Source organism: Pyrus communis, chromosome 10 (assembly GCF_041283825.1).
Source record: "Pyrus communis isolate YQ-2024b chromosome 10, ASM4128382v1, whole genome shotgun sequence".
Lineage (NCBI taxonomy): Eukaryota > Viridiplantae > Streptophyta > Magnoliopsida > Rosales > Rosaceae > Pyrus > Pyrus communis.
In genome coordinates this window covers 4,435,335-4,579,513 of record NC_142574.1, presented here as the reverse complement: position 1 = coordinate 4,579,513, position 144,179 = coordinate 4,435,335, and the positions used below count along the sequence as shown (strand labels likewise).

The 144,179-nt window shown below is 38.0% G+C and overlaps 8 protein-coding genes, 1 long non-coding RNA gene and 1 other non-coding gene across 15 annotated transcripts in view; 3 read left to right on the top strand and 7 right to left on the bottom strand.

The window, feature by feature from the left end:
- The window catches only part of LOC137729905 (beta carbonic anhydrase 5, chloroplastic), a 3,201-nt gene extending 1,312 nt beyond the window's left edge, over positions 1–1,889 (top strand). For 2 of the 5 annotated variants that reach the window (XM_088677057.1, XM_068468957.2), the window contains exons 4-9: positions 69–117; positions 280–393; positions 533–586; positions 815–897; positions 1,029–1,131; positions 1,487–1,889. In XM_088677057.1, coding sequence (XP_088533183.1) covers positions 69–117; positions 280–393; positions 533–586; positions 815–897; positions 1,029–1,131; positions 1,487–1,690 — 607 coding nt within the window. In that variant the 3' untranslated portion in view covers positions 1,691–1,889. Of the gene's footprint in view, positions 1–68; positions 118–279; positions 394–532; positions 587–814; positions 898–1,025; positions 1,132–1,486 lie in introns of all 5 variants that reach the window. The other 3 variants (XM_068468956.2, XM_088677056.1, XM_088677058.1) reach the window with 2 other exon arrangements.
- A 10,427-nt stretch (positions 1,890–12,316) lies between these two features.
- NPH3 (Phototropic-responsive NPH3 family protein) lies at positions 12,317–15,902 on the bottom strand. 2 transcript variants are annotated; one of them, XM_068467398.2, is made up of 5 exons: positions 15,556–15,902; positions 15,284–15,425; positions 15,038–15,107; positions 13,618–14,904; positions 12,317–13,146 (listed from the first exon to the last, which is right to left on the bottom strand). In XM_068467398.2, exons 2-5 carry the CDS (start codon positions 15,394–15,396, stop codon positions 12,595–12,597), a joined length of 2,022 nt encoding a protein of 673 aa, XP_068323499.2. In that variant the 5' UTR covers positions 15,397–15,425; positions 15,556–15,902; the 3' UTR covers positions 12,317–12,594. The 2 variants fall into 2 exon arrangements, with proteins under 2 accessions (XP_068323499.2, XP_088534306.1); XM_088678180.1 differs by lacking the exon at positions 15,556–15,902 and having other exon boundaries at positions 15,284–15,528.
- An 18,861-nt stretch (positions 15,903–34,763) lies between these two features.
- LOC148693400 (uncharacterized) lies at positions 34,764–36,528 on the bottom strand. Its single transcript, XR_015952748.1, has 4 exons — positions 36,311–36,528; positions 36,149–36,214; positions 35,962–36,025; positions 34,764–35,008 (listed from the first exon to the last, which is right to left on the bottom strand). It is a non-coding gene; the product is annotated as an uncharacterized LOC148693400 (long non-coding RNA).
- A 1,999-nt stretch (positions 36,529–38,527) lies between these two features.
- Positions 38,528–41,307, bottom strand: LOC137728950 (2-oxoglutarate-dependent dioxygenase 19). Its single transcript, XM_068467762.2, has 4 exons — positions 40,921–41,307; positions 39,949–40,184; positions 39,191–39,521; positions 38,528–39,042 (listed from the first exon to the last, which is right to left on the bottom strand). Exons 1-4 carry the CDS (start codon positions 41,236–41,238, stop codon positions 38,776–38,778), a joined length of 1,152 nt encoding a protein of 383 aa, XP_068323863.2. The 5' UTR covers positions 41,239–41,307; the 3' UTR covers positions 38,528–38,775.
- A 2,917-nt stretch (positions 41,308–44,224) lies between these two features.
- On the top strand, positions 44,225–45,318 carry LOC148693399 (uncharacterized). The gene is made up of 3 exons (XM_088677673.1): positions 44,225–44,693; positions 44,843–44,991; positions 45,082–45,318. Exons 1-3 carry the CDS (start codon positions 44,225–44,227, stop codon positions 45,316–45,318), a joined length of 855 nt encoding a protein of 284 aa, XP_088533799.1.
- A 16,902-nt stretch (positions 45,319–62,220) lies between these two features.
- On the bottom strand, positions 62,221–64,917 carry LOC137729683 (pentatricopeptide repeat-containing protein At5g09450, mitochondrial). Its single transcript, XM_068468687.2, has 2 exons — positions 64,500–64,917; positions 62,221–63,313 (listed from the first exon to the last, which is right to left on the bottom strand). The coding sequence occupies exons 1-2, from the start codon at positions 64,797–64,799 to the stop codon at positions 62,411–62,413; spliced, it is 1,203 nt and encodes a 400-aa protein (XP_068324788.2). The 5' UTR covers positions 64,800–64,917; the 3' UTR covers positions 62,221–62,410.
- An 11,782-nt stretch (positions 64,918–76,699) lies between these two features.
- Positions 76,700–76,806, bottom strand: LOC137730381 (small nucleolar RNA R71). Its single transcript, XR_011068141.2, has one exon. It is a non-coding gene; the product is annotated as a small nucleolar RNA R71 (small nucleolar RNA).
- A 1,848-nt stretch (positions 76,807–78,654) lies between these two features.
- On the top strand, positions 78,655–80,875 carry LOC148693398 (uncharacterized). The gene is made up of 5 exons (XM_088677672.1): positions 78,655–79,117; positions 79,705–79,845; positions 79,891–80,069; positions 80,382–80,468; positions 80,591–80,875. The coding sequence occupies exons 1-5, from the start codon at positions 78,655–78,657 to the stop codon at positions 80,873–80,875; spliced, it is 1,155 nt and encodes a 384-aa protein (XP_088533798.1).
- A 17,630-nt stretch (positions 80,876–98,505) lies between these two features.
- LOC148693397 (uncharacterized) lies at positions 98,506–99,246 on the bottom strand. Its single transcript, XM_088677669.1, has one exon. The coding sequence runs from the start codon at positions 99,244–99,246 to the stop codon at positions 98,506–98,508; it is 741 nt and encodes a 246-aa protein (XP_088533795.1).
- Positions 99,247–118,667: 19,421 nt separating this feature from the next.
- Positions 118,668–120,275, bottom strand: LOC137730237 (2-oxoglutarate-dependent dioxygenase 19). The gene is made up of 2 exons (XM_068469302.2): positions 119,919–120,275; positions 118,668–119,684 (listed from the first exon to the last, which is right to left on the bottom strand). Exons 1-2 carry the CDS (start codon positions 120,177–120,179, stop codon positions 118,866–118,868), a joined length of 1,080 nt encoding a protein of 359 aa, XP_068325403.2. The 5' UTR covers positions 120,180–120,275; the 3' UTR covers positions 118,668–118,865.
- Between the last annotated feature and the right edge of the window lie 23,904 nt (positions 120,276–144,179).

Below are 144,179 nucleotides of genomic sequence, written 5' to 3'. Positions count from 1 at the left end.
AGGTCTGAAGGTTGTTTAGTTTTAAGTAAAGTAATTCTGTTTCCTAATTTGGCTTTTATTATGAATAGGGAAAACTTGGAACATTATCAAAACCTTGCAAAGGGTCAAGCGCCAAAGGTTGTATAGTATACGTGTAGATTCTTTTTTTCTTTTCAAATTTAGTTATTAACAGTTGATGTTCATAAGTATTACTAGGACATGTCGTTCATTTACTGTTTGCCTCAATCTGGTGTTGAGTGTCAGGGAGAATATGTGTGTGTACTGATGTTTCTAGAACAGTTCATGGTCATTTCTTGTGCAGATTCTAGGGTATGCCCCTCAACCATTCTGGGATTCCAACCGGGAGAAGCATTTATAGTGCGCAACATTGCGAATTTGGTGCCCTCCTTTGAGGTATACATTGTAAATCAAAGTTGAATTATTTTGCTCCATTTCTGATTTGTGGAAGGTTACGAAAAAGTGAACACTCACGAATCAAATGATATATTATTATCTACTACATTTGTTTTGTTATTTTTTTCTGTTTTTGCAGAGTGGACCCTCAGAAACAAATGCTGCATTGGAATTCTCTGTGAATTCTCTGAAAGTAAGTATTCTGGGAATAAATTCTAAAAGAAATTTCCAATTATTTCCTTGCTAGTCTTATCTGTTACAACCAAATCCCTATCTAAGTAATGGCTTTAAGGCTATAGAGTGGCAATAGAGAGGTACCACGTGAAAAGTTGAGTCTCCCACATTTAGTGCGATTCTTAATAGAAAAGGGAAGCAAGGAAAGCTAGAAGGAAATAAATCCTTAACCGTAGTTATTTTGTAGGTCGAAAACATATTGGTTGTTGGTCACAGCTGCTGTGGAGGCATTCGTGCTCTTATGGGCATGGATGATGAAATAGAGAAAAGGTTCACTAAATTTCTTCTTGTATACTTTTCAAGTTGTTGCATGTGGTCTTTGTGTACGGTTGCCTTTGATTTGTTTGTCCAAGTACAGTCGAGCTGTAGTTTTCACTTGCCAAAACTCTTTTATGCAGTAGCTTTATCCAAAATTGGGTTGTTGTTGGGAAGGATGCAAGGTCGTGGACAAAGGCTGCTGCCTCCACGCTCAGTTTTGATCAGCAGTGCAAACATTGTGAGAAGGTAACATTTTATATTTCTTATTTTCTTTTAAAGTAACGTAATTATTCTCCATTTGTATTTTTCTTCATTTCATCAGTATATGACTATAACCTAAATGAACTTCTAGTTTGTATATGTTGAAACTTGTATCAGCATTCTGTTTTACTGGTATATTAAATTCCTGATCCATTTATTTTAGTCGTAGTTGACCTTGTATGTATCTGGGAGTTAAACCAAATTCTTTTGAGGGCCATGATTAGATTCTCCCATTGCGGCATAAATTTGGGTTGTAACTAATGTCGGGTGTCTTGTATTATAAAAGGATGCTCCAGATTCATAAAAAACGTTGCCCATATTGAATGACATCCTTGTGCAGGAATCAATCAACCGTTCCTTGTTGAACCTGCTCACTTATCCGTGGATAGAAGAAAAAGTGAAGAAAGGTGTTCTTGCTGTACATGGTGGTTATTATGACTTTGTTGACTGTTCATTTGAGAAATGGACGCTCGATTATAAGGAAGGCAACTTGAAGGAGAAACATGGCAGAATTTCAGTCAAAAATCATTTGTTTTGGTCCTGATTTCATCCGTGGCCTTGTATGATCTAATTCATCCAATAAATTATTTAAATATATGTTGTTTGAACGGTGATTAAGCCAAGGACAATTCGAAAAATAATCTAGAATGATTTGGTTTGTATTGAAATAACAAAAATAAAACAATGTGTATAATTTTTTGTGTTTTTCATCTGACAGAGTTGATGCTCTTTGTTTTGCTTTATTTTCTTTTCTTTTGGGCCAAGAAACTGCCAAACTCTTTTGATCAGTGATTCAGTAGTTATCCAAAGTTAAGTTCCGAAAATTAAATTTAACGCAACTCTGTGAATGAGAGGTGTTAAGCGTTTTATCATTCTGGCATCGAGCTATTTTTTTGCAGGAAGCAATTTGAAGAGATCGATCGTATGATTAGGTGCAAGATGTAACTTAAATTTAGGTCGGACAATTAGCGAGAGTTCTCTACTAAGTGTGGAGCATGAAGTTAAGAACACCAAGAAGAACCATTTCTTGTTGACCTACGTGACCAAGTCAATGTATCACTTGCTGTTATTCAGTTTGGTGATTGCTGGTGCAGACTCCAGCCTTTCTGTGATTCTCAGAGCTCAGGTATGAACTTGCATCAGCTATCAAAGTTACAAAATGAATTTTCAAGTATTTACTGTTTACTAAGTTCAACAATGCGTCAATGCCTGATGACTCCTTCCATAATTCTGTCGCTATATTTCAAACTCGTGTCTGCGTTCTGTTTATACTTGTATATTCGATCTCCAGATTAATTGTGTGCTGTCTCCTTTCTTCTGCCTGGACAGAAGGAAAACTGTTTCCCCAACTGATTAAGCACAAGGTTCTGCAGAAGAGAAACCATTTTCATTGTTCTTCATTTCACTGCTATGCTATCATGATCAGAGTTACCAACATGAAATTAAAGGCAGTACTTTGTACTAAGTTCAACGTTGCTTGACGCGAAGAGAGAGAGAGAGAGAGAGAGAGAGAGAGAGAGAGAGAGAGAGAGAGATTCAAGTTGAATCAAGGTTTTGGTTTGCAGATTGAGGACGGAAAGGGAAAGAGAAAAACTTGTGCGAGCTCTAAAGTCTAAGGCTTTCATATGATATGGGAATAATGAAATTATGAGTAGGGAGTCATTAGAGTTGGTTTAATATTTGAGGATAGAGTTCCAGTTATGACCGTTACAAAACTTGGAAGACAAGTAGCTCTCCACCGCCTTACTAATTCATGTAATATCTGTTCATTAAATTGGTGGAATTAAATAATCAAAGTGAAATACCTTTGAGTCACGGCGTTGGTTCAAACCCCATCGGCTTCCTAATCTAAAATTTAATTTAACAAATCTATTGTCTGACAAAATAAAATAAAATAATTAAAGCGAAATACCTTTCCCGTGTGCTTCGTTGTGTTTGGTTCACATTTTTTACTATAGTTGGTCATAAGGGCATTTTTATCATTGTATATGTTGTTTCACGAAACTCATGTAGTTCATCGGGGAGAGATTTGTTAGTGTACCAGGAATACAGTCTGGTACATCAAGTGTAATAATATAGTCGATTGGAAACTTGAAAACAAAAATTTCCAACAAATTGTACTATGACATTCCAAACCATTATAAATGCACACTAAAAAATAGTGGAGAGGCGTAGGTGCTGCCGACGGCCGTTCTTATATTTGATGGGTATGATTCTCTGGATTATATTCCGCAGTAAGATAGACAATTTGTATTTGTTAGGGTTGACTGAAATGCAATGGAATGATGCGTAGAAGGATGAGAATTGAATGATATAGAGAAACAAGCATGAGTGGTACAGAAATTTTGCGGAGGCATGTTAATGTGCAAAATTGGGCGTGAAAATTATGTTTGGTACAGAAATTTTGCGGAGGCATGTTAATGTGCAAAATTGGGCGTGAAAATTATGTTTGGGTGCGGTCGATATATTTGTGAATGAAGGTCAATCTAGCCGTGATTTGTCATTTGTCCAACTACATTGGTATTTTGTGAAGGAAACTGCTATTTATACATTTTTACTTTCTACACTCTTATTAATTTTTTGCTATTGATCTTTTTCAATTCATTCAATCCGACAGTCGAAAATTAAGAGACATGTGTAAGAAGTAAAAATGAATATGTGGATAACACTGCCCTTTGAATCCAAGTAATTGTACGAAATCGAAGTAATTGTAAGAAGGCAATGATAAATGGAATTGTTGTGTGGAAGTGATGAGAATCTACATTTAACTGGATGCAAGTAGATTTTGTTGTTACAACTAAATTTAACTGGATACAAATTGTGTAACAGTTGGTTGTGAATATTAATGGTAGGTGAATAAGCATGGTTTGTCATCTATAAAATCGAAGTAATACTTTCACTTACAAATAAAAAGTAATATCATTAAATTGTAGTATTAAGCGACAAATGTGAACAAAATTTTGAATTCAATATGAATTTATAAAAGAATGCAATATATAAGTCAAGATTTGATTCCATGATTGTCAAATAGATGCCGTAGTAGCTAAATTAGATAGCCTAATAACTGTACTTTTTACCGCGGAAGAAATAATCTTACGTTGCATGCAATATATATCTTTAAACTAGACGAGCACGTAGTGAGTCATAATTGGCTATATATAGCCAACCGCAACCGAAGCCAACAACTTAAGAGACCGACTCTATCTCATTGACGAGTAGTGGACAAGAAGGTGAACTAATTAACAACTCAAATGTGCATGGGGCATCATGTCAAGTTTTTCCTAACCATATTTGAGCAAACCAACAACAACACAACCATAGAAAAAAAAATAAATATAATATATATTTCCTTGGCTATAAATACATGCACAAATTCATCATCAACATTAACGCAGCTGGTCATATAGACTTAGTTACTCATTCGAATTACTTCCAAACCTTTTAGATCGATCAGTTTGAATCAATGGCCAATTACAAGCACTGCTTCTTTGCTGCCATCTTGTTCATTATCCTGTGTTCTTCAAGCATCCATGTCTCCGTAGCGGCTCGCAATCTTCTCCAGACGACGACTGCACCGTCTTTGCCTAAACCTGGCACAACACTGCCACCTTTCCTTCCTCTGCCACAACCCACATTGCCTAACTTGCCAAACTTGCCAAACTTGCCAAACTTGCCAAACTTGCCAAACTTGCCAATACCATCTCTACCTAATCCCACCGGCGGCGGCTCCACACAGACACAGCTGCCTCCACTTCCCAATTTCCCTACTACAATCCCTAAGGTTACACTGCCTCCACTGCCACCAAACTTTCCCACAGTACTCCCAACCATTATCCCTACCGTAATTCCCTCCTTCCCATTTTTCTCTCCACCACCTGCAGCCCGTAAACCGTAAGTCATGCATATATGTTCGCACATGCAGACGCAGCAACGCTAGCTGACTAGCTACTGTTGGATTGGATCTTCATTTTCTCTTTTTATTAATATGCTTTTGTTTATGCACGGTATTGGTTAAGTATTTCTATCATTATAATATGTACTGTATGCTTTGATATGCTTTATGTCCAATGAAGCTTGATTTGGTGTGTTGTTATACATATACATATACATATTTCAAGTTCATTTGTACTTTGTTTTTATAATGTGAAATCGAACCTATAACCTAATTTGTTTTCTTCATATACTTCGCCATGCGAAAATTAAGTTTATGTAAATTTCTGATATCTTATTCCTATCTACAGTGGAAGTATCTCTACTAATTAATAAAACACTCATTGTCAACCAAAACTCCATGAAATTACCGATTTAACCCTTTAATTAAAACATGACATGAATAAGAAATATGGGGCATAAATGTAATTTCACACAACCAAATTTTGTTGTTTTTTTTTCAAAGCCTCACCTACATGTAATCTTAACATATTTCTAATTATAAAAAAAAAAAAAAAAAAACATCCCACTCCCACGTTCTCTATCACTCCCTTCCTCTCTCTTTCTATTTCAAAAACAAAAATAAAAAATTTTCTCACACACTTTGTGTGTGTCCATATGCTAGTATATATACAAGAGGACTTTACAGGTCATTATAAATATAATAGGATACCTAATTTCCATGAAATTATAAAAGTGAGTTATAGAGCGCTTTACTTGAAACTGTTTTCGTTAGGCCATCTCCAATCAAAGGCTGGCCAGGGGGCTCGTTTTAGCCTTATGGCCCTCAAAGATATTAATATTTTAATGAACAATACATGATCATATTCGCCTCCATTTCCAACCGAGGGCCAAAGGACCATAGGGCTCGTTTTAGCCCTGTCACAAAAAACCGTCTCCAACTGAGGGCCAAACATAATTTATTATTTAAATTTAAAAACTACAACAACTTAAATCTAAAAACTACAACAACTTAATTTAAAAAAGGGTAAAAATTATGTGAGCAATGGTGTAGGATTGGTTTAGGTATTTATAGGAAAAAATGAGGAATTTTTTTAAAAAAATTTAAAAAAATTTGGATAAAAAAAAAGAAAAAACAGATGACAATACTGTCGGATATATCCGACACTAAAGTATTAATAATGCAAACTCCAGCTTGGCCCGGGGTTGGCTGGATTGGGCTAGCCGGTTGGCCCTTTGACCCTTTCAGATTCCGTGGGGCCCACGAGTCATTTGGCCTAGCCCTCGGTTGAAGACGGTTTTCAGATTATTTTCGGCCCTCTGGACCCTTTGGTTGGAGATGACCTTAGGATATCAGCCAGTTGGTCTTTTGATTCACAAACTGAATTGAACAATCTAATCTTCCCGCTTCTCTTAAATGAAATATATGACCACCTTAACATGCTTAGTACGGAACTAAATTATGAGCAATGTTATTTGCAATTTTATTGTCGCCATATGGATTCACCACACAATCAGAAACCCAATTTTGTGACAAACCTCCCTAACCACAAAAGTTTACAAAGTCCCTTAGTCATTTCTTCATATTCAACTTCCACGCTAAGATAGAACAACCACTTTTAACCACTAAAATTAAGTAGAATAACTTGGAAAATTAAAATGAAAACCGAGACAATGAACTTCTTATAATTGGATAAACCAAGAGGGACAATGATAATAAATAGATAACTGCCAACTACAAAGTTTCCAATGCAACTGTTTGGACACGATTTTTTTCACTATCGACCGGTCAATGTGATTTTTAATAATTTTTCTAGATATTATGGTTTTATCTGAGGAGTTATTGAAAATTATCTTAAAATTGAATGGATAATTAAAGAGTCTTGGAGATTGAGATGCTATCGGGTTTTAGAATATCAAGATAAGGCTTGACTGACCATGGGGAAATTATCTTGGTAGTCTGATGAGCAAATTATCAAGAAAAGGTCGAATGTCAAGATAATATTGAAGATTATTTCAAAAGTTGGTGTCTACGTGGAATATAGGTCTAGTAGCAAATTGCATTAAGATAATTTACAAAAGTTGGATTGGTTATGAGGAAATTAGAGGTGATTTCGAGTATATCGAGATAATATTCCAAGGAGTTGTAACGCCGTCAGACCATGCAGTACGAGGACTTGATGCGTTGTAATGCCGTCAGACTCTGCAGTACGACTTGGGCATCAAGCAATTTGTCTCTAGAAATATACAAGGATTTGAGGATTTGCAGTGTAAAGAGGTCTCAACTCAATATACAAATCAGCGCTTTACATAAATTATCTCATTTTTCTGAGAAAAATACTAAGTAGTTAAACGAAGTATTTCAGAGTCAACAGTTCGTCTTAGGAGTCTTAACAGTTTAGTTAAACAACAAGTTTCCCAAGTTCGACTAATTATATATCTCACGTCTTTGGCGAAAAGTTTTTGGCCGAACAAGGTCACTTCATTAGCCTTCTCGGCAAAGTGGAGTGTTTTTATGATTGGATGCTCCCAAGTTATATTCAGAGTTTGACATACCGCGACGGCCGAACTACTTTTACAATAAAGATGCTTATTTCCTTTGAGTACTTTTGTCCCTATAGATACCATTTCGACGGACCTATACTCTTACCAATATAGTCAAGGTTGCCAAACCTGGTGCACAAGATCCAGAGCTTCATAGTGAGTTGCATAACCTTGTCTTCAAGTTATACAATTCAAAACCTACCGTGTTCATTCCTCGGCTGAAATCGCTCAAGTCAGGAGTCAAAAGCACATTTGACCGCATGCATTACATTCAAACTATTCGCCCAATTGAGTTCGGTAGCAAACCGATATGCCTGCATCAACAATTAACCGCCTAAAAACGTAATTAGCTTCTTAATTATTTCAGCATGTACACCAAGTAGTCTCTGTGATTTATAGGGTCAACAGGAACGGTGTGCAAATTATTGGTACTTTTGCTGCTGCTATTCTTAAATTTGACCGAAATCTGCATCTGACATATGTGTCTTACTCATTTACACCCACATCAGAATATTACAGCATTAAAAACCAAATATAAATTCGATGGTACCCCATCAAACTACCAAACCTTTACTCCAATTTTTTTCGGGGGGTCCAAATTAAAACCACTAGGTTTCAACCATTCGTATATAAATTCACCATCTCCTGGGTTTTCTCTACCTCAAGTTAACCTGGTTGAGTTTCCTCGATAATTAGCTAATTCGAGCTCACTCCCTTTGGTTTGGTTCCACATCACAAGTCTAAAATGGCATATAACTGGAAGTGGTTGTTTGCCACTTCTATCCTTTTCACATTATCAATTTCTTCAGTCTTGGGCGGCGGCGGCGCCCCTCGAAAACTCTTAGCACCAACCTTTCCTTATAATGTGCCCAATATTAATATTCCAAACCTCAACTTTCCACCTGAGCCACTCACACTCAACTTTCCACCTCTGCTACCCACACTCAACTCTCCTCCTCTGCCACCCACAATCGACCTTCCTTTTCTGCCACCCACACCACTTTGGCCAGAATACAGGTTGCCTCCCCCTATTACTTCACTTCCAGATTTCCCTCCAGTTCTCACTTTCCCCACCGTCTCTCCACCTTCAATTACCACTGCCACCCCAACCACCCCTTAATTAAAACCATCAATATATACACACATAAATATATATATATATATATATATATATATATATATATATATTGTGCATGTGTCTTTTATATATTATAAGTTGGCATCTGCCAATATATCTTGGCACTAACTTGCTATTGTATGATATTATTATAGTTTCCAAATGCGGTTAAATAAAGGTGGATTCATTGGATCCCTCTAGCTAGATCTGTTTTGGGGACCTCAATCGTTTGGTGTTGCAGTGTTGATAGAATGTTATTAGTCAATTGAGCTACAAGTATTTTGCGAGCAACTTTAGTCATTTATCAATATAATTTGTGTAAGCTGAAGAAAAATTGAATAATTTTGTAATGATCAATTTCCATATAATATTGTGGTGTGGTGTATCCTTGCTCTTGCTCAATTATAAGAAAATCTTTCGACACTATACCAATTACCGGCTATGGCCCCTTGCTCCAGACATTTGGCATTTCACCTTTCTATTATGAAAAGGTTAATTGAGAGATATTCTAATTTAATTTAAATTAAATTATGTAAAGAATTAAATTATGTAAAGAGCCATTTGAATTTGGAATGAAGATGAAAAGTAACTGCTCTATCCAACTTGTCTACATATTTCTAAAGCATTAAAAATGACACTAAAACTAGAGCTCAATATTATCAGAATAAACATCAACCTTGCAAACCGACGCTAAAACCGGAGATCCTACCATTCCTCTCCTACCAAAAATGTTCATGTACGGAGGAAATATCTATTTACGTTCGCTTATAAAACGTGCCAACAGCACAGCAAGGAAAAGTTTCATCTCTTCTTTTATCCCATTCATCTCTTTCCCTTGGGACCAGCTCCTGAACCTCCGCCACCCTTTTTTCTCAACGGCAGCAGCAGAACCACCTCTTCCTCGGCCAGCTGGTGTCTTCTTTGCACTTGTATTTGGCGTAACCTTCAAATCAAATTGTACTTGCACTGCTACATAGTATGAACAAACACAAAAATCATGCATTCTGGAATAACATACATTTAAATAGCATGAGAATGCGCGTTTGAATTTGGTCGCATCCATGTAGGATAGTACCAGTTACGTTTTGAGTTCAAACTTAGCAGTTCCTTTTGCAGCTTCTCACCAACAGCAGAACCTCCTGACACATTGTGAAAAAAACAACCACTAAGTGAGCACCAACAAGTCAGATGGTCAACCAGAATAGTTAGAATCCAGAAGGAATCTAGCTTGCGTTACAACCCTAATAACTTAATTTAATTGATTGCCGAGTAAGTTTCAATAGGAATGTAATATTGGAGATTAATGTAGACCCTGTGATTTGATCTTCTAAAGATATCAATCTTGTATTTGGTGTCTTGTAATAAAAGTAAGATTGATAAAATCATTGGTTTTATGTGATTATGAAACCTAATTGATAGGCTAAAAAAAAGTAGGATTTGGGATTCCTTTATGGATGAAACCTTAATGCCTTAGCCAGCATAAATACTAAGGTCCCTGCAAACCCTAGATACACAACAAACACTTTCCATAAAGTAGTTGTATCCAGTTAGGTACTTTGTAAAAGGCTTTGGTGTTGCCGCAACCTACATCCTCTTTGCTTGGTCTCCAATGGTTAGCCAACTCTTTCATTTGTGTTTTAATTGTATAACCATATAAGGTTTACACCTTTCCTTTCTACTATTTTAGAATCCTAGATAGCATGGAACATGCCCTCCATTTCTTATGGGGTAAAACATGTTAGCGTACGCCAATTTTATTTTACAGCATAACAATGATAGAGCTTTCTGTTCCAGAAACATCTTAAGGCAACACCTTTTCACAAAATACAGTGCAGAACAAAATGGCCATTTATGGTTGTGAAATATTGCCTTAAACTAAAGCAGTCCCAGCAAAATGATGACAGAAAAAATTACCCCAGTCCTCTGTATCTGACGAATTTTCATCTTCACTCTGAACCGAAGTGTCATCATTGTTCTCCCCAGTCACAGCATCAGATGGTTCTAAAAGAGCAGCAGTCCGCTTCTTAGCGGCCTTTATCATTCCAGGAGTACTGACAAAATCCGCATCACGTACAATCCTTGTTTTGCTTCCTTCTTTGTATGTTTTTGTCAGAGCTGCTTTGACAGCAGGCAGTATGCCATCTAGCAGGTACATAGCTTATCAATGAGAAAACTAGGAAAATTGTGGAGCAATATAGCAACAAACAAGCCTGCACCAAGGGTTACCTCATATTTGGATAACTCCACAATAGTATCACAGTCATCCTGACTGATGGAGTAAGTATTCATGAACTCCACAGCTTCCTGCACAGCTTCATCCTGATAATTTGTTTTTACACAGAAGATGGATTTACAACTGATCCTCAACCCAATTGTTTTACATATTTTGCGCACCTTGATCAAAAATAGAAAACAATAAGGTTCAAAGAATATGTAACAAAGAGATCATAATCAAAGGGCAAACAATATTGTTTACAGCTGTTTCATTAATAGTTTTACACTTAAACAAATAAAGTCTAAGGATTAGTAGAGAGACTGTAATCTAAACGCATTAGATTCATGAGACATTTTTCTCTCAAACACATATCTTGAATGTTCCTGGTCATAGGATTATTAATTGAGTATTGACAATCCGCTAAGATATGTAGCTTTCTCACTTGTGAGAATGACTAGCCTTGAGTCATTGGTGCGAAAGACACCAAGTATGTAGATGCTCTATAGAGAATGAATTCACTGAACGCGTTTAAAGGAGAATTCTTATATGGAAGTCTTCATTGACATGTCAAATAAGTAACTCCAAAATTGCAATAATGCAATTAGCCCTGAAATCTAAGACACCACAGTTTTGGTGACATCTTTGATCATTTAACGATGCGTCATAACTCTAGGGTTTTTTCCACGCATTGTTGGGATCTTAGACTTTACGACATGTAAGTGTACAACAAGGGATGTCTACCTTCGATAAAGAAGGAGAATACTATAAGATATGATTCGGAAATCTCTGTGTAGAGTATTGAATATAATTAAGAGTCCTAAATTATAAGGAAAACTAACGAAAAGTCTAAAAAAAACTTTAGTTTTAATGAAAAATGACAAATAAAGGTGCAGTGAATAATACCAGAGAAAGGTAAAAATATGATTTTTCGCTAAAAGTGAATAGTACCGTGAGTGTTTCGTTAAAACTCCCTAAATTATATTCATTATCAATCATATGAACTTTGATGTCCACATTAGGTGTTTGACATAAACTCTTGCTCTAGATAAGGACTCTATTGCATTGCAATTCGAACTTAATTGGTTCTTCGACTTAATAGTCCCCCGCTTGTTTTACTTTTCTTTTTTAATTCGTATTATTATAAAATCTAGTAGAGGGGGACGGGTGGGGCGTTTTTGGGTGCAACGGTCCTTTTTCCTTTGGTAGAGGGTTGATGTCTTGCACATGACTGTTGACGAAGAGGTAATCTCAACTAACTGTCTCTACAACAAATTAAAAAGAAAAAGTGTGAAAAAATTTAAATTAAAACAAAAAAGAAAAAAGTGGTTAATTATCTATGTTGTTAGCATATAATATCATTTGTAACAATAAATAAATCAATCAAGAAATGCACTCTCTCTGAATTCGGGTAATTCAGCCTGTTCCTTCCCCATTGAAAAAGAAAAAACAAACAGATATTAGCATTGACACAAGAAGAAAACAATCCCATAATACAATCAAATTTCAGTGATAATGATGTTCATCAGCTAGGCTCTGGGAACAATTGCTACAGAAAAGAGATCTCCAATTCCTGTTGAAATAAATGAAAAAAAGAAAAACCCTCAAACAATTAAAGAAAACCTTTGGAACACATAGTCAAACATGTAGATGTAAATCTCTTTCGTTCAATCATTTCTTATTTTCAGGAGATGGAATTTCTCCACCTCCTAGGTGTCTTTCTACTCAGATGATCTGCAGCCGTTGTGTGCTCCGGCCCGATGTTCTGGTTCTCTAGATTTGTGTTCTTTGTGAGTTTGCTTAGTTTCTTCCACCCACTGCTCCATGCTGATGTCTGTTTGTGCTTTGACATCTTATCAAACTGTCTCTGCAAATTCTCCATGTCATGCTGGAGCTCTAGGTACTTAGCTTTCACACTCTCCAGTTCAAATTTCACCGTGTTAATGTCTTTTTTAGCGGCAGCCCATCCTTCTTGGAATGACTGCGGGGTCCCTTCCAGTAGTGTTTTTCGATTGGAAACCATTGGCTGATACTGAGAGTCTCCAGCTTCTTTGAGGGAGTTTGTGGCTAATGCATTGCTTATTTTAACTTGTTCAGAGAAAAGGACTTGCACTACCACTCTCAGTGGGAGCCTTTCATTTTGGGCAGCATGCATGCAGGCATCAATTGATAGCTTTTGGCAATCCATCACCCGGCAAAGCCTCTTCCTTTCGTGCTCAGAAAGTGTTGGATGCGCCTGTTAAATTGATAAAGTGATGAGAAATCTTAATCTGAAGCAATTCATCAACAAAAATGGCGTAACGATTTATGAGAAAAAACTAAAATAATTTCCCAATGATTGTTCATGAATTATATAAACCAGTGGAAAATGATATTGTTTAGTTGTGCCTTCAACTCATGATCACAAAAGCTGACTTGCAGTGCTCGCTATACATATCGGTAGAACTCATAATCATTCACCTCTGAAAATGTAAACTTACTAGCTAATTAGCAATAAGGAGTTCAAATATTCAAATCAATAACGCTCTCCCATCGTTATGAAAGCTAAGAACAAGCATACATCCATTGTTCAAAGGCCACTAATAAGATTGTTCTCTGCACTAAATAATGTGAGTGATACATTTCTCTATGTAGCAAACTTTATATCTATTTTTTCCCCTTCATTGTATATTCAAAACGTGCATGTAATTTCGGGAGGAGGAGGTACCTTAAGATAGGAATCGATTGCTCTATAAAGTCCATCATCGCAGATCCTTGCAGATTCGGGCAAAGCTTCTGCCAGCACCTGAAACTTTGTTAGGGAGAGGCTTCTATCTCTGGACACCTCTGTAAGATAACTATCGACAAGCCTAGCTACCCTCATCTTAGCATTTGGCCCGGTACCCCTTTGAGGGTCATCATAGTGCTTCCCAGGAAAAGATTGTGGGCTTGGACTCGAAATTTCTGTCTGTTCCTGAATCAGAAAGTGCTCCAGAAGCCTTTGAACAAGATCCACGTCGTACATAGTTTCACATTTATTGTACGAAGGAATAAGAAGATCCGCCAATGTAGCCTGTTCGAACTGCATTCCCACCCGTTTTTCCAACTCAGTAACCAAAGCAGGTGCTACTTTCAACATGTTTGCCATTCTCAAAAGCCGGAGCAGGAAGCTGCACGAGACACTATCCTTCTGTGGTGGAATTATGCTGATAAGGCTCTCAATGATCATCCGTTGATTTTTGGCCAGAACATTTGAAGGCTCATCTTTATTTCCTGCCACAATCATATGAAGTCCACCTTTCCAACTACTGCCACTATTACTTGTACTATTGCTGCTGTTGCTTCCTTCATCTGCAGCACCCGTTCCTTCGTTGATCAAACCTGGAAGCCACTTAGATGCGTAGTGCATAATTGAAGCTCCAATCAGTTCAAATCTCATCCCCTTTACCTTAATTGCGGTGATAACCCTGACAAAGTGATCAATCCTAAGAATTGAAACATCTTCAAACCACCAATCGGGAGGGACGTGCTGGCTTCTACTTGGACTTGAGTCCTTCATGTCACCCCAGTTTGGGCTAGAAACTTTTGTTGGCTTTCCGGTGTATGCCCATCTTATCCCTTTCGGATTAGCACAAGCTTTCCAGGCAATAGACTCGCTGCATCTTCGGACAATTTGAAGGTTTTCTGCCCACGGTGACAGCTTCTCACAGCTCTTCAACACAACAATGGAGTCTCTCCATGAGGATAAAACCACATAGCTAAGAAATGCCTCGGTTTTGAAAATAAGGTTGCCTTCTTCCAAGTCCTCTGTCATTTCAAGGTACTCTGCAGCACATCTCAGGCCTGAAATATTTGCTGCTGTTAGGTCAACCGCAATTCCATAGCAGAATTTCGCAGCTAGCTCGAAGGCCTCCGGTCCACCAGGAACATCATCCAAAACCATCTTACTCAAGTCCGGGTCGCGTAATTCATACATAACTCTGTTGATCTTTCCACTCCTAGAAAGCAGGGGATACTTGGACAACACAGACACAAAATTTCATTGCCTCAATATTTACCAGTAACAAAATTATTAGACCAGAAAGAATTCAGGGGTTTGAATGAAGTGAAGTTTTAAGCATTTGTGCAATAGAATTAGCATACTTTACCTTGTGCAAGTGAAAATTGACATCCCCAACTTGAACCAGCAGGTCACTTGGGATATCAGTTGCAACATACCTATTAATTTAAACAAACAAACAAACCCACTAAATAATTTAATCAACTTTTCTAATTGATATCCTATCAAATTTATGCAAAACCAAGCATGCATGATGGACGATTAACATCTCGCTTAATCAGACTTTAATTAATTAATTAATTAATGTAATAATCTGAGAGTTCGTAGTACATACCAAGAGTTGCCTTTGAGCTCAAAGCCATCAGTCTTAACACTCTGCTTGGTAGAACTCAGAACTCCATTCCCATAATCTCTTCCTCCAACCAACTCAGTCTCAGAATCCCACATGATTTTGAAGAAATCCCAGAAAATTTAAGCTGGAATTTTCTCGGGAAAGTGGCAACAAATAGGAGCAGTGAAAGTGAGAGAGCAGAAGAAAGCAGAAAGGAGATAGATAGCGCAGTGAAAACTGAGACTAAAAAGGGATGAGAGAATGGTCTCACTCACATGGGGTGCTTGGAATTATGTTCAATTGTCGGCTTCTTAAGAGGTTTGCAAGAGTTGTTACAGGCTGTGGTGTAATGGGCATAGTAGGTACTGTTTTGGATCACTCACAGTCTCCTTTCTTTGCTTTTCTCTGATTGTTTAGTTGGTTCTCTTCTCCCTACGCGCACTGCACAAAGAACTTCGGAGATTCAGTTTCTTACCTTCCATTATTCTCTTTTTACTCTCATTTCCATTTTTCTATTCTGTCAAACGGAATTGATTACGTACACCTCTTCTATTTTTTTCCGGGTTCAGCTCTAATGCTACATCAATCATTCAGTCGTACGAGTTTTATGAAAGATTTAATTGTTGAAATGATCTATTAAATCTTAATATAAGATTTAAGCAGTTAATTTTTCGGATCACTCATTAGTATGTATCATAAAAAAAAAATTATTTACCCACACGACTGTTTATTTTTGTCATTTGATTTTCTTTTAATTTATATAATTTAGAATGACAAACATAAATAAGTGTGGATGACATGACATAAAAAAAAAATTATGTGTAGAAATCACTTCCTTTTCCAAAGTAAAATAAATATATGTAGCTTGATTGCACAAGAAGATATATTGTGCGAGTCTCATTGATTAATGAAATAGGCAGATTAACAAATGGAGCTAATTTCAACATTTGAGAAATAAGTATGACAACAACGACAACAACAAGAAGTCTTATCTTATTAAATAGAGTCAACTATATGAATCCTAGAATGCTATTATGCTTGGTTTTGTGCCAAGTCTTCTGTTAGCTCCAAGTGTTCCATATCTTTTCTTAGAGTCTCTTTTCAAGTCGTACTAGATCTTTCTCTACCTCTTTTACCCTGAGCCTTTGTCTCATAATCGTATCTTCTAACCAAAGGCTCTGTAGGTCTTTGGTTTACAGGTCCAAATCACCTTAACTGATTTTCTCTCATCTTATCTACAATTGCGACTACTTCTACTTTACCTCGGATATCCTCGTTCTTTATCTTGTTCTTTATCGTGTGTCCACACATCCAACGAAGCATTCTCATATCCGCTACACTCATTTTGCACATATTGATGTTTGACCACCGAACATTCTGTGCCATAAAAAATTGTTAGCCTTATTGTCGTTCTAAAAAAAAAAATCTCTTGAGCTTTAGTGGCATATGCACTCTTCTATTTTATCCATCCAACTTGTATTCTATGGTTAAGATCTATATCCAATTTTCCATTCATTTTCAAGATATATCCAAGATAGCGAAAGCACTCGCCCTTTGGTACTTCCTGATCTCCAATTTTCACCCTTATCTTATTTGAACACATGTTCCCACTGAACTTGCACTCCATATATTATGTTTTTGACCTACTTAGGCCAAGAACTTTTGATTCTAACACTTCCTACCAAAGGTTAAGCTTTGCATTTACTCCATTCTGAGTTTCCCTTATCAACCCTATATCATCAGTGAAAATCATATACAAAGGGATATCATCTTGAATATGTCTTGTTAACTCATCTAGTACCAGTGCATAAAGGTACTTAAAGATGAGCCTTAATGTAACCCTATGTTATGGGAAAACTATTGGTTTGTTCTTCAAGAGTTCTTATTACAACCATTGCTCCATTATACATATCCTTTATTGCTTGGATATAAGCTACTCGTACTCCTTTCTTTTCTAGAATCCTTCAAAGAATCTCTCGAGACCTATTCATACGCATTTTCTAAATCAATAAAGACCATGTACAAATTGTTTCTCATATCTCTATATCGTTCCATCGATCTTTGTAAGTGATAGATTATCTCCATAATCGAGCGCCCCTATCATGAACCTGATTTGATTGTCCGAGGTTCTTGTCTTTTGCCTCAGTCTATGACTAAATCAATTAATAACTGTATATATTGTAATAGGTGTATCGTCATTAACTAAAGTATAAACTTTAAATCTCAAATGGTGATTCAAAGACTTGGTAGTTAGTACACATTTAAAACAACATCTCTAATTTGAGATACAAATTTGAGATGTAAAGCTAGATTTAGATCTCATTTTACATTTATGGGAGATGTATATTTTTATTCTACCCCAATGGAAAAGATGTAAATTTCTATTTCCAAATATGAAAGCCATGAAACCACCAAAGAGTAACCAGGCTTGGTTTCTACAATCAAAGTTCCTTTGCTAATTGATTTCACAAGATCACCAGTGCCTATTTTTACTTTGCACCTCACACTTCTGTCAATATTAATAAGGAGAGACCCATTACTGGTCATGTGGTTATTGCAACCACTTCCAGGTACCAAACTCTACAATCTTTTTGCAACAAGAATAAAACATCATTGTAGAATCTTGGACTTGGTTCGCATAATTTTCCATTTGACCCTTCTTTGGTTTATGGCTGTCTCTCATCATATGCCCAAACTTATCACAGCGACGACATTTAACCTTTTCGTTGAACCAACGCTCCCCATAGTGAGCATTGTCACAGATGATAAACTTTGGTTTATCCAAATCCATACCTCTATCTTCCCTCTCATTTGGTTGAGTTTGGCTTCCCACTTTTTGTATTTTGATTTCCAATTCTTCTTTGCTTTGCTAGCAACTCCAAGAACAAAGGGCTTGTTCTAAGCTTTTGGAGTAGTGCTCATGCTTGCAAAAGCTTTTTCAAAGTTCATAGCATCTTCAACATGTCTATTTAGCCGATGGTCATAACTCTTGAGTGATCCAACTACCTCTTGTACAATGATAGTATTTAAATCAGAAGTTCTTTCAATTACTACACAGATTAGGTCATACACTTCAGATAGACTAATCAAAATTTTTTGCATCTCTCTCTGGTGAGTTAGATTCTCACCATAGATTTCATTTGATTTAGCAATTCGAATAGTCTAGTTAAGTAATCATATAGTAATTCATTATCCTTCATCCTCATGTATTCAAATTAACGGGGGTAAATTTTGAAGTTTCACTGACGTTTGCTTGTCATTCATGTCGAAATTCTTTTTGGAGTAGATAGCTCATTTGAATGTCTCCTTATTCACAATTCGACGAAAGATTTCCTTAAACACAAGAGAGAGAGCCTATGATCACATCTTAACCATCCAAGACAATGCCCTATGAGACAATACCACTTGCTCACATCTAAGCCTAAGGACTCAACAAACTAATATGGGCGATTCATTTGTAACAACTTGATTAACGCCTCAGCCAAAATAAAAACAGATTTAGCTAAATCAGTTTACTTTTAATTTGCAACAATATTTTGTTGGGAGTGCTAACAACATTTACATTAATCTTTGCATTTGAACCTTCCCACTTTATCAAGTGCCATGTGTTATTTTGTACACAAAAAACAAGACTTTTTAATGCTTTTGGGTAGGGATTAAAGATGAAAAACATAAAACATAATTTTAAAGGCGTCAAATGTCTTACTTCTTGCACAAAAAAATAACGTCATTTGATAAAGTGAAAATGATTTTTCACGTACTCTATCGTCCTGTATTTTATTAAGTAGCTAGTTATGTTCCTTGTATTAATTCACGTGATATAATATTTTCAAGTATTAATACTATTATTGGCAATTCAAAAATCTCATTGTGCACTCCTAATAAGTGTATTTTATTTTTAAATATAAAAAGTTTAGAATATACAATAAAATTTATAGAGTGCCAATAACAACACCCAAACAATAACTTAGATAATGAGTGTTCAACATCGGGGCTAGAGGAGGAGAGAAAGAATTGAAACTTGAAGCATATCACTGATATAAAGTAATTTTCTTATTATTATACATATGCATCCTCCTTTTGTGTGTTGTGATGATGATTCATTCAAAGCATGCTGTATGGGGAAAATACTTGAAATCGATGTTTTCAATTCTATCGCATTGGGTGGTGGGTGGTTTGCCGCGTTAATGGCTTCCCTCCGTCCCCCACATGCTCGGTTGGGTTGGCCCCGCCCTTGGGCCTTGCTGGTTCAGAATTAGGACGACCTTGATGATCAATTAGCTGCTGTCTTAATTCATTTTATTTCCAATATTGTTTCGCCAAGCATTCTAATTATAATGCAAAAGCAAAATGTTAATTCATTTGGCATTTAGTACTACATTGTAGTGATTTTTATTTTTATTTGTTTGGATTTTTTAATATGGGTCCATTTTTATATGCCTGTTTTGAATAGAATTCACTAGTATTGCATCTTAATATCCTTATAGGTGAGGTCTAGTAAGTAGACGTTGTAGCTAAAGTGTCCATGATTTTAAAGAGAAGAGGAAGATAATGAGGGATTACGTAACTTATGAATTATAACTAATGATTAGATTAAGGACAACTTTGAAATGAAAAAAAAAGATGCAAAAAAAAAAAAAAAAAAAACAAGTAATGAAAATATTGATGTGGAATTATAGTCATTGGATCTAATTGAAAAAAATAACTAAAAAGCTAGGGTATGAGATTGGACTAATATTAAATTTTCCCTTGTTTTTGTTTTTATAAATGAAAAAAGTTTCAATCTTGTAAATGACAATTTTGATTTTAATTTTAATTTATTCACCTACCACTTGCCCTCGAGTTTAAATATTTTTCTTTATAAAAAAGAAAAACAATGATAATTCATATAATTTTGGGCGGTGAGATTTGTTCCATTTGATTGGGATTGCTCGACAGGTGCCTGCACCTTCTCCTAACGGGATAATCGTGTAACTATTGCGACTACTTGATTGGACTAAGACGAAAATGACACTTATAAATATGGCCAAATACCTTTGATCTAGAGGATCTAATCAACAAGTGATTGGTTTCATTTCTTATTTGGTCGATTTGGATGAATGGTCTCGTTCTCAAATGTTACTTACGTCTTTGTCTCCCATGCATGCTCATATTTAATTGATCCATCACTTGTGAGGAGTATTCCCATAAAGTTAATTGTTTTGCAATTTATTTTATGAGATTATTTCATGCAACTGATTACCTAGTTTTGATATAACCTGTAAAGCTTATCGTCTATTACTTATCGTAATTTACAACGAGTCCAAAAGAATATGCATGGGTGACTATGTTCCGAATAGTAAATCTAGTAAACTTAGATCATTGAGACACATTTTGAAAGACTTACATATTTCGAAGTGTTCTTAATCATAGAATTATTAATTGGACATTAATAGCACGTCTCAAGTTGTTGTCTGTTGACACTAAGACATATACATACGTACTTGTTAGGAAATAAATACTACTGAACGTGATCAAATAAGAATTTTTGTTAAATATACACCTAATACTTATTCATGTCAAATTAAGTATTCATGGGTTGCAATAATGCAGAATTAGTCATTTAACCTGAAGCATCACAGCTATCTTGTGGATTAGATATTAACCTTGTGATTCTACACTATAACCAAGAGACAATTGAATATATAGAAAGGAATCTCTGACTTTCACAGTTTAAGGATAATGTTCAAGTAGTGTACATGATCTTGTAGTCTCTGGCCATATTTGACACACCTTAACCTTGATGTCTAGTAGACACCAAAACCGAGGCGTATTGGCCATCACCCGAATGGGTAACGAAGCCATAATATACATACAATAATAATTAAAATTTTTAACTAATATAATCTACCAAAAATTCAGCAGAACTTCCTCTAAAATAGGGATAAGCCCAAATAAAAACATGTGAAACCCCACCCCCAAAATTGTTTGTAATTTCACATTTTCCTTAAAGATTTATGAAATTACATTTGAACCCCTCATTTTTATCCAATTCGGATCCCCTTGTTAGATACTCTCCCAATTCTCTTCCCCTCTCTGCCTGCCACGTGGCACCCTCACCTTACCTCTCATTCTCTCTCTTCTTCCCCCGAGTCAACTCTCAACTCACTCTCTCTTTCTTTATCTCGAATCTCTCCCACTCTCACAGATCTCTCGCTTCCTCTCTATGCTCTCACCCCTCTGACGACACACCCAGCGTCGACCAACCAGCGCCACCACCACCCTCGTGAGGACCTTCCCTCTCTCTCCCTCGTCTCTATGTAGCACCAAAGGAACTGGTGCAAGGGCTTGGAGACTTTGACGAGCCCCGTGGGTTTCGAGCAAAGATCTGGCCACCTCTGTCCATTTCACAGCGAATCGAAGGTAAGAAACATTCCCTCTCGTCTCTATGTTCATTTTAGTTGTTAGATTGTAGGTTAAATGGGCCAATCGACATCGATCGGAGCTCAGGATGCTCCAGCCTTCATTCCTGATGAGAAACGAGTCAAACAACCCAAACTCGAAACCCTTAGGAACCTAACCCAGACCTTTAGGCCAAAGACCCTTGGGTTGGGCTTCCAAGCCCAAGGCTGTGAAAGCCCAAACCCTTTGAACCCCAAGCCTTTGGGCCGTGTTAGCTCGGGCCTTCGGCCCGTTGAGCTTTAAACCTAAAATCATTTCCTTGGGCTGGGTTACAAGCCCAATACCTAAAGCCTAAGCTCGGGAACCAAGCCCAAGCCTAGACCTGGATCTGACCCAAGCTAACTGGATCCCAAGAACCCAGGCCGCGCGTGAAGGGTTGCCAATGCCGACACGTGGAGCATGCGTCTCGCCGTGGAAGGTGACGCTGACGGTGGCACAGGCAACTTTTCGGAGACTTTTCCTAGCGCATGAGGCAGTGCGGGACCGTCGGAGCCGCCACCTTGTGACGGCGCGTGAGGGCGTGTGAGGCGGCGGACGGGGGTGCTCGAGGTCCACCTTTATGTTTTTCGACGTCCTGAATTTGTTTATAACGTCCGTTTTTTGAAATTCAATTGTTTGAGTATAATTTTATTAATTGGACCCTTTATGTGCTTAGGTGCAATTATTAGCGGCGTTTCTATCTCGCCTAGTTCATACGGCTCTTTGATGACGGAGTATCTATGAGTGGACCCCTTCTAAAATGCATGTTTTAATAGTAGAAATGCATACATGAAAAGCATGATTTAATGGTTATGTTTTATGAGCAAATTAGATTTACACTTTATGATTATTATGCTTTACTGAGAATATTTTGGAATACCATACTTTGTCAAACTTATGTTCATTGTAGTATATATGATGGATGACTATATACTATTTAGGAACATGTTTTTACACTTTTTGTAGTATATATGATGGATGACTATATACTATGAAGATGTTTTGAGATATATGTAGGTATGTTTGAAAAGATTATATTCAATGTTTTGTGCTTATCTAGTGGTCACTGTTCTACCTACGGGTGATGATACTTATTTGGCCTATGGGTCAGGTGATGTAGGGGCCTACGGGTCGGAAGATATTATATTATCCTACGGGTCGGGTGATGTAGGGGTCTATGGGTCGATTATGAAACCACTATTTTGCACAATATATATGAGACAAGTTTTATGAAAGGTTTTATGGCATGCTAGGGTTTTCGGAAAAACATATTATGTATTATACTATTGAATTTCCATAAAACTTTGGGGGTTAGTACGTTATTGAATAACTATTTTAGTAATATATATATATATATATATAAACTTGGTCCACTCATGTTTGTTTTACGCCCCCACAGGACATAGGAACGAGACATACCACCCAAACTACGAGACATTCCCCTACTAGTGATATCACATCATCCTCTCTGCTTTGACTCTACTTGTAATAGCACATTCCGCTTGTATTTTGAATTAGATGTATACTTTGAACATGTTATGCATTATCACCATGTTTTCATTGTTGGCAGTTGAATATTATTTATTATTTTAGTAATTTGTATTTGAATATTACTTTGTGTAGTTGGCGCGAAAATTATATGCATGTTTCACATGTTCTCGGCATATGCATTCATTAAATGGATTTTGTCACCTTTGGGTGTTAGCCAACACGTGACCATCTCGATGTCCCTTGACATTGGGATCGGGGCGTGTTAGATTGGTATCAGAGCATACTTAGGACTTCATTCTTCCATTTGGTAATCATGAGCTTTCTTATAGCCATAATTTTTCATCCTTCTAAATCTTGTTTGCCTCTTATCAGAATTATGGACCATCTTGGTGGGAATGTACCTCGACAACCTTGTTTTGGTCTAATGGGAGGAATTCAGCAGCTAACCTTTACGGAATGCTTTTCCTGGTAGTAACATGTCGAGTCGTACATATATGGAGATTGCTCTTAGCCACGGCGTTACAGAACTTAGGGTAGTTGGATCCTGTGAAGAGGCTAAGGATTGATTGGAAAGGATGAAGGATACCTTAGAGGGCATGAGATGCTCAGCGTCTGAATGGGCGAATACCACTGGTTACTTCCTTAGGGGGATGCGAGGTTTTGATGGAAGTCAGCGACGGACTCTCATCCACGTAATTCTTTGATGACTTGGGCTACATTCAGGAGACTTTTCACTGTACACCTTTTCAGCATCGATTATCAGTTGAGGAAAATACAAGAGTTCTTAGAGTTTTACCAGGGCGATCTGAGCATTACATAGTTTGATAGCACTTTTCGGCATCTGTCGAGACATTATGAGGGAACCAATGGGAACCAGCGGGAGATGATGATTCAACTGCAGATTGCTTTGAACCCGGACTATCGGGAGCTTTTGGCTCCACAGAGGCATAGATACTACGAGGATATGAATGAAGCGGCCTTAAGGATGAGACAGACTTAACTAAGATCAATGTCAGAGTCAGAACTAGCCTCAGAATCGGAACTAGAATCAGCAGGGTCATGGATTCCGATCCTCAAGTATGAGAGAACCTTCTACTTTTTCTAATTCCTTCAGCCCTAAATGCTCTTAGTCGTTCAAACGAAAGGGTCAGGGTTTGGGATCATCTAGTGAGAGTTCAGACAGTGAGTTAGCAATGTGATCTTTCAGCCACTTTAATCCCGGTGCGGCTGATCCGAGTATGTATTACAGGTATGGTGGCTTTGGACGCATGGCCCGTGATTACGCTACTTCGCGTCCATTTGATAGTTTTGCTTTTGGTTTGGGTTACGGTGTGAGTAATAATCCGAGCACTCAGAGTTATGGTGGTAGTAGTAATACTCAGAGTTATGCTAGGAGTGGTAGTCAAGGTACTTAGTTTTCGGCTCAGAGACAATTGCAATATTCCAGAGCAACTTGAGGCATTCGTGCTTAGAGGAACCGAGCAGGCCGCAATAGTCGGGGTGCTAGGACTCGAGGCAACCGTAATAGTGGTTTGGGATGTCAGGTCTATTGGCATATCAATGCCATGACTCAGCAGGAGGTGGAGTAGGATCCCAGAGTCATTACTAGTACGTTACTTATTTGTGGTAATTGGGCTAGAGTTTTGATTGATTCGGGTGCCACTTATTTATTTGTATCTCCACCATTTGCACGGGTTGTAAACCTATAACCTACATTGCTCGGTTTTGATATGTTCATACAAATACCAAATGGAGATCTTTTTTGTGCACATTGGGAGTTTAAGAACTACCCTGTTATTATTGAAAGAGAAAATTTGGAGGCTAATTTAATTCCCTTCCAACTTGCGGAGTTCGATGTCATCTTGGGAATGGATTGGCTATCCAGGCACCGTGCTTATGTCCGATGTAGGGAGAAATTTATGACATTCAATCAGCCTGGACGACCGTCAATCACATTTTAGGGTGAATGAAGAATCCTTCCAAATAGTATTATTTCTGCCATTCACAAGACTAAGCTATTACAGAAAGGTTGTGTAGGATTCTTAACTCACGTAATCACAAGTGGTGAACCTTCTTTGTGTGCTGGAGATATGCCAGTGGTGAATGAATTCATCGATGTGTTTCCTGAAGATTTGTCGGGGTTACCACCTGCGAGGGAAATCGAATTCACCATTGATTTACTTCCAGGTATTAACCCTATTTTCTTGGCATCGTACCGAATGGCACCAACGAAGTTGAGAGAATTGAAGATTCAACTTCAGGAGCTCATGGATAAAGGTTACATCCATCCTAGCATGTTTCCTTGAGGCACTCCTATATTGTTTGTCAGAAAAAAAGATGGGTCGATGTGGGGTGCTCAGCTGTTTGACTAGCTGAGGGGTGCTCAGGTGTTTTCTAAGATCGATCTTCGTTCGGGTTATCATCAGCTACTAATCCGGAACGAAGATGTATTGAAGACTGCTTTCTGCATTAGGTATGAGACACTATGAGTTCCGTGTCATTCCTTTTGGACTGACCAATGCACCCGCAACTTTCATTGATATAATGAACCGAGTTTTCAAACCGTATCTGGATTGGTTTGTGATTATGTTCATTGATGACAACCTGATCTACTCCCGGAGTAATGCTAAGCATAAGAAACACTTGAAGTTGGTGTTGGAGAGGTTGAGAAAAAAAATCAGCTGTTTGCAAAGTTCAGTAAATGTCAGTTTTGGCTAAACTAAATCAGTTTCCTTGGGCACGTGGTTTTTACTGAGGGAATTAGTGTGGACCCTCAGAAGGTTTCGCCAATGTCTACATAGGAGCAACCAAGGAATGTTACTGAAGTGAAGAGCTTTCTGGGGCTGGCAAGCTATTACAAGCGTGTTGTATAGGACTTCTCGGCAATCGCCCTGCCTCTTACTAAGTTGACTCGGAAAAGGGTCAAATTCGAGTAGGATGAGTATTGTGAAATGAGTTTCTAAAAGCTAAAGCAGTGTCTTACTCATGCCCCCTCCCGTATCCTTGCTCTTCTGGATGATGGTGGTGAGTTTGAGATCTACAGTGACACATTTTTGTCAGGATTGGGTTGTGTTCTGATGCAGCATGGGAAAATCAATTTTTATGCTTCCAGGCAACTCGAAACTTATGAGAGAAACTACCCCACTCATGATCTGGAACTCGGAGCAGTGGTATTTTCTCTAAAGATCTAGCGACATTACTTGTACGGCGAGAAGGGCCGCATATTCACTGATCTCAAGAGCCTGAAACATGTCTTCACTCAGAAAGAACTGAATTTGAGAAAGAAAAAGTGGATATAGCTCATTAGTGATTATGATTGCACTATCGAGTATCATCCTAGACATGCCAATGTTGTAGCGGATGCACTTAGCCAGAAATCTTATGGACAACTTGCCTTCCTTTGAGCTATCCATGTTCTGTTATTGTTTTCTCTCTGAGAAACCAGCGTTACCATGACACTAGATTCACAGGGAGCATTATTGGCAAACTTCCGGGTTAGACTTGTCTTGGTGGATGTGGTGAGGGAAGCTCAGGAACTTGATCAGAACTCTGTAAACCTAAAGAAGCAAGTACTAGATTGGTTGAGGCAAGATTTGAAAATTCGGAGAGATGTAACGTTGGCGATGGGAAATAGGTTGTTTGTGCCTAAGGATAACGAAATGGTGAAGAAGGAAATTCTTGATGAGGCTCACATCTCGGTGTATGCCATGCATCCTGGAAGCACCAAATTGTACCACACTATTTGTCCATTCTACTACTAGTACGGGATGTGATGCGAGATTTATACGCACACAAATTAAACCCTCTTTTTGTCAAATTGTAGTATAAGTATAAGTAGGGATCGTTCTGGACCGGGGATTAGGAGGGATTGTTAATCACTTGGATTTGACTCAAAAACGTAAAAACACAATATAAAACACTATACTAGACTCAAAGAATGCAAAACTAAACTTTAAAACACTCAAACAAACTAAAAGACTCAAAACAGCACAAACACACTCAAATCTGCCTAAAAACCACTTTTTGGGTAGTTTTGAGTATAAACACAAATTTGGACGAAATTAAGTTGTAACTTGACTCAAGACTCTTAAAAACACAAACTAAATTGATTTCTAACTAAATTGAACAATAAAGTAAAGGGGGATTAAGGTTTTGACGAAACTAAATTAAATGGACAGATTGCAATTAAAACAGAATGTAAATATGAATTTGATGAAATGGAATGGATGTTAAGCTAGCTAAGGGGTTCATCTCCACACATGTTACACTTGCATAATAAAATGATTTCCAATTGCATTTCAATAAACCATGAATTCTCAATGCTTCAAGTTAATTAGGTCCGCTTAAATTAACTTTCAAATCTTCCTAACGTTATTGAATTGGATGATTGCATACGACAGCCCAAAACATTCCCCACAAGTCCCCTACATGATTGCATAATAGAGATACAAGCAAGAATCATTACGCTCTATGAAAATTATAAGTGTTGACGAGGCATTCGTTACTATGAAATACGCATGAAACTTATGCCAAGAATTCGTTTAACGCGATTGTTTATAAGCAACCTCCACTACTTGTGAATATAAGTTCGTAACTATTAGGTGAAACTCACTTATATTCTAGCGTCATATTCATGCATGAAAATTAAGCGTGCACTCTCAATAAACATACATAAATAAGTTATCAATCAAACAGTTAAACAAATTGAATCCACAACATATGAAACGCAATTAGAAGTAATCAAATCAAAATGCAAGCATAAACATATATTTTGAATCCCCCCCTAGCCAAGGGGGGTTTAGTTCCTCATACGTACAAAACAAAGAGAATTGAATTTAAACATTGAAATCAAAGGAAAAGAAACACCTAAACATTCCAACAACTCAAACTTGAATTGTATGAACGTTTAGGCTCGCTTCTCTTCCTCTTTGTTGTAGCACAAGGTCTAAGGATAGTTTGATGGTGTGAATGGAGATGGTGTTTGGATTAGTAGGGAAGGCACGGCAACAAGGGGTTTGTTGCTGGAATATGGATGATTTTCTGAAATGTGGAAGAATGAATGTGTTTGCATGTGAATTAAAGCTAGGGTGAATGATGATAAATGCATGTGGATTAAGTTGGAAATGCATGTGGAGTGGCTGATTAGAATCTAGGGTGCATGTGCACGGCAATGTGTTAGAATGGATGTGAATGATTAGGGTGAATGTGCATGTGCTTTGACAGCTAGGTTGAATAAATTAAAGGGAGTGCATGTGGCTGCAAGGTGTGAATGATTATGAGTGCATGTGCAATGTTTTAAAGGATGGAATTGCATGTGAATATGCTGGAAATCTAATGGGAACTCACGGCATTGATGGAAATGAATGATTAAATGTGCATGGCTGGAATGAATGGATGTGAGGCTGCATGTGATGAAGTGGTGATGAATGTGAATGTGGTTGAATGATTAAGTGGCTGAATTAAAGAATGGGATGCATAGCTAAGGATATAGGAAAGGTTTAAATGTCCTAGAACTAAAGGGAACAAGGTTCCAACACTTTGGTCTTTAATTAGGTCTTCAATTTCGTCCAACACTTTGGCTCCAAGCATAAGCTATCCATCCTTAGCCCAAAAGTGCTCCAAAAGTCTCCAAAATGCATCTTTTTGCTCCTTTAGCCCATTGGACCTACAAACACACGAAAATAGCTTAAATTACTAAAATTACTAAGTACTAGCAACATAAATGCAAGAAAACAAGCAAACTAAGGCGCATAAATATGCTCCTATCAAATTCCCCCACACTTAGCTTTTGCTAGTCCTTGAGCAAAACAAAACAAAAGAAACCAAAAACAAAACGACACTGAACAAGTAAAACACAACCTAAACCTTCCAACAATCGTCTCAGGGATTTCCAATGCACATGACAAGTTAAAAATCATTATTCCCACAGATTTTAGCCATCTTTACACTTAAATACATTCTTAATCATAGTCACCACATACTAGTTCACAATTAAGCATTTAAAACACATTTCGAATGTAGTAACATGCCTTAGAGAATTTCCTCAATTCCTTACTAGAATGCACTCTATTTTCACACAGATTTTCTGACTACACACCCTACACTAGTTATATGTGAGAGATTGATGTAAACATGAAAGACTAGTATCTCACATATGTTATAACAAAGAAAGCATTTTCTGGAGTTAATAAGCATGTTTAGATATGATCTCATGAATGGAATGCTCCTACTTAGATGCGAGAACCAGTGACACCATAAGCTCATACCAAGTTCAAACTCCACAAATTGAAACACATAACACTCAAGATAGAAGTTGAGGGTTGTAACGGGGCTAAGGGTGTTTGGATAACAAAGAAGGAATATGGAAAACAAAGGTTCTTAAAGCAATAGTGAGCAAAGTATTGAATTAGGCACTTAGAATTCCCTTTAGAACGCAGAAGTCAACTTTGATCACTCAAGGGGGAATCACACAAAACTTAGGGCCATATTCAACTTTTTGGACCCTTTCTTCGACCATCAACGCTCGTGAGTTCATTCTTACTTATTTTCACTCCTTTTCTTTCTTTTCTTCTTCTTTTTCTTTTGAATCTCAAAACATACATATAAACGTAAGAACAAACTTTTACTCCCCCACACTCATTTTCTTGCATAATGTAACTCAAAAGGAATTCATTTAAGTCATGCTCACTATACTTCAAGAACAAGGGTATAGGAAAGTCCTACTCTAGGCTAGGTAAGGGGTGATGTGGTTAGCAAAGAAAATAGGCTAAACGAGGCTCAACGGGGTTAAAACTAATATATACGAAATATGGGAAGTAAGGCTATTTGGCTATGGTGGCAACTACACAACTTCATCTTGATATATATTATGCAATTCAATGTCATGCTTTGAATGAAACGGATATAAGTTCTAGCATTTAGTTCTATCATGATACAATTGCATTCTAAGTAGCAACCAAGCAAGGAATAATGAGATCATGCAACAACTTTAGAAAACAAAGAATCACAGAATATAACTCTCCAAAGAAGGTAATGGCTCGAGTCTCACAGGGTTGTAGCGTTTGTTTGAGTTCATTCCTTCAAGCATGTTACAAAAACGATTTTTTCTTTTATGATTGCATGTGAAGTCATACATTATAACCATAACCAAGCATATACCAAGAGTAAATCAAACTTTTCTCTATGTTTATAACTCTTTTTAACAGTCATGCAATTACAAACCAAATCCTTATCATTGTGTTGGAAGGTACCCTAAGACACAAACACACAAAAACGACTCAAAACACTTTTTTTAGGCTTTTCAAAACATGTTTTTCAAATTTTTATGTGATTTTCGGAGTTATAAAAACAAAACATACTAAAACACTCTAAAACAACTTAAAAACACCTTAAAACAGCAAGGAACAACATTTGAAGTTATGGGTGATAAAATCCCACGAATTTGCATCAAATATACTTAGTTACCCCCCCACACTTAAATCAAACATTGTCCTCAATGTTTTAAGCATAGATTCACACAAAACATAAGTAAACACACAAACAGCATTTATACATACTAAACCTGGCAGAATGTAACTAACAAAGAGAAGAGTTTAAGGACGCAAATCTGGAATTGGAGTACTTTCTCGGTCTTCCTTTGTTGAATGCATGGGTTGATCTTTGGTGATTCCACAGGCTCATTCTTGAATTGGTTTTCTCCCATCGTTGATTTTCCTTTGTGCTACTCTTGAACTGGGCAGCAGGATTCTTTTGGTCTCCCCCGAAGGTCTGAGCTTACCCCTTTTATCTGTTTCTTTGTTCAATCTTTCCAATTCGTATTGAAGAGGGTGCATGTGCATGATTAGGGTGCATGTGCATGACAATGTGTTAGAATGGATGTGAATGATTAGGGTGAATGTGCATGTGCTTTGACAGCTAGGTTGAATAAATTAAAGGGAGTGCATGTGGCTGCAAGGTGTGAATGATTATGAGTGCATGTGCAATGTTTTAAAGGATGGAATTGCATGTGAATATGCTGGAAATCTGATGGGAACTCACGGCATTGATGGAAATGAATGATTAAATGTGCATGGCTGGAATGAATGGATGTGAGGCTGCATGTGATGAAGTGGTGATGAATGTGAATGTGGTTGAATGATTAAGTGGCTGAATTAAAGAATGGGATGCATGGCTAAGGATATAGGAAATGTTTAAATGTCCTAGAACTAAAGGGAACAAGGTTCCAACACTTTGGTCTTTAATTAGGTCTTCAATTTCATCCAACACTTTGGCTCCAAGCATAAGCTATCCATCCTTAGCCCAAAAGTGCTCCAAAAGTCTCCAAAATGCATCTTTTTACTCCTTTAGCCCTTTGGACCTACAAACACACGAAAATAGCTTAAAGTACTAAAATTACTAAGTACTAGCAACATAAATGCAAGAAAACAAGCAAACTAAGGCGCATAAATATGCTCCTATCAGGATGAAGTGTGATGTCGTAGAGTATGTGAGGAGATGTATTATTTGCCAGCAGGTGAAGGCAGACAAATAAAGACCTGAAGAGTTAATGCAGAATCTCCCTATATCAGTGTGGAAGTGGGAGGACATCACCATGGATTTTGTGTATGGCTTGTCGAGCACACGGTCGAGATTTGATGGCATTTGGGTGATTGTGGACCAACTCACTAAGACAACTAATTTCTTACCTGTTCGACAAACCTACACACTAGAGAAGTTGACAAATTTGTTCATTTATAATATTGTCAAACTCCATGGTGTAACAGTCACCATTGTTTTGGATGGAGATCCAAGATTCACCTCTAGGTTTTGGAGAGCTTGCAATGTTGCCATGAACACTCAATTGTTGTATAACACTGTCTATCACCCATAGACCGATGGTCAATCGGAGAGGATGAGTTTGCCTACAACAACAGTTACCACTCTAGTATCGACATGGCGCCATTTGAGGCACTGTATGGGAAGGCATGCCAGACGCTTTTGTATTAGACAGAGGTCGATTAATGGGTGTTAGTGAGGCCATAAATTGTTAACACTATTAACATTAACATCTAGTTGATTAAGAGGAACCTAAAGGTAGCACAAGACTGAAAGAAGAGCATTGCGAACCGACATTCCAAGGACCATGAGTATAAGGTTGGCGAATTTGTCTTCCTAAAGTTGTCGCCTTGGAAGGGTGTAGTTCGATTTGGTAAGCAAGGGAAGTTGAGCCCTTGATATGTTGGCCCTTACCAGATTATGAAAAGGATTAGTGCAGTTGCTTATAGGTTAAAGCTACCATCAGAGTTGGCGCAGATTCATAATGTTTTTCATGTTTCTATGCTTCGGAAGTATGTGCTAGATTCCTCTCATGTTATTTAGTTGGAACCGCTGGAAGTGCATCAGGATGCAATCTATGTTGAGGAACCAGTGGATATCATTGACCGATAGGATAAAACTCTGATGAACAAAGTCATCCTGTTGGTAAAAGTGTTGTGGAGAAACAATGCAGTCGAGGAAGCGACATGGGAAAAGGAGGAGTTGATGAGGAGCTAGTACCCGTATCTATTTAGTTGAGTTTGTAATTTCGTGGACAAAATTCTTTTAAGAGGGTAGATTGTGAAACCCCACCCCCAAAATTATTTGTAATTTCACATTTTCCTTAAAGATTTATGAAATTACATTTTAACCCCTCATTTTTATCTAATCCGGATCGCCTCGTTATATTCTCTCCCAATTCTCCTCCTATCTCTGCCTACCATGTGGCACCCTCACCTTACCTCTCATTCTTTCTATTCTTCCTTCGAGTCAACTCTCAGCTTACTATCTCTTTCTTTCTCTCAGATCTTTCTCATTCTCACAGATCTTTCTCCCTCTCTATGCTCTCACCTCTCTGACGACACACCCACCGTCACCACCACCCTTCTATCTCCTTCATCTTTATGCAACGCCAAAGGAACTGGTGCAAGGGCTTAAAGACTTCAGCGAGCCCCGTGGGTTTTGAGCAAAGATCTAGCCACCTCCGACCATTTCACGGCGAATCGAAGGTAAGAAACCCTCCCTCTCGTCTCTATGTTCATTTTAGTTGTTAGATTGTAGGTTAAATGGGCCAATCGGTGTCGATTGGAGCTCATAAGGCTCCAGCTTTCATTCCCGACAAGAAACAGGTCAAATGACCCAAGCCCGAAACCCTTAGGAACCCAACCCATACCTTTGGGTCTAGGACCCTTAGGCTGGGCTTCCAAGCTCAAGGCCGTGAAACCCCAAACCCTTCGGACCTTAGGCCTTTGGGCCGTGTTAGCGCGGGCCGAAACTTTAAACCCAAAATCATTTCCTTAGGTTGGGTTACAAGCCCAATACCCAAAGGCTAAGCCTAGGATCCAAACCCAAGCCCAGACCAGGATCTGGCCTAACCCAACCGGATCCTAGGTCGCGTGTGGGTGTGTGTGAAGGGTTGCCGCTGCTGGTGCATGGAGCACACGCGCTGCCGTCAATGGAGCCTGCGACTTTTCCTGACGTGTGGAGGTACTCCGAGTTCCCCTATTATGTTTTTCGACGTCCTGAATCCGTTTATGATGTCCATTTTCCAAAATTCAATCATTTGAGTATAGTTTTATTAATTAGACCCTTTATGTACTTAGGTGCAATTATTAACGATGTTTCCGTCTCGCCTAGTTCGTACGGCTCTTCGACGACGGAGTATATGTGAATGGACCCCTTCTAAAATGCATGTTTTAATAGTAGAAATGCATACATGAAAAACATGATTTAATGGTTACGTTTTATGAGTAAATTAGATTTACACTTTATGATTATCATGCTTTACTGAGAATAGTTTGGAATATCTTACTTTATTGAACTTATATTCTTTGTAGTATATATGATGGATGACTATAAACTATTTAGGAACATGTTTTTACACTCTTTGTAGTATATATGATGGATTACTATATACCATGAAGATGTTTTGAAATATATGTATGTATGTTTGGAAAGATTATACTCGATGTTTTGTGCTTATCTAGTGGTCACTGTTCTACATACAAGCGATGATTCTTATTTGGCCTACTAGTCGAGTGATGTAGAGGCCTACAGGTCGGAAGATATTATATTGGAAAAACCTATTACATATTATACTATTGAATTTCCATAAAACTTTGGGGGTTAGTACACTATTGAATAACTGTTTCAGTATTATATATATATATATATATATATATATATATATATATATATCAACTTGGTCCACTCATATTTGTTTTGTGCCCCCTCAGGACATAGGAACGAGGCATACAACCCAAGCTATGAGGCATTCCCCTACCAGTGGTACCGCGTCATCCTCTTTGCTTTGACTCCACTTGTAATAGCACATTCCGCTTGTATTCTGAATTAGATGTATGCTCTGAACATTTCATGCATTATCACTATGTCTTCATTGTTGGTAGTTGAATATTATTTATTATTTTAGTAGTTTGTATTTGAATATTACTTTGCGTAGTTTGTGTGAAATTTATATGCATGTTTCACATGTTCTCAGCATATGCATTCATTAAATGGATTTCGTTACCCTCGGGTGTCGGCTAACACATGACTATCCTGATGTCCCTCGGAAATTGGGATCGGGGTGTGTCAAAACACCTACATGTAATCACATTTATTTCAACACGTCCCCGAAAGGCCCCACTTAATGAGTCTCTGACCCTCCTTTACGTGCATAAGAATGGGTTCAGAGCATACTTACCCAAATACAAGTTCTATGAATATGTTGAGTAAATACCATACTCGGTGGAATGTCAGAGATGCTAGATACCTCGGCGTCGAATGTGATCATTGCTACAGTTGCTGAATCAAGAGGGGTGCAAAACATAAAAATGTGAGCGGATGAAAATAAAGTTTTTAAAAACATTTTATTTTCTGAACATACTAGCCTCCTATTTTGAAAACACAAATATAATACTATATATAAGTTTTTAAAAATCTAAGCATGCCATAAAAGTTGAAATCTGATATATACTTGTATACATTGAGAGCTAATAAATATATATAAAATGAGCTAATACTTACCAGTGGCATGGCATACAATATCATCACCATCCATGACTAGTGGAAGCTGAATAATATAATCATTTCATTGTCGAGTATTCTCGAGGCAATGATAAGCTGAAAATGTAACTGTGTAATCATGTCATTACTAAATAATCTCAAAGTAATGATAAGTTGCGAGTATAACTATATAATCATGTCATTACTGAGTAATCTCAAGGTAATGACAAACTAAAAGTATAACTATAGTAGCCCAATACACGTGTAAGCTGATGTATAATCATCCACTAGACGTAGCTAGTGGAAGCTGGAAGTATAATCATCCATTAGTCGTAGCTAGTAGAAGCTAGTAATATAATCATGTCATTACTACGTAATCTCGAGGCAATGACAAGCTGGAAAGACATGTCCTTCGTCCACAATGTGTACAAGTTGGAAATACTCATACACATGTAAACTGTGTACTACTGCTGGAGACATTGTACAATACTCTTAGTCTGTATGGGTGTATGCATGCCACAAGATAAGTAATAATAAATGAATAACAATCATGAAATTGTCATCGTCATAAATCATAAATCATAATTCTAGTAGTAAAATCTTGAAATCTATCTAACTCATAAATCATAAATCATAACTTTGAAGATATCATAAAATCGATATAATTAGTAAAATATAATTGAAATCATATTTATTTAGGCATGCTTAGAATTTAGATAAATAAAACATTTATGAAATAAAAGTCCACTCACTGATCATATAGGAAGTCTTCCTCAAGCTTGGTTTGTCCTCTAGGATCTCTGGAACTCCTCGCACCTAAGTGAATAAATGAAACCAAGCAAAACTCTATAAAACAATCAAATTCTCACTCGATTCTCAACCAAATTTCGTGAAATTTATATCAAAGTGCAGTTAGGGAAGAGAGGAACAAGAGCGTACCAAGTTGGAGGTTGAAAAATGGCTGGAATCTCGCCGGAAAAAACAAGAAAACTTCCTTCTTCGAATCTGTGTCCAAAACCACCTATACTTTACAATTTTTTTTTACACCAATCTAGTCCTAATCAACCAAGTGAAGCTATTGGTAGAGTTTAGAAGTCTCACATGTGCCTTGAATGACGGGAAACTAGTCGAATTTTCACTGTAACCGTCGAAGTTCCCGTTCCGAGACTTCGACTTTGCATTTTCCAACAAAGGTGGAGTCTTTGGATCGAGGTGAGGTGGGGATGGTGATGATGGCAGCCAGTGATCGTGACTCGCCGTCAAACAGCGAAGTCGTTATTCGTTTTTCTCGATTTATTGAACACGGAAGAGAGAGATGCATAGAGGTTTTCAGAAACATGGGGAAAAGAGAAGGGAAGAAAGAAAAAGAGAAGGGAAGAAAGAAAAAAAAAAACTTTCCCCCATGGGACCCACTGCCCTTAGAAATCAAAGAATTCTCCGAAAATGGAATAAAATAACTAAAATAATGTCGCGTAAAAACTTGGTTTTAAGTCTGATTTTTGTCTTACTTGTACCCACGCATTTGTAATGGTTGAGACCATGGCTTCTAAGGAAGTAACAAGTGTGCATACATAAATTAACCACAACCAATAAGAGAAGGATATGTGAAAAATATGCTTAATATGACGGTTTTACTCTTGACTTCGTGAGTAAACCAAAATTTTACCCTAAAAGAATAAGACGTAGTTTGCCCAAAGATAATGGGCTTTATGCCACTAACGGACCGTGGGTTCTTTGGGATGCCAATGACATATATTATGGGGTCTTTGGGCCGCCATACTTCCATCGGGCCATACTTGGTCCAGTGGTGGCAGGGCACCAATTTTCTGGAGTCTTCCTTTGGGTGTCCGGCGCATCTGAACTCTTACCAACATGGACCTTCAAAACTGCTAACTAGTTATGGAGACTGTCCTACATCACAAAGAACTGCCTAGTATGCTCATAGCCTCCCTTCACAGCTGCTTGCTAAATTTTATCCTTATAAATAGTCAAGTTAAACAGAAAAAACAGTGATTGCTACTTACTACTCAGAAGTCTCTCAAGTTCTATTTTTCTGTCTACTACTTTTCTGACTTAATTAGGCATCTGACCTTTGGCGTACACCATCTCCCTTTTTTCAAGGTATACGTCAATTAGGCTAATGATTTTTGTTCTCTTGTAGGTGAAACTTCGTCAAATCAGACGTGTATAAAATTTACATTTATAACAATGGCTGAAGATGCTAAACTACGAAGCATGATAGCTAGTCGAATGGTAATCACCACCCCTGAAGAGCCTATATTGAAATTGGAGTCTCACTTGACTTACACAAGAAGTTCAATGACTATCATGAAAGCTTAATTCTGGACTACATGCTTCAGCCACTTATTGTATTTGAGTGAGATGAATTAGTGGTCAAATTGTCCATGATCTGGTATTGTGCCGAGTAGCAAATAAGGATGTAGACATCACTGATCTGAGCTACGCTATTGTTACAAAGTTCACGGAGCATGACTTTGCTCTGATTACCTGGCTAGTGTCAAATATCGATGATTTGAATACTAAGAAGATGTACTTTCCTAGCAAGGCCATTGTGACCAGAAATTGTTGCAAACTGTATTTAGTAGCCGCCATGATAAGAATGATTTACTGAAAGTGTGCATTTTTACATTTAGTGATTTAACGAGTTGACAAAGTGTGCAGGTAAAGGACCTTTACCTGTATCGATCGGACAATTTGACAAAATTCTTTGACTAGGGACACTTTGTCCTTTGAGTACACCCGAGATGCCTTTTTTTATTTTTTTTATTAGTACAATGGAACACCCTATTTAACTAATTCGACTATAGAACATAAAATAGAACTTGCAACGAAGAGTTTGAGTCCACGAAATGCAAAATAAAAATTACAATGCAAAGTTTCAAGTTGGTTTGACCTATTATAAAATATCAAAATTTAGAGAAATGGGTTGTTAGTTGTACATATGTAAATGACAATAGTATGCAACTCTTGTATGGTTTGGATGCATTAATGCAGGTAGAAGGTTCATTGATCTTTAGTTAATTAGGTAATAGGATTAACATATTTATTGTAAGTTTTAATTGACTTAAGTTAGCTCCAATTAATTAGTAGAGGAGTCTACCAATACGAGATGGGACTTACTGATACGTGGTGTAACCTTAGTAAAGGGACATGGCATGTTATGAAAGAGCAGGTCGTGGTGAAAAATTGAAGTTGTGATGGTTGAAGTTTATAGATAGTTTGTCATTGTTCTTGATTTACTGGATTAGTTGTTTGCTAATGAATGGTGTGATTTGTCTTTGCTCATAGTTCGTGCAATTTGTAATTCAACTTGTAATATATTAATAAGCTGAAATTGTCTGGCAATTGCTCCAATGAATTTACGACTATTTTTGGTGTCATTATTGTTCACATTAGTGTACAGAAACATGACACCATGTCGTTAAGCTAGCCAGCTAGGACCAAAAGTGTAGACCCAATTCCAAAGCTCCAGAGGGACCAATAAGGGATTTTCTGCAGTACTGTAGAATATTGAATACTTCCTGGTGTTTTTCTGGTTAGATCTTCTATTCAGAGTTTGAAACCCCCGCACGTACACGATCCAAGATGGCTTTCCCATCAAGTACGTTGCCTTGTTGAAGCTCCAAGTAGTCCTTGTACTTCATGCCAATATATGCTGCTGCCGGATGCTGTGCAGTGTCTACCAACTTTGGTGCAGGTCTAACTACTGTTTCAAGTGATGGGCCAGTCGGAGTGGCTACCGATATTCTTGTTGATTTGTTGTTCAGCACTGCCCTGTGAATGTTGCTCCTGTACTTTCCATTGCTAAATATCTACGACGTACGTACGTACATGTAGCAAAATGGAAATTAATGTTTGTGATTGCCAATGATCGATAAAGAATGCCTCAAATATCTCTAGGGTTAATGCCATTAAACAGTAATACTAAGTGACAAAGTGAAATTGAATAGGAATATTTACCTCGAGGTGATCGCCAGTGTTGACAAGGAAGGAGTAGGGTGCAGCATTGACGTTGACCCATTTACCCTTGTGTTGCACTTGAAGGCCACTGATCCCATTCTGCATAAGAAGGGTCAAGAGGCCATGATCAGAATGAGGAGGCATCCCCATTGCAAGTTCTGGCTGTGGACAAGGAGGATACAGGTTTGCAATGAAGATTTGCAAGCCAGCTGATTCCACATCCAAGGCCGTGTCAAAGTCTGTGGCCTCCAACCCCAGGCTCTCTGATATTCCTTTCAGTAGCTCCCTTGTCACTTCTCTTGTTCTTTTGCAATACTCTGATGCAAGCTCACTGCACCAACAAAAAGGCAGGTGAACGCGTTTTGTGTACTAATCTAATTTACCATATGAGATTCGAACTCATGTGTAAGGAGAAAGTTACATTTCTCAGACCAACTTACATAAACCACTTCCCTTAATGATTTAGGATTCTTTTTAATGCTTATTATGATCATGTGTTAACACACATCTCTTTAAATTAAAGCTTCATAATTGGAATTCAACTTGGTTTTAAAATATGTTCATCTGTGCCACTGCCAAGTAATTCAACTTTTGGAACTTAATTACTTGATTAACTTCTAAAAGACCACAAGATAAGAACATAATTAAATCATCATTATTCAACATACCCTACCCAACAAGACCATGATTTAACAAGGCTGATAACATATATTTAATTAAATAATGTACATTATCAAGAATGGTGGTCGATGACTAACCTGAAGCCAGCAGGTTTAGAGGGGAAGTGAAACTCAGGATATACAAAAACCTTGAGAAAATCCCTCCAAAACCGAACATTCTCCACAGAGGGATTGAAGCTGGTCCCGCATCTGATGGGGTCCAACACGTGCTTCCCTTCAAACTCCTGCTTCTCCTCCTCCGTCAGATCAAAAAAACCCTCACAACCATCCAAGATTGCCTTCATCAGACTCTCTGGCACACCATGATTGATCACCTACCAGTGGAAAATGAAAATATATAAAAATACAAAACCAATAATTGCCCTTTTCTTTCTTGAGGCATTTAGATTTGAGTAAAAAAATCGAAGATTTAAATGAAGTCCAGTATTAGGTATTTCTTTTATACTCATTTTATATTTCTTTAAGGTATTAGAGATAAATCAAAGTCTTTTAATTGCATCTTGTAATTTCAATAATCTACTTAATATCTTCTAACAAAAAACTAATATACTAGCACAAATTCATCATAAGTAGAATATATGACCCTAACTCTAATCAAGCAACAAAATATAATATACTTATGAGTGAGATATGAAGCCTAACTAAAAGTACAAAATCATAATATACCTATTAGCAAGACACATTAATCTGCAATACATGTTGACTATAAGAAAAAAAAATGTAATACAAGTAGATAAATACAATCAACCTATTATATAGGTTCGTTATAAAAATAAAATAAAATCTATAACTATATAGGGTTTAGAGCATGAAGAAGAACAAGAAGTAACAAAAAATAGGAAATAAGTAAACTAATTAAAGAGATAATTATTGATAATAAAATAATCTTAAATTTAAGAATTTGACTTATTTTAATAAACTGGGCGATCGATTACTAATATTGGCTATGAAATTGGACATCTTCTCTTTTTTCTTTTGAGTACTATAGTCCAATAGTATTTTTCTTCACTTATATGAAAGATATATGTGTAGGGTGGAGGGTGTAGGTACCATGAAGAAGCCCCAGTCCTTGCAGGCTTTGCCGAGGTCGTTGATGGCTTTAGAGCGCTGTTCAGGAGTAGCAGATGTTGTGAGAAGAGATAAGTCAACGGTCGGAATGATTGCTGCTTCTGTATCTTCTTCGAAAGCCTTCTGATCATCGTGGGGATTATTATTGTTTGTGTAGGTATAAGTGGAAGGAACAATGAAGTTGCCGTTGGTGCCTTGTGATTCCGCAATAAGCTTTTTTATGGTGGTCAGTTTGGGTGGTGGATGATCGCGGCAAACTTGTGACGAGTTAACCTTATCCATTAGATCAGTTGCAGCCATTAAACTAGCTATAGAGAGAGAGGGAGAGAGAGAGGTAAGAAATGTAAGAGATAAAGTGGAAGTGGGGGTGGGGGTGAAAAGGGAGGGAGGGGGTCCATATATATCCAGTAATTTAGAGATATATTAAGTGGGAAGGGAGGGTCCATATGAAAGAGGATTCGGTTTGGATCTCTCCCATCAAATGCTCCGGACCAAGTAATCTGAATCGTTGAAATTTAGTACGGTCTGAATTACTTGATCCTGAGTCTTTAATGATAGAGATCTGGACCGGATCCTCTTCCGGTCCATATATATTCCAATAATGTAGAAAGATTATTATAGTATATGATTGTATTCTTGAACGAACAGAAGTTCTGTCTCTTTCTTTGCAATTTTAATTAAAAAACTATTGCATATTGCATTACATAACAATTTCCTGGAAATTGTAGGCCTTGATTATGATTAGGGATGAACAATGGTTTTGACAGATGGGTAACCGCGATAATTTACTCATAATCGTTTATGCTTAGATTTGCATGATTGTTTACTTGTTGCGTAATTGCCTCAACGATTATATCCATATACATAACCGTATATAAACGGTTAACTATACTCATTTAATCGTAACCGTATACTCGTTTATTCCTTTTACCCATTTATCCCTTTTTTACCCATTTTACCCCCCCTCCCCCATTTTTCACCCATTTACATATTTTAATTGTTATCAATCAAGGTAATATAATATATTCGAAGAATTGATTTGTTACTAACAAAATACTTCTCTTTAATTGAGCAAGCATATTGGAAAGAAAACTAATGTATTTGCGACATATATTTATTTTCTCTACCCAAGTAATTCTTTAATTATAACATTCATATGATTACAAAGTAAAACTTCCAAAAACTTAATTTGAAAGGGAATAGCACATTAAAACCTCAAACCGAAATACCAAGCAGTACCTAGATGAATTTATTAGTATCATGACTGTAATGCAATTTATGGTGATACTGGTGACAAATCATCACCAATTCTGATGAAAAAAAAAAAAGGAAAACTAATGAAAATTATTTGAAAAATCTTAAGTTTTAACGATAAAGATAAAATAAAAGGTAAAATGAATAGTACCAAAATTGATTTTTTAGTGTAAAAATGTGGTTTTTCGTTAAAGTGAACAGTACCAGAAGATTTTTGTTAAAGTTTCCTTAAAAAAAACTTATGTAGGCTAATGTGGTGGTGATGAAAAATCAATTCTGATCAAAAGCTTGGGTGGTTTTTTTTTTTTTTTTTTTTTTAAAAAAAAAATATATATATATATATATATATATCAAAATAAATTGGTATCCATTTATAACTGCGGTTAATACTCATAAATGCCAATTTAAATTCCACTGATAAACGGTTATACTCATAACCATTTAATTGTAACCGTGAAATTTAAATGGACAGGTATCTGCGATTATCCATAATTAATGGGTATTTGGCCATCCCTAATCATGACACTTAAATTTACATTTTTTTTAGTCAGTTAGCCCTTAATCTCAATCTTGGGTATTGGTGAAATTACGGAGCAACTACAGAAGTAATTTGTTGATTTGACAAGGTTATTTAACACATTTAAAAAAGGATTAACCTTAGTTTATTACTATGAAGTTTCGTGGTTTTCAATATTTGGTACATGAAGTCTTTTTTTCATCCTAGAGTCATACCTCAAGTTTTAATTTTGAGAGAGTTTCATAAATCCGTTAAGTTGATTGTTAAGTCAATTGTTAACTGGTGATGTGGCATCCACGTGGACAATGATTGGACGCCACGTGGACAATGACTGGACACCACGTGGATATTTAAAAAAAAAAATTTAAATTAATAAATAAATTAAAAAAAAATATTTATATAAAAAAAAAAAAACCCTCAAAGATAACGATACCTCTCTCTCTTTTCCGTCCGTAATGCCCAAAACCTTAACCCTCGCCCGCTTCAAAGCCCTCTTGTTATTCCTCTCCGTTTTCCTCAACCTCTACTTCCTCTTCCTCCACACACCGCCATCCCTTCTCTCCTGCTACACTTCCTCCCCCACCATGCGCCGCTACCTCGTCTTTGCTGTTGCATCTTCCTCTCGCTCCTGGTCCCACCGTGAGCCCTACCTCTGCCTTTGGTGCTCCTATGCCTCCACCCGAGCCTTTGCGTTTCACGATCGCGCACTAATCGACTCCTCCAGCGAGAAATCCGTCACTCTGGTCGTCGTCTCCAATGATACCTGATGAAACTGTTAAAGCTTCCTAGCCGTTAGGGTTGGGGCTTGTTTTTAGCGTTATTTATGTTATGTTGAATAATTCTTCCTAAACTTGAGGAACACTGTTGCATTTTCTGTTTAACTTAGTCATGCCCACGATTGTAGGACCTGTAAAGTCGTGGGTGGTTGTTTTTCCCTTTTTTTGTCTCAGTGTAAGGCTATTTATTAGCCATAACAGTTGTTTAGCTAAATAAGACTTCTCCCAGTTTTCTAGTACGAACATGTTTTACATTCACAAGAGCTTTCTGCTATTCTTTTGGTTCTAACATCTGGTATCAGAGCCCCACCACGAGGCCTGATCAAAGCTTGCAACACAGTCACCGGCGTGAAAGAACAAAACCATGGCGTCTGAAAGTAGCTTCGCGCAACCTGCCATTTTGAAGTTTGATGGACACTACGATCACTGGAGTATATTAATGGAAAACTTTCTACAGTCCAAAGAGTATTGGAACTTGGTGGAGATAGGGATAGCTGCAGTAGCAGAAGGAGTAGATCCAAGTGAAGCAAAGAAGAAAATGATTGAAGATCAGAAGTTGAAGAACCTAAAGTGCAATAATTACTTGTTCCAGGCCATCGATCGTTCGATCCTAGAGACAATTTTGAAGAAGGATACAATGAAGGATATTTAGAATTCTTTGAAACAGAAATATCAAGGAACAGCACGTGTTAAACGTGCTCAATTGTAGGCTCTTCAAAAGGAGTTTGAAGTGCTGTACATGAAGGCTGGAGAATCAGTCAACGACTATTTTGGTAGGACTCTCATCATTGCTAACAAGATAAGGATTCATGGGGAGCACATGGAGGATGTCGTAATCATTGAGAAGATTTTGCATTCTATGACTCCAAAATATGACTACGTTGTATGTTCTATTGAGGAGTCAAATGACTTGGATACTTTGTCGATTGATGAGCTTCAGAGTAGTCTATTGGTGCATGAACAACATGTCAGCCGTCATGTTGTAGTGGATGAACAAGCACTGCAAATTACTTTTGGAGTCCAGCAAGAAGGACGAGGTGGGGGTCGAAGTACCTCTCGTGGAAGAGGAAGAGGAAGGGGTAGATTTGGGTACGACAAATCTAGCCTAGAATGCTACAATTGTCAATTACTTTTGGAGTCCAGCAAGAAGGACGAGGTGGGGGTCGAAGTACCTCTCGTGGAAGAGGAAGAGGAAGGGGTAGATTTGGGTACGACAAATCTAGCCTAGAATGCTACAATTGTCATGAATTGGGGCATTTTCAGTGGGAATGCCCAAAGAAAGCAAATGAACAAAAGGCCAACTACGTAGAGACAAAAGAAGAGATGTTGTTAATGACTTATGTTGACTTCAATGAAGCTGAAACGGAGCATGTTTGGTTTTTTGATTCCAGGTGTAGCAACCATATGTGTGGCAAGAAAGAGATATTTGTTGATTTTGATAGCAGTTTCAAAGAATCTGTAAAGCTGGGGAATGGCTCAAGACTCACTGTTCAAGGAAAAAGCAAGGTTTGAATAGGGGTGAATGGAATTGTTCATGTAATTACGGATGTCTTCTTTGTACCAGAACTGAAGAATAATCTGCTAAGCATCGGGCAGCTGCAAAAGAAGGGACTTCCTGTGCTTATTCAACAAGGAAAATGTAAAATCTTTCATCCCGAGAAAGGTCTAATCATTGAAACAGAAATGACTCGCAATAGAATGTTCATTGTGCTTGCTTACTGTCCACCACCAAAGGAGCAAAAATGTTTCTCCTCTTTAATCACAGACCAAGCCACTCTCTGGCATTGTCGATATGGGCACCTCAGCTGGAATGGACTCAAGGCACTTCAGTAAAAGAAGATGGTGGAAGGATTACCCGAGTTCAAAGCCATTCAACGAGTATATGAAGGCTGTCTGGTGGGAAGATAGCACCATGATCCATTTGTAAAGGAAAGTATATGGAGGGCTTGTCAAGTTCTTCAGTTGGTGCACGTTGACATATGTGGTCCGATTAATCTACCTTTAAACAGCAACAAAAGGTATTTAATCACCTTTATTGATGATTTCAGCAGAAAAACTTAGGTTTTCTTCTTGACAAAAAAATCAGAAGCCTTTGTTATTTTCAAATCCTACAAAGCTAGGGTTGAAAAGGAAACTGAAGTGTTCATTCGAAATCTGAGGACAGATCGAGGGGGTGAGTTCACATCACAAGAGTTTGCAAGTTTCTGTAATGAGAATGGGATACACAGACAACTGACAGTTGCATACACTCCTCAACAAAACGGTGTCGCCAAGAGGAAAAAACGAACTATTATGAATATGGTGCGAAGTATGTTGTCAGAGAAGCGAGTTCCTAAAATTTTTTGGCCCGAAGTTGTGAATTGGACGATGCATATGCTGAACAGAAGTCCAACCCTTGTCGTGAAGAGCAAAACTAGGGCTGGGTTCGGTTCTAATCGGTTCGGTTTTTTCTCAAAACCGAAACCGAACCGAAATTTCGGTTCGGTTCAATTTTTTTCGGTTCGGTTTTTTTTGGGTTCGGTTTTTCTCGGTTCGGTTTCGGTTTTTTTCGGTTTTTTTTTTTTTTTTTTCTCCCCCCAAAATTATTAAAAAAAAAAAAGGAAATATGAAAGTTCACATTCATATTAAGAGGCCAGGCGGAATGAAAAATAAGGAGGAGGAGGGTTAGGGTTACAGTTAAGGGTTTTGTTAAAAAGATTAAAAAATTAAAAATAATCTCACAAATCCTGAAGGCATGAAGGTTCGAACCCATGCCTCCATGCTTGTAAAGTTTCACTGAAACCAACTTGGCAACAGGTTCTGTTTTGTTATGATTGTATGACTAAACTATTTATAAATATTCAAAAAAATTATATATATATATATATATATATATATATCGGTTCGGTTCGGTTTCCGAGCCTCAAAAACCGAAACCGAACTGGTCAGATTCGGTTCGGTTCGGTTTGACAATTTCGGTTCGGTTTTTTTTGGCCTCGGTCCGGTTCGGTTTTCGGTTTTTTTCTGTTTTCGGTTTTTTGAACCCACCCCTAAGCAAAACACCTGAAGAAGCTTGGAATGGACGTAAACCATTAGCGAAGCATTTCAGAGTTTTTGGCTGCATATTGCATGTCCATGTACCTGATAACAAGAGGGTAAAGTTGGATGCCAAGAGTCTCAAATGTGTATTTTTAGGGGTCAGTGAAGAATCAAAAGCATACAGGTTGTTTGATCCTTTGTCAAAAAAAAAAAAAAAAAAATTAGCAGCAGAGATGTGGTCTTTGAAGAAGACCAAGGGTGGAGTTGGGGTGACAATCACAAGCAAGCCTTACTGGTTGATTTGGAATGGGAAGTCGACGAAGAAGTAAACACATAAGAGGAAAACAATGGAGATGAGTTTGAAGCAGTTGAAGAACCGGAGGAAAATGGGTCAGACAACAGCAACCCTTATGAAGGAGACACCTCAAGTGTTTTACTTCCAGAAGGACGAACACGAAAACCCCCAACATGGATGAGAGACTATATGACTGGTCACGATCTGAGATTTTACTTTATCCAACCTTTTTCTTTCATCACTTCTGAAAATGGCTTTCCCATCTAACATTTGCAGATTTGAGTCTCAGAAGTGATGCAGAATAACTGCGTCAGGATAATATATGGCTTCCGTCCTTCTTATCTTCTAATGACCCTCTTATAGTTGGAGACTCTTTGATGAGGGATGATATAACGGCTACATTAGTAACTAGGAACCTCCTTACTCCTAGAGATAATAGGCTTCTTTCAAGACAGTTTGATTAGTTGGCTATTCTAGACTCCCCGACTCTCAGTGTTCGATGTGCGGGCTTTATGTCCAATATAGGCTAACGCCTACTTGCTCGAACTCGCCAAGTTGAATCAGTGACGGCTGAGGTGGCAGATCTTAGACAAGAGATCAGACAGCTCAAGCGCCAGAATAGAGAGTTGCATATGCTTGCAAATAATTATTCAACAAGTGTGAAGAGAAAGCTTGATCAGCTGTAGGAATCCGAAGGTCAGATTCAAAGTGACCATTAGAGGTTTATGGTTGTATTCTAGAGGCACTTTTTGCCTTTGCCATCTGAAGTTCGATAAAGTATTGAGGTGCCACATGATCAATCTCTAGTGCCTCATTTTTTTGGGGTTGTGCCTGGTGCTGAGGCTTCACGTGAGCAACCTTTGTGAAGGCTTTTTTTTTTTTGATTGTATATATTTGTAATTTCTCAGAGATATCAATAGACGGGCTTTATTTTATTCAGTGTATTGTACTATATTGTGCTAAATACAAATAAAGTATATATATCTCACTAAGATATGTTACTTCCCTTTTTTTTTTTTTTTTTTTTTTTTTTATTTAAATCATATTTTCAAAATGGTACCGTGCACCATCCCATCACCTTTTTTTTAGACGGTGCTTGATGCACCATCCTCCCCTTACTTTCTACTTTTCAATTATTCTGTCGCCACCACCTCTTTTCTTTTTCCTTCTTGACTTGCTAATAGTAGCATGCATCTTTTTTTTTCTTTTTTTTTTAATTATTTATTTATTTATTTTCCTTTTCTTGTGTGTATATTTCGATGATGAGCATGGTAGATTGACACTGTTGGGTTCCTCAATGGGCTTCCTCGTTGCATTGCATTTTTCTCTGCAAGCGGACCATTTTCACTTGGTTATCTGAATACCATTATTTACTATAGGACTGCATAGTCACTGCACCACATGCAGACCAGTTTCATTTGCAACTGTTGAGACCATTATATATATATATATATATATATAAATATATAAGGTTGTACAGTCACTGCACTACATGTAGACCAGTTTCATTTGCAACCGTTAAGACCATTACACACACACACACACACACCATTATATATATATATATATATATATAGGGTTGTACAGTCACTGCACTACATGTACACCAGTTTCATTTGCAACTGTTAAGACCATTACACACACACACACACACACACACATATATATATATATAGGGCACTGCATGGCCACTACACAACCATTGCACTTACTTGTTGTCTTGCATCCCGTCTACCCTGTCCTGCAGTCTTGCGCTGTTGCTGACTGCATCACGACTGCATGCACTGCTTCCTCGCTTCTCCGCGTCTGCTGCCCGCTGAACTAGGTGTTGGATAAAAAGAGTGGATGCGAGTGCAGGTTCAAGGGCTGCGGTGGTCTAGTTGAGTCCGAGGAACTCTAGGGTCTATGTTTTGTGCTTGAGTTCAGGAAGCACGGAAAGTATTCCGGGTTGTGAACTGAATGATGTTGCCTACTCTGGTGTCAACCTGGTGGATGTGTCGCAGCCTAACCCTTTGAAGGCAAGGTGGGGGAAGAAGAAAAGGCAGTCGCTAGCAAGTTCCTTTGTGAAGCCTTTACTCTGTGAAGCTTATTAGCTTTAAGCGGAGGACGACTTCAATATTTTGGGTCACATATATATATATATATATATATATATATATAATGTGTCTATATATATATATATATAATATTGTACCCCACTGATGGATTTCTTTGTTGTAATGCTAGAAATCTTTAATTTGGTTAAGGCAGAGCATGGTGCCGAGACTCTCACGGAGCTTTTAGGGACGTGGTAGTTGATGGTGGAGTGAGCAGGATGTGGGTGTAACTGTACTTTTTGTTGCCTGGTGCTTGTTGCAGTGCGTCACTTTTTACCGTGTGGTGCTGTGCAGAAGACTCTAGCATGGTTTCGTTGTGTAGTGCCTTTTGGTCATAGTTTTCCCTTAGTAGTGTGCTGCCGTGTGGTGCTGTGCAAAATACTGCAGTAGGATTTTGTTGTGTAGTGCCTTTTGGTCACAGTTTTCCCTTGGTGGTGATGTTGCCGTGTAGTGCAAGAAACTGCTTGCATAATCGCTGCGGGGTTGCGTAGTGCGTTTGCATAGCATTTTGGTTTCTTTGCTACTGTAGTGTGCTTTGAAGGACCGTCTTGTAGCTACCCTATTTGCAGTGCTATTTCCTTGAAGAAGTTGAGTCCAGATGTTTGAGCTTGATAACTTGCGGCAATAGACTTTTCAATTGCCCAAGTTCGGTCTTCTCAGCAAGCTACTTCGAAAGATTATCAAGTTGCAAGGACTTTTTTGGCTTCCGTCCAGGTGCGTCTAGAAGCGTTGGTGTGAGAACGAGAGCAGTTGGGAATCGAAGCATCATGACTTGAAGGTTTTCTCTTGGAGTGGGAAGCTACACCTTCTCAGTACCAAAAGGAAATGTCATGCCTAGAGCAAGAGAAATGTATGGCTATGGAGTTGCCTATCTTGTCTTCTGCCGATGTGGAGACCTTGAAGACTCTGGAAGGCCTGCTTAAGGATTGTCACGTTGATGTGTTGAGCGCTAGCGTTTTTTGCTTTGCTTAAAATCATCACGGGTGCATTTGGTGTGAAGCCAAGTCCAACTTTGTTGTTGTTAACTCTGTAACCATGCTCTTTCAACTTCCTTTGAGTCTTGGTAAGGTCACGTTCTTTGCCATTCATGGTGTGTGAAACCTTCTTTATAGGATTCAAAGAGGAAACGAAGTCGTACCCAGCCTTCAACATAAGTTTGTAGGCGTTTGGATCAAAACCTTCTTCAGTCGTCTTGGTTGAAAGAAAGCTTGGTTCCACCCCCTTTGGTAGAGCTTTTATGAAGCCTTATGGTAGTCTTGCAACCTTAGCATCGCCTAGTTATGTCAGAGGCAAAACGGCATTCGTCTTGAGCAACTTCACATTATCCTTGTGCCACTGTGTGTCGGCTTTGTTTGCTCCAGTTTCGAACGGGGATTGAACATTCTTTCTTCTCGACATCGGGATGTATCGAAAGACGGGTGTGGTCCGTCCTTTTGAAGGCGTCCTACTTCTTTTGGTTATTGCAGGTTTAGCAGGCTCATCATCGTTTTTGCTTGAAGATGGCATATCTTATCCTTCTTTTTTCTTGGGCAGGGCTTGCCATTCCTACTTTTTAGGTGTTGCTTTACTCATGGATTTAATCTCTTTTGGAAGAGCTTCGAGCACCATATTTTCCTCTATGTAGAACTTGGCGTCTGCGAAGTGTGATTTGGCTTCGATGAATGGCTTGGTATTGCCTTGGATCACCTTCACTCATTCTCGGTAGAATTTTAAGCATTGGTGGAGGGTGGATGACACTACTCCATTCTCGTGAATCCAATGCCTTCTTAAGAGCAAACTGTAGGAAGTTCTTGCATCAATCATGTGGAATATTGTGCTTGATTTGAGTTCACCAATAGTTGTCTCCACTCGGATCATGCCTATCGTTTTTTGTCTTCCTTGATTAAAACCTTGGATTAGTAGACAGTTTAGGGATAGTTCATCCACCTTGATGCCGATTGTGGTCATTGTTGACTTTGGCATGATGTTTATGGCCGATCCACCATCCACAAGCATGCGGTTGACTTTGTGCTCCTTTACGTACCCAGAGACGAAGAGATGACGGTTGTGAGGCTTGGATCCTAACAACAAGTCTTCGTAGGTGAAGTGGATTGCATCTTGGGCATCACAACACATGGCATACTCATGTGGTAGAAGTTTCAAGCCTTCGTCCTTGCTTTCTTGCACTTCGTGGTCATCGGGACTTGCCAAGACCGCTGCTAGTGCTCTTCACACTTTAGCTCGATCCTAAAGTGTGTTGGCAGACCTTTATTGGGCATGAGGGTCTTCTCTTCCTCAGTAGTGATAGCTTTGCCTTTTGAGGGCTCTTCCATCTATACTTTAACCATGTGACAAACCACGGTAATGCACTGTTGGAAGAAGTCATTCGAGAAATACTTGTGCAAAGAGACGGAATACGCGGCTCTTGCTCTACAGGTTCCCCACTGTATGTTGGCTTAGCATTTTTACATTTCCTTTGGGCTTCTTGTTGTTGTGGCGGCGGTGATTTCCTCCTTGTTCCATTTGTGGCTATGTGACTTGTGGTGTTGGCTTCCTTGTCTTTTTGTAGGTCACCAATGTCCATCCTTCTTCATCATCGGTAAGTGCATTTTGGTCATTTGCCCCCAGCGATGGTGGTGCAGAAGGTGCCGTGTGGCTTGAGTATTGACGGGAGTGGTTATAGATCATTTAAAGAGGAACAATATCAAAGGATCTAAACCCGATCGCAGTAGTGTGTGTTGCGGCTGTGTCTTCTAGGTCGAGTTTGATTCGTCCTTGTTATGCCAGCTTCATGATGAGCTATTTGAGGATGAAGCACTTGCCAACGGGATGACTTATGATACGATGGTACTTGCAGTACTAGGGATCGTTAATACGATTCATCTCTTCGGGGCATGTGCATTCTGGTAACTCGATCACCTTATTTTCCAGCAAGTCGTCTAACATTTCAACCATATATGAGTCAGGAAAAGGGTACGTCTTTCTCTAGCTTCCTTAAGGTGTTTTTGTACCTGTCTTGGGTGTGAGAAGGTTCATCTCTCTTTATCTCATTCGCTTTATTCTTGGAGGAGATCTTGACGGACGCATATGAGGTTTTAATAGGGGTAGTGTTGATAATAGAAGCTTCATTGATGGGCTTCTTCCCATGATTGTCCACCTTCAGAGCAAATACCTTATCCTTCTTGAAGTTGAAGATTGGCTCATTTTTTCCATAATCGGCGATGCTCAACTTCACGTCGTGGGCGTAAGTGGCTAACTCTTCGAATGTCTATGGTTTGATGCCTTGAAAAATGTAATGTAACCCCTATTGCATGTCTTGGACACACATCTTGATCGAGGAGATCTCTAAGAGCCTGTCTTTGCAGTCGAGGCGTAGAGTGTGCCATCAGTTGATGTAGTCTATGACTGGCTCGTCCTTCCATTGCTTCATGCTTGTCAGCTCTAGTTGCTCCCAGTTGTTGATGGATTCAGGCTCTAGGTCCGTGTACCAGTCAAATGCGTTCCTCTTCAGAGAGACGACAAACTGCTTCGCGAGGTAGTCTCCTTCTGTCCCCGCGTTGTTGCAGGTTTAAACAAAATGGGCGATGTGTTGCTTTGGGTTTCCCTTTCCATCAAACTGCATGAACTTTAGTGGTTGATAACCCCTTAACATCTTTAGGGCATCAATCTTCTTGGAGTAAGGCTTTGAGTACAACACGGAGGTATGTGAGCTCCCTTCGTATTGCGCCTTGATGGTACTGGCGATAATCTCCTACAGCTGCTGGATAGAGAGAGATCCCATGAGTGCCGTTACTTAGTCTGGCTCTAGTTTCCGCTCGACCTTCTCCACCGGAGGCTCCTCTTTTTTGTCTGCTTCTTTCTTTAGTGGACCAATCTTTAGGTTGACTTTCACATCGTGCTGTGCCTCTAGTTGGTTGGCAAGTGGGGTGATTTGCAAGTCTTTCTCCTCCACAGTCCATGTGAGTTTTGTGATCGCTTCATTCATTTAAGCCAACTCCTCCTCTATTGAACTTGCACCGGTGGTAATGACTTGCATAGCTGTGCTACTGCTTAAGTCGGTAGTGGAAAGTAGGGACTCATAGTACTTCCTCAAGCTTTCCTCCCTTGGCACCCTTAGCGTGGCTAGGGTGATCACAGGCTTGTGCCTTGGGTGCTCTTGTTCCTCCGACAGAGTTGATGTAGGGGTGGAAGAGGCGGCAGAAAGAGCTTTTGCCTTGCTTCGGGTTGTGATGCTTAAAGTGTCACCACTTGCGACGAGGATGTTCTTGTTCTTCGCGTTGGTTGTGGGAATAGCTTGAACCTTCCTTGATGCCATTTGTGCCTTTTTTTGTGGATTTGAAGATAGAGATGAGAGGTAAAGATGATCCCCACTGGGTGTGCCAAATTTGTAAACACAAAAATTCCTGCGAAGAATGAGACAAGAACACATGTACAAAATAATATTTTGAATTAATTTTGGGGTTACAATCTCTTTTACAATTTGATCTTTTGATTCTATCTTTGTAAGGTGTAGATCTGCGGATGGGCTGTTGATCCAAAGGGTCGTCGGGGGTTGGTTTAGGGATAAATAGTGGTGCAGATTTGTTGATGTTGTTGATCCAAAGGGTCGTCAGGGCTTGATCTAAGGATGAACGAGGATGAATGGATCTTCAAGGGCCTTCGGGGTTTGATCTTGATGAACAGTTATGTGGAGTTCTTCAAGGGCCATTGGGCTTAATCTTAATGAACGGATCTTCAAAGGCCTTCGGGGCTTGATCTTGATGAACAGCTGTGAACGGATCTTCAAGGGCATTTGGGCTTGATCTTGATGAATGAAGATGAATGGATCTTCAAGGGTTTTTGGGGCTTGATCTTGATGAACAGTTGTGTGGATTTCTTCAAGGATTTGATGAAGAACAAAGAGAGCTTTCTTGATCCTTCGGGATTCTTGGGAATTTGGGAGGTTGGATACTTGAAAGCTTTAGAGTTTCATAGTTTCAAGGATTTGGGGAATTCTTTTCCAATTTGCAAGTAGAGAAATGTATGTGTGAATTGGTCATTTGACCCCTTGATGGAGAAGCCCATTTATAGGTTTTGAGAACGAATCACCACCATAATTTTTTTGGTGAAGTAAGTGGATGATGTAGGTGGAATAAGTGGAGGTTGTTGGTGAGGTAAGTGGATGATGTAGGTGAAATGAGTGGAGGTTGTAATTTTAATGCATTGGTCAACATTTATTTCACCGAAATTTCGATGTCTACAGTTTCTTTGTCCAAGAGCTTTATTGATTAATTTTTCTTTATGTGCCTTTGTTGTCTATTTTCTTTACTCTTCTCTTCATTTTTTTTTAGTCTTCTTCGTTTTAGTTCTAGAAAAATAAAATAAATAAATACTTAAAAAAAATATAAACTTCTGAAAATCCAAAAACATTTTATTTTTCTTTGAGTCTTGTTCTTGTTGGCTACTTCCCAATTCATACAATGATGATATTCAGTTTTTATTTCCTCATAACTTTCAAGAAATTTAAGTTTGACATTTGTTCTTTACATTATCTTTGTTTTAACCATAGTTTTTATGAGCATGACTTGGAAAATATATATGCACATAGCCTTATTGGTGTGAAACTAGAGCATGATTTAAAGTTTCATATGTAAATCTAGTGAGTTTATGTAACCCTTGTGAGCTTGTGAGCCTATTATAAATTGAACCACTATGCATCAATCTCATTTATTCTTGTGTGTATGATCTCATTTTTACATGTATCTCTAGAACTTGCCTTATACCTCTTGTTGCATTCATCAATTCACATAACAAACTTGGAAGTGATTTAGGCATTTGTTTCTTTTGTTTGAACCTTTCTAGCCAACTGTTATAATTATTTTTCCTATTTAGCCCGTTGAGGCTTTATGTGAGCCTTTTCTTGTTCTTTAACCTAAATTGTCCCTACAGAAAAAAATTCATGTCCATCTAAAGGCTTGTAGAGTAATTCTTTAAGAGGAGAGAATTCAAAGTTTTGGGGCCTAAATATTGCTATGGACAAGGAAAGGAAATAAAAATGTTGATGATTGCTGTAAAAGAAGAAAATAGGAAAAAAAAAAAAAACAATCAACTGCTTGTTACCAAAAAAAGGGTGTTCCTAATATCAAATCAAATGAAAAAGGGTAAATTACATTTTCATACCTCAGGTTTGAGATCTATTTCAATTCCTGACAACATCCTCAAAACATTTCACTTTCATACCTTAAGTACTATTTTATTTCAAAATAATACCTTCGTTACATTTTTTATCCATTGATCCGTTAAGTGCTGACGTGGCTGCCAAATGTTTTACAAGTGGCAAAAAAAATATTAAATTTTATACCTCCGTTACATTTTTCATCCATTAATCCGTTATGTGCTGACGTGGTTACCAAATGTATTACACGTGGCAAAAAAAAAATATTTAATTTTTTTATTTTAAAAACCTTAATCTTCAAAAAAGAAAAAAATATATATGTCAAAAGCTGCAACACATCCTTGCAAACCACCCTGCCCATTATTCCTTCCCCCCAAAACCAAAACCCATTAATCCCCCCATCAAACCCATCCCCCCGCGCCACCCCCCCCCCCCCCCCCCCCCCGGGCCCAAAACCCCGCCGGCGCGCGAGCAGCCCAATCAAACCCACCTTCCTCCATTCCTCCATGACCCACCTCACCTAGAAACCCACCCTCTTCTACACATCCCACTCCTTAAATCCATACATATTGGGAGGATCTGGGTTGCAGGGAAAGGAGATGGGTTTTTTTTTATTTTTTTGTCCTTTTCTTTTATGGGTTTCAGATAGTGGGTGCGGAGGTGGAGGTGGAGGATGGGTGCACAGTGGGTTTGGGGAAGACGGGAGGGAGAAGAAAGGGGTGGTTTTTTCTTTTCTTCTTCTTCTGGGTTGCGGGTTGGGGGGGGATGGGAAGATGGGTGCGCGGAGGATGGGTACGGAGGAGGATGTGGAGGATGGGTGGGAGTGGTTTTGGATTTGGGTTGTAGGGAGGGACAACGAATGGGGATGATGATGAAAGGGATGGGGTTTCGGCGGCGCCCCGGGGGGGGGGGATTAATGGGTTTTGGTTTTGGGGGGAAGGAATAATGGGCGGGGGTGGGTTGCAGGGATGTGTTGCAGTTTTTTATTTTTTATTTTTTATTTTTTTTGAAGATTAAGGTTTTTTTTAAAAAAAAATATTTTTTTTGCCAAGTGTAATACATTTGGCAGCACAGATTAATGAATGGAAAATGGAATAGAGGTATTATTTTGAAATAAAACAGTACTTAAGGTATGAAAGTGTAATTTACCCAATAAAAAATAATTCAAGTTTTGTGCCGTTTTGATGAGCATCATGAGTTTAAGCATTAATCTCTCAAATTCAATTCTAAAGCTCAACAAGCTATTTGCACTTTATGTTTTTCCATAACCTTTCTTTCATTAGCCTATCATCCTTAATCCCATTATAATCGTAATAAAGTTCTTTTGATCCAAGAAGTTACTTGATATTGATAGCGAGTTAGGTGGATAAGCAAGCATATGGTGGCATGTTTAGTGAGATCATTTGAGTGAAACATGTTAACTCACAAATATGAGTGATGAGTGTGTATGCCTTGTGAGAAGCTCACTTGTTTGCATATGATGATTTTAAGAAGTTTAGAATTGCATCGGCATGACTATTACACATACTATACTCCAAGTTGGTTTATTAATATTTTTTTTTTTTTTTGAGTCTTTGTGTTTTCTTTAGTTTTGCTCGAGGACAAGCAAAGTCTAAGTTTGGGGGTATTTGATGTGTGCATATTTTCATATATTTTTATCATATACTTCCTTTGGATTTTGTATATATGAATGGGTTAAATGCACTAATTTATATTGTTTTAATTTATAGGCATTCAATACTGAAGTTATGCAGAAATGAAGTGAAAAATGAGGTTTTTGGGCGTGTAGAGTAATTCCAATGGAGCATGAGGCTAACTGGTTGCGCGAAGACATGTGCATTACGACAAGAAGATGAAACCGAGTGGTTTTGGAATCAAACAGACATGGGAATGCTATTCAATGGACTTTATGAGAGAACTTAATTTCTAATTTTTATTATTTCCATTTATTTTTCATTTTCTTAAATAAGGTTTTAAAGTCCATTATGCTTAGGAGTTTAGTGGGGTTTTAATTGAATTTCGAATTAGCCTTTAATGCCCTTGCCATGAGTTTTATATTAAGGAGATCCATTCTCCTTGTGGAGAGTCAGCCAACAACTAGAGAAAAAAAAAAAAAAAAAAAATGGAAAATCACAATTCTACGAAGGGGCTGCGGCAATGAAGGGAAGAAGGAAGAGCTTTTCTAGTTTCTTTTCTTTTCTAGGGTTACGATGTAGCCTAATCATGAATACTTAATTGTTTATGGCATTGTTATTATCAAGTTTTTCATCTTTATTGAGTATCTTTTGCTATTCGTAATGTGCTTATTTTTATTTAGATGCTTGATCACCATCTAAGTTTAAATTATGTAGATTTGATGTAAGTTAGAGTAGATGCCATACTTAACTTGGGTTTAGCTTCTTGCAATTGACACCATAAATACCTATTTGTAGATGCCATACAACTACGGTTTGTGTGATTTTCCAACGATTTCCATAGAGCTTAATGGTTCTTACTTGTTTAAATTCATCTAGATGCCATAGAGGGTTAACATGTAAAGATACTTTTGATGTAACTAGATGCCATGGCCGTCGAATAATTTAGGAAAAATGGATCATCAATATTGGGGAACTACTTGAGCATAACATATTAAGAGAATTGAGTAGAATTGGTTATGGTGAATTCAGATGCCCTAGGTCTTCTTTTCTTATATATGTTTTCAATTTGTAATTTACATGCATTTTATTTTCAAACTTTATTTTATTTTAGTTTAATTTCCAATTTTCATATCTTTTCCATTAAAGCTTCTCCACTATGAGTTGTTTCAATTTAGTTAGTAAGATTTTAGAATCAATTCGATCTCTGTGGGACGATATCCGTGCTTATATGCTATACTGTCACTTGATTTGTATACTTGCGAGCACTAAAATTCGAGGCTTAGTGAGTTTAATTTTGGTTATCTAATTTTCACAACACTTATCTCAGTTTGAGTAATGATTATTTGTGTAATGGTGATTTGATGAATATTACCCCCGTTGGTACAATTCCTCTGACTCTTGATCATACTAAATTCCATCTCCGTAATGTTTTCCTCATTCTCATTCTGAACTTCGCAAAAATCTTCTTTCTGTTGGCTTTCACCTCAAAAAATCTAGTTTTTTCCCTCTTTTTTTCCTTCTAGTTTCTACCAAATTTATGACTTACGCACTGATTTCTTATTTTTCAAGGCCGTGTGGATGGATTTTATCCGTTGACCCTAACTTCTACCACCTCCTCTATTCCCAAGCGTTCGCTACTATCTGTCCTTCCAACTAGCATCAACAGCTCAATCACCCTTCGTCTCCTGTCATGTCTAGTCTATGTTCTAGTCTAGGTTGATGTTAAAGTTGATAAAAATCCTTTTGTAAGGGCTGTGCCCTTAAGAAGTCTACTCAACTTCCGTTTTACTCTAATAATACTCGTTCTTCGTCCTTGTTCTATATTGTTCATTATAATGTGCGGATATCTCATGTTACTTCTGTTAGTGGGTTTTGGATATATCCTATGAAATGAAAATCTCAAGTGTTCGATCATTTTAAGAGTTATGTTGCCATGGTTTGTAACATTTTTTTGCTGTAAGATTATGGTTTATCAAAGTGACAATGGTACAGAGTATGTTAATCAATCTTTTTCTAATTTCTGTTATGTATTGAGCATTGGACATTACTCTTGCCTTCATACTCCTCAACAAAATGGGCTTATTGAACGTAAACATCGTCACATTTCAACACTAATCTAGGTCTTTATTACATATGGCTGGTCTGCCACACATTTTGTGGGTCGAGATTGCTCTTACATTTATAGGGAAGGTAATCAAGTTACTTGCGAATCATGGTTCCTCTTCTACTGGTCTTGTTCAGTGGGATTCTCCTCCTGATTTTATTTTGCCGTATTATCAGCGTGATTATGTAGGACTTCCACACTACAGCTTTAGATAGATGATCTTTTGTTGGTCTTGTTATATTTTGTGTTGGGTGCTTGAGGTTTTGTTTGTTATGGATGTTGTTATTGTCAAAGTTAAGCTTTATGTCCTCTTTGACAGTTTGTAATTTTTCTTCCTTTTTTTTTTTTTATTTTTTATTTTTATAATGATATCTTATTGTTACTTCCCATGATAGCAATACTAAAGTAAGATTGACTTTGTGGTTTTAACGGCAAAAATAAAAAAATAAAAATAAAAAAAAATAAAAAAATCATCCTACCTCGGTTCTTAGTTGGAAATCTCTTTATTCCGTCACCCACCTACCAACTCTCATCTTCATGACTATGGTTGGCTCTACTTTCCCCACCTTGAACCATATGTCACCGGCAAACTGATTAGATGATCGATCTAAACCGTATATTTTTAGGTTATAGTCCTCAGCACGAGGATTATCGGTGTCTTAGTCCTCAAACAAGTTGTTTCTATGTATCGCGTCATATTATTTTTTAATGAAAGTTCTTTTTCTTAATAGTAATTTGCTGGTACTGCGCTCATCGGAATGTTGTCAATGATTTGCTATGTGTGCATGGTAACTCTGCTTTTTGATTAGGAAGTCACTTGAAAAGTGGTTCATTTTTTTCTTTGTGGCCTTACATTTTCATCGTTCAATGCATTTTTATTCATTTAGACAAGTTTTGTAACTAATTTATTCTTTCCATCGTAAATATATCATTTTACAGAATACATGTACAGTATCTTATGTAAGCTGGCAATTCGACGAGAATTAATTAATTGAAGTTGGGTCAATCATCATGCATACATTGGAAAAGAGTTAAAAAATCTCATTTGTATATATTACAACTGCTGTATAAGGTTCTCATTTTAAGGACGTGTAAGGCTCTTTTTTATATGAGTCATCAAATTAATTTTAGGGTAAATTAAGTTATCAATTTAAATACTTTATGTTATATTGAAACACAATAATTCTACAAAGTGATTAAATTCTCCCTTACCGTCTCTCTCCTCCATATCCCTTTTCTCTCTCTCTCTCTCCATCTCTCTCGATTGTTCACTACCCCTGCTCTCCTCCTGAGGTTTTTTTTTTTTTTTTTTTTTTTTTTTTTTTTTTTTTTTTTTTCCTTTTCTTGTAAGAAAAAAAGAAGAGGGATCTGTTTCAAAATTTTCACCGTCGTAAAAAAATTTCATACGAAAGAGTTCAAGCGTTTAAGAAGAAATGTGATCCCAATATTTGAAACCATAGATTCTCAATTTTTTTGGTTCTTTGTAACTAACTGGATTTTAATATTATTGATAAAAGATTGGATGAAATTAGATATCCAAAGTTATTAGGGTTTTATGCAATTGAATTTGCTGGATTTAGATATTGATGAAGAGACTAGTTTTTTGTTTTATTTTATTAGTTAGTATTTTGTTTCCGTGTAACATAAATTATTTAAATTGATGGCTTAATTTATCGTAAGGTTAATCTGAAACTCTTATAAAAAAAAAAGACATCACAAGTTCTCAAAATGAGGACTTTTGGAGAGCAGCTTTATTGTGTGTGCCGCACAACAAAATATTCATACTATTGAAGTGGTTCGTCTACAACCTGAAAAACCTTCTTTGAAATGGACTCACCACCATCTTAAAGTTTTGATCTAGTAAGTACATCACAGGTCCTCAAAATGAATCCATTTCGTACAAGTTGAACTCCTAAAACCTTTCCCATTTTGTTGCGAAAAGATAGCTTGAAGCTCAGAACTACAAAAAGGATGCTACTATCGCTTCAGTCCCGAGGGCAAGGGCAGCTAAATCTTCGCTAGCAATAGTTAAAAGGGCATTGTTATTGGCACTTCAAAAATTTCATTCTACACTCCAAACTTTCTAGGAAAGAAAAATACACTTGTAAGGAGTGTAGAATGAGATTTTTCGAGTGCCAATAACACTTCCCTAGATAAATACATTTTTTATATATACCGACCACAAGAATGATATCCATACATACATACATACATACATACATACATATATATATATATATGGATTAGGATCTGGGACATAAGTTGTTGACGTACATTTGTACGTCTCACTTCGTAATGTATTTCAATGATCCAACTGTTTATCTTTTGTCGTACATCGAAGTTCATGTCTATAAAAAAATTATTCAAATCTGAAATCATGACTGTAGGATTAAATTTAGTGTTTCTTTGCAGAACCGTATTTCTCTATGTTTTTCACTATAGTTAAATGTCTTAATGATATTGTATTGTCTTATTTTTTGGAAGGATGATCTATGAATGACGTACTTAAATATATACAATTACGATCATTGAAATACATTACGAAGTGAGTTCTACAAAGTGTGTCAAAATGTATGCGTCCCCCAACCATATATATATATATATATATATATATAGCCAGGATCTGGAGACACAAAATTTTCACACACAAAAATGAATAAGTAACACAGCAATTGGCAAAGTATGTGTGCTTGAATTCTGAAATGCATAGCCTCAAACTTGAGTTAGACTAACTGTTAACATGATCATAACCAAAATATAGGGCATGTGTTATTTGATTTAAACTTAAGCTGCCTTTCCCACAAGATAGCAGCAATAATATCATATGGGAAATGATAAAAAGTACCTAATTCCTTGTAAAAACTAATTATCATATACCCAAAAGTAAGTATTAATTCAAGTAGCCATACTTCAGTATAGCCACTACCAACATCACCGATATTATCTTTACTTAATTACTTATTACTAGGCGTGGAGTTTTATCATAAAAGGGCTCAATGATATTAAGGATCGAATTTCTCATACATTAATTGTATATTTTATTATCATATACCTGATATGAGATTCCATTCTCCAACAATCTACACAAATTGTTTCTTGATCAAGGAGCACAAGGATGCAACCACATAACAAGAAGATAGAAAGAAAAACACTAGCTGAAACATGAGGTTACTTATGAATGCTTTGTTAATTAACTCTCTACAAACTGGTACTCTAGAATGGTTTCAAGTGCTACAAACTCACTTTTGTAGGATAACTTTTCCAATTTTCTACGGCTCTTATTGCTTATGTTCTATAAACATCGGGTATAATTAACACAATGCTTACATCTCTAGGGAATATATGAGCATTAAAAGCATAATATAGATAATATTTAACATATTGATCTTACCTGACTTGCAATGATGTACAAAGAACTTGGTGTGTGCTGCACTTGCAATGAACAAACGATGGGAAGGATAAACACAAACTTCAATTTTCCATAAAACAATATACTTGAGACTAAACATAGAAACAAAACAGCGGAACTATCAACCCAGCTGAATACTGGTATATTATTCAGTCATTTGATAAAATGATCCAGACATCATAAATTGTTGCATATACGTTCCACTATCTCCACCAAAAATCATTTTTTTACTTCTACTCTAACGAATTTGTAGGATCACAGTTCTTCTGAATCAGAAGCATCTTGAAGTTGTGGGACTTTTCAGTCAACCCAATGTCTGTAAAAGCTTTGAAAACCCTACTGCAGGCAGTAACAGAAAAATCAGTAGTAGTTGATTGCCTCCACCGATCAATAACTTCTCCTACTTCTTTTAACTGGCCAAGCATTAGGTATGAAGAAAGAATGCAAATATAGTTTCTACTTGTCATCTTTTGCCCAGTCATTATCAAGGATTTCCATATCTGATCAATCCTTTCCTTATTTCCTAAACCAGCATGCAGAATAATAAGGAAGTCGTACGTGATCCATTCTCTTTGTGTGATTACTTTCTCAGCTTCAACTACTAGAGTGCTGCACTCTGCATTCACAAGATGCCCAATGCTAACATATATATTTGCCAGGTTAATGTATCTCTCCCATCCTTCACCAAAACCAGGATCATGTCTCATTTCATCTAAAATCTGTTGAAGTTGATCAATCTTTAGATTTGCAGCACATGAACTAATCCAAAGATTGTAAGTGAAGATATCCGGTGCAACCTTGTGGCATTTCAGATCTTCCACGACTAAAGAGACCTTCTCTACTTGCCCAACTGACATGTACATAGTCATCATCTCATTGTATGTAAGGGCACTAAGGGACAGGTTAGATTCCTTTATCCTCTCATAGAGGTTCTCAGCCTTTTCAGTCAATTTTGCCCCAGCATAAGAGTGGAGAAGAGCAGTATACGTTTCACTTGTTTTTGCAGTAAGAGGTAGACCTTCAAAGTATCGTTCCGCAGCATCGATGCCAAAAACTTTTGTCATCAAGACAATGCGGACTGCATAGTCAGAATCTGATAGCTCAAAATCATTATGGCTGACCATCCACTCGGATATCTGCAAGCTTGTACAAAACAGAATCCACTGAAACAGAGAACTAAAAGAGGCACACGAAGATTACATTTTGTTGTGTTCCCAATTTCATTCTTGTTTTGGAAACAAGAAATATGTTTATGTTTAGACATTTTTAAACGAGAAAACAAAAAAAACAAAAAAAAAAAAGTGAAAACATGCTGGCTTGTTTCGTATGTAGGATTGGATTGGAATGGATAACTCCATAATTTCAAGGTATATTAAGGTGAGAAATGAAAAAACTATGACCAACTAGAGGGTAGAAGATGGATTACTCATGAAGCAAACTTATCCATTTCAAATCTCTCCAAAATTGTAGGATTAGAAGGGATGAGTTTTCTTCATGTCTACTCCTCTTCTAATCCCCTCCTAATGAAAAATCATTCACTTGTACCATCAATATGCCTTAAATGTAAGGACTTATCCATTCCAATCCAATCCTACATACAAAACGAGCCTGCTGGGTACACTTAGAAGCTATAGAAGGACACCTATTGCAAGTGAAATAAAGTTAAAACCTTAGTAAGCACAAGTCTAGTGCCGACAAGCTCAACTAGAAACAAGGAAAAGTTAGTGCACACTGCGCATACATTTCATTTTAACATTATAAAAACTTATAGGAATTTAAACGGGCTGGGGTTGCTATCCGTTTTTAAATGCTCATGCACAATACTTGGATTAGGCAATTTACATGACATCATTTAAACCTTTTGCCAAAAGCCTACCCTTCATATTGCAAGGGTAATATATTTATCGGGAATTTACTGAAACGATGAAAATACAAATCCTAATTGCTAAAATGAACAGTTTTCTGGATTTTTTCAATATGTTGTTAATATTTTATTGGTATGTGGTCATTGTTTGATTTTGATCATTTAAGCGATTGAAAATTGTACAATCTCCTATTCTATTCCAAGCTTTCAACTTTCCCTCGTTTTCTAGCTAACCAAACACAAAATATCAAACAGTGAAAAAAAGGAAAGGGGGCAATTAGCTCCAATAATCAGAAATCAAACCCCAATTGCTGAACTAAATCAAATATTGACAAAATATCGATCAAATATCGGCCACAAAGTAATCACATAATACTGAAAACCCCATCATTTCACCAATTGCGATTTGAAAAATGAACATTTTGGCAAATTTCCCAAATATAAAAAGAGAATCCAACCTCGAGGGCGTGCTTGTAACGGTGACACTTGCTGAGGTCCTTCGAGATTTGGCGGAGGTCCGAAATGGAAATTGGGTTGCCTTCAGAGACCCATCTCTGAAGAACGTTGGTGGCGCTTCGCTTGGGCTGCCTGAGACTGAAGACTCTGCTCTTCAGGTTGTCACTTTCCTCAGAATCTTGGACAAACTCATCATTCACAGCACCTGCTCCTCCTGACGACAACAATCTACCAACACTAAGACTAACACTGCTGATGCCGCTGCTCCGTCTGAGAGTGCGCAAGAGTGACAGAGACGCCATTGAGCCTACACTTCCTAGTTTCTGCTCGGCAAGCTCTCTACTTCGGCACACACGCACAACACAACTGATTGACACCACTTTCGCTTTTCGGCCGAAGATTTTGGGCCTTCCGGGGGTGGGCCTCACTATAAATTGGCAACACCTGTACTTATGTTTTGAGTGAATTACTGTAACAAGAGTAGTCATTATTAGGGGATGGGTTCAAAAAATCGAAAATCGAAAAAAATCGGACTAAGCACTGAACTGAAACTGAAAAATCAAACCAAACCGAATCGAACATCATTGGTTTGGTTTCGGTTTTTTAGGTTCAGAAACCGAACCAAACCGAACCAAACCGAATCCCTTTACACTTCATGGATGTATGCCCATAATGTTTCTTTTGTGAAACTTTGTTGTCGAGTTTGAAACTATTGATCCTAAAAACAACCTAGCCTACGTGATGCACATGCTGAGTAATTAAAGCTAACTACATCATTCGGTCGAATACGGGGTGTGCCAACACGTTGCCTGAGTTCGGCTGGGGAGTAAAATATGTTGATGTGGTGTTGGGTGTGTGAACACGGAAGATTCCTTGAAACAAGAAACCAGAATAACGTGTACAAAATAATATTTTTGTGTTTATGATTTTTGGGGTTACGATCTCTCTTAAATTTGGTCCTCTGATTCTATCTCCGTAAGATCTAGATTTGTTGATCCAAGGGCCGTCGAGGCTTGATCTTGGATGAACAGTTGTAAGTTTCTTCAAGGGCCTTCGGGGCTTGATCTTGAATGTTGATGGATGAGCGGATCTTCAAGGGCTTTTGGGCTTGATCTTGAAGAACGGTTGGTTGTGTGGATTTGTTTGTGCTGTTGATCCAAGGGGCCGTTGGGGCTTGATCTTAGGATGAACGATGAACACTTTCTTCAAGGGCCGTCGGGGCTTGATCTTGAATAATGGTTGTGTGGATTTCTTCAAGGGCTTTTGGGCTTGATCTTGAAGGTTGATGGATGAGCGAATCTTCAAGGGCTTTTGGGCTTAATCTTGAAGAACGATTGGATGTATGGATTTGTTTGTGTTGTTGATCCAAGGGGCCGTTGGGGCTTGATCTTAGGATGAACGATGAACACTTTCTTCAAGGGCCGTCGGGGCTTGATCTTGAAAGAGGATTTGACGAAGAACGAAGAGTGCTTTCTTGATCCTTCGGAATTCTTGGGAATTTGGATGCTTGAGAGCTTTGGAGTTTCAAAGCTTCAAGGATTTGGGGAATTCTCTTCCAATTTGGGAGTAGAGAAATGTATTTGTGAATTCCTTGATGCTTGATACCTTGATGGAGAAGCCTATTTATAGGCTTTGAGAATGAATCACCACCACAAAATATTTTTTTCCTTTCCAAGCACCATTGCCTAATTTTCCCACTTAATGCAATATTGAAATTGAAGTGGTGTAACTTATGGCCTAATTTCCCACTTAATACCATTTTAAACTTGAAGTGGTCTAACTTATGGCCTAATTTCCCACTTAACACCATTTTAAACTTGAAATGTGTATGCTTTGTCATTGCCCAAAATGAGAAGAACTTGCTTTGATCCGTAATGGATTGAAGTGTGCTTGCCTTGTCATTGCCCAACATGAGAAGAAAAACTTGTTTTGATCCTCAATGGATTGAAATGTGCTTGCCTTGTCATTGCCCAAAATGAGAAGAAAAAACTTGTTTAATCCTTCAAGGGTATTTCTTCCTATTTTGTTGAGTCACACGCCATGTGTACAATTTGTACAACACGTGGCGTATGCCATGTATGCCTTGACACGTCAAAACTTTAATGCGTTGGTGAACATTTGTTTTACTGAAATTTCGATGTCTACAAATGCCCCCACTTCAAGGCGCGTCGTAGACATGTGCTTGTCACGTGTAGAAGATGCGTTTTGAAGTCCCTTAATGTAGATGTCAACCCAAGGGCCGTCGAGGCTTGATCTTGAATTGGGCTGGAAATTTCTTCAAGGGCCATTGAGGCTTGATCTTGAGTTTGACTGGAAGATTTTTTGGTTTCCTCCAATCGTTGATTTTCCACAGGCTTAGTCTTGAACTGGGCTGGAAATTTCTTCAAGGGCCATTGAGGCTTGATCTTGAGTTCGACTGGAAGATTTTCTGGTTTCCTCCAATCGTTGATTTTCCTTTGTGCTACTCTTGAACTGGGCAGCAGGAAATTTCTTCAAGGGCCATCGAGGCTTGATCTTGAGTTCGACTGGAAGATTTTCTGGTTTCCTCCAATCGTTGATTTTCCTTTGTGCTACTCTTGAACTGGGCAGCAGGATATTTTTGGTCTCCCCCGAAGGTCTGAGCTTTACTCCTTTTTTTTCTGTTTCTTTGTTCAATCTCTCCAATTCGTATTGAAGAGGGTTAGAGGATAGCTCAGCATATGCAGTTGTTGCTTGTCTCCACATGCTTTAATGTATCATTTTCACTTGCCTTACTTGCTCCCCTTTGCAGAAGTGGTCCCTTCTCTGGAAGTGTATCAACCGTTGAAGATGACTACTCGAGAGCAACGCTAGGTAAGCAACCAGGGAATAGATTCCAAGCAGTCGGTTCCAGATCGGAAGACTGACTCCAAGTGCCGGCTGATTGCTTCTTTCACTTTGCCATGCAAGTAAGAACAAGGACAAAGGAAAAGACAAGGAAAAAGCATGATATGAGATACCTTTGCTTTCGACCTTGATGATATGAGATACCTTTGCTTTTGAAGAAGCGGCGAATGGATCAGCACATGTATTTGTTGTGCTTGTCTCCACATACTTCAATCTACCGTTTCCTCCTGGGTCATCTGTACTCCAGGCATCTGGTATCTTCTTTGGGGAAGAAGAAAAAATTGAGTATTTCGAAAGGCTTTGCTGGGAGTGCGCCCTCAGAGGTGAGGAAGAGTTGGGCATTTTTTTTTTTCAGGTATGCCTTGCCATAAAAGATGAAGGTCGACATATATAGGGATTTCCCAATAGCAAGTGGTGGTTATGTTCTTTTACCCTTGTCGACAAACGTCTCTTCGATTTTTTAACAAGCGTCTCTTCGATTTCTGAGCGAGCGCCTCTTCGAAAAAATAGTCACGGGTGCGGCTCTGTCACCACGCTTGTTGGCAAAGGCGCGTAGTTGGGATGATAAACTTCACGTGTTTTCAACTTTGTCAGAGATCTTTTGACAAAGTTGAACGCGTTATCTGAAAAGCCGCGAAAGCGTCGCCGAACTTCACGCAGGAAAATCCGATTTTTTGAATCGGTGGTCGTGTCGCCTTGGCTTTTTATAGAGGTATCGATTACCTCCAACATGCACACTTTGAAGATCGCCCGTTTGTGAAAATCGTCTTCGGCCCTTTCTGATTTTACTCCATCCACCTTTCTCTTTTAACCTTTTGACAATGGCTAACCCGTCTAACATTTGCTTAGATTTGAGTCTCAGCAGTGATCCGAGTGCGCCGCGTCAGGTAAATGTATGGTGCCCTTCTTTCTTATCTTCTAATGGCCCTTTGACAGGTGAAGATTCTGTGATGAAGGACGCAACAACAGCTACGATAGTAGCTAGGAACTTCCTCACTCCAAAAGATAATAGGCTGCTTTCAGAACGGTCCGATGAGTTGGCCGTTCAAGAGTCCCTAACTCTCAGTGTTCAGTGCGCAGGCTCTGTATCCAACATGGGCCAACGCCTACTTGCTCGATCCCGCCAAGTGGAATCATTGATGGCGGAGGTGGAAACTCTTAAGCAAGAGATCAAACAGCTTAAGCACGAGAATAGAAGTTTGCATGTGCTTGCAAATAACTATTCGACGGGCATGAAGAGGAAGCTTGATGAGCTGCAAGAATCCAGTGGTCGAATTCAAAGTGACCGTCAAAGTGACCGTCAAAGGCTTGCTGCTTTTTTCCAGAGGCACCTTTTTCCTGGCTCATCTAGCGTTCCACCAAGTATTGAGGCCTCTTCTTTGATGCCTCCCGCTTCTGTAGTTTTCCCAAGTAGTGGGGCTTCACGTGAACAACCTTTATGAAAGCTCCATCTCTTTTTTTTTTTTTTTTTTTTTTTTTTGTACGCACTTGTAATTTCTCGGAGATTAATGAACATGCTTTACTTATTTAGTGTATTGTGCTAAATACAGATAAAACATATACATCACCAAGATGTGTTATTTCCTTTTTTTTTTTTTTTTTTTTTTTTTTTTTTTTTTTTGATGATGTGACTGTACTTGAAGTTTTGAAGTTTCAAGTTGCCTACGTACCCTTGGTTGAGGAGGGATCAAGTCATGACGTAGTTCAAATGAGTGATGGTTTTTTTTTTTTTTTTTGATGATTTTGCCGTACACAGTTTATGCTCTTGTGGGCCAGGAGCGTTTGTTGTCACCTTTTAGGCTCGTGCGAACGAGGAGCTTTGGTTGTTGTTTGCAGTTTCAACTCGTGCAGACAAGGAGCTTTTGGTGCCGTTTGCAGTTTCAGCTCATGTAGGTAAGGAGCATTTGTTGTCGCCTTTTATGCTCGTGCGGACAAGGAGCTTTGGTTGTCGCCTTTTAGGCTCGTGCGGACGAGGAGCTTTGGTTGTCGCCTTTTAGGCTCGTGCGAACGAGGAGCGTCTGTTGTCGCCTTTTAGGCTCGTGCGAACGAGGAGCGTCGGTTGTCGCCTTTTAGGCTCGTGCGAACGAGGAGCGTCTTTGAATTTGTCAAACGATCTTAGAGAGGCATTCCTTGCAATCTTCATAGCAAGGAGTCTTGACTGAGTGATTGAAGAAGTCTTCGAGGAAGAAAAGATCCCGCATGAACGATCTTTGTGTTGTAATTTCATCATCCTCAACATTTTCATGTAGCTTTGAAGGTTGACAGTAGCTGCTTTGCTCCCTTTCCGATTGGTGCACTTGTGGAGAAGACATATGTTTCTCGTGCAGTTTCTTCGGAGTGACATGAGTCCATCCTTCAATTTCACTTGACTTGGAGCATGCCCCCAACAGTCGAGGTGAAGACTTTGAGTCGAAAGAGCCAGAAGTGACATCTTTCTTAGGGATTTCATCTTCAGTGCCGTTCTCTTGGGTTTGTTGGCATGAAGATTTGTCAGTGTGGACGATGATGCGCCTCTTTACCTTCAGTGGTCCTTTTGTGTAGACCTCTAGGATTGCTTGGCGCTTCATCCTTGAAGGAATCAAGCTTCGAACGTCGCCTTTTTCTGCTAACCCATCGAGCTTTTCTTCCTTTGGTGTTGTCTTCCTCTTTCCAAAAGGCTTCTCATTATCTTCAAATCTTTCCGAAGCTGATCGTCGCAGAGGAAAGATAGCTGTGTTGCTTTGTTTCTTAGGCTTTAACAACCTTTCAAAAACAGAGCTTTGGGATGTTGGCGCGTTAAGCCTCTTGAAGACGGAAGTTCGGTCTTGCCCACCAATACGATCAAGTGTCGAAATTCTGGGTTTTGAATGATTCAGCCTATCGAAGACTGACACTCGAATATGAGGTTTAGGCTCCTCTTGATTTTGTTCAATGCTCACGCTGATGTGTTGAGCGCTAGCGTTTTTCGCTTTGCTTGAAATCTTCACGAGTGCATTTGGTGTGAAGCCAAGTCCAGCTTTGTTGTTGTCAACTCCGTAATCATGCTCCTTCAACTTCTTTTGAGTCTCGGTGAGGTCACGATCTTTGTCGTTGACGGTGTTTGAAACCTTCTTTCCAAGATTTGAAGAGGAAGCAAAGTCATGCCTAGCCTTTGACATGAGTTCGTAGGCATTTGGGTCAAAGCCTTCTTCGGTCTTCTTAGTTGAAAGAGAGCTTGGTTTCACTTTGACGCCATGCTGTGCCTCCAGACGGTTGATGAGTCCGGCGGTTTGCAAGTTTTTCTCCTCTACAGTCTTTATCAGCCTTGCAACTATTTCCTTCATCTGAACCAGCTGTTTTTCAATGGAGGTAGTGCCGATAGTCATGACTTGTTCTTTGTTTGCAGCCATGGACTGTGCTTGAATATCTTGAACGAAGACAGAGATGAGAGGTAGAGATTGTCCCACCGAGCGTGCCAAATTTGTGAACACGGAAGATTCCTTGAAACAAGAAACCAGAATAACGTGTACAAAATAATATTTTTGTGTTTATGATTTTTGGGGTTACGATCTCTCTTAAATTTGGTCCTCTGATTCTATCTCCGTAAGATCTAGATTTGTTGATCCAAGGGCCGTCGAGGCTTGATCTTGGATGAACAGTTGTAAGTTTCTTCAAGGGCCTTCGGGGCTTGATCTTGAATGTTGATGGATGAGCGGATCTTCAAGGGCTTTTGGGCTTGATCTTGAAGAACGGTTGGTTGTGTGGATTTGTTTGTGCTGTTGATCCAAGGGGCCGTTGGGGCTTGATCTTAGGATGAACGATGAACACTTTCTTCAAGGGCCGTCGGGGCTTGATCTTGAATAATGGTTGTGTGGATTTCTTCAAGGGCTTTTGGGCTTGATCTTGAAGGTTGATGGATGAGCGAATCTTCAAGGGCTTTTGGGCTTAATCTTGAAGAACGATTGGATGTATGGATTTGTTTGTGTTGTTGATCCAAGGGGCCGTTGGGGCTTGATCTTAGGATGAACGATGAACACTTTCTTCAAGGGCCGTCGGGGCTTGATCTTGAAAGAGGATTTGACGAAGAACGAAGAGTGCTTTCTTGATCCTTCGGAATTCTTGGGAATTTGGATGCTTGAGAGCTTTGGAGTTTCAAAGCTTCAAGGATTTGGGGAATTCTCTTCCAATTTGGGAGTAGAGAAATGTATTTGTGAATTCCTTGATGCTTGATACCTTGATGGAGAAGCCTATTTATAGGCTTTGAGAATGAATCACCACCACAAAATATTTTTTTCCTTTCCAAGCACCATTGCCTAATTTTCCCACTTAATGCAATATTGAAATTGAAGTGGTGTAACTTATGGCCTAATTTCCCACTTAATACCATTTTAAACTTGAAGTGGTCTAACTTATGGCCTAATTTCCCACTTAACACCATTTTAAACTTGAAATGTGTATGCTTTGTCATTGCCCAAAATGAGAAGAACTTGCTTTGATCCGTAATGGATTGAAGTGTGCTTGCCTTGTCATTGCCCAACATGAGAAGAAAAACTTGTTTTGATCCTCAATGGATTGAAATGTGCTTGCCTTGTCATTGCCCAAAATGAGAAGAAAAAACTTGTTTAATCCTTCAAGGGTATTTCTTCCTATTTTGTTGAGTCACACGCCATGTGTACAATTTGTACAACACGTGGCGTATGCCATGTATGCCTTGACACGTCAAAACTTTAATGCGTTGGTGAACATTTGTTTTACTGAAATTTCGATGTCTACAGGGTGCACCAATGGTTTCTTAATCTCGCGACTACGTCCGAGGAAGGAACGCGTCTCAGCCTTTGGGTTCTAGAGCTTGAAGACACAGGCTGCTAGTTCTACGAAGTTCAATATCAAATTCGGCTTTCAGTGTGTTGAATGTAGTAATCTAGTAACACCTCACTTTGTTGAGAATGCTGGTGTTGTTTATCCAAACTAAAAACGTGTTGGCGGGAAAAAAGAAAATAAAAATCTCAAGGTGTTTAAGAGGTTTGCGCATGGCAATTGCGTGTTGAATTGGAGGCTTTGAATGATGCACCCTTTTCTTTATTTATAGTAGTGATTTCCTCTATGGTCGAGGTAGAATTTCACTCGGACTAGAATTCCTTAACCCAATTTGATTAAGTCTTGACCAATCCTAACCCCTATAGGACTTTGAACCAAGCTCTTTTATCACTCAGATTCATCCCTCAATTCTCAGCATCTTTTCTGATTCAAAGCATCTTTAGCTTCTAAAGAATCCTCATTGCACTAGGATTCGACCACTTCACCCTTATCCAGGCCAAACCATCTCCTGATAGGATTTGGCCGAACTCCATTGGACTCGGCCCATGACAGAAAATTCCTAGTATCCCCTTCTGGACCGAGAATAAATCAAGGCTTGGCTCAAAGCGTTATTTTTGGCCCAAACATTGCCCTTTTGTTTCTGAGGTCTTCGGCCTACAGTGTTTGGCCGAACTTTGCCCTTGAAGAAGCGATCTATTATTAACTGAGAAATAAACCCTCGACCTACACTTTGTGGTCGATCAAAAGATCCTTGCAAAAACAAATATTCCTATCCACTCAATATATACTTATCACGCACAATCTCCCACTATATGTCAGTCCTTGATAATCGCAAAGGTTTAACACACGGCGCCTTCTTGTCGCAACTGTCTAGATTCGGCAACACACACGCCTCACGCCCGAGGCACATAGACGTCGAAATGTCTCTTCCTAACAATTATGCCCTAAAGTTCGCCGCCACACGCAATCGTGCAACCCTGATTCGCGTGTTTTTCGGCCTCTTTGCCAGGATTTTTAAATTTTTGTAATGATTGCAAAATATTTGGGCTGGATTTACCCCTTAATTTTCGAATTTGAAACTGTCGATCTTCTTCTTTAGTTACCTATAAATATCACTTTTGGCCTCATTACAACTTTACGCTTCCAAAATTCTCAAAACTCTTGCCATGTTGCTTTGAGCTTTTGAAACCCAGAAAAGACCAACCTTTGAAAACCAGACAAAAACCTCCAAACCCTTGCTTCAATGGCTACCAATACCTTCATCACCAAGCTTGTCGAAGAATGTGACAAATGTCACGATTTCATCTCAGAATGCCACCAAAACCCTCTGATTTGAAGAAGATTCAGTCGCCTCTCACCAAATCCTAGGTCCTTTGTTTAAAGAGGACGTTCGAGAGGTCATCACTGAAATGCTAAAGAAGCATTACCTGAGTCCTTTATTCCAATTATATGATTAGTTGAAATAAGAATCGACTAAACCTCAGAGAGCCTGACCTTTGACCCTTGCAGCCTGGGCTGCTTGGGTTAGCCGAATGGAACCCCACTTCAGCAGCGATTGGAAGTCATTTGGCATTTTTTTACACCATTAAAATCTCGACCATCGAGGTTAACATGAACCAAGAACTTCTGATGGCTGCCTTGAGTTTCTGGTGCTTGGCCACCAACACCATGGTGCTTCCCCTCGGCCCCATTGGTCCAACCGTTCTAGACACAACGGATATCCCCTGCACCTCACCATTTGGTCTTCCAGTTGATACCACTCTTTCTCGGTATTAGTTCAACTTGGATTTCAAAATAGTCTACGATGAGCGCGCTCTCGAAGTCCTGAAAAAGGATAACCGAGAGGAAGCATCAAAAGATGAAGTGAACAAGCTGCACAAGAACTTCTTCAATTACAGCACTCTCATCAACCACTTCGTTGGCTAAGAAAAAGAAAAACTCAGGAAGGGAGAGCACGAGGCGTTCTTGTTTTACTTGTACAACAAATTCATCTTTTATACCAAGTCAAACAAATGCCTTGCCGAGAATATGCCAGTGGTCGAAGCCCTGGCCAGTGATATAACCATAATTACATAGTTTTATGTTTACATTCTTGTTATGTTTTTGAGTGAATTTAATTTGTTTCACTTAGTTTTATGTTTTTCTTAGATTTAAAGAGCGAAGATGAAGAAAGAAGGAAAAATGAGCAGTTTTGCGATAGAAATGAGTTTAGCATGCTGGACACAGAAGCTATTTATGCAGATCAGCCAACTTTACAGATTAAACTGTACTTCATCATAATGAACCAGTTGTTGAGCCTTGTACCATTGGAAAGACATGGAAGTTAGCGTTCAGAGGAATTTAACGGTTCATGATTTCGATTTTCCTAGAAGATGTTATAGTGATTCTTGTACCGGACATCTGCCAGCAATGCTTACGCGGGATTTGCAAAGAGATTTCAGATTTATAAATTTTAATAAAAGGAAATGTGCAAAGCAAAATGAGAGCTATTAGAAGAGTTCAAGACTATCCTAAAAGGTTCTAGTTAATATATTTGCTAGTTTGGTGTGCCACGTTATCAATATACCAATCCAAGTAAGAAGATAATTAAAGAGTCCTATTCAAGTAAGGATTTCAGCATTTATGCAAGAGAAAGGGAAGGAAGACAAAAAGAGGGACTTTTGGAGATCAGGTTTGAGGGGAACGTGATTTTTGAGTCCAAGGAGAAAAGGAGAGGTCGCAGCCGCCAACCATCTTTCTTATCCATTTTAATCGTTCGGAAGTTTTTCATGTTTTCAAGATTTTAAATTATGTTTTCGTATTCTATGAATAACTAAACTCTTTTTCTAGGGTTAGGATGATACCCTAGCATGGATGTTTATGGTTTTTAATGTTATTCATTGGATTTCTAGTTTCTTTCAGATGAATGCTTAATCACTGTTTGAATTGTTACTTTTTGTTTGAGTTCTCTGATTGATCACCTTAGGACTTTGCATCTAATAAGATTGGAAGATGAATTTGAGGCTGAACTAGCAATATAAGTCAATTAGCTTCTTGTGGTTAAGTGTGGTAAATTACATTATTGCTTGACAAAGAATAATGGTTTGCTTGGTTCCCTTGTCTTCTAGAGCATAAAGAGTCCTACTGGTTAACTTTATGCCTTAACCAGGATAAATTGCATGTTAGGATATATGACATTTGCCTGAACTAGGAGAGAATCATTCACTTAAGAAAAACTATGGTCTAATGTGCCTGACAAGGACTTAGATGCGGGAATTATCATCTGAAGAATCGAAAGATTCGTTGAATGCATTGAAACCTAAACTATATTGCTTGTGGTTGATTTTGAATCCCTAGACTTTCACCATTGTTTGTCAAATCTCAACTTTCAATGTTGTCATCTATAGTATTTTCTGTTTACTTTTCTTTTTAATATTGTTTTCGTTTGCTTAAAATCAAATATTCAAAACAATTCTTTACAATTTCATTGAAATCGTTTGTTTAAATTGAGTCTAATTGGTGTTTGTTTAATTAGATTTTCTTTAGGTTATCAAATACAGATTAAGAATCTTGGTGGGAATGACACTTGGACTTGTAAGCCATTATATTCTGACATTCTTGTGCACTTGCAAGTTTACACCAATTTTATGACCCCTCTGCCGGGGATTCTTAATTTAATTTAAAATTTGGAATCCTAATTTACATCTAATTAAGTTGTTTTCTAGTTGTTTTTCAGCTTGCTTTAGTTTTAGAGTCATAATATTAGGCAACGAAAAACAGGAAATCACATTCCAGTTTTATATTAGTTCTGTTCGCTCTTTTGCTCGACTATTTTGGACTAACTTTCCTATATTTCAATAGGCTTATTATATACCACTGGAAAGCTACGGATGTCTAGTTTTCAACCCATAAAGCGGATCAACAATTTGATTTTTGAGCTGGGAATTATCGTCAAAATACTGATCAGTGTGCAGACAAGGAAATTTTCTTTTTCAACTTGGAATAGTTTTCCTTTGCACCTAAGGCTTTGATTTATTTTCTTTCCAATTCAAATTAGGTTGCATGCACGGAAGACATTCACTCAAGCTTGAGCTTATTCTTGTTAACCAAGAACTTGAGCGTACTTTAAGACAACAGCGGAGACAACGAGTGTTTCAAGAACCAGCCATGGGTGAAGTAGTCAATAATGGTTGGAGATAATCCTCCACCATTGCTACCACCACAACCAAGGCTTGTGTGTGATTATACAAAACCAACAGAGTATAACGCATTGTCATGCATTATTTTGGCTCTAATTGCGCAGCGATTTGAGATTCATCCACAAATCTTTCGGTTGCTACTTATATTTCTTGGGAAAGAGGAAGAAAATCCATACCATCATATCAAGGCGTTCTTCAAGCTATGTTCCACATTCACCTTCACCAATGTTACTGAAGAACAAATTTGACTTCGTTTATTCCCCTTCTCTTTGAGGGATAAAGCAAGTAGTTGGTTAGATTCTCTTCCCGAAGCCTCTATCGACACATGGACAAAATTATCCAAGAAGTTCTTGTCCAAATTCTTCCCTGCTTGAAGAACCAATGCTCTGATCAATGAAATTATGAGCTTTCGGCAACAAGAAGGTGAACAGTTTCATGAAAGTTGGAAGCGATATAAGGACTTGTTTCTTCAATGTCCTCATCATGGTTTCAACACTCGGCAAAAGGTTCATTATTTTTACAAAGGTTTGAAATCTCAATGTAGGAGCATGGTTGATTCAACAGTTGGCGGAACCTTAATGGACAAAACTCCAAATGACTCCATACATGCCTTTGAAGCTATATGTGAAAATTCTGAGCATTGGGATTTTCTTACAAAAGATTCGAGAGTTCCAACTGCATCATCAACAAAAAGATAAGGCCTTTATGAAGTTGATGCAAGGACGGGTTTAGAGGCACAAGTGGCAGCCCTTACAAAGCTTCTCACACCACTACTAAGCAAGATAGCCACGCAGCCATGTACCTTATGTGCAAGCATCACCCATGACATGGAAAATTGTCCAGCAAATCCTAATCTAGAAGGCATGCAAGAGGTCAAGGCATTTAGTGGGAGGCCTCGAAATGATCCGTACTCCAATAATTATAACCCGGGATGGAGAGAACATCCAAATTTATCTTGCAGAGATTCGCAAAATACCATGGGACCATCCAATTCAACAAAGCAATATCAGCAACCTTATCAAGCTCCTCCAATTCAACAATAAGACCCTTTTACCAAGGACATGCTATCTCAATTCTTAAATAAAATTGATTGGTATGAACAAGAAGTTGTATTACTTAGACAAAGTCATACGGTGTTGGAAAAGGCTCAATCTAATTTTAAGATTCAGTTGGGACAAATAGCTACTACTTTGAACAAGTTGGAGCGAGCACAAGGGCAATTTCCAAGCCAAACTGAAACCAATCCTGGGAATCAAAAGCATATTCAAGCTGTTACCACTTTGAGGAGTGGAAAGACGAATGATAATAATGTGGGAAGTCCAAAAATTAATAAGGAAGAAGATGAAGAGGTCAGCGCACATATAGGGGCAGCAGCTTGACAAGAATTCTTGGAGTTCTATAATGTCTAAAAGCAATGACACAACCCTTTACAAAGCTAAAAAATCCGATCGTTCGACTCATTTTTCTTTAACTGGAGAAGGTATGAAGATCATGAGGAGGTGAAGTTATCAGACACAGTTAGTGCGATTCTTCAAAGAAAATTGCCACCAAAATCCTGGTAGCTTAACAGTCCCATGTGTTATTGGAGAAAGAAAATCGAAAAAGCTCTGCTTGACTTGGGAGCAAGTGTGAATTTGATGCCCTATTCTATTTATGAAAACCTCATATTAGGTGAATTAAATCATATATTCATTTCTCTACAGTTTGTTGATCGTTCTGTGAAATATCCAAGAGGGATTGTTGAAGATGTATTCGTGTGTGTTGATCAATTTATTCTTCTTGCTGACTTCATCATTTTGGACATGGAAGAAGCCGAAATTCCTACTCGTGACTTACCTCTCATCCTTGGCAGACCTTTCATGGATATTGTAGGTACGGAGATTGATGTTAAATCAGGTCTTCGAAGCATTAAAGAAGCCCATGGATCTCTATTATTGCTTTCATGTTGAGGTTGTGGATCAAATTATAAAAAAAAAAAAAAAAAAACATTCATTGAATCAAGCATCACAAATCCTCTGGAAGTTTGTATCTCTTAGCATGAAATGAGTTTTGAAAAGGCTACTGTTATTGAAGCAGAACGAGATCTCAATGCCATAGTGTCCTACCCTCCTAAAGGCCAACCAAAATTTGAAGCTTTGCCACTTTCACAAGCCAAAATTGTACCATCCATTATACAACCTCCTAAGCTTGAATTGAAGCCTCTTCTAGAGACTTTAAAGTATGCATATTTGGGTGATTCAGAGACTCTTCCTGTGATTATAGCTGCTGCCTTAACCAAATAGAAGAAGAAAAGTTGATGTAAGTATTGAGGGAGCATAAAACAGCGTTGGGATGAAGTATGGCAGACATCAAAGGAATTAGTCCTTTAATTTGCATGCATCAGATATATCTTGAGGACGAGTCAAAGCCTTCTAGAGAGGCTCAGAAACGTCTCAATCCACAAATGAAAGAAGTGGTTCGTGCAGAAGTTCTTAAATTACTGAATGTCGGCATTATTTATCCTATATCTGACAGCAAATGGGTGAGTTCACTGCAAGTTGTACCAAAGAGATCTAGTATTACAGTTGTCAAGAATGAAAATAATGAGCTTATACCCCAGAGGATAGTCACAGGTTGGAGAATGTGTACGGATTACAGAAAGATCAATAGTTTAACTCAAAAAGATCATTTTCCGTTCCCTTTCATTGATCTAATGCTTGAGAGACTTGCAGGCCATAGTTACTATTGCCTTCTTGATGGCTATTTCGGATATAATCAAATTCCTATAGCTTCAGAAGATCAAGAAAAGACTACTTCCACATGTCTGTTGGGAACTTTTGCGTATCGAAGAATGCCCTTTGGGTTATGTAATGCTCCAGCAACATTCCAAAGATGCATGATGAGCATTTTCTCAGATATGGTGGAAAGGTGTATCGAAGTTTTTATGGATGATTTTCCCATGTTTGGGTCATCGTTTGATCAATGCCTTCATCATCTTTCATTGGTGCTCCAACGGTGTCAAGAAACTAACTTGGTTTTAAATTGGGAAAAATGTTGGTTTATGGTGAAAGGTGGTATTGTTCTTGGTCATATAATTTCAGCTGAAGGAATTGAAGTTGATAGAGCTAAGGTGGAGCTGATTTCGAAGCTTCCTCCTCCTATTTCTGTAAAAGAAGTTCGATCCTTTCTCAGGCATGTAGATTTTTATCGATGATTCATTAAAGATTTCTCGAAAATCACCAAGCCACTTTGTGATCTGCTTGCTAAAGATTCTATGTTTAACTTAAATGGTGAGTGCTTACAAGCTTTTGAGACCCTCAAGAAAGAATTAACACAGGCCCCGTTCATAAAAGCTCCAGATTGGGCTTTTTCTTTTGAAATCATGTTGACGCTTCTGATTATGCAATAGGTGTTGTGTTAGGGCAGCAAGTTAACAAAGTCCTTCATGTTGTATATTATGCTAGAAGAACTCTCACTGATGCTCAATTGAATTACACGACGATGGAGAAAGAATTGCTTGCTGTGGTGTTTGCGTTGGAGAAGTTTATGAGTTATTAGGTCGGTTCAAAAGTGATTATATTTTCTGATCATGTAGCCCTCCGATATTTATTAACCAAGAAGGATGCAAAGCCCAGACTTCTAAGATGGATTCTACTTATGCAAGAGCTCGATCTTGATATTAGAGATAAAAGAAGCGACAAAGTGAATTATTTGGCAAGAAAGTTCATTCCAGCAGATTGGGACAAGCAACAGAGGAAGCGTTTCTTTTCTAAGGTATAACACTTTTATTGGGATGACCCATATCTTTTCAAGCACTATCCTGATTAGATTATTCGACTTTGTGTTCATCAAAGTGAAATCCAAAGTATTTTGAAATTTTGTCATTCGTATGTTTGTGAAGGCCACTTCGGTGCAAAGAAAACAGCTTTGAAGGTCTTGCAAGGTGGTTTTTATTGGCCTACTTTATTTAAGGATGCACATCACTTTGTGATGACCTGTAACAGATGTCAACGAACCGAGAATTTATCATCTTGATCACAGATGCCTTTGCAAAATATCCCAGAGGTTGAATTGTTCAATGTTTAGGGTATCGATTTCACGGGTCCATTTCCTACATCTCATGGGTATCTTTACATCATTGTGGCTGTGGAATATGTTTCTAAATGGGTGGAGGTGATACCAACAAAGACCAATGATCATAAAGTCGTATTGAGTTTCTTAAAGGACACATTTTCACTCGGTTTGGTACACCATGTGCTATCATTAGTGATGGTGGATCTCACTTTATCAATAAGTCATTCGAAGCTCTTATGAAGAAGTATAACATCACTCACAAGGTTGCTACTCCCTACCACCCGCAGACTAGTGGACAAGTTGAAGTTTCTAATAGGGAGATCAAACACATTCTAGAGAAAACAGTGAGTCAAAATCGAGAAGATTGGGCTTTGAAAGCGAGTGATGTTGTTGGGCATATAGGACAGCTTTCAAGACTCCCATTGGCATGTTCCATTTTCGACTTGTCTCTGGGAAAGCATGTCATCTTCCGGTGGAACTGGAACCTCGAGCATTTTGGGCATTAAAGAAGTTGAATTTCGACATCAACCAAGCAGGGACTTTGCAAAAGTTTCAATTAATGAATTGGATTAATGAGGAATGAAGCTTATGAGAATGCTAGGATTTATAAAGAAAAGACGGAGATTATTCATGATGAGGCTTTAATTCCCAAGCATTTTGAGCCACATCAAAAGGTGTTATTGTTCAACTCAAGGCTTCAATTGTTTCCCGGGAAGCTGTGTTCTAGATGGTCTGGCCCTTTTTCTGGTTGTTCAGGTATTTCCACGCGGAGCAGTAGAGATTCAAGACATGAAAACTGGTTCCATATTCAAGGTGAATGGGCATTGTCTAAAACCGTATTTAGAGAATCTATAAACTTTGCCATCACAGACCAAACTTATTGAGGTGGCATACCTCAATGATCCTCCATTCATTTCAAGGTCGCTGAGTCCAACTAAAGACTTTAAATTTAGCGCTTCTTGGGAGGCAACCTAAGCACTCAATGCATGAAGATGGAGCTGGTGTGTGCGGCAAGTCTCGCTTTAGCGCCTACTTGACCAGGGAAGATCTACATTCACTTGATTCTTATTATTATTATTATTTTTTTTAGTTCTGGACTTTCAATTCTTTCCATTGCATATTATCCCTTATTCCACATTGAGGACAATCTTTAATTAAGTTTGGGGGAGGGATATTTTTAGTTAATTTTGTGATGTTAGAAAACGTAGGCTTACTGTTTTTCTAATTTCTGGAAAAATTTGTTGTTGTTGTTGTTTATTTATTTATTTATTTTTTTGGTCCACGTTACGTTCTTTGATTTTTCATTCTGAATCTAACCATATAAAGAACATTAAATTCTGCCAACTAGTTTGCAAGATATATGTAAAAAAAAAATGTACAGATGTCAAAAATTGGTTATTGCTAACATGAAGTCTTCGTTTTCAAGTCTTAACTTTTAGTTTTTGTTAGTTGTTATGCTGTGTCATTAATGTCTAAAAAATCTAAAAAATAAAAAAAATATTTTTGCTCTTCTCTCAATCATGTTGGTTGGTTCTTTCCAAATCCAATGATAATAACTTGGTTAATACTTAAATTGGTTCTAAGAAATCGATCAGCATTGTTTGTGTTCTTTGTCTAATTCTTGGGTTAGCTATGCTTTATATGATCATTCTTTACACCTTTTTCATGCACATAGCCAATGTTAATGCAATTGTTGCTTACTTAGAGAATTATATGCGGATTAAGTAATCATAAAGATCTCAACGAACACTAGAAGTTGCTTCAATATCTCTCAAGGTGAAATCATGAGTCATGCAATATTAGGGAGACGATTTTGGCCATCTTTGGACTGTTTGAGCCTTTCTATACCCAACCTTTTGTGTTATCGCTAGTTAGCCTTTTGAAGCCAAACACATAGCTTTTTCTTTCATCACCACATTAATTCCTACCCATTTAACCTGTATTAGTCATACCCTATAGCTTGAGATGAATACCACGATGATGAAAGAGATCAAGCCTGAGTTCTACATCCAAGAAGTGGCGTGTACTGAGGTACCATGTGTCATATTACTACTCAGATTTGCAATTAAAACAAAAAAACAAAAAAAGAGAAAAAAAATGAAAAATGAAAAAAAAAAATATGAAAAGTTTGAAATTGTGCAATTCCTACAACATGAGTCTTGGACGCCAAGAATCATATTTCAAAAGAGGCTAGACGAAATTACATATGAAGAAGCCTTGGCATATCTCAGGTTCTAGTTTTTCCTTATTCTTTCTTTCATAGCCAATAACCTAGCCTAACGTTACAACCTTTGTAAAGTCCATTTGATCATTGGTGTTGCATTGATTTACATTAGCGGAGAGATGATATGAAGAGCAAGCCTATGGGGTTTGATACATTCATTATCCAAAGATCACTCATCACACTTGTTTGCATATACCTATCCAAGTTGCAAGCGTTGTGCTAATGATTGGCTAGTCATATACGTACCAGAAGAATGGTTGTGTAAGGTGTTGTTAACTTTTGAATCATGTTTAGAATCCTTACAATGTTTCTTTATTTATTTATTTTTTTTAGCTATACTTTCCATGTAATCTTTGAGGAATATATTTGGAAAGCCTAACTAGTTTGCGTTTTTTTTTAAATAAATAAATTAATTAATTGGAGTCTGTATTGTGTTTGCTTGACGACAAGCAAAGTCTAAGTTTTGGGGTATTTGATATAACCATAATTGCATACATTTTCAAGCCCTTTAGTTTAGATTCTTGTTATGTTTTTGAGTGGATTTAATTTGTTTCACTTAGTTTTATGTTTTTTTTTAGATTTAAAGAGTGAAGATGAAGAAAGAAGGAAAAAGGAGCACTTTTGCGATAGAAATGAGTTTAGCATGCTGGAAGCAGAAGCCGTTTGTGCAGATCAACCAACTTTACGGATTAAAATGTACTTCCTCAGAATGAACGAGCAGCTGAGCCTTGTATCATTGGAAAGATATGGAAGTTACCTTCCAGAAGAATTTACGGTTCGTGATTCCGAGTTTCCTAGAAGACATTATAATGATTCTTGTGCCAGATGTCTGCTAGCAATGCTTACGCGGGATTTGCAAAGAGATTTTGGATTTACAAAATTTAATAAAAGGAAACGTGCAGAGCAAAAGGAGAGCTATTAGAAGAGTTCAAGACTATCCTAAAAGGTTCATAGTTAATATATTCACTAGTTTGGTGTGCCACATCATCATTATACCAATCCAAGTAAGAAGGGAATTAAAGAGTCCTGTTCAAGTAAGGATTTTAGCATTTATTCAAGAGAAAAAGAAGGAAGACAAAAAGAGGGACTTTTGGAGATCAGGTTTGGGGGAAATGTGATTTTGGAGTCTAAGGAAAAAAGGAGAGGTCGCAGCCGCCAACCATCTTTCTTATCCATTTTCATCATTCGGAAGTTTTTCATGTTTTTAAGATTTTTAATTATGTTTTCGTATTCTATAAGTAACTAAACTCTTTTTCTAGGGTTAGGATGATGCCTTAGCATGGATGCTTATGGTTTTTAATGTTATGCATTGGATTTCTAGTTTCTTTCATGTGAATGCTTAATCACTATTTGAATTGTTACTTTTTGTTTGAGTTCTCTGATTGATCACCTTAGGACTTTGCATCTAGTAAGATTGGAAGATAAATTTGAGACTGAACTAGCAATATAAGTCAATTAGCTTCTTGTGGTTAAGTGTGGTAAATTACATTATTGCTTGACAAAGAATAAGTTCTCTTGTTTTCTAGAGCGTAAAGAGTCTTACTTGTTAAATTTATGCCTTAACCAGGATAGACTGCATATTAGGATATACGGCCTCTGCCTGAACTAGGAGAGAATCATTCACTTAAGGAAAACTATGATCTAATGTTCCTAACAAGGACTTAGATATGGGAATTATCATCTAAAGAATCGAAAGATCCGTTGAATGCATTGAAACCTAAACTAGATTCTTTGTGGTTGATTCTAAATCCCTAGACTTTCACCATTGTTTGTCAAATCTCAACTTTCAACGTTATCATCTCATAGTACTTTCTGTTTATTTTTCTTTTTAATATTGTTTTCGTTTGCTTAAAATTAAATATTTAAAACAATTCTTTACAATTTGATTGAAATCTTTAGTTTAGATTAAGTCTAATTGGTGTTTGTTTAATTAGATTTTCTTTAGGTTATCAAATATAGATTGAATAAGAATCTTCATGGGAACGACACTTAGACTTGTAAGCCATTATATTCCGACATTCTTGTGCATTTTCAAGTTTACACTAGCTAGCGGTCACACTCTAGCTCTTAGTCCCGCCATCCTTGCCAACCTCACATGATGCTTGGCCGAAGCAACTATTGGGAAGATAGACCCGCACCAAAACAGCTCACTTTGGGTGTTTCAATTGTCAGGGCAGTGGGAATACATAGTAAGATCTATGTTACAGGTTTATTTTGCTATCCTAAAGCCAGAGAACTTCAACTTTGATTCGTTTGAAGTGATGGGTTTTCAATTGGCTTCTTACCCAAACCCGAGTCACTCGGCCGAAGAGATTTTTAAATATGCCTAGACGAACTTACCAATAACGAATTCCTAAGCTGTCGTCGAAGAGACTATCCATTCTCTATCAAACTTCCCATATCTGCACAGGAAGGAACATAAGACAACGATCTTCGGCAGACCTGGGGATCATTCATGGTGGCTCATGACTTTCCTTTTAGTTGTGATGCTCGGCAAGCTAGTTGGGAAGTCTACCATCCCCATTTTGTAGCTCGACAACTAGGTTATCTCCAGGTTGTCTTGTGCCTTTACTCACCTCTCGCTTACTTCTGAGTCGAGAACGACTTTATGGATCCTCGAAAAGGGAATGTGAAGAAGTGGAGCAAGATTTTCAAGAATGGTGCGCCAAATTCAGTCTTCTGCCGAATGCCCCTGAAACCCACGGCACCAGTACCTTTGCCAACTGGTGGGATATCTACACAAAAGATTTCTTCAGCACATCAGTCAAGGAAATTAAAAAGAAAATCTTCGGCGGTCGACCAAAGAAAACTCTTGCCCCAAAAATCAAAGACGTGGCTTAAGGTACTCTTATTTTGTGTTTTACAAATATATATACTTTTTAACTAAATATCGTTATCCTGACCCCGAATTAGTTTTTCCAGGTGGTTGCTCGATAAAACAAGCTGAGGTAGTCACGATGGTTACAGCTAGAAAAAAGCTCGATCCTCATTTGATTAAGGCTGTTGCTGTTACGGACCCTTTTCCAAAGATAACTTCGACTACCTTCACTATAGCAGATACTGTTGTGGTGTCAATAATGGTGGGCAAATGGCCTTCTCCTTCAATCGAGGCAACTGATGATGTCGTTCGGCCCATGAAGTGCATAAAAAAGAAAGCCAAGAAGAGAGAATGTGAGATTCTTGTCATTTTTAGCCAAGAAACGTGAACTTCAACTCTCACTGCTCCTCGTCCCATCCCTACCATCGAGGTCCTAACAGGGGCACTGCAAAAGTCATCGGCCCCAAATGTCGATCAGACGACATCAATTCAACTCATGGTGCAGGCTACTACTGTGGCTAAACCAGTCGTCTCTCCATTTATTGAGACGTTTGTGGCTCAAACTTTAACCATTCATTATTTCAACATTATGGATGCCGACCCAAAACCTATTATTCTGGAAGAAGCGACCACAATCTTGGCCGAAGTGACTCCCTCATCTAATCCAAAAATTATTCCAGCGTTGAATGTTCTAGAAAGGGTACAAAGTTTCCAATGCATCATCTTTCCTTAAAACTAAAATATCTTTGGTTAGTATCTAATCTTCTTATGTTATCAGGAAAACGATAGCGGGATGATCCCTCTGGTGAGGCATCCTCGACCGGCTGAGCAAACAAATGAAGCTCCCTTGCCTATGGACAAAGGCAACGATGTTATATCCTCCACACCTAATCTTGACCAGGGTGAAATCCAACTACTGGTCGAGGCCCTTAATCATGTTAACCTGAGGCAGCTGTTAAGAGGCCAGCCGTTGAACCAGCGACTTTTGAAGGGGAAGAAGCAACTGCAGAGACACTGGTTGATTCTCAAGACCAAGATCTCGGCATCCTCGCACAAGATGTCACCTCTGTCTTTGTAAGTTCTTTACTTTGATTCTGAATTTGGTGCTAAAATGCTAAACCAAAATACAACCGTTAACTGCCAAGTGCCCAGTTGATCATTCCATCAAAAAATTTATGCCCCGAAAGGTGTTGTCTATATTTCATGGCCACCTAGGTGGCCATCAAGCATATGGTCATATAAATTGAAGAGTTGTTTTAAACAATGGGCTCGGCCATTAATTTCTCTGGCCTTGACCAACAGCCCAGAAGATATGTCTGAAGACACTTATCGACAGGTCTAAAACAACTTCTCTTGTCATATTTTCCTTTAGATTCTGCTTATTTGACCCTTCTTTTTGTGCAGCCTTCATAGGAGGTCGAGCTCGACGCCTATTTTGCCTGCACATCCAAGATAACTGGTATTTCTGTAGCCTTGGCTGAGTCCAATGCTCTGACCAAGCTTCAAAAGACTCTATCCCTTTCAGCCTTGCAAGCTCTTCACAACAAAGGGCCTCAACTCTATGGGAGAGTGTTTGAACATTCTTGAGAAATCAGCTATACTTTGATATTTTTGAGAAAGTTCTGCAAGCCGACGAGGACCTAAGGGTTGCAACAGTCACTCAAGAAGCCATCTTACCAGAGCTCGAGGCAATGAAGGCAAAGAAAGAGAAAATGGCTGACCTTGATCGTCAGATTGTTGAACTTTAATCCTAAAGGTATGCCATTGCCTCTGACCTCGAGAAGGACTTTGAGGTAAACAAACCTCGACTGAAAGAGTATGTGGCTGGTGTAAAACGGATACAAACGCTGAAGGCTAACAAAAGGACTCAGCAAGCCGATATCACTGTGGGCGAAGTAAAATGGCTAGAGCTAAAAGCCACACTTGAATCTTTCCTCGACCCCATAGATTATATTCCCAATGCCGACTTGTGGGTCGGTTGACTTATGTATACATATTTTTTTTTTTTACTTAATGAAATATTTCTTAATCTTGCATCTCCTAAGTAACTAGATAATACTTTTTTAAGAACTTCCCATTGATTGGCAACTTATGTATTAAACCCGTTTGATCCTTGAGATGGTATGCCTCTTTGCCGAGAACTTTGTGAATGATAAATGGTCATTTCCAATTTGACGACCATTTTTTGAATCTAGGATCCTTGATCTCTACTGGCAACACCGTTTGCCAGACTAGATCACCTTCATCGAACATCTTTTAATTGCTTAACTCATTGATTGTAAGCTCGTTCGACAATCTTTTTTTGTGCTATAAGCAGGTTATAAGCATTTAGTCGAGCCTCTTCTAAATCTTCTAAATCTTGCCTCATTGCTTGACTATACTCAGCGTTGAACATACTAATTTGTTCGATTATTTGCAATGAGTTTATACTTAACTCGATCGGCAACATCGCATCGTGCCCATAAATTAAGGCATATAGAGTCGTCCCTATTGCTAATCTAAGTGAAGTTTGATATGCCCATAATGCCTCATTTAACCTTAAATGCCACATACCCAGTCTTTCCTTCACCATTTTTTCGATAATACCGATTAAAACTTTGTTACTTACTTTAGCTTGCCCATTCGCCTATGGATAATATGACATGGACTATTTAAGCCGAATTCTCAAACCCGCAGTATAATCTTTAAACCTATCGACTGTGAAAATTGTCTTGTTGTCTATGATGATCGTTTTTGGGACATCGAATCCTGTTACAATGTGTTCTTCTACGAAATTGCAAACTTATTTGGTGTTAATTTGACATATGATTTCGCTTCAACCCACTTGGTGAAGTAATCAGTTGCTACTAATATCCACGTATGTTTCACTAATCGAGACGATGACGTGATTTTGCCAATTACATCCATGGCCCACACTTTGAAAGGCCATGGTTTGGTGATCGAGTGAAGCAATTCGGTTGGGACTTGAGCAACTTCATCCATACTTTATGCAATCTTTTAAAATACTAGGCCAGAAATATCCGTGTTGGCAGAGCAACCAATGCATTTTGCGACCAGATTGATCAGCATCGCATATTCCTTCATGCACCTTCATAATGGCCTGAGCGGCCTCTTTTGGGCCGAGACACAATAATTTTGATACATCATATAATTTGTAGCATGTACTTTTGTCTTGCGTTCGTGCTTACCATTGGGGTCATCAAGGTATCGTGTAATCGATTTTCTTCAATCCTTTGATAATGTTTCGACCACACAGATGTCTACAGAAGCCTCATGTTCGAGTAATGAAGGCAAAGACATAACCCGTCTTCTGATTACGCCGTCCAATATGAAAGGTTGTTGATTAACCAAGGCTGGGTATAGGCCCTGATCAATTGGTATAACTCGTCCTACCTCACCCCCATGAGTTGTTCTCTGGAAGCTATTTGAGCCAACTCATCTGCATCAGTATTCTGAATTCGAGAGATATATTTGAACATGATGCCTACAAATGATTTGTCCAAATAGCTAGAGACTAGATGATACAACGCCAAAGTACAACTCATTAACAAAAAATCTCATTGAGCTGGTTAATCACAAGTTCTGAATTGCCGAAGACAAGTGCGCGGGCTGTCTTCAAGTCATGAAGAATGTTAAGGCCCATGACAATGACTTCGTATTCAGCCTGATTATTAGTAAAATCAAAATCTAACCTGAGAGAAAAATACCATATGTAGTGGTTAGGTGATTGGATGAGAATGCCGACACCGGCCGAGGTCACAGTACTAGAGCCGTTGAAATACATCGTCCAAAAATTATCACGCGTCAATACCATGCCAATCTTGATGCCATTGCCCCTAAAACTGTATGGAGAAGGATATTGTGCTAAAAAATCAGCTAGAGATTCACCTTTAACGGCTTTTTTAGGTACGTATTGCAAACTAAATTTAGATAGCGCCATTGTCCATTTCCTAATTCAACCTTTGACGATCGGGCAAGTGAGCATATATCGAATAACATACGTTTGGGAAATGACTTGAGTAACGAAATGGAGCATGTAATGCCTGAGTTTGGATGTGGCAAAGAATAAAGTCAAGCAAAGCTTCTTGACGGCTGAATAATTTATCTCAACCGAGTTAAGATTTCGGCTGGGGTAAAAAATGGCATGTTTCCTACCGGTGTCATTATCTTGTGCAAGAAGACAACCAATGGATTCTTCGGCAGCCGAGATATATAACTTGAGTGCTCTGCCATGCTAAGGTGGCGTAAGAACATAAGGGCTAGTGAGGGAGAGCTTGATTTATGTAAAGGCGTCTTGATGTTCTTTTTGCCATTCGAATCGGTCAGAATCCTTGAGTTTGAGGAATGTGGAAAAAGCCTTCATTTTTCCCGCCGAGTTGGAAATAAATCAGCGAATGAAGTTGATCTTGTCGAGCAAGGATTGTAACTGCTTTTTGGTTGTTAGGGGTGGAACATTGATGATCTCATGAGCCTTGGTTTTATCTATCTTGATGCTTTGATGATGCATAGAGAAACCTAAGAAGTTTCTTGCAAATACTCCAAAGGTTCATTTTGAGTTTATGCTGGCGCATACGAAGAAAAGTCTGTTGGAGATCCTCAAAATATGTTCGGCAGCGTTTGGACTTGACTACGACATCGTCAATGTATACTTCAACAATTTTGCTAATCAGGTCGTGAAAAATGGTATTCATCGCATGTTGGTATGTGGCACTAGCGTTCTTACATACGAAAGGCATGACGACCCATTCGTAAGTCCCTAGTGCCCTAGGGCATCGAAATGCAGTTTTATAGATGTCAGCCTTGGCGATAAAAATTTGATTGTAGCAAGCATGGTCGTCCATAAAAGATAAGATTTCATGGTTTGCCACAGCGCGTCAATTAATAAATTTAAAATCTGCATTAGGTACTCACCCTTAAGGGCTATCATATTCAGATTACGAAAATCGATGCAGATGTGCAAGGCACCACTATTTTTTAAAACTGGGATAGTATTCACCAACCATTCAATGTATCGAGTTGTTCGAATAAAGTTGGTTTTCAAAAGTTGAACAAGTTCATCTTTTATTCCGAGTTGAACTTCGATCGAGAATCAGTGTAGGGGTTGGCGAAAAGTTTATAATCAGGTTTGATGCGTAGCTCATGTTCAACTAATGTTCAATCAAAGCCAGGCATCTCATGGTAGCTCTAAGCAAAACAATCTTTAAATTCCTCAAGTAATTTACAAAGTTTGCCTTTCATAGGCTGAGGCAACAAATCATTAATGAATAAAGGCTGAGGTTCGTCAGCTGTCCCAACATTTATTTCTTCTAAAAAATCTTTAACTTCAGGCCGATTATCGTCAAGCTCGGTCGATGCAGCCTTAATTTTCTCGAATGACAGCTCGGGGTTGTTATCCCTTTTAGCAAGGAACTCCATTAAGTTCACACTAGAATTCGACTTCTTGGAAATAGTATACCAGTGGGCTAGCAGTCGTTTCATTATAGATGAATCAGACCTTCGTTCGTCCCGTTGTGTTGCGTCAGTCATCAGGACAATCGGCTAAGTTAGCCAATCCGAGTCTCGCCGAATCCTGCTGGATGGTCTCGATGCCAACCTTGATTACTTTCTAGACAGAGATTCTGGTCGGTCTGACTTCTTCGTTAAAACCTTGTAAAGTGATGTAGCTGACCTAGTCATCATATTATTGGGCATGAATCATGTTAGCCTTGAACGGCTGATTATCAGTCGGATAGACTATAGTCGATTTACCGTCCCAAAAATAAAGACTTGGTATAGTGAAGAAGGGATACAGCCGGTTTGGTGGATTTAGTCACGACTGAGCAATGCATTGTACTGGGCCTTAGTCAACTATAAAAAAACATGGTTAAGTGGTTTCAACCTGCGATATTGACTTCCAAAGGGAGTACTCCTTTAGTCTGGGATTTATTGCCGACAAAACTAATAGTTACGCCAAATGGAATAAGCTCATCTTTGGAACGGTGCAAAGCTTTCATAATGGAAATGGGCATAATATTAATCGTTGTTCCACAATCAACGAAAACTTTGGATATCGAATATCCCTTGATATGGGCCATCATATACAATGCTTCAGATGGTGGAGGTTGACGGCCGAGGAACGGGGAAAGAGCTCAACTAAAGCTACTCTTAGCTTGTCTTCTTTGCCAATCGGTTCGGCCTTTTCAGTAGTCATGAACTCGATTGGCGTTGTTTCTTCGATAACCACATCACCATCCAAAAAACTTGGTTGGGATGTGGTTGGCTAGAATTCCACAAATAAGGCATGAACCATGCTAATTTCTATGTTGTCGAGGACTGAGGGTCTCATTGGGTCGCGATCCCCGTCTTCTGCATCTTCTGGTAAAACATCTTGATAAGTGGTTACCCTAACTACGTTGTCTTCTACCAAAGGCAAAAGGTGTGCACCTGGGGTACCTAATGTAGTCGTTTCATCTTCGGCATTGGCAACTGGTTTCATTGTCACTGGACTTGATCCTGTGTTTGCAAAGCCTTGTGACCCACTCCTGATATGTGATGTAAGCATCTCATGTATCCAAGTAAGCATCTCATGTATCTAAGTAAGCATTCAACCATTTAACTCGCTCTATCTAGTCGGCCGTGAGGCTGAACAAGGACACAGCTGAAAAAACCTCAAAATGATACTGCAAATATTATAGATCATCTAAAAAGAATGGGAGGTCTGAAGGATCTAGATCAACGTATAGGTCAACGTTAAAGCCGAGAACATTGGTTTCTTGAATGTGTTGGAATCTGACCTTCATTCCTAAATCTGACCATTTTTGGATAATTAGTTCAGCATTGGGGCCAGTCAAAGCTAGGTCAAGAGACTCCTGACATGCCTTTAGGAGGCCATACATGTCGTTTGTCTAATTCTTCTTATGAAATTCCCGCATGCATTCTAAAGCCTCGCCTAAAAACGACGGATGGCAATTTCGTCTGACTTTAATCAATGGTTCATGTGGTGGTAGTGGAAAGAGTTTGCTCTCGGCCTCCTTCTTAAAATTCTCGATGGGAGCTTTCATTTCCCCAGGCCAAAGAAGAAGCTTGATGCGTTTATAAGATTCTTGTATCTTGGTTTCCAAATCACGATCAATGACCTTCTTCCCTTGAAGCAACTCAATCATAATTGTCGGAGGTTATCGATTATCCTTCTTTTTTGCCATTTCTTTAGGCTGCCATTTCGTGGCTGAAACTTCCTGAGCCACTCACCTATGGGTCATGCAATCTATCATTTGTCGATGACGTTTCTGGGATTTAGACAGAATAATATATGCGCTGGCAGGAAGATTGTAACAATACCATCGATGATCACGTGGCTCAGGTGGTTTGAAAGTTCACTAAGTCGTGGATGAACTTGAATTCCCAAAGTTATGTACATAGTAATCCTTATAAAAAAAATGGCTGATCGAAATCAAAACACCATCTATTTGAATGTTGTTGGTAACTCTGCTATTGAATGTCGAGTCTATCAAAAACCCTTTGCTGGTGCTGTCTCGAGCCGAGCACTGGTTGAGATTTCGCCAAAATCTTAGATGCGGCTTCGGCTGAAGGTTTCTGTGGTTTTGACTCGACTATGATGACTTCTAACTGGCACCTATTGCACAAGACTATTAGGCTCTCAGACTCATTAGAAATGGAGTCAGATATTGGCTCGGCATATACTAGATTCTAGAAGAAACTAAGGGGGTTGTTCTCGGTTGAAAAATCGATTTTTAGGCGGGGCGAAGGATTCTATTTTGGAACCACGTATTCAGCCTTTCCTTTCTTATCCTTCGGTAAATGGGCGTCCACCATGCATATTGTTGCTAAAGGAAAATGATCAGCATCGACCAACATCTGTGTCTTTTCTAGGAACTTCAGTTTGTTATTATCGATCCAACTTTGAATAGCATCACGGAACACGATGCAGTTGTTCGTCATGTGCTTATTTGAGTTGTGATACTTGCAATATGTTTTCCTTTTTAAATCTTCGGCCTTAGGAATGGCATGCCCTAGTCGAAGCTTGATGACTTTTGCAAGTAGTAGTTAGTCAAAGATAGCATCAGCCTTGGTGATGTCAAAGGTATATACCTTTGATGTTTTGACGACTACTTCAATAGAGGCTGAATGTGTTTTGACATCATTGAAACTAGCATGAGCCAGTGCCTTGCATACATAAGGTTTGTCAATCACTATCTCATGTCTATGCTCACATATTGGGACTCGTCACCCCTAACTGATGTAAATCTTATCGTTAGGTTCTTATAAATTGTCCCACGGGTCGAAGTTTTCGAGATCTTTTCTTCTTTGAACAGATAATCATATTGCTTGACATGTTAAGCCAACTCATACATATCTCGAAGGTTTGCGCCTAAGAATTTCTTCTTGTACTCTACATCTAAGCCATTTTAGGCAAGCCTAACAAATTCCACCTCGGGAGATTAACACTTCCATCTTTGGCCGATAAAATTGTTCGCGGAATTTTTCAACTAGCTCCCCCTAATTTTATATAGAGTTTGGTGGAAGGTTAATGTACCATGCAAACAATGCGCCTGTGAATGAGAAATTAAACAGTCGTAGTTTATAAAATCACTATTCACATCTCCACACTGGGCAGTGAATCTGGCCACAGATTCAAATGAGGACAACGACGATTCTTCAGCGAAGAGACTGAAATCTAGGATCTTGAATCCTTAAGGATGTTCAAACATTTCTACAAAGGCTGAATATGGATGAATAAATTTTGGGAATTTCGACCCATTTTTCAAGGCTGAATCGATCATCTTCTGGACTTCAACCATATCCACTAGTGTTGCTTCTGTTCTTTGGCCGAATTCGGCTGAACTGGTGCTTAGTTCACCGTATGTTTTCTCAAGGTCGATTATCCAAGCCCAAGTAAGTTCTATCTTAACCAGTATCTGCAGCAGCCTTTCTTTTCCCAAATGAACATTCTTGATAAAGCGCTGCTTGGGTTGATTGACTGGCTCATTCTTATGAGCTTTGTTAACTAGAATTTTGAGCAACTTATTATTTGAAGTACTATTATCATGTACTTTTTCAAGTACGCTTTTTATCTCTCGGCGAAACAATTGCTCAAACTGCAAAGATTGCTCTTCCAATTGTCCCCGAATGAAGGATTTAGATGGTGGACCAGAGATCTCTTTGTCGTCATTGCAATCCTTCACCAAACCTTCAATAAAACCATATTTTGCCATCTTGGTAGTCTGGGTGAAGACTACGGCATCATGAATTTGACCGCCGAGATTAATTTCCTTTTCTCAGTACGCTGTACCTACAGCTTCAGGTGTCATGGCAATAGGAGGATCCTGCACCTACGACGCGTTACTTTGTACTGGACTTTAAACTATAAGTTCTAAACTAGTAGTTAACTTGCCCATAGTTGTTTTCTTTTTTATTGATCGTGTTTTAATTGTCATGAACTTTGTAGCTTTAGCACTGGATTCCACTGGGCGTGCCAAAATGTTAACCTTAAAAACCACCTAGCCTATGTGGCACATATGCCGAGTAATTAAAGCTAACTACATCCTTCGGTCAAATGCGGGGCGTGCCAACTTATCAGTCGAGTTTGGTTGAGGAGTAAAATATGTTGATGTGGTGTTGGGCGCGCTGATGACTTCTTGATCTTGTAATTGCGGCCGAGGAAGGAACACATCTCGACCTTTAGGTTTTACAGCCTTGAGACAAGGTTGCTAGTTCTGCGAAGTTCAATATCAAATTTAGCTTTCAGTGTACCAAATGTAGTAACTGATGCGAGAATTATACGCACACAAATTAAACCCTTTTTTTATCAATTGTAGTAAGTATGTAAGTAGGGATCGTTCTGGACCGGGGATTAGGAGGGATTGTTAATCGCTTGGATTTGACTCAAAAACGTAAAAACACAATATAAAACACTAAACTAGACTCAAAGAATGTAAAACTAAACACTTAAAACACTAAAACAAACCAAAAGACTCAAAACAGCACCAAAACACTCAAAACTGCCTTAAAAACACAATCTGGGCAGTTTTGAGCACTTTGACTACTTTGGATGAAATTGAGTAATAAATTGATTCAAAACACTTAGAAACACAAACTAAGACACTTTCTAACTAAATTGGACACTAAAGTAAATGGGGATTGAGGTTTTGACGAATTTGAAAACAAAACTTAAACTTTGTAAAATTAGAACAGATTGTAAAAACGAATTTGATGGAATGGAATGGATGGGAAGCTAGCTAAGGGGTTCATCTCCACACATGTTATACTTGCATATAAAACGATTTCCAATTGCTTTTCAATAAACCATGAATTCTCAACGCCCCAGATTAACCGTGAATTGCACTAATTAATCCTCAGATTTTCCTAACGTTATTGAATTGGATAATTGCATACGACAACCCAAAACATTCCCCACAAGTTCCCTATATGAATTGCATAATAGAGATACAAGCAAGAATCATTAAGTTCTTTGAAAACCATAAGCATTGACGAAGCACTCGTTACTATGAATTGCATGAAACTTATGCCAAGAATTTACTTAACGCAATTGAGATCATCAACTTTTACTACTTGTGAATATAATTCCATAACGATTAGGTGAAATTTCCTTATATCCTAGCATCCAATTTATGCATGATAATTAAGCGTGCACTCTCAACCAACACACACAAATCAATGTAATTCACATAGATAAGTAAATTGAATTCACAACTTATGAAACGCAATTAGAAGTAATCAAATCATATCGCAAGCATAAACATGTATTTCGAATCCCCCCCTAGCCAAGGGGGGGGTTTAGTTCCTCATACGTACAAGACAAAGATAAGTAAATTTAACCATTGAAATCAAGGAAAAGGAAACACCTAAAAATTCCAACAACTCAAACTTGAATTGTATGAACGTTTAGGCCCTCTTCTCCTCCTCTTTGTTGCAGCACAAGGCCTAAGGACAGGTTTAGGGCCTTAGGTGTATGGATGCATGGTTATGGAGGGATGTAGTAGTGTTTAGGGGAAGGGGATGGTGCGGCAAAGCTTAAAACTAAGGATAAAGGTGTTTGGTGGCTGTGGCAAGGGTGTGGAGAGGTTTGGACGAATTTCTGGAATGAATGAATGTGTATGAGAGGTGGTAATCTGATCTAGGGGTTAATATGAGTATATATAGGCACTTAAAACCCTAGGGTAATCATATATGGACTTGAATTAATTAATGGGAGAGCATGGGAGTGACAGCTAGGGTGAATGATTAAAGGATGGGAGTGCATGTGGCTGCAATGGATTAAAGAATGGGAGTGCATGTGGCTGCAATGGATTAAAGGATGGGAGTGCATGTGGCTGCAATGTTGCTCAAACATAAGATCTTTAGGTCTTCAATTTCGTCCATTCCTTTTGCTCCAAACATAAGCTATCCATTCCAAGTCCAATTTTGCTCCAAAATGCATCTTTTTGCTTCCTTAGCCATATGAACCTAAAAACACACGAAAATGGCTTAAACGACTAAAACAACTATGAATTAACAATATAAATGCACGAAAACAAGCTAAGTAAGTCTCCTAAATATGCTCCTATCAAATTCCCCCACACTTAGCTTTTGCTAGTCCTCGAGCAAAACAAAACGAAAGAAAATAAAAACAAACCAAAACACATTCTAAACCTTCCAACATGTATCTCAGGGATTTCAAACGAACATGACACAATATAGAACATCATTCCCACGAAATTTAGCTTACTTTACACTTCAACAAACACTTAATCATAGTTACCACTTATTATTTCACATTTAATCAATTAAAACAACATTTTGAATGTAGTAACATGCCTTAGAGAATTCCCTCAATTCCTTACTAGAATGCACTCAATTTTCACACAGATTTTCTAACTCCACACCCTACACTAGGTATATGTGAGGAGATTGATGTAAATATGAATTCTAACACTCACATATGTTATATCAAAGAAAGCATTTTCTGGATTTACGACAATGACATGAATATGATCTCATGAATGGAATGCTACTACTTAGAATGAGAACCAGTGATTCCATATGCTCATACCAAATTCAAACTCCACAAATTGAACACATAACATCAAGATAGAAGTTGAGGGTTGTAACGGGGCTAAGGGTAATGGTTTAACAAAGAAAGGTAAAGTAAAACAAAGGTTCTTAAAGTAATAGGAAGCGAAGTAATGAATCTTCCCCCACACTTATTTTCTGCAATATATTGATCAAAATGAGTTCATTCTAAGTCATGCTTCACTATCCTTTAAGAACAAGGGTATGGAAAGTCCTAATCCAGGCTAGGTGAGGATAATGTGGTTAACAAAGAAAATAAGCTTGAAAAGGCTTAAAAGGGGTAATCCTACAATACATGCACAGATTTATACTTTCCAAAGAACGTTATAGGCTCAAGTCTCACAAGGATGTAGCTTTAGTTTAAGTTCCTTCGTTCAAGCATGTTACAAAAACAGATTTTCTCTTTGTAATTACATGTGAATTCATAAGCTATAACCATAACCAAGCATAAACCAAAGCATAAATCAACTTCCAGCCATGTTTACAACATTCTTTAATAGTCATGTAATTTAAAACTAAATCCTCATCATTGTGTTGGAAGGTGACCTAAGACCCAAACAAACACACAAAAACAACTTTAAAACAACTCTTTTTGGGGTTTTTCAAAACTTTTTTGTAATTTTTTTTTTTTGTAAATTTTCGGATTTTCTGATCCAAACACATAAAAACACTTCAAAACACACTAAAAACACTTAAAAACAGTGAGAAACAACATTATAAGTGATAGGTGATAAAATCCCACGAAAATCATGTAAAATCATACAAAAACACTTGTTTACCCCCCCACACTTAAATCAAACATTGTCCTCAATGTTTCAAGCATAGACTCACACAAATAACAAACAAACAAACAAAACAACATCTAACAACCTAACATGGCAGAAACAAAATCAACAACAAAGAGAAGAGTTTAGGAACGCAAATCTGGAATTGGAGTGCTTTCTCGGTCTTCCTTTGTTGAATGCATGGGTTGCCTCCCAAGTAGCGCTTGCTTTAACGTCGTACAGCCGGACGAATACGCCATGCTAGGCTTCACTAGTAGTACCCACGGCATGGAGGGGTACATCATCCACCACATGCTCCTCGAAGTTGTCGTAGTAAGGCTTTAAACAGTGTCCATTCACTTTAAATTCATGTCCCGTCTTCAAGCTTTGAATTTGGACTGCACCATGAGGAAAGACATTAGTAATAACAAAAGGACCTATCCATTTAGAACGTAACTTACCTGGGAACAAGCGAAGGCAAGAATTGAAAAGTAACATTTTCTGCCCTATTGAGAATGTCTTGCTCCGAATCATCCTGTCATGGTAAGCCTTTGTTTTCTCTTTGTAAATGCGCGCGTTCTCATAAGCCTCATTCCTTATCTCCTCCAGCTCATTCAATTGAAGCTTCCTATGAACTCCAGCAACATCAATGTCCATATTGAATGTCTTTACGGCCCAATGTGCTTTATGCTCCAATTCAACGGGAAGATGGCATGGTTTCCCATAAATGAGCCGAAATGGAGACATTCCAATTGGTGTTTTGTAGGCGGTACGATATGCCCACAACGCGTCATTCAAACGCAAGCTCCAATCCTTCCGAGTTGGCCCAACAGTCTTTTCTAAAATCTGCTTGATTTCTCGATTAGAAACCTCGGCTTGCCCACTTGTTTGAGGATGATAAGGTGTTGCCACCTTATGTGTGACATTGTACTTCTTGAGCAACGCCTCTATGGTCCGATTACAAAAGTGAGAGCCTCCATCACTTATAAGAACCCTTGGCATTCCAAATCTTGCAAATATGTTAGTTTTCACAAATTCTGCAACCACTTTGGAATCATTAGTACGAGTGGCTTTAGCTTCCACCCATTTCGAAACATAATCAACCGCAAGTAAAATATAAACACAACCATAAGATGAAGGAAAAGGACCCATAAAATCAATGCCCCAAACATCAAAGATTTCGACAGAAAAGATGGGATGTTGCGGCATTTGGTCTTTGGCACCTATATTGCCCGTCCTTTGACAACGATCACAAGTCACACAAAAAGTTCTAGCATCCTTAAATATAGTAGGCCAATAAAATCCACATTCTAAAACTTTATGTGCTGTTCTTTGAGTGCCGAAATGACCCCCCACATGCATAAGTGTGACAGAAAGTTAAAATTGAATTAAACTCCGTTTCATGAACACACCTACGTAAAATCTGATCAGGGCAATATTTCCACAAATATGGGTCATCCCACACATAAAAACGTGCATCCTTTTTAAGTTTATCACTTTGTTGCTTGTTTAGGGTGCTTGGAACTTGTTTAGACACTAAATAGTTCACTAAATCGGCATACCATGGTGCACTTACCTCGATGGACAACAACTGCTCATCTGGGAATGTCTCTGGGATAGGCACGGCATCCTCCTCATGCACCAAACGGCTTAAGTGGTCAGCCACCACGTTTTCACTTCCTTTCTTGTCCCGGATTTCGATGTCGAACTCTTGAAGTAGGAGCATCCAACGAATAAGTCTTGGTTTGGCCTCCTTCTTCGTAAGTAAGTACTTCAATGCTGCATGATCAGAATAGATTATCACTTTAGTACCATGTAAATAAGAACGAAACTTATCTAAAGCAAAAACAACAGCAAGAAGTTCTTTTTCCGTTGTGGAGTAGTTCAATTGAGCATCATTTAGGGTCCGAGATGCATAGTATATGACATGCGGCTGCTTGTTCTTCCGTTGGCCTAAAACAGCTCCTAATGCATAATCTGAGGCATCACACATAAGCTCAAAAGGAAGGCTCCAATCTGGTGGAACTATGATAGGGGCCGAAGTAAGCATCTCCTTTAGGTGTTTGAAGGTCTTCTCACATTCCTCGTCGAACTTGAATGGCACCTCTTTTTGGAGAAGTCGGCATAGGGGTTGGGAAATCTTAGAAAAGTCTTTGATGAATCGCCTATAAAATCCTGCATGTCCAAGAAAAGAACGAACCTCTCTAACCGAAGTAGGAGAGGGTAAGTAGCGTACAAGATCTATTTTGGATTTATCCACTTCAATACCCTTGGCCGAAATAATATGTCCTAGAACTATTCCTTGTTTTACCATAAAATGACATTTTTCCCAATTTAAAACAAGGTTAGTTTCAATGCATCGTTTTAAGATTAATGTGAGATTATCTAAACAATCATCAAACGAATCACCAAACACGCTAAAATCATCCATGAAAATTTCAATAATCTTTTCTACAAAATCTGAAAAGATACTTATCTTTGGAAGGTGGCTGGTGCATTACATAAACCAAATAGCATTCGACGATAAGCAAAGTACCAAATGGACAAGTAAAAGTAGTCTTTTCTTGATCATCTGGAGCTATAACAATTTGATTATATCCCGAATAACCATCAAGAAAACAATAAAAAGAATGACCGGCTAACCTTTCAAGCATTTGATCAATGAATGGCAAAGGGAAGTGATCTTTCCTTGTGGTGGCGTTAAGCTTCCTATAGTCAATGCACACTCTCCAACCTGTTTGGATACGAGTTGGCACAAGCTCATTCTCGGCATTCTTCACCACAGTCACTCCGGATTTCTTGGGCACAACTTGAACCGATGAAACCCAACGGCTATCCGAGATAGGATAGATCACCCCACAATCTAGAAGCTTGATAATCTCCTTTTTCACAACTTCCATCATTGGAGGGTTGAGTCGGCGTTGAGCCTCTCTAGTTGGTTTAGCCCCCTCATCTAGAAGTATGTGATGCATGCAAGTTGTAGGACTAATACCCTTGATGTCGGCCAAGGTCCATCCTATGGCCGTTTTGTGCTCTTTCAACACCCGAATCAATTTCTCCTCCTCCATTGACGTGAGGGATAAGGAAACTATGACGGGCAACGTCTCATTCTCTCCCAAATAGACATACTTCAACTGATCCGGCAATGGTTTAAGCTCAAGAATGGGTGCCTGAATCACTAAAGGTAACAACTTGTTAGTAGAAACAGGAATTGGAATTGGGTTTGGAGGCTTACCAAAGTGGTGTGGCAACGACTCAAGGGCAGCAACCATCTCGGCCTCATCTTCACATGTAGGCACGGCATGGAATTCCACATGCATGCCGTGGGTTTTATCCTCTCCTACCCCTTCGGTTTTAAGTCTCATTCCTTTGGTAATGGTCGTTTCAAGGGGATCCCTCTCCAAGGAGTCAAGATAATCCTGCGCCAATGAATCAAATATATCAATAGAAAAATAAGAATGATCATCTTTAGGGTATTTTATAGTTTCAGAAAGATTGAAATCAATAACTTCCCCATCAAATTCCATTGATAATGTCCCCTTGAACACGTCTATCTTGGTGCGGGCCGTTTTCATGAAAAGTCTCCCAAGGAGGATCAGCAATGGGGTAGAATGGGCCGAATCTTCCATGTCAAGCACATAGAAGTCCGCTGGGAAAATTAAATTGTTAACCTGCACCAAAACATCTTCCAAAACTCCTTTTGGATATGCATTAGAACGATCGGCTAATTGAATAATCACACCATCATTTTTAAGCTCTCCTAAGTTCATAGATGCATAAATTGAATAAGGCATGACATTAATTGACGCTCCTAAGTCTAACATAGCATGTTCAAACTTAGTATTTCCAATAACACAAGGAATTGTAAAACTACCCGGATCTTTGCATTTAGGTGGTAGTTTCCTTTGTAGCACTGCAGACACGTTCTCACTTACCTGGACCACCTCCTTGTTTGAAATCCTCTTCCTCGTTGTGCAAAGCTCTTTTAAGAACTTGGCATACTTAGGGACTTGCTTGATTGCATCAAGGAGCGGAATGTTGACTTGAACTTTCCTAAAGGTTTCCAGAATGTCCTTTTCACTCTCCTCCTTCTTTGATTGCCTAAACCTGCTAGGAAAGGGCACGTTTAGCGAATAGAACTTGACAAAGTCAAATTTGGACTTACCTTAGGTGTGTTGGACGGTTTTGGCACAATAGGGGGTTGCGGCAAAGTTTCTTTCACCCTTGCCGTGGTCTTCTTTGCTTATTCCTCCTCTTCTTGCAGCAACACGTCATCTTCTTGACTTGTTTTGGACGGGCTTGGGGTGGTTCCGACCTCCTTACCACTTCTCAACATGATTGCCTTGGCAGATTCGAATCCTCCCTTTGGATTGACAATGGTTGAGCTAGGGAGCTTGCCTTGGTCTCGGAATTGTCCTACAAACTCCGCAATCTGCCCAATTTGTTTCTCTAAGTGATCCACCCTTTTGTCTTGGTTTTGCATGGCTTTGGTTTGATTCTCTTGCCCTTGAGACAAATTGGTAAGTAACTTAAGAAGTGTTTCATTGTCCAACGACGTACCTTGATTGTTTTGGGCAGGTTGTGCTTGGTTTGGATTGGGGCCGAATGGCTTGGTGTAGAACCCCGGGGGTTGTTGTCTAAAGCCTCCTTGTTGTTGAGGTTGTTGAGGATCTCTCCATTTGAAGTTTGGATGGTCTCTCCAACCCGAATTGTATGTGTTGGAATATGGATCATTCCTTGGTTGATTGTGGCTTGGAAATCCAATGGCATTTGCACTCTCCCATCCCCCATTCTCAATCAATTGAGGGCACCTTTCCGAAGGGTGTCCTTGGATAGAACATACACCACATACAATCGGTCCTTGTATCTTCATTCCTTCGGCCATCTGAGACACAATAGAAGTAAGATTAGCTAACTGAGATTGAATATCGGATTGAGAACTTACCTCATTCAAGTGTTGCCGTGGGGGGTCCCTTTGCCCAAGACTTTCATATTGTTGTGCATTTAGAGCACGGTTTGCAATTAGGGTCTTGGCTGCCATAGGAGTTTTGTCCACCAATGCACCTCCCGCCGAAGCATCGAGCATTTGCCTTTCAATGGGAAGAAGGCCCTCATAGAAGTATTGAAGGAGAAGCTCCTCCTTCATTTGATGTTGAGGACATGATGCAACAAGGGCTTTAAAACGCTCGTAGTATGCCGGAAAAGATTCTCCTTGACTTTGTTGGATTCCGCTAATTTTCTTCCTCAAGAGAATGACTCTTGAAGTAGGGAAGAACTTCTCCAAGAAAGCTCTCTTCATGCTCTCCCAAGAAGTAACGGTCCCGGGTGCCAATTCATAAAGCCAATCCTTAGCCTTTTCCACAAGAGAGAATGGAAAAGCTTTCATCTTCAAAATATTCCCATCAACGTTAATGGGTGTCATGCTTGAGCATACAACTTCAAACTCCTTCAAATGCTTGTTTGGATCTTCCATGGACAGCCCATGGTACTTGGGAATATGATGCAGCAAGCTTGACTTCAATTCGAACTCATCGGTCTTGCCTTGGGCCGCCCTAGGATATTGAATGCATAATGGCATGGCATTATCTAATCTCGAGGCAGAAAGCTTCTTGATTGTTCGATTCTCTATCGCCATGACCTGTTCTTCTTCCTCCACTTCTTCTTCTTCAGATTCGGCCTCAGAACTAGAACTAGGTAGATTAGGTTCTGGTTGCTTCCTCTTTCTTCTCAAAGTTCATTCAAAATCGTCGTCAAACTCCAAGATATTCTCACGAACGGGATGAGAACTACGAGTCATACACTTGTACCTAGAACAATGAAGCAAAAGAATTTAGCAACTCTCTTAGAAGCACGGCAAACACACCCAAAACAAGGAATATGTCACGGCACACAAACAAAAGCAAACAGATTATGTACGGCAAACACAAAAAAAATATATAAAAAGAAAGAACAAATACACACACTCGACTCTTGACCTTAAGACACACTTTGACCCGACACAAACACAAGGGATTAGCAAGTTTGCTAATCCCCGGCAACAGCGCCAAAATTTGATGCGAGAATTATACGCACACAAATTAAACCCTTTTTTTATCAATTGTAGTAAGTATGTAAGTAGGGATCGTTCTGGACCGGGGATTAGGAGGGATTGTTAATCGCTTGGATTTGACTCAAAAACGTAAAAACACAATATAAAACACTAAACTAGACTCAAAGAATGTAAAACTAAACACTTAAAACACTAAAACAAACCAAAAGACTCAAAACAGCACCAAAACACTCAAAACTGCCTTAAGAACACAATCTGGGCAGTTTTGAGCACTTTGACTACTTTGGACGAAATTGGGTAATAAATTGATTCAAAACACTTAGAAACACAAACTAAGACACTTTCTAACTAAATTGGACACTAAAGTAAAGGGGGATTGAGGTTTTGACGAATTTGAAAACAAAACTTCAAACTTTGTAAAATTAGAACAGATTGTAAAAACGAATTTGATGGAATGGAATGGATGGGAAGCTAGCTAAGGGGTTCATCTCCACACATGTTATACTTGCATATAAAACGATTTCCAATTGCTTTTCAATAAACCATGAATTCTCAACGCCCCAGATTAACCGTGAATTGCACTAATTAACCCTCAGATTTTCCTAACGTTATTGAATTGGATAATTGCATACGACAACCCAAAACATTCCCCACAAGTTCCCTATATGAATTGCATAATAGATATACAAGCAAGAATCATTAAGTTCTTTGAAAACCATAAGCATTGACGAAGCACTCGTTACTATGAATTGCATGAAACTTATGCCAAGAATTTACTTAACGCAATTGAGATCATCAACTTTTACTACTTGTGAATATAATTCCATAACGATTAGGTGAAATTTCCTTATATCCTAGCATCCAATTTATGCATGATAATTAAGCGTGCACTCTCAACCAACACACACAAATCAATGTAATTCACATAGATAAGTAAATTGAATTCACAACTTATGAAACGCAATTAGAAGTAATCAAATCATATCGCAAGCATAAACATGTATTTCGAATCCCCCCCTAGCCAAGGGGGGGTTTAGTTCCTCATACGTACAAGACAAAGATAAGTAAATTTAACCATTGAAATCAAGGAAAAGGAAACACCTAAAAATTCCAACAACTCAAACTTGAATTGTATGAAAGTTTAGGCCCTCTTCTCCTCCTCTTTGTTGCAGCACAAGGCCTAAGGACAGGTTTAGGGCCTTAGGTGTATGGATGCATGGTTATGGAGGGATGTAGTAGTGTTTAGGGGAAGGGGATGGTGCGGCAAAGCTTAAAACTAAGGAGAAAGGTGTTTGGTGGCTGTGGCAAGGGCGTGGAGAGGTTTGGACGAATTTCTGGAATGAATGAATGTGTATGAGAAGTGGTAATCTGATCTAGGGGTTAATATGAGTATATATAGGCACTTAAAACCCTAGGGTAATCAGATATGGACTTGAATTAATTAATGGGAGAGCATGGGAGTGACAACTAGGGTGAATGATTAAAGGATGGGAGTGCATATGGCTGCAATAGATTAAAGGATGGGAGTGCATGTGGCTGCAATGGATTAAAGGATGGGAGTGCATGTGGCTGCAATGTTGCTCAAACATAAGATCTTTAGGTCTTCAATTTCGTCCATTCCTTTTGCTCCAAACATAAGCTATCCATTCCAAGTCCAATTTTGCTCCAAAATGCTCCAAAATGCATCTTTTTGCTTCCTTAGCCATATGAACCTAAAAACACACGAAAATGGCTTAAACGACTAAAACAACTATGAATTAACAATATAAATGCACAAAAACAAGCTAAGTAAGTCGCCTAAATATGCTCCTATCAGTAACCTATTAACACCTCACTTCTCTGGGAAGACTGATAAGATGACCTCTACCAACAAGGACTCGGAAATCCTTGTTGACCGACACTTAGATAAATAACCAGTCGATCTCGAAGCAGTATTGTTTATCCAAATTAAATGTGCCCTTTTATCGGCTAATTCTGTGAAACCCCACCCCTAAATAAATTGTAATTTTACATTTTATTTAAACAATTTATGAAATGACGATCTTGTCCTCTATCCTTACCCAATTCGGATCCTCTCTTTAGATTCTCCTCTTCTCTCAGCATGCCATGTGGCACCACCCTAACCCATTCCCTCTTTCTCTCTCTTATTCCTGAACTCTCTCAGCTCACATACACCCTCTATTTTCTTAACGGATCTCACTTACTTTCCTCCTTTCTTTTTCCTAGCAACACCCAAGGCACCCAACGCCCCAAATTGTGACACCCCAGTGACCTCACCACTACCACCACCCTCGCGAGGACTCTTTCTCCATCGTCTTTGTGAAGCACCAGGAGCACAGAGAAACCCCCATCCCAGACGAGTCATGGTGGTCGCTCTCTCTCGTCTCTATCTTGATTTTAGATGCTCGATCGTAGGTTAATGTGGCCAATCGGCATCTGCTGGAGCTTCTCTCTAGTGGGGGTGTCGAAGGGCAATCACAGACATAGTGCCCCGTGCCACCACACCTTTGACACATGGCAGAATTCACCGTGCAATTTCCCTAATGGTGCAAACCACAATGCGTACAAGCAGCGACTGCTGGACTAAAGTGGCTGAAAGATGGCCTCACCAACTCACTGCCTAAGCCCTCACTGGACGATCCCGAACGCTGACCCTGTCGCTTGATGGACTGAAAATGTCTAGGGCCAAATGAATGAGAAGAAGTAGAAGGCTCCCTCATACTCCAAGATCGAAAACCATGACTCCCTTGATTCTGGTTCCGAGTCACAGGGGGAGCAATAATCCGAGTAACCAGAGTTATGGCAGAACTCAGACTTATGACGGCAGTAGTAATTAAAGTACCCAGTTTTCTACTTAGCGATAGCCATAGTATTCAGGTGCAGCTTCGAGTAGTCGTACTCAGGGGAACAGAGTAGGCCGTACAACCAGGGTCTTTGGACTCGTGAAGGCAGTAATAGTAGATCGGGACATTAGGTCCATAGGCTTATCAACGTCATGACTCAACAGGAGGCAGAGCAGGATCCCAAAGTCATTATTAGTACGTTACTTGTTTGTAATAATTAGGTTAGAGTTCTGATTGATTCGGGTGCCGTTTATTCATTAGTATCTCCACCATTTGCACAGGTTGTAAACCCGCAACCTACATCACTTGGTTTTGATATGTTCGTACAAATGCCACCTGGAGATCTTTTCTGTGCACAGTGGGAGTTTAAGGACTGTTCGATTATTGTTGAAAGGGAAATTTTGGAGGCTCATTTAATTCCCTTCCAACTTATGGAGTTCGATGTCATCTTGGGAATGGATTGGCTATCTAGACACCATCCTTATGTCGGATGTAGGGAGAAATTTATGACATTCAATCGGCTTGGACAACTGTCAATCACGTTTCAGGGTGAACGATGAATCCTTCCAAATAGTATTATTTTTGCCATTAAGACAACTAATCTATTACAGAAAGGTTGTGTGGGATTCTTAGCTCACGTAGTCACTCGTGGTGAACCTTCTTTGTATGCTAGAGATGTGCTAGTGGTGAATGAATTCACCAATGTATTTTCTGATGATTTGCCAAGGTTACCACTTTGGAGGGAAATCAAATTCACCATTGATTTGCTTCCAGGTACTAACTCTATTTCCTTTGCACCATACCGAATGACACCAGTGGAGTTGAGAGAATTGAAGATTCAACTTCAGGAGCTCATGGATAAAGGTTACATCCACCCAGCATGTCTCATTGGGGTGCTTCTGTATTGTTTGTCAGAAAGAAGGATGGGTCGGTGATACTTTGCATCGACTACCGACAATTAAATTAGGTGACGGTGAAGAACCATTATCCTCTACCTCGGATTGATGATTTGTTTGACCAGCTGAGGGGTGCTCAGTTGTTTCTAAGATCGATCTTTATTCGAGCTTCCACGAGCTACTGATCCGGAATGAAGATGTACCAAAAACTACTTTTCGCACTAGGTATGGACACTATGAGTTTCGTGTCATGCCTTTTGGACTGACCAATGCACTCACAACTTTCATGGATTTGATGAACAAAGTCTTCATATCGTATCTAGATCGATTTGTGATTGTGTTCATTAATAACATCCTGATTTACTCCCAGAGTAATGTTGAGCATAAGAAACATTGTGAACAGAAGGGGGTCAAATTCGAGTGGGATAAGCATTGTGAACGGAGTTTCTAGGAGCTGAAACAGTGTTTTACTCACACCTCCGTCCTTGCTCTTATGGACGGGGATGGTGAATTTGAGGTCTACAATGATGCATCTCTGTCGGGATTAGGTTGTCTTCTGATTCAGCATGGGAAAGTCATCGCCTATGCTTCTAGGCAGCTCAAGACTCACGAAAAAAACTACCCCACTCATGATCTGGAGCTCGGAGTAGTGGTTTTTGCTCTAAAAATTTGGCGACATTATTTGTACAATGAGAAGTGTCATATCTTCACTGATCACAAGAGCCTGAAACATGTCTTCACTCAGAATGAGCTAAATTTGAGGCAGAGAAGGTGGATGGAACTCATTAGTGATTATGACTGCACTATCGAGTATTATCCTGGGCATGCCAATGTCATAACAGATGCACTTAGCTGGAAGTCTTATGGACAACTTGCCTCCTTTAGAGCTATCCATGTTCTGCTATTGTTTTCTTTTTGAGAAACCAACATTACCGTGACGCCAGATCCACAGGGAGCCTTGTTAGTACACTTCTAATTAGACCTATTTTGGTGGATATGGTTCGAGAAGCTCAGGAACTTGATCAATAATGTACAAATCTAAAAGAGCAGGTATTGAATGGGTCGAGGCGAGATTTGAAAATCCGAAGAGATAAAGCCTTGGTGATGAGAAATAGGCTGTTTGTGCCTAAGAGCACTTCCACTGTGGGAAACCCTCCCCCATGCTATTCACTATTTAATCCACCTAGTGAATAGTAACTGCCTTTAATCAATAATAACTACCTTTTGCATCTCCACTGTTGCACTTGAATAGCCCTGGCAATAGGCAATAAAATATTACTTTTTTTTTTTTAAATAATACAAAATAATTTTATTTGTAATTTCGGATAAGATTTTTAATTGGTCTCATTGTACCATTTTCCATTAATTTTTTTTTTAATTTTTTTAATTTTTTTTCTTTTCACATGTTCAGCAAATCCCAATCCAAAACCGTTTTTTTTTATTATTTTTTTCTTCTCCTCTTTCACATGGTGCCAACGCACCATTCCAAAAGCCCAAACCTCTTCTTTTCAACCCGTGTCCCCCCCACCCCCCCCCAACGCACCCAAACCCTTCTCCTTTCTTCCTCCATCTTCACCCCCCTACCGCCGCATTTCTTCCTCCATCTTCACCATCCCACTCACCTCAGCCTCCATCAACGGTCTTGATCTTCCCCGCTTCTTAACCAAACTCTCTCTCACCTCTTTCCCCCAAAAACAAATCCTAAATCGTGCGATCTGGGCACGCCAGTGGAAGAAGAAGGATTGCGAACGGGCGAAGGCGGTGTGGGGTGCGGCAGCAGCTGTGGCGAAGGAGAGACTGGATCTTTGCCATTTGTCTGTGGATGTTCATCAACCTCGACGACGAACTCCGGCGAGAGCCGTTGAGTTCAAAGCCTGGGTTTTACAATTATTTTAATTTTCCTTTTTTTTATTAATATTTTATATTTTTATTAATTTTATATTATGTCTGACATCATCCTGATGTCAGCCCACGTCACGTTGCATTTGGGCTCTCGAGTTGGCAACTTGTGCCGAGCCTCTCCCTTGGGCCCGCTCGGGCTCCATTGCCAGCACACGTTGGGCTTAGTTGCTCGGGCTCTCTGCCACTGTTCGTGGGCCTGTCCCTCGGGGGAGAGCACACGTTGGAAGTGCTCTAAGGATAATGAGGCGGTGAAAAAGAAAATTCAAGATAAAGCCCATATTTAGGTGTATGCCATGCATTGGGGAGCACCAAGCTATATCACACCATCCGTCTGCTTTACTACTAGTATAGGATGAAACAAGATATGGCAAAGTATGTGACAAGATGCATTATTTGCTAGCATGTAAAGGCAGACAAATAGAGATCTGAAGGGCTGATGTAGAATTTCCTTATACTAGCATGGAAATAGGAAAACATCACCATGGATTTCATGTATGGTTTGCCGAGCATGCGGTCGAGGTTTGATGGCATATGGGTGATTGTAGACCGATTCACCAAGACTGTTCACTTCTTACTTGTTTGATAGACTTACACACTAAGAGGTTAGCATGATTGTTCATTAACAATATAGTTAAACTTCATGGTGTGCCCGTCACTATTATTTCAGACAAAGATCCAAGATTTACCTCCAGCTTTTGGAGAGCATTAAATGAAGCCATGGATACTCAGCTATTGTATAGCACTACCTGTCATCCACAGACCAATGGTCAATCTGAGGGGACGATTCAAACCTTGGAGGACATGTTGAGAATGTCTGTTCTCCAGTGGAAAAGTAGTTGGGATAGTTATTTGCCTTTGATCGAGTTTGCTTACAACAACAACTATCACTCCAATATCGACATGGCACCATTTGAGGCACTGTATGGGAAGCTGTGCTGAACATCGTTATGTTGAACGAAGGTCGGTGAACTAGTCTTAGTGGGACCAGAAATTTTCTACACCACTAGTACTAACATCTAGTTGATTAAGAGGAATCTGAAGGTGACACAAGATCGGCAAAAGAGCATAGCGGATCGACATTCTAGAGATCAGGAGTATGAGATTGGGGACTTTTTGTTCCTAAAGTTGTTGCCTTGGAAGGGTGTAACTTGGTTTGGTAAGCGAGGGAAGTTGATCCCTCGATATGTTGGTCCCTGCCACTAGAGTTGTCGCAGATTCACAACGTATTCCATGTTTCCAAGCTCTGGAAGTATGTACCGGATCCTTCTCATATTATACAACCAGAACCGTTAGAGGTGAATCAAGATGTGAGTTATGTTAAGGAACCAGTGGCGATCATCAACCGACAGGAGAAAACTCTAAGGAATAAAGTCATTCCGTCAGTGAAGGTGTTGTGGAGAAACCATGCAGTCAAGGAAGCGACATGGGAAACAAGGGAACTAATGATGAGCCAGTATTCGTATTTATTTATGTAAGGTTGTAAATTCGGGGACGAAATTCTTTTAAGGGGGTAGATTGTGAAACCCCACCCACAAATAAATTGGAATTTTACATTTTATTTTAACAATTTATGAAATGACGCTCTTGTCCCCTATCCTTACCCAATCCGGATCTTCTCTTTAGATTCACCTCATTTTTCTGCTTGCCACGTGGCACCACTTTAACCCACCTCCTTATTCTCTCTCTTCTCCCCGAACTCTCTCTCAGCTCACGCACTATCTATCTTTTCCTCTCGGATCTCACTCACTATCTATCTTTTCCTCTTGGATCTCACTCACTCTTCCGCTCTCATTTTCCAAGTGACACCCAAAGCACCCAACGGCCCAAATTGTGACACCCTAGTGACCTCACCATCACCATCACTATCGCAAGGACTCTCTCTCTCTCTATCGTCTTTGTGAAGCACCGAGAGCACAGAGATCCCCCTCCCGGCGAGCTGTGGTGTACGAGCCCAAGTCTGATCACTTCCGGCCATTTCATGGTGAATCAAAGGTACCAAACACTCCCTTTCATCTCTATCTTTATTTTATATGCTAGATCGTAGGTTAATGTGGCCAATCGACATCGACCAAAGGTTGGGAGGCTCCGACCTTCGTTCTTAATGGAAATTGGTCAGTTGACCCACACCTGGAAACCTAAAACCCTTAACCCTTCAAACCCAGGCCCTTTGAGCCGTACTAGCTCGGGCTTTTGGCCCGCGAAGCCCTAAACCCAACCCAATTACCCCTAAAGCCTAAACCCATTTAGTAAACCTTTTAAACCTTTAGACCTGGGACTTAGGGCCGTTTAGAACTAAGGGTTTCAGCCCGCAGAGCCAACCCAATCAAATCATTTGGGTCGAGCTTTTAGGCCTAAGCCCGATAAACCCAAGCCCAAAAACCCAAGTGACCCCAGGCCTTTTGGCCATGGAACCAGCCCACTAGCCCTCATCCTTTCCCAGTTAACCCGACCCGGTTGACTTAATTGACTCGGCTCGTGACCCAGACCCGTTGACCATTGACTTTCGGTCAACGCTGACCGTACTTTGAGCAGTCATCGTTGACTTTTTGTTGACTTTTTTGGATTTTGGTCGGGACCCCTCCTAGGCTAATTTCGACATCTGGGATCCATTTTTTATGTTTGTTTTTCGAAATTCAATCGTTTGAGTAGATTTTTATTAATTGGACCATTTATGTGCTTAGGTGCGATTATTAGCGACGATTACGTCCTTCCTATTTCACACGGCTTTTCGATGATGGAGTATATGTGAGTGGACCCCTTCTAAAATGCATGTTTTAATAGTAGAAATGCATACATGAAAAGCATGATTTAATGGTTACGTTTTATGAGTAAATTAGATTTATACTTTACGATTATTATGCTTTACTGAGAATATTTTGGAATACCATATTTTTTTGAATTTATGTTCTTTGTAGAATATATGATGGATGACTATATACTATTTATGAACATGTTTTTACACTCTTTGTAGTATATATGATGGATGACTATATACTATGAAGATATTTTGAGATATATGTACTTATGTTGGAAAGATTAATTCAATGTCTTTGTGCTTATCTAGTGGTCACTGTTCTGCCTACGAGCGAAGATACTTGTATATTGGCTTTGGGCCAGGAGATATAGTTATTAGCTTCGGGCCGGGAGATATTAGTACTACGGGTGACTAGGATACCATTACTTAGCACACTATATATGATATATGTTTTATGAAGGTTTAATGGCATGCTAGGGTTTTCGGAAAACTTATTACATATTATGCTATTGAGTTTTCATAAAACTTTGGGGGTTATATGTTGATAACTGTTCCAGTATTATATATATATATATATATCAACTTAGTCCACTCATGTTTGTTTTGCGCCCCCTCAGGACATAGGAACGAGGCATACAATCCGAGTTACGAGGCATTCCCCTACCAGTGATATCATATCATACTCTCTGCTTTGACATCTATTGTAATAGCACATCTCTATTTTATCTTCCACTTGTACTCTGGATTAGTCGTATGCTCTTAACATGTCATGCATTATCATTATATTCATTGTTGGCAGTTGAATATTATTATTGTATTTTGTAAGACTTATATTTGAATATTACTTTGCGTAGTTATGCACGAAATTTATATGCATGTTTCACATGTTCTCGGCATATGCATTCATTAAATGTCTTGCGTCACCTTCGGATGTCGGCCAGCACGTGACCATCCCGATGTCCTTCAGACATTGGGATCAAGGCTTGTCAGACTCTACGGCTCCAATGGTGTATATCCAAACAGAAGATGTTGTCGGTTGCCTTCACAGTGTTGTTTATCCAAACTAAAGATGAGTTGGCAGGAAAAAAGAAAATAAAAATCTCAAGGTGTTTGAAAGGTTTGCGCAGGATAGTTATGTGTTGAATTAGAGGCTTTGAATGATGCATCCCCTTCTCTATTTATAGTAGTGATTTCCTCTATGGCATAGGTAGAATTTCACTCGGACTAGAATTCCTTAACCCAATCTGATTAGGTCTTGACCAATGCTAACCTCTATAGGACTCTGAACCAAGCTCTTTTATCACTAAGATTCATCCCTCAATTCTCAGCATCTTTTCTGATTCAAAACATCCTTAGCTTCTGAAGAATCCTCATTACACTAGGGTTCATCCAGTTCACCCTTATCCAGGCCAAACCATCTCCTGATAGGATTTGACCAAACTCCACTGGACTCAGCCCATGACAGAATATTCCCAGTATCCCTTTCTAGACCGAGAATAACTCTAGGCTTAGCCCAGAATGTTATTTTGGGCCCAAACAGAAACTAAGCCTAGGGATTTTTTAAAAAGCATACTTGGTTCAATTAGGGAGGATATTCCATTGGTTATAGAGGAAAGTTTTGGAAGGCTTTGGAACTTGGAAGAGTTTATCTATTTGTTTGCTTTTTGAATGGATACGGTGATCATTTTTCTTTGCAATTGAGGTTGTTAATAGAATAGGATTGGTTTATATTATCTTGTATATGTACAACTATCTTACCACTTTCCCCTTTTCTTATTATGAATCTAACAATGCAAGCCACTTTCTAAATTCCATATTAAAAAATAAATAAATAAATAAATATTTAATTAAAAACAACTGATTTGGCAAAAAACGGAACCGACCCCTAGTCTTTATAGCACTATTTATTATGAATGGCAAGCCCATTATAAGACTTAGTTCCACTTCAACATCCCTTAGTGTAGATACTATTGTTTGAAAAAAAAAAAAAAAAAAAAAAAAAAAAAAAGACAAGTATTATTCAAAGTGGATGCTAAGGACAAATTAAGGGCAAACAGGTGGAACTTCTAAGCTATAAACATATATAAAATCTTATTAAACTCTGGTATATCGTTGGGGGTGCATAAACGAGTTCGATATGTTATAAGAAGGTCCCGCTGATTTACACATTACCTAGCTCGGAATGTTGGGGGTACGTAGACTAGGCAGTTTCTGACACGACACAAAAATAATGGGTTTCGGGTCAACACGATAACTAATCGGATCATTATCGAATGACCCGTTAAAAATCCGTTAATAACGGGTTAACGGGTTCTTAACGGGTATACATGCAAATAACATGTGGGTAACCCGTTTCGACCTATTAAGAAAAAAAATTATTTTGGTAATTTTAAAGTTTAATTACTAAAGGATTTATTATAAAATATAATAGCCATATTAATATATACAATATATTCTATATTAAATATATAGTTTTATATTATTATTCTATATAAGTTAAAAAATAAAAAAAAAGTTTTAGTCATTATTTATTTTTATTATGAGAGTTCCTTATTATCATTACTAGGATAATTTTTACTTAACATGTTGTTGTCCAAAATTAAAATAAATTAGTATAGTATTTGTATAGGTAAGAATCAAGAAGACATACACACAAGTATGAAAAACGTGAAAGAATATATAAACACTCATGATTCATCATTATTCCTCCACGAGTAGGTAATGGTTACACTTACATTGTCGTTTACATTTTTAAAATCCTCCAAACCCTCATGAATATGCTTTTAATTTGAGGGCAAAATTAATAAAATTAATAATAATTATTTTAGAAGTGTAAAAAATGTAAATACACACACACACAATCACTCATAATGACAAGCGTTACAACTTTCATGAAGGGTTTAACTTCGAAATCCAACATTATAATCCATAAACCTTAAATTTATATTTAACCGTCGATTGTCATTTATGCTTTATTCTTCTTACTAATTTCATTTTTTAAATTTTCTTTTTTGAAAACATGATCATCTGACGGATGTAAGAAGATGAATGATTCAGAGCTTTGATATCACGTTTCGATATTTACAGTTAACTGAAATATGAGTCGATGTCATATAGTTTGTAGAAACTTTATAAACATCAAGCAATATTTTCACTAACCGTAAAACTCTAAATATAATATCAATGATTCAAACCATTCATCTTCCTGCATCATCTAATAGATCATGTTTTCAAAAAAGAAAATCTGAAAAAAAAAAAATTTTATGAGAACAATGAAGCGTAAATGTAAACAACAATCAACTATTAAATTTTGATCTATGATTTATATGATTATAGTGGCGAATTTCGAAGTTAAGCTCTTCATGAAAGTTGTAAAGTTTGTCAGTATGAGCGTTTATATATTTTTTTTCCTATATTTTTTACACTTCTACATTAATTAAAAAACTATTAAAGACTTTACTTAAATAATAGCCGTAAGATAAATGAGAGTAAATCTGTACCGTTGGATTCTATTTCACTTATATTATTAGAACTTTTTTGGACGAAAAAACCCCTTCTCTATTCCAATATTTTCCAATTTTACCATTTGATCAAACAAAAGCCCTAATCTCTGTCTCTTTCCCTACTCCCGTAACCCTCTCTCCCGATCCCGCCATCTATTTTTCCTAGCCCTTCTCTCCCACCGTATGTTTAGTTCTTCCGGTAGCCTCTCTCAGTCTCTCTTTTCTCCTTCCTCGTGCAGTGGACAGAATCATCCATGTCATCTCTAGTCGTCTCTACATCTCTGCATTTCTGCATCTCTATTCTCCAGATTCCACTCTACGTTCGATTTTGCCTCTTAATTTGGCTATTTACTTGGATGAAAAATATGTAAGACTTTGGCTATTTCCTGAATAAGTTCAATTATTGCTTTTTCATTTTAAGTTTTGTTAGTCCTTTAATCGATCTCCTCAAAAACAAAGTTTTACAGTACTTTGAATTGCCTGATGATGTTGATTTCGATTCATTGTGGGGAAGGAATTTAGAGCAACGATGAGGATATGGATTTTGGGAAGCCTAGGATGGGGATGCATATTTATATATCCTGTCGAATTGGAAAGAAAGAAAGAAGGTTAGAGAGAGTTCGATCAGAGAGGATATGAAAATGGAGATCAGGGTTAGCTAAGAACATGTGGGTTTATGATTCCAAATCTTGTTGACCTGCAGCTTGTAAGGCTCTAGTAATTATTCCCAAACTTGTTTCCTTTCATGGTTATTTCTATGAATGCTGTTAGGGAAACCTAGTTTTATATGCAGATGTTTGTGCAAGCTTTTCTATGCAAATACTTATTTGATTCAATAACTAGTTTTACATGCAGATACCTAAACCCTAGTTTGGTATAAAAGATGAAACAAACGTTTTGTATGTTATAGATTAATCAAGTGGAGTCGATTTGCCCATTATATATATGAGTCAGGGCCAGTTTTATGCAGATACTTGCTTTGTTCTATTATATGTAGAAGTTGTTGGTCGAATGCAAAAGACTGATATGCTTATTAAGTACCTTTTCTGCTGCATGTATATGTATGGATATATGTGTATTGTTAAAGAAGCATGTTGGTAATCAGTGTTTATACTTTTAGTATGCTTATACTCTCCACTGACATGATATACATACATATATATCTCTATGTGTGTGTGTGTGTGTGTGTGTGGAACGAAGCATATGTTAGAGTACTTAGTACTAATTACTCAAATTGCATATATGTATAGTAATGACAAAGCTTTTATATAACTATTAAGTGTTTTGAGTACGTCATTTCTATTTTAAACCAAAATGACATTTGAATTAGTAGTGTGGAATTAGCAAGCTTAAGTATGTTGTCGAGGATTAAAGTTCATGTCATGCTTTTTAGTAATTGCTTACACTTGTGAACAGGAGTTGCTTACATTTGTCCTACCAAATTTATATCTGAAGGTAGATTCTGGTAACAATGGTGTTGCTTTTAATGTTTCATTTCCAAAATTTCTACAAAGTAAACTATCTGATTTACATCGTTGGTGATGATTCTTTGATACAATTATTAGTTTATATATACTAGAGAGTGATGGGTGGATCTATGCGTCATGAAATTGAACACTTAACTTTTCTTGGAGGTTGGGTTATGGGTGGATCTACCTTACTCAACTCTTCAGCAAATTTCTTTTAAATTACCATTGTCTTATATCAGCGTTGTTATTTGAATTATAAGTTGTACTAAATTAATGTCTATACGAGGCATGTTTAATTAGTCACTTCGTTGCTTAGTAATATCTATTATTGGTGTGTGTTACTGTTTTTTCATGCTTCTATAAATTGGATTGAGTTCGGGTGCCTACCTGTTTAAAAAGCTATTAATTAATCTATACCCATTTTGTTTCAGAAGTAATGGATGCTAGAGATTCATATTCAGTAAACCTTAGTGATGAGGAGTCCGTGGAGATTATAATGAGAGCATAACGAGATCTTGGAAACGAAAGTATATACAATACAAGTACGAGTCTTGCAAAGAAAAGGGCTAGAGCAATCAATTTAGGTAAGCGAAAATATACTTAAAAGAAAAATGTGTTTTTATGTTTTGGATGTGACAATATGGTATGTATATACTTATTGGGAACTATTATTAGCACTCCAAAAATCTCATTCTACACTCCACATAAGTGTATTTTTCTTTCTAATTATAAAAAGTTTGGAGTGCCAAATAAGATTTTTGGAGTGTTAATATCAATTCCCTACTTATTTAGTATTATGTTTTTTATTTGATTATGTATTGGTTTAAAATATATTTTCTTTAACAGGTAACGGTTCGGCTCATATTACCTGTTAATATTATCCGGTCGGGTCATTTTACCCGTTTATTTTAATGGATGTTACACGACATGATCCATTAAGATACCGAGTATAATACAAAAACGACACGAACATGGAAAACACGACACGAATGCGAGTTCTATCTTTAGGCTATCAGAAATCAATTCATAAGATGAATTTGTAACCGAAACAAGACAAAGACCTGCGTAGCAAGAAACGTTGGACAACAACTCTGCAAGCTACCCTGATAGAGAATCAAAGCTCTTACAAGAGCGTATATTATTCTATTCTACAAAACGAAAACAGAGAAACGCCGGCAAGCCGGCCGCCATGCATGTACTTTCTTCAATTGTCCTTGACCCGCAGGTGATCCAAGCAAGGCATCATGTAGGCGGCGGGGCTTGCCTGAAGTTCCATGAACTTCTCATAAGTCATTCCAATGTACTTTGCCTTTTCGCCTTCCTTTTCTAGCAACACCGGGATTGGGAGAGCAGGAGTGTCGAGTGCCGGTCCATGTGGTACGGCGATCGATATCCTAGTAGCCATGTTGTTCACAGTTGCCCGATGCCATATGCTCTTGTACTTGTCGTTTGTCAGAATCTGCATTTGATCACCAACGTTAACAATAAAAGCGCCCGGTGCGGCATTCACCAAGACCCACTGATCATTGTGCTTGACTTCAAGGCCACACATATCATTTTGAATCAGGAGCGTCACCAGTCCATGATCTGTATGAGGAGGAATACCGATTGCCAGGTCAGGCTGTGGGCAAGCCGGGTAGTAGTTCGCTGCCAGAATTTGGCAGCCCCGATCCCAGTTCATGGCCTTTGCAATGTAATCGGGCTCCAATCCCAAACTCTCTGATATTCCATTCAATATTTCGGTTGCTACTGCACGGGTTCTTTTGCTGAACTCTAATGAAACTTCACTGTACCCAGCAGGTTTGTAGAGTGAGTTGAATTTGGGGTGTGCGATGACCTTGAGATAATCCCTCCAGAGACGAACTTTGTCAATTGCAACGTTGAAGCTGGTGCCGCACTTGATTGGGTCCAACAGGTTCTTTGTATGGAACTCCTTCTTCTCCTCCTCCGGCAGCTCAAAAAATCTTTGGCACGCGTCGATCATTTCTTTCATCAGGCTCTCTGGTACACCATGGTTGATTACCTAAAGGACATCAAGCGCATGAAAATATTAATTCATGTTTCACTATTATTAGCAATAACCATTTTGTTTTTCAAATTTCATTTTTTATAAATTGAAATCTGATAACTTGTATTAACTATTTTAGTTTCTATAACAATAAAAACTACATCGTAATTGTTATTAAGCTACTATTTTATTAATTAATTTTACACATGTTCAGCATACATAATTAATTAATTACACGTGTGAATATACCTGAAAAAAGCCCCATTCTTTGCAAGCTTTTCCTAGCTTCTGGATCATTTGTGCCCGTTCGTCTGGGGAGGCAGAGGTGAGAAGAGCAAAATCAATGATGGGGATTGAGTGTTCTGGATCATTTGCATCTCCCTTATCGTTGGGATCCATGATGTAAGCGTACTCGGAAGGTACAGAAGTGAGAGCATCTGAGTCAGCTAAGGTTTTGATGCTTGCTACCCTGGGTTCAGATGCATCCACTGAAGTCACGGCAGGTGCCATTGGTTGAGGGAGAGAGAAAGAAGCTGAGAATTCTGGTCTTTGATTTGTATATCCAGAAGGAAAGTTAATTGTTTGAGTGTTGTGGAGAAATATGGAAAAGGGAGTTGGTATTTATAGAGCAGGATGGCAGGATAATATATGACTAACTGGAAATATTTACACTCAAGCACGAGGTGGAGGTTTTTGAATAAGTTGGCCAGCGCTGACCTAAGTTTCAAATTTGTTGTCCAGCAACAATAAAATATATATTTGTAGTTAAACTTACAAGTATATGCAGTAAATTAATTCTAGGAGATCCCTATAAACATGAAATTTCTACAACGAATAACAGAAGAACATGCGTACAAAATAAATTTGTATTAATAAATATTTGGGGTTACGAGTTTGGCTTGTGACATGTAGAGTATTGTCTTGTGGGGTGATGGAGGAAACGGCTGGTGTTTGGTGGTTCTTCACAAGAGTGACGAAAAATGTAGAGAGCTTTCTGAGTCTTCTTAGTTTGTAATATGTTTGAAAGTTCCTTCTTTGTTTTGTAGCCTCATAATTCTAGGTCTTTTTATGATCTCCTTGGTAGTATCCGATTTAGTCATACTTAATTAGGCCGATTTAGTCATACTTAATTTGAACCAAATAGATTGGATGACTGACCAAGTAAAATTGGCCAATTTCAGTTAGGGAGTCTATTGTCTGATCAAGTAAATTAGCCTATCAATCTCCTTTGCTGACCATTAAATTCAAGTTAATTAAAACCTTTTGAATGGGAATGTGAACGTATCATAATTGGATTCTTAAAATTTCATTTCCAACAATAAATAATACCTTAAAATAATATTTTGGAGACTAGGGTTTCATAGTTTGAAAAACACTTGTGAAAATCCTATAAATTAGTTCAACATTCACGGACCACACTTTTATATAAATTTAAATGTAACTCTGACTTTCCCTTCCCGAATGTAATCCTACCCTAGTTAAAATAAAATGATATCATTTGCACCCATTTCCTTATGTAGGAATGTGATCCTACCCTTTAACTTTAACTCCTGTTGGTATCTGTGTGGTTGACGGGAACATGAATATGCAAGTCAATCGCACTACCGCGTGAACACTATTTGCGTTTAGAATATGCACATATTCTACATTTGGCAAATAATATAAATTTTATAATCAGATCCGTTCAGTTTTTTAATCTTCATTCGAATACCATATCTACGAAAAAATTATTAGAATTGGAGATCGTTTAGTTATTATATTCTATGAATAAATTGATGGTTCATCATGAATATGTTATTTAGTATTCACACTGTCGATTTTTTTCATATATTTAGATGATTAAACAATCTTCGATTTGAATGATTTTTTGTAAAAGTGATCTTCAAACAAAGATTAAAAAATTAAATAGTTCAAATAATAAAATTCCTATGATAAATATACGTTATTTAAAAGCAGTTGGACATGTGCATTCTCACATGCATGTATTATCCCAACTACATTAACTAGGAAAAGAAAAAAATTTGAGAGACAATTTAGTAGATCACATTTGCACCACCTTTTTATAAAGACATGATATATTTGTATTGATGGGTCCTACTTTATTAGATTAGTGGTACGCAAACACCTGATGAACCTTCTCTAATTATAAGGAAGTATCATGATTAATTTAAAGCTTGTGCATGATAGTAGTACCGTAATAAAGTTAAATTTAAATTTTGGTGGCATCGATAACTATTTATTTATAATAAAAAGGTTTAAATATCAAAATGGTCTCTGTGTTTTACCCTATCGATCAATGTAGTCGTTGTGTCTTTAATTTGGCCAATTTGGTCTTTGTGTTTACATCTGTTAGCCAATTCAAGACAATCTATTAAAAGACAGTTAAAATTGACATCACATAATACTCAAGTGAATCGAACAAAACATCAATTTTTAATGATAGGTATCGTATCTGTTTAGTGGGTGTACATAAAATTACGTTTTTGTTCTCGCACCTGCTTGACACATGTCAATTTTACTGGTCCTTTAACAAAATGTCTTGAATTGGCTAACAGATATAAACACAGGGACCAATTTGACCAAATTGAAAACACAGAGACTAAATTGGCTGATAGAATAAAACACAGTGACCATTTTGACATTTAATCCTAATAAAAAATTTATGAAGAAATCAATGTTAGTGGCACTAAACTTCAACTTAATTATGATTTTTGTAGTTAGGAAATTTCAAAATTTGTTTGGTGGGAATAGATATTTGTTTGATATCTTCCAAAAAACGAAGCAACACCACCATTAGATATTTGTCAAAATTGGGTTTGTGTCGCGAAGTAGCAACCTGGCTGCTCACACGATTGCCTCGTTTATTGTCAAATATGGTGGTCCATTTGTTTGGGACAAGATAGGTCCTGAGTTTTTGGTTTTATTTAATATTCTTGTTATGGATGTAAACATTTCGATAAGATTATAAATAAAGTCTATTTTTTAACAAAAAAAAAAAAATATATATATATATATATATATATATATATATAAAACCACTAAATTATATGGTACCCTAATTAGTCTGTTCCTTCTTTTGGATCTATATTGGGATGTCCCTTAGTTATGGTGTTCCATGCTAGAGCCAGAGCCAGAGCCAGAGCCAGAGCAGTCACCTCGAGTGTTCCTACTGCGTCTTTTTTCCTAGAAAATTTAAAAAGGTATAAACCAAAATTTGTGGGTGGTAAAGCAAATTAGAAGACTAATTAAATTTGCAGATATATAATTAACTAATTTTTTTAAGCAATTATCTAGAAGCATTGCCGAGCGATGCAAATTTGACCATCCATCAGTCAGCCTTGGTTTCCGGTCTTTTATTTATTTAGATATATTCTTTTCTTTATTTATATTTTTCTTTTATGTAGCTTGTCACATGACCATTAGATTAATAAGGTTTGAATATGTGCTCATTCTCGTATTTTTGTAGTTGTATATGTCATTTGTCATATAAAATATGACAAATATGTAGTATTCCTTGTTCGTGACAAATCATAGCATATTGTTATGGTTAAGGAAGAGAATTTAGTTGTTAAATGGAACCAAGAAAAGAAGAATATACATTGAGATGGAGTTGAAAACGAGTTGCGAAAGAAATTATTTTTAAATATTTCATAAAATAAAATAAAAAGAAGAAGAAATTATTAATATTACTGGTTCTATTTACACTTAATGTTTTGTTTGTGATCACCCTTATTTTTCTAGACACCCACTTTACTCACATATTTTTTTGACACCCAAAGTAACTTACTGAACTTCTAAGAATACCCTTCTTTTGTTTTTTATAAATTCATTTTTCTCTAAACACCTATTGTTTAATTTCTTTGGATCCTATTTTCCGTGTATTAATTAATTAATTATTTAGTAATAGGTGGTTAAGTTTAGTCATCTGCCTCATGTTTGATATTTATACACACAATGTAACAACTCGTCCCTAATTTTATGATTTTATTAATTTTAAAGGAGTTAATTGACGAAAATGCCCCTTGAGGCGAGATTGTTAACTTTTGTTGACCGTCAATTCGGAGTTACGACGAAAATTTTACGGGACTACGAATCCAAAAATACTTTTGTAAAAATTACTATTTTATATTTTAAATATTTTTCATAATTATTATAGTATTATTATATTATTTTAATATTTTCTAAATTGATATTTTAATTATTTTAATAATATTTTAGGCTCGTGGGGCCTACACCACACTCAAACTCTCCCCTCATTTTGTGCCACGTGTCACTCATCCTGAACCCTCTCTTTCTCTCTAACTTTCCTAGCTCTCTCTCACTCTAACCCTCTCCCTCTCTCCCTTTCTCTTATCTGCAACCACCAAGGCACCACCTTGCCTCGCCAACTCCGGCGTCGAGTTCCTTCTTCCCTGTGAACCAGCACCACCATCGTCGCCTTCTTCCTTGTCTCGAACCCAAACAAAACCTTAGAACCCCGACAGTGACATAGGCTACTTTACATTAGTCCTCTGACGAAACACCGGTGAACTCTCGACAATTCCGACTAAGATTAGTTCGGGAGAAACTCTCCCCAATTTTTCTGCGAAAACCATTAGGTTTTCGAGCCATTTGCTGGCCACAGCAAGACGTCGTGCTAGTATATTTCCCTTCCTCTCCTTTTAAGGTTCATTTTGGTAAGAAAAGTGTGAACAATGGTTGATTTTGAAGCTCGTTTGGAGCTCTGAAATCGCTGCCTAGAGTCTGGCGATCGAATTCATTTTAGAATTTAGAGGGAAGTTAACGGATCTGACTCGGGTTCATTTCAGATTTTAGAGGGAATATTCCCCTAGAATATTCCATTAATTTCCTGGAATATTCTGTTAACTTTAACAGAATATTTTGTTAAAGTTAATTGTTGACTGATAGTTGACTTTTTTGAAATTTTCTCGGAAACCCTCCTAGACTAATTTCAATGCTCCGAGTCCATTTTTGGCATCCATTTAGTGAAATTCCAATTTTTTAACGTAGTTGACTACCTCAGTGGCTCGGTTGACTTTTTACAAAATTTGCCCGAGACCATTCTTAATGTATTTCGACGCGCTAATTCCGAATCCATCGTCTATTTCTCTAAATTTAATCATTTTAGTTGAGTTTTACTAACGGGTCTCAATATTATGCTTAGGTTCGATAACTACTGGAGACTCCAGCTTTCCTAGTTCGAACGACTGCGACCTCGCAAGTATCTGTGAGTGGGTCTTTTCTTTTATATAGTATAAATATATTTGTTTAGTTTCCATTTATATATTTGATAAAGAACTTTCCACGTTACGCTTAGATTAGATTAATGTTTATAAGAATTAGCGTATAACGGAATTTATGAAATTATGCTACGTCTTACGGGATGCACAGGTATGCGTATTATTATTGATGCCTTAATTGGATTTACAATCATGAATAGCATTGCATTGATTAGAATTATCGAATTATCAATTTACAGTGGCATGATCATATTTACATTATTTGTTCATCGTTGATACACTGGTGTTAGTACTCGCCCGGGCCAGGGCCAGTCTTTCATGTGAATGTTCACATTGCACCATACACTCAGTTTGGATCCATTGTAGGTGCCAGTCATGTCCTAGATTGCTATACGCAATTAGGATTCATATGTGATGCGCATAGCGCCAGTCTTCACGTGATTGTAGTACTAGAGTGTAAATTATTATTACACTCAGTCATGTTCATGTCAGAGTATCTCTGCATGAACTCGTGTGTCAGCAAATGTCGATGAGCACTCGATATGATATGTTTGTTATGCAACATTATGTGATTACCAGACGTTAGATGATTATTCACGAACTATTGTGACGTATTGAATTCTGGAGATATTGCAGGCTACGATACGTATTTTCATATTATACGTAGTATGTATATTTTGAAAACTATACTTGTTTTACGGCAAGGGGTTATTATGTTTTCGAAAAGCTTTTTACAAAGCTTTATTTTTAGGCCAACTCACCTTTGTTTTTTGTCCCTCCAGGTTTTAGTAGCTGAGCTTTCATATCGACAAGGATTCTTGGCAAATCTTGATATTGGAGATTACCTTCAATGGTATAATTCTCATCCTACCTCTGCTGTGCTTTACTTATGCTTTGCATCACGTGTGAATTGGGTTCAAGCCCGCTCATATGCGTACTCTTATATTTAGTCACTTTTATGTTTAATTTACTCACATTTCCACCTCACTAAACTTTTGGCTTAGTCACCTTCTTGGTGTCGACCAACACAGCTCAATTCGGAGTCCAGATGGACATTCCAGGTTGGGGTGTGTCACACAAAGGTTGTAAGTAGTTATTTTATTATTTTTATTAGTAGTTTGCCATTTTGATTGCTGAATTATTACACTAGTTAGAAAAATATTAAGTCCATAAGCTTATAAAAAGCTGCCAATTTGATCTCTACTATAAGATTCAAAGATACTCATGTTACTGTCAATTTAATCAAGTGACTTGCACGTGAGACAAGTTAAGGAGTAATACTATCATTTGCTCACCCATAAGCGCTTAATGTTGTATTTAGGTTGCGAGCCTAACGATCAATACTTTTCAAAGTTAACTCCGTACTGTATTGTTTAGAAAAAGAAAAGTTTTTAAACTTATTAAATTGTCAATCTAGCCCCTAAAGTGTATCAAATGAAAATCACATGGATTGATGAAAAATTAAGTAGAGTAGCTTTGGACCAATAGTAAGGATGAATTTGATAATTTATAATGAGTTTAAAGGACATAATGTTCACACGTGTAAGAATTCTTGGACCAAATTGGCAAATTTCTATATTTTTTAAGCAAATATATGAGAAGTGCTAGTCTTTTCAGTAGTCACAACTATAACCAAAGTGTGCCAAGTATGCAAATTTGACTTGGTGATCAGGTTATGGTCTAAGTCGTTTGATATCAATTTTATTTCCATTTTTTCAGTTTTTTTTTTTTTTCTCAAAACCAATACTTGTATGTGAATTATTTTTTAGTTTTTTTTAGGAAAAATAAAAACTGAAACAAAAAACTTAAAATTACTTTTGTAAGTATTTAAATTTGGGTGCCATTTTGCTCACCCACATTAATTTTGATGTATGCTCACCATACAGCTTATTAGTTGTCATGTGTCCCTTCTTCTAACCCTAGTTACTTGTTAATTAAATATATGATTTTCAATTTTTAAAACTAATTTTAAACATTAAACTTAAAAATAAATAAATAACTCAAACCTTGCCCAGCAGTGTTTCGTTCCCCACCCACGCCAACCATTCAATTGATTTTCCACCCACCCACCCAGCCAATCTTCTTCTTCGGGTGCATGGCGAATCTGCCATGACTTCATCCTTCGTCCTTCCTCCTTTTTATTTCGTTGTAACAACAGTCGGAGACCACCACGACGGCTACACCTTTGCAGACAATGTGATTCACCATGGCACGAATAAGATTGGCTGGGTGGGGGTAGACTTTGAAGAATCAATTGAAGGGGTGGCGTGGGTAGCAGTTGTTTTTGGGGCTTGGCTGGGTGGGGAACTTGAAGGGTTTGAGTTTTAATTTTTAATTTTTAATTTTAATGTTTAAAATTAGTTTTAAAAATTGAAAATGATATATTTAATTAGCAAGTAACTAAGGTTAGACGGATGGACACATGACACCTAATAAGGTGTATGGTAAGCATACCTCAAAGTTAGTGCGGCTTAATTTTGATGTTCAGATTATCAAACGGCTCCTCCATTTACAAATAAGAGTTGTACATTCCTTATTATTATTATTATTATTACTAGTAGGGTTTTTATCACAAATGGTCATTGAAATTGATCCTCACCATCAAGATGGTCTTTGAAATTGAAAATCAATCAATGTAGTCCCTGAAAATAGGTGTCGTAAATCAATGTGGTCCTTTCGTCACAATTCTGTTAAAAATTCTGTTAAGTGCTAGTGTGGCACAAAAATGGGCCCCATAATTCATTTTTTCTCACAAATGGTCATTGAAATTGACTCACGACATTAAAATGGTCTCTGAAATTGATCCGCGACATCAAAATGGTCCCTCAAATTGACCCGCGACATCAAAACGGTCCCTGAAATTGAAAATTGATCAATGTAGTCCCGCAAGTAAGTGTCTCAAATCAATGTAGTCATTCCGTCACAATTCTGTCAAAAATTCTGTTAGGTGCTGATGTAACACATAAATAAGTCATACAAATCTAATTAAATTAAAAAAATTAAAATAGGCTGAATAATTTAATAGCTAATAAAAAAAATTGTCAACCCAAAAACCCAGTCCTGCAATCACCTTCAATCCCAATCCACATTTCTCTACCTCCTTCACTCTCTATTCTCTGAAAAAAAAAAAAAAAAAAAAAAAAAAAAAAAAAAAAAAAAAAAAAAAATCTCAATGCACTCATCTTTACACACTTTGACATCCTTCACCGAATTGAACCTGGATCAAGATCACCTTTGGTCACAATGTGGCCCATTGGCAATGACTTCTAAGATATCACCGTTAACATTTAGGTGATCAACATCCTCACAACCTTAATCTTGGAAAGCTTGTTCGACATTTCCCTGGTGGTCTAGTGGTGCAAAGAACGGCGATGTATGCCTTGAGATAATGAGGTTATAACCTAGGTGCATCTATTGTTGGTTGAAAACTATTTCCACTCCCCCTCTTAGGCCTTGGTTAATCCTTGTGCCTTTGAGAATTTATGGAAGGAATCTCTCTTCAAAGTAAGCCCCACTATAAGAAAAAAATATTCTAGTGTGCAAAAACGTATTTAGACAACTTTTTTAATTAATTATTAAACCCACATCAGCACATAACAATTTTTTTTACAGAATTGTGACAGAATGATCATATTGATTTGCGACACCTATTTTCAAGGACTACATTGATTGATTTTCAATTTCAAGGACCGTATTGATGGTGTGAGTCAATTTCAATGACCATCTTGGTGGTGTGGGTCAATTTCAAGGACCATTTGTGATAAAAACCCATAAATCTTGTTGGACCCATTTATGTGCCACATTAGCATTTAACAGAGTTTTTAACAGAATTATGACAGAAGGACCACATTGATTTGCAACACCTATTTTCATAGACTACATTGATTGATTTTTAATTTCATGAACCATCTTGATGATGAGGGTCAATTTTAGGGACCATTTGTGATAAAACACAAAGTGTGTGTGAAATTTTTTATTTTTGTTTTTAAAATTAAAGGAGAGAGGAAGAGAGTGAAAGTGAACTTGGAAGTTAATGAGAAGGTGACATGTTTTATTTTTAATATTTTTTTAAATTAGATATATTAAAATCATCTGTAGGTGAAGCGTAAGCAAAAAATAGCAAAATTTTGTTTTGCAAAATTACATTACGTTACTGCCCTTAACTTTTTTTGATGTGATAGAAGACTAAATTATGTTTTCACCTTCTTTTAGTTGACAAAGAGAGTTCTATTAATATGTAGTTTAGATTAATATTAATATGTAGTTTATAAAATACTAGCAATTTCCATACATGCTATGTGATTAGTAGGAACTCTTTTTAGTGGATAATAATGAATAAAAGTAGAAGTGTTTATAAAATAACATTTAATTACCATTAGGTAATGAATGTATTAAGTAAATGCATGTACTCTAGTGAAGTTCAAAAATTATATGGCATTTAAAGGTTATACTAGTCATTTAACCTCCTTTGACAACTAAACCTAATTTTCTTAATATATAATCTACAGTGGTGTCCCAATACAAACTGAGGTCTAAAATCTTCCAAATTTAGTACCTTAATATGATTTTTTATTTTACAACAAAATATGAATTTGAAGTTCATCAGATTAGAATGATGAGAATATTTTTTTTTCCTTCTTTCCCAATGTGTGATCATCCCTCATCCTCAGGCCCAAACTCTTCAAATTCCTCTTCTTGGAACATGATTTGGAAATCAAATGTTCCGAACAGGGTCAAATTGTGCGCTGATATACTTCCTACTTGAGCTAACTTACTAAGGAAAGGTGTTGCTGTGGATAACATTTGCCTTTTCTGTAGTTCCTCTCTGGAGTCGGCGCTAAACATCTTCAATGGTTGTCCATTTGCAAAGGCTACTCTTTTTGCCTCAAACATTGAGCTTGGTCTCAGCAGCGTTGCTTGCTCGATTGTCCTTGAGTGGCTCTGTAATCAAGCAGTTGTGCTGCCTTCTTGTAAGTTTGATCTCTAGTGTCCCCCTCATGGTGGTCCCCTTCGCAATTTCAGTGGCTTAAAATCATATGAAGGAGAAAGATAAGCAGAAGGTATAAAATGAGAGGGTTACAGCAGTGGGTGGTCCGGTGAAAAGTACGCATTCTTGTTGTGAGTTTGAATGAAAGGGAACTCCAATGATTTTAGGTGTAGTGTAATTTGATTTTAATTTTTAGGACAATTTGGTCTATTTAAACATGTTTTTTTTGCTATAATTGGTAGTTTTTATTAAAACTGACATTTATGAAATTAGAGAGTAAATATTGGTTATATATGAGAAATACCCTGCCGCCATCTCGAAAACCAAGCCAACTAACATGTGTTAATGGTTGACTAATTGAATCGTCAATGTGGGAACTCATGAACTGATAGACATTAGCAAGAACTAGGCCCCCTCGATCCCCTTGCCGAAACAAAGTGTTGTCGTCCTCACTAGTGATTTTCCCGTTCCCCTCATATGATCTTTTCTATCTCTAATGTCTAAGGAAAAGAGGTCCTGAAACCCCATATTAGATGTTCAATATATTCGAATATTCTTCAAACCTCTCCATTTCAGCAGCAAAACCAAAAAACCCCATCGCTCAAGCACTCACTGTGAAGTCAAAATTCACAAAACTACAAACCCAAATCCAATTTCTTTAGGCATGAGAAACCAATTATGTTAGCGTGAGTCAACTATTGTATTTATTGTAATATCATGGAGCCTGTTATGATTGAAGGTGGAAAGAAGAAATCTTCCCCATTTACTCAAGAGATGCCAGCTGAGAAAAAGCCTCTGCTGCTTGAGAAGGTCCGTTTGCTACCGATAGACTTGTGATTGATTTGACTACTTCCAAAAGGAAGAAAGATGAGGTTGCTAGATCTGAGCAAGTGATGCCTACTGTGCCAAAAAATGGCTAGTACAATTGTTAATAGGATTGCTCAGTGTAGAGGTTCCGTCGTGCCCCCAGTCTTGAAATTTATGCCAAGATGTTTGTCAGGAGCTAAGTCTGGTTCACCTTCAGAGAGGCTTGCCACTATGAAGAGCGATAAGGTGGACTCTGCTACTAAAGTAGGGCCAAAGCCTACTCCCCTCTCTGCTGAGATTGATTCGCCTGCTAAGAAAGAAGAGATTGCTTGCATGAGCAGTTGTGAGAAATCTACGAAGCCTGTTTCTAGGGAGGCTGCTGAGATTTGTGTGCTCTTGAAACCAGATGTGCTGGAAAACATGGACGCGTGTGCCAAGCTTGTTAATGGCGTTAAAGGGCTTGTTTTCCCAAGTTCCTTTGTGAAGCATGCAACCGAATATAGGAAGACTACTCTGCTTGCTATGATGCAGAAAATGGAGCTTCTAGCAACCGAGTCTATACTCCTTGACCAAGAAGATACCAATGCTGCCAAGGCAGTGGCAAAGACTATGGCAGCTGAAACTTACTCCTTTATCGAGAAGATCAAGAGGTTGGAATCTGAGCTCGTCGCTTTGAAGGGTTGAATATCTCTGCCCCCACTTCTCTGCAGCTTGAATCCGATGAGTACCTCCGCTCAGCGTATAATTGTGTTTTCCATGCCCATCTTTTGAAATACTAAAAGCTGAAGTAGGTTGACTGCACTTCCGTTATCAACCATTATTCTATCGATTATAGCGTAGGCTAATTGGACAAATACTACTAGTGCGTCGTCATGTGGGAAGTCAATGCCTTCTGCATCCTGCTCGGTGAAGCCAACGATGGGTCCGAGTTAGGTGTTGACTGCCTGGACCTGTGAGACTAATAGAGCTTGTTGGATCTTCCTCTTCTTCGAATTGTTGGTGGCCCACAAATGCTCGAATTTAGCAAAGATGACATTAATTTGAATCGTCTTAGTTGGTGGTTCTTCTTCGGCCTCTGTGTTCCTTCTAGGCTGCACAACTGGCTTGTTCAAGTATATGTTGACCTTGCCTTCTTTCACAAGCTTCTCTAGGTAGTTCTTCCAAGTGTAGCTGTCATCAATTATGTAACCGAGACCTCGATGGAATGCTCAGTACTTGGTGTGGTCTAACTTGGAAGTATCTCCATTTGATTATTTCAGCAGCTTGAACCATGGTTTATTCTTGATGTCGCGGAGGATTTGGTGGATCGGAATCAAGAACTTATATTAGTTCTTAGGCGTTATGCCACCTTTAGTCGTGGATCGGGCCTTACGTTTGGCCTCCTGCCTGCTTTTGTTATTGTACTACTTTTCGTCCTTCTTCTTTTGAGCTACTACAGAATCTTCTCGAGGCTTCTCAAGTGCCTTGTCTGCTCGCCGAGCCTTAGCTGCTCGCCAAGCTTCATCCTAGTGTGCATGTTTCTCTACCAGAGCGAAAGAGTCTACCAGAGTCAGATCTTCTTTCATGATTAATTCTCCAAACAGTGGGTGGTTTGCTATAAGTCATTTTTGGAAGGTTGAACTAGCTATCGAGTCATCGCATCTGACTATCTTTGCCTTTTCTGCTTTAAACCTCTTCACATAATCGCAAAGTGACTCCTTTGGGTTCTTCTTCTCATTAAACAAATAGTCGGACTTCTTCTTGATTGAGAGGTAAGATAAATACTCTTTGGTGAAAACCAAAGAAAGCTCATCAAAACTCCAAATAGATTATGGCGGTAGGGTGTGGAACAAATCTTGCTCCTCGTCTTGTAAAGTGGTGGCGAATATCTTGCACATAAGAGCATCATTGTTCCGATAAAGAACCATTATGCTTCGGTAGTGCTTCAAGTGTCTCTCTGGGTCTCTATCTCATTTGAAAAATGTGAAATATGGCATGCTAACTTACATCAAGGCTTTGTCTGCTCAATCTTATCTGTGAAGGATTACTTGCTCATGCTGGTCATGTCTCGTCATAACGCATCATCGGTGACCTCGTTGCTTTGGAAATCACACAATTGCTCGATCAAGAGCCTCTCTACTTCTTCTTGAATTTGCCTTTGTTGGGGTAGCGAAGCTCTCGGCTGCCCCTGGTCTTAACTTGCTGGTCTAAACTGTTCTTCTATGTGTTTGGCTCATCTATGTCGTGGTTGCGGTGCATGTGGTGCGTTCCTAGCAGGCAAGCAAATTCTTCGTAGGCTTTTGGTTAAACTTAAGCTGGATTAAGTGACTGCTTCTCTCTATCTGTCGTGCTGTCTACTCCGATGTAAGGTGGAAGATGCTTCTTGTGGGCCTAGCCGCAAATGAACACTTTGCCTAGAAGGTTGCTCATGTTGATTATCGGAATGTGGCCCCTACCGTAAGTGTATGCTCATCCGTGGGCCTAGCCGAGAGTGCATGCTACTCCTCGGGCTTATCTCAGAAGCCCAGTCGGGAATGTACGAAGAATACTCAGTTCGTGATTGTCGAGTGGCTGCTTGCCGGGACACTGCAGGAAAGGTTCGTTGTTTACCCTTGTTCAACTTCAGGACACCTCATCTAGGGCACGTTGCATCTCGATACGCTGCAAGAGATGATTCACCAAGGTCATTTGCCATGCGAGGGTGCTTGTCAACTTTATGACTTGTTGAGACAAGTGTGGTTTGCCATTTGGGTCAGAAGAGCTTGGATGATATGCGTCTCCTTAAGTAGTGGAAGTGTAATGGACTCCAGGCACGAGATTTAAGTTGGGAAATGTCAAATTTGCGGAGAAATGGGGTGAAAATATCCTCGGGTCAATCGTCGATCCAAAAGTTTGAAACCAGGATAATTGAAGTGGTCTTAAATCGGTTTGGGCTACTAGGAGGGCCATGGGATTGGACTGCTCTGCATGAGGTGCACGTGGGTACTAGGCATAGGCTCAGCTCGGGAGAGTGCTGGGGTCACATCGGGTCATGGCTCGGGCTGGCTCGCCTTGGGCTTGGGCCCGTGTGGGTTGGAGTGACGCGGCTTGGGCTCAGCCTTGGAACGTACTGGGCTCGCGCTGGTCTTGGGCTAGCGAGGTCTGGGCTGCTCCAATTGTCGTAGCTACTTGGGCCCGTTGAATCTGGGCTGGCTGCCTTGTGGCATGGGCTTGGGCCTACTGTTGCGAAATGGCTTGCTCACCGTGGGCAATAAGTTCGTTGAAGGTTGCTGCCGTGGTTGTTACTACAGTGGCTGCCACGATGGTGCCCCGTGAGGGTGGTGCCGCTCCACTCAGCGTTGTGTAAAGACTCGTGGATCGTCGTGGTCCAAACAAGAACGTACGAAAAATCTACAAATTAACAAGAAATGAGAAACTTTGAATGCGAGAGTCTTCTTCGAGTGTGTGAATTTGTGGGAACAAATTTTCGCCTTTTTCTCATTTGACGAAAATGCACCTGGAAAATAATAACACCTAAAATAGCCAAGAGCCTCATGCACCCACGATGAATGGGGGGGCCTTTGGCTGAAGAATCTCTGATGCCAAAGTTAGAATTTTAGAAAGAAAGTGTTTAAGGGATTTTTGGGAGAGATTGAACTTTGCTTTTTGGGGGAGAAATGGGACTATATATAGGGGTATGGCCGGCCTTATTTGGAGAATTAGGACCGGCCACTTATGGTGGTATTTTGAATATAATTGCAAGATATTATGTGAAGTAATAGCTTGCAATTAATTTGGTAATTAATCATAAATTGAATAGGAAAATTGCGAGTTACCTTTTGAGTGAGGATTTGATGAGGAATGATGAGAGGGATTTGAATAAATATCATCTTTAACTCTTTCTTGATTGAGCCGTTATTGTCTGTTGCATGCACATGGGAATCCCGGTGTGCCTCAAGGGTAATTTTGTCCTTTTCACCCAAAAGTCCACGTGTCACCTCCATAATTTTCTTGATTTTTTTTTGCTCCACAGTATTTATTTAACCGTTAGATGTTGAATATATTAAGTGAATATATAGTATCATATATGACTGTTAGATGGTTGATATACTAAGTAAATATACATACTGTAGCTAAACTAATGAAATATTTGTTTTATTTTCCTAAGATAGAGGAGAGATGGGAAGAGTTTTTGCATGTATGTATAGTTGACGATAAAATTAGAGAAATGTAGGAATGCATTGGGCATGGGATAAGACAATCTCTAAAGGATATGTCAAATTCTAAATAAAATGTCATGTAATCAAATTTGAAGGTAGAAATAAACTTCAACCAATATGTCAATCCTAAGTGAATTACATATGAGTATTTTGTTGTTAAGTCTGACATATGAAAATTGTGTTATCATTTAATTTTTAATTATTTTATTGTATGGGTGATGCACCAATTATAAATCTTGAAAAAATTATTTTAATTGATTTCTTTTTAAAATGGATTGTACAAATATCATTTGTTAAAAAACAAACATATCGACTGGATAAAGAGAAAATATGACACTTACCATATCAGCTGTCAAATTAACATTTGACATTTATCTTATAATATATTTTCAATGAAAATGCTCTAAGGAAATCCGGAATCCAGACCAATTTGAGACTTATGGCGTGTTTACGAAACCAAAACTTCAAGCTGTTTACTAGCATTTCCGGAATAAAAAACAAGATGGGGTCCACTTAAAATCAGGAATTGGATCCCTAAATCTCTTGGAATCGGATCCCGTAGATGGAGGTGGTATTTGGATTCCCACGAAAAGGCTCTTCCAGGAATCCAACTTTTGTACCCAAACTACCCCCGTATCTTCTACCCCCCCCCCCCCAAATTCGTATCTGTGACTCTCTTTGCCCAGTCTGCCGACTCCCTTGCACGTTCACCAGCGCAATCACAGTTGTGGATGATTTTGTGCCAGGATGGGCTTCGAAGACTGAGTTGGTGGAATGGGTTGTCGTTGGCGAAGAACAAATTTGAAACTTGTTCAGTGCCGCATCTGCCAATTGAATGACTAACACCTGTAATTGAAGCTGCAGTGGTGGTGGGTGGAGGGTAGTGCAGCTAGATGTTCAGGATGAAGGCGTGGGAATGATAGAGATGTGGGGGATGTGCAGCTGGACCTATTTATATATTTTTATATTGATGAATTTTATTAAGAAATTTAATTTAATTAATTAGTATGAAAACAATTTATTTATGTAAGGGCAATTTAGTAATCAACCTAGTTTAATTCAGTGAATTAGTAAACAACTTATATGGATTCAACATCATTAGTTTAATTCAGTGAAAGTTTAATTCAGTGAATTAGTAAATAACTTATATGGATTCAACATCATTCCTACTTCGATTCCAGACAGTTTTAGTAAACTACTTCAACAAGAATCTGATTCTGATTCCACCTCATTTCAATTCCTTCTAAATCCGAATTAGTAAACGAGCCCTTAGTTTATGGCAGCATACGACAAAGGGCACACGACGCAAGTCATTGAAGGTGGCACATCATTTCATGTGCCCCACCCATTAGCCAACTAATGTGTTCCTTAAGGAGGTGAATAATTCATCAAAACAAGCCCACCACCACAGCCAAGTAAAGAATAAGATACAATCACGCATCATCATCATCTGTACATATCTACAAATCCAAATCAAAATAATATGGCACAAAAAATCAAACAGAATCACGCAAAATAATATGGCACAAAAAATCAAACAGAATCACGCATTATCATCTGTACGTATATACATTTCCACAAAAAAAGGATCGCGCATCATCCGCTGTACGTATATACATTTCCAAATCTAAATTGAGAAAATTATTAAAAGGAACTTTTTAAAAGTGAGATTTTTCATAGATTTTCTATTATCTCATGTTTGTTTGCACAATGATTGTTAATATAGACACGATAATTGACGTAAACTATGAAGTGACAAAAAGTATATAAAAAGTCTCACTTTGAAAATGTCCGCTTAGCATTTCTCTCTAAATTAATTACTCCTTGGCCTTGGGAGTTTGTGCCATTTGGATGCCCACCAGTAGGAAAATGATTCTTTATGTGCCAAGCCTAATATTAAATTCCCGTTCTATGAAACATCTATATTGGGTGTAATTATTGACACCATAAAAATTTTATTGTGCATTTTTTATAAGTGTTTTTTTTTTTTTTTTTTTTTTTTTTTTTTACCAGTAATGTTTTACAGTAATTCATATTAAAGGAAAAAGTTTGAACTTGGGATGAAATTGGTTGAAGATGAAGACCTAACCATTAAAGCAATGCACCACTTGCAAGTGTATTTTTTTTTTTTTCCCTAAATAAAATCAAAGTTTGGAGTGGATCATAAATTTTTCAAGATGCCAAGACAACACCCAATCAATTTTGATGATCCAATTAGCCAACCATTAACACGTATTAGTTGGCTTGGTTTTCAAGATGGGGACTGTCACATCCTGGCCCGGATCATTTCTTGGGCCCGCTCCACCACCTTAGCACGATATTATCCGCTTTGGGCTTACCATTCCCTCAAGGTTTTGTTTTTGGGAACTCACGAGCAACTTCCCAATGGGTCACCCATCATAGGATTGCTCTAGCCGCCTTCTCGCTTAACTTTGAAGTTCTTACGGAACCCGAAGCCAGTGAGCTCCCAAAAGACCTCGTGCTAGGTAGGGATAAGAATATACATTTAAGGATCACTCCCCTAGGCGATGTGGGATGTTACAATCCACCCCCCTTAGGGGCCCGATGTCCTCGTCGGCACACACACGGCCAGGGTTAGGCTTTGATACCAAATTGTCACATCCTGGCCCAGATCACTTCCCGGGCCCGCTCCACCACCGTAGCACGATATTATCCGTTTTGGGCTTACCATTCCCTCACGGTTTTATTTTTGGGAACTCACGAGCAACTTCCCAGTGGGTCACCCATCATGGGATTGCTCTAACCTCCTTCTCGCTTAACTTCGGAGTTCCTATGGAACCCGAAGCCAGTGAGCTCCCAAAAGGCCTTGTGCTAGGTAGGGATGAAAATATACATTTAAGGATCACTCCCCTGAGCGATGTGGGATGTTACAGTGACGTATCTCCAAATTTCAACTATGCTATTTATTTTGAATAACGCTAAAGGGACTACACTTTTACACTATATTTAGGGTTTCATCTCATATGGTAAATGATGTATACAACAAACATCCAATGAGATAATCATATATTGACATAAAGCATGCACATTACTTGCCACATGAGATGATATCCTAATGTGTTATAAAAATAGTCTCTTATCATTTTCCTTTTATTTTTATTTCTTTTACTATTTATTGAAAAATGCATGGGATACCACATTTTTGTATCATATTGGTAAACCAAAGGCAGCGATGTGTACAAGTCATGTTAATTAAAAAATTTATTTCGTTATGTTAGTTATTTGTCATATGATGTGATACACCAATATAATACAAAAATTTGATCTTCATAGTATTATTGCTGGATAAAGTTTCATAACAATCTTATCAAATAAAAGAAAATCTCTAAAATATTGAAAAAAAAAAAAGAAAAAAAAAAGAACTTAACTAGCGCACAGGAGGCATGCAAGAGAGCTTTTACAAACTTTATATAATTTCTCGAACCTTAAACATTGAAGAGAATGAAGCAAACCATATCACTATGATTTTGTTGGGTGAACCATATATGCCTAAAACCTTTTGAATGAGGATGTGTACATATATTAATTGGATTCTTGGAAGGATTTTATTTCCCACAATAAACAATAAAATAATATTTTGGAGACTAGGGTTTAATAGTTTAGAAAGTAATATGGCATAAAAATGTAATGTTCGTAGCATAACTGCTATACCAATTTCATAACATTCTTATCAAAAAAAAAAAAAAAAAAAAATCTCTAAAATCTATACTATTATTAAGAAAACCCTCCTGATCAACTTTTTTCCTCCTTTTTTCCCTATTTTGCCCTCAATTTTGATACATACTATTGACAAAAGGAGGGCAAAATAGTAATTTTGTACATTTTGACAAAATAACAATCATATCCCTATTTTTCCTATTTTACCCTCTTTTTTATACTTATTTTTTCAATTTTACTGTCACTTTTGATACACAATATTTACATAAGGAGGACAAAACAATAATTATGTAATATTAATATGCACTTATTAAGAAAAATTGTTCACATACACAAAGTGTGTGCTCTCTGCTAGTATTGAATAAAGAAAATGATAACTAATTAAAAGGGCTTGAAAACTTTGAGTTTTAATAATAAGAACAAACTAAAGAGTAAAGTGAATAGTACCAGGTTGGTTTTTTATAATAAAAATATGATTTTTTGTTAAAATGAACAGTACCGGAAGATTTTCGTTAAAGTTCTCATAAAAAAATAATAATAAAAAATAAAAATAAAAACTTAATTAATGCGCAAGGCATGGCAAGGCAGCTTTTACATATTTTACTTTCTCGAACATTAAACAATGAAGAGAATAATGCTTGGGAATTTTATTTAAACCCATGTAACCTATTTCTACACCCAACTTATATTTTGCACCCATTTGATTTTTAACTAGACTATTAATATCTCTTTAAACCCAAATTTATTACCTATTATACCCCCATAAACCCAATTCCATATGTAAATTTTTCTTTACACCCAATTCCATAAACCCTCAGCAACTTTGGCTCCGAGATGAAATTAAAATGTTGTAACTTGTGGGAGGATTTTAACATAGAAATCTGAGTGTGTAATCCTCACCAAAAGTCTGAAAAAGGGAACTAGAAAAAGGGATTGTGGGACAAGAAGTTAGATTTGAACTGAAAGTTCCAACCCCTTTTTAACGTTTCGTGTTTGTTTTCCATCTTGTTTCTGGCCGCAACTTCCCTCACTAGAAACAATTACATTTCTTGTCTGTTCAACTGTACCCCTCCAAACTCCAAAGCATAATCCAGATCACACACACACACACACACACACACACACACACATATATATATATAGATATATATACGCATCTGTGATCAGTTGGTTGCATGTAATCGAAGAAACATTAATCATGTTTATTGATATTTCCCCAATCTTGTAAATTATTTGTTGTTTTTCTTAAGAGAAAGTGCTGCCATCTACATTTTTTTGTTAATATGCCATCTACACAATAAATGTTTGGGTTTATTGATAAATATGAGTTTTATTATTAATTTCATTTTGTATTTAATAGTAATTATGCAATAGGGTAAAATAGACAATTAACATTTAAAATTTAAGTTGGGTGTAGAAAGAGGTTAAATAAGTTTAAATAAAATTTCCCATAATGCTTTTCTTTGGTGAACCATATATATGCCTAAAACCTTTTGGATGGGAGTGTGTACGTATATTAATTAGATTCGTGAAAGAATTTCATTTCCTACAATATATTTGGAGAGTATGCTTGCATAGTTTGAAAAATAATGTATATTTATCGCATAAACTTTATAATCAGAACAAGTTTGTTAACTTTCAGTTAAAGGTCATTCATAGGGAAAAAATTATTTGAATTGGATATCGTTAAATCATTCAAATGTATCAAATAAATACACTTTCATTATACATATGTTATTGAGAGCTTTAATAAAAAATACTTGAGCTAACTTTATTTTAACCAAAAATCGTCCTAAACTAATATTTAATAAATACTACTTTAATTAAAACGATTTAAACTTTAATGAAAATGAGAAAAATTTAATATAATAAAAAATAAAATAAAATAAAAAGATTTCTCTCCGTCTTGTGATACAGCTTCCCTCTTTGTGAATGTTTTTCTCACCTCTGTGTGAGTGACCTCCTTCACCTCATCCTCCTTCTAGTCACCAGCCCTAGCTATGGCTATGGTTGGTGGCAGTCCTCTTGTCCTCATTTTTCTTTTTTGGTTTTCTTTGCTTCTCCCACAGCTTTTATTTTCCCGTGCCTTTTGGTTCGATCGTTCTTTTCCCCCAACCCCTTCTGCATATGATTTCATTGTGCCCAGTCCCTTTTTTCATTCCCCCCTTCCTTCCACCTACCTGATTTCCACTAATCCACTCCATATCATTTCCAATTGACTCCATTCTTCATTGATCCAAAAATTCGGTTTGTCACCAGCTTTTTCTCATTGCGATTTCTTGCAATTTCAACGCGATTTCTCGCGGATCTCTCGGAAGGTGTGTAGAGCTTCGGCCCGAGTGTTTACACCACCTCTTTCCTTTAGGGTGTCTTTGATGGCATCGATGCTAGTGGGTTTCTTCCTACTGGTTTCTTTCGTTGCGTGGTGGCCAACGATGTTGTGCTCTCTGATGGATTTTGGAGTCTTTTTTTCATTCATGCTTGGGGCTGTGTATGGCTGTTGTTCAGAGGTTTGCAGGGGATGTTGGTTTCTATTGGGTGGAAAGCGGCATGCCGATGGCGGTGTTGGTTGGAAGCTGTTGGGTGTTTCGATGTTTTGTTTAGGCTCAAAAGTCTTTTTTGGGCTTCTCTCTTGTTTCTTTGCTGGTCCATATTATGAATGTGTGTATATTGTAGTTGGACCTCTCTTCTTGTAATTATGTGGTGTTGGTAATGGAATTACCTTTCTTCCAAAATAAAAAAAGTAAAATAAAAAAAGGACCATTTCATAAACTAAACACTAATTATCTCTAAAACTAAACACAAGTATTACATTATTTTTGAAGTTGAGCATAAGTACTACACTATTTCTGAAACTGAACACGGATACTATTTTTGAAACTGAACATAGGTTGGCGTGCACTGACTATTTCTTAAACTGAATATGATATCTCTTCAGGAAGTTTAACGAACATTCTTCTATGTACTCTTCTTGAATTTTATCGGCACTTTCTCACCTTCCTAACATCTTTTCTTCTTCTAATTTTCTTCAATTCTCATCAAATTTTCTCTGAATCTCTTTAATTTTTAGCCTTCTACACCAAACGCAGTTCCACATGCAGGACAGTTTCGATGACGGATCTCTAGATTTTTCTGAACACAAGAATATGATAGCACTTCACAACCACCACTGCCAATCAAATAACTAAAACCAACATCCATTAGTTCATCAGAAAATTTAGGAAATGATAACAAATATGTATATCAACACTGCTTAGACGCGGCAATTATCTTCCTTACCTCCTTTGACCTATCTGTACAAACACTGCGCTGCAAAATATTCTTGCAGAATTTAATTTGTGTTTGGAGTTTCTGTATTGCAGACTCTCCAGTTTCGGTTTTTTTATTTTTTTTTATTTTTTTTTATTTTTTTTTATTTATTTATCTTGCACGCGCTTTCAGTTGGTTTTTTTTTTTTTTCCTTTTTTTTTTATTTTTTTTCTTATCATTAAATAAAGTTATATTTTTTTAATAATCATTAAATGAAGTTATTAGGTGGCTTTTAGTTAAGATTCAAAGTTTTGAAGCTTTTTCTTTAATTTTCCTTATATTATTTGGTACTCACATTGTCAATTTGTTTCATAGATTTAGATGACTAAACGATCTCTGATTCAGATGATTATTTATAAAAATGATCTTCAAATAAAGATTAAAAAGGTGAATGGTTCAAATTATGAAATTTATATGTCGAATATACATTATTTGAAAGAAGTAGGATATGTGTATTCCCCATGGGGAACGCAAGTCTTATCCCATCCGCATTTACTAGGAAAAATAAAATAATTGGTAGACCATATTTAGCATATCATATTTCTACACCTTGTTTTATGAAGATAGAAAAGAAAACACCTAACGAACTTTTTTTAATTACAAGGCAATATCGTGATTATGTTAACTTTTGCGTGCGGTAGTAGTATTGTAATTAAGTTGAATATTGGTGGCACCGACAACTATTTCTTCATATGCGAAAATTTATAAGGAAACAATTGTCAATGCCACCGGAATAGGATCCTCTCTGGATCCTCTTTGTGGGGATCTAGAGAATCAATCAATTGTGTTCGTTCATCGTATATCATACGGTTAGAAATCATTTTAAACTTTTAATTTAAACTTTAATATAAATAGTACATAACGAAAACTAGAAACATGATGTATGATGAACGGACACGATTGATTAATCCCCAGATCCCCACAAAGAGGATCCGAAGAGGATCCTTGTCTAGTGCCACCAAGCTTCAACTGAGTTACGATACTGCCATCGTTTTTTTTTTTTTTTTTTTTTTGTCCTTATTATTAATAAAGTCCAATTATATATTAAAAAAATTAATAAAAAAAGTTTCAAATAACAAATGTTAATGAAAATACTTAATTATTTCTAAATATTCATGCAAGCGTTAAAAAGGAAATTTCAAAATTTGTTAGTTGGGGGATAGATATCCGTTGGGTATTTACCCAAAAATGAAGCAACACCACCATTAGATATTTTACCTAAATTAAAATAAAACCACTAAAATATATGGTACCCTAATCAGTCTGTCCTTTGCTTTTGGATCTATATTGGGATGTCCTTTAGAGCAGTTCCACCGGGGAACTAATAGGCGGCACCCAGCCAAAATAATGGCCTAGCACCCAGGCTTTCCACTGCAGCCCATCAAATAGGCTGGTACCCAGCCCAAGCTGGTCTCCAGGCCAGCCCAAAATCGACAGAGGCATGGACCGGCTTGTATGACGCCATGTTAACGCCAGCGTGGCGTCAGAGGAAAGTTCAAATTTTTTTTGAACTGGAGGCCATCTCCTGTCGACCTCGCGAACACCACCAGCCACTTCGTCTTCCTGTACTCCATCCATAGCAGCAAGTCCATGTGCTCCAGCGCCGTCCGAATCTTGTCCGAGTCCTACTTCGGAAACCCGACGCCCATGAACACCTTGTTGAGGTGGTCCAAGTTGAGCTCCGCAATCATGCGGTGGAGTTTGAAGCCCCAGGTGTCGAGGTCTTGGTCGAAGATTGAGTATTGGTTGGTACTTAGGGAGCAGCACAACATGGTGAGGTTTTGAGGGGGAGTGGGAGTGGTGGATTAAATGGGGTTTAAAAAAATTGATAATATTTTAATAAATCAAATTATTATTTTATAATAAAAATTAATAATATTTAATAAAATTGATTAAGCTACTTAGTTTTGGGGATAGAGATGCATTTGGCCTATTACTATTCATTAAGGTTTATTACTGTTCACTGACTAGGTGATGGCGCATTTTTTTATGGGTGGAATTGCTCTTAGTTATGGTGTTATATACTAGAGCAGTCACCTCATGTCTTCCCCCAGCGCCCTTATTACCCTAAAAAGAAGGGAAAAACAAAATGTGTGGGTGGTAAAGCAGATTAGAAGACTAATTAAGTTTGGAGATAAATGTTTAATAATTGTTTAAATATTAACTAGTTTTTAAGCAATTAGCCACATGGTCAAGGCCATTCCGGGCAAATGACCTAGTGATGGAAGTTTGACACATTCATCGGTCAGACAGGCTGGCTTTCCGATCTTCTGTTTATTTAGATATATATTTATTTTATTTATCATATCAA

Coding starts and splice junctions, on each gene's coding strand:
- NPH3 (XM_068467398.2), bottom strand. CDS start 15,396: ATGTGGGATTCTGAGACTGAGTTGGTTGGAGGAAGAGATTATGGGAAT. Junction 15,108..15,283: donor GAGCTCAAAGGCAACTCTTG/GTATGTACTACG, acceptor TTAAATTAATAG/GTATGTTGCAACTGATATCC. Junction 14,905..15,037: donor TCAATTTTCACTTGCACAAG/GTAAAGTATGCT, acceptor GTGTTGTCCAAG/TATCCCCTGCTTTCTAGGAG.
- LOC137728950 (XM_068467762.2), bottom strand. CDS start 41,238: ATGGCTGCAACTGATCTAATGGATAAGGTTAACTCGTCACAAGTTTGC. Junction 40,185..40,920: donor AGGACTGGGGCTTCTTCATG/GTACCTACACCC, acceptor TTCCACTGGTAG/GTGATCAATCATGGTGTGCC. Junction 39,522..39,948: donor TCTAAACCTGCTGGCTTCAG/GTTAGTCATCGA, acceptor TTGTTGGTGCAG/TGAGCTTGCATCAGAGTATT.
- LOC148693399 (XM_088677673.1), top strand. CDS start 44,225: ATGAAGGCTGGAGAATCAGTCAACGACTATTTTGGTAGGACTCTCATC. Junction 44,694..44,842: donor AGAGGAAGGGGTAGATTTGG/GTACGACAAATC, acceptor ACTTCAATGAAG/CTGAAACGGAGCATGTTTGG. Junction 44,992..45,081: donor CTGTTCAAGGAAAAAGCAAG/GTTTGAATAGGG, acceptor AGCATCGGGCAG/CTGCAAAAGAAGGGACTTCC.
- LOC137729683 (XM_068468687.2), bottom strand. CDS start 64,799: ATGGCGTCTCTGTCACTCTTGCGCACTCTCAGACGGAGCAGCGGCATC. Junction 63,314..64,499: donor GTTACAAGCACGCCCTCGAG/GTTGGATTCTCT, acceptor ACAAGCTTGCAG/ATATCCGAGTGGATGGTCAG.
- LOC148693398 (XM_088677672.1), top strand. CDS start 78,655: ATGGCAGACATCAAAGGAATTAGTCCTTTAATTTGCATGCATCAGATA. Junction 79,846..79,890: donor TGCGTTGGAGAAGTTTATGA/GTTATTAGGTCG, acceptor CTGATCATGTAG/CCCTCCGATATTTATTAACC. Junction 80,070..80,381: donor GGAAGCGTTTCTTTTCTAAG/GTATAACACTTT, acceptor TTCAATGTTTAG/GGTATCGATTTCACGGGTCC.
- LOC148693397 (XM_088677669.1), bottom strand. CDS start 99,246: ATGCCAAGGGTTCTTATAAGTGATGGAGGCTCTCACTTTTGTAATCGG.
- LOC137730237 (XM_068469302.2), bottom strand. CDS start 120,179: ATGGCACCTGCCGTGACTTCAGTGGATGCATCTGAACCCAGGGTAGCA. Junction 119,685..119,918: donor AAGAATGGGGCTTTTTTCAG/GTATATTCACAC, acceptor GATGTCCTTTAG/GTAATCAACCATGGTGTACC.